This window comes from Urocitellus parryii, chromosome 5 (assembly GCF_045843805.1).
Source record: "Urocitellus parryii isolate mUroPar1 chromosome 5, mUroPar1.hap1, whole genome shotgun sequence".
NCBI lineage: Eukaryota > Metazoa > Chordata > Mammalia > Rodentia > Sciuridae > Urocitellus > Urocitellus parryii.
Genome location: NC_135535.1, coordinates 29,789,602 through 29,933,780, shown reverse-complemented (window position 1 = coordinate 29,933,780; position 144,179 = coordinate 29,789,602). Strand labels below are relative to the sequence as shown.

Sequence of the window (144,179 nt, the reverse complement as noted above, 5' to 3'; positions counted from 1 at the left end):
GCTAGCTGTACCTTCTTCTCAGAAAAAAAAAATCTTCTCCCAGGTGGCTTTAGGATTCACTCTGTGATCTCCTTCATGCCTGTGCTAAAAGGCCACTTTCTGCCCAAAGTGCCCCCAACTACTCAGTTTAAAATCCTAACCGTTCACTCTCTTTCCTGAAGTCTTGACTCCCCTCTGTCTGCTCCACTTTTCCACAGCATATATCCTTTTCTAACCCAGTGCATAATTAATTATTGATCTTGTTTCTCTCTCCCACAAGTAGAATCTAAGTCCCAGAGAATGTCGCTTTTTTGTTTTCTTCCTTGCTTCCTCTCCAGTACCTAGAAGAGCAGGCAAAGTAGGTGCTCAAGAGAGAATTGTGAATGAATGAACAGTGAACCTCAGCTCCCTGTGGCTTCATTTCCTTCCACGGCAACCTCCCCTTCTGATAATCACTTGAATTGCCCTCTTGCTCTTTATTTTCATTTATCTCTTCCACAATCCTTTATGTGTCTGTTCTGCACTAGGAAGTGGAGATAGAGCAGTGAACAGAACTGTCCCCACTGCCTTCGTTGTCAGAAAGGCAGACAATAAAAACAAACAAATAAAAATGTACTGGGCAGGGGGGGGGTGGCTGGGGTTGTGGCTCAGTGGTAGAGCACTTGCATTGCATATGTGAGGCACTGGGTTAAATTCCCAGCACTGCATATAAATGAATGAATAAAATAAAGGTCCATCAACAACTGAAAAAGAAATTTTAAAAAAATCACTGTGATGTTAGATGCCCAGCACTCACTAATAAAAATAACAAGCAGGCTGAGGGTGAGATGGGGGAAGCACCTTAAATAGGATGGTCAGAGAGATTGTCAGTATAGAATTGAGGAGAAGTCTAAAGGAGGTGAGGGGGTGAGCATGTGGCTGTAGGGAAAAGGGGTTCCTGGCTACAGAAAAACCAAGGCAAAAATCCAGCCACAGCAGAATGATGGGCATGTTGCTGTCCTCAACCAGTCGAACCTCTGACTGTACTAACCGCCATCGCCACACCTATGCCCAATCAGTCTAGCCTGTTGGAGAAGAGCACACCACCTGGCCAACTGAGCCTCTGTAGTTCTATTATTTCTGTTATGGTTTGGATGTGAGGTGTCCCCCAAAAGCTTACATGTGAGACAATGCAAGATGCGTCAGAGGAGAAATGACCAGTTCTGAGAGCCTTAATCCAATCAGCAAATTAATCTCCTAATAGTGATTAACTGAGTAGTAACTGAAGTGGAAGGGTGTGGCTGGAGGAGGTGAGAAATGGGGAGGCGGCTTTGAGGGATATATTTTTATCTGGCAAGTGGACTCTCTCTGCTTCCCGATCATTATGTGAGCTGCTTCCTTCCACCATACTCTTCTGCCATGATGTTTTGCCTCAACTTGAGCTCCGAGGAATGGAATCTGCTGTCCACGGACTGAGACTTCAAAAACTGTAAGTCTCCAGATAAATTTTTCCTCCTTTACAATTGTTCTGGTCAGATCCTTTAGTCACAGGAGCAAAAAAGGTGACTAAAACATTTCTATTATCTGATAGGTTCTCAGCCTTGTTTCTGTTGTTCTTAGCTCATTCTCCCACCCACCTGGACAGTTATTCCATCACTCACAGCTCACTTAAAAATAATAAAAACAATGGGCGAGAACTAAAACTAAAGACAGTAACTGAAAAACTACAGTATGGCCTAGGTAACATACTAAGTGGATTTTTTCTTCCTTCCTACACATATATCTCATTCAACCGTCTTCTTAAACATATAGATTGGAAAGTGAAACTTGGAGAAGTTAAGCAACTTACCCACAAACTCAGCTAGTAACCTGTGGAGCTGAAGGTCAAACCAGGACAGGGGTTGTACTGACCACATCCCTATTAGCAGACTACCTCATCTCAAACCCGACTTCACTTGCTCAGAAATGGAGAGTATGTTGGTGGTCAAGCACAAAAGCCCTCAGATCATTGACATAGTTCAAATTTCATCAAATCAAAGAGACTATTGCTTATATTAAAAAAAAACCCACCATTATTTTGTGCAACACGAAGGAAAAAAAATGCCGCAACTGAAATTATAAGACCATTCATACTAAAGAGATATTTCAAGTAAAAACAAGCTTTGCTCAAAAATGAATGATTTTAAACATGGTACGCCCATACCCCTTAAAACATCTTTATTTCTTGGGTCAAAGATGAGATGTCCCTTGTCAAAACCAAAACCTCTTTCTATGTCCTTTGTTCTTTCTCCTCTCTGAACTTTTCCATTGTTTTTGTCTGGCTCTTTGCTGTTTTCTTTTTTTAAAAAATTTTTTGATTAACATGTGTTAATTGTACATATGAATGGGGTTCAGAAATACATTTCAACAAGTGCATATAACATGCACTGATAAAACCCAGGCTCCCTTTATCTCCCTCTTGTACTTCAGGTCTTTTTTTTTTTTTTTTTTTTCTTTCTGTGTCTGACTTATTTCACTTTACCTAATGTTAAGTTACATTACATTTATTTTACTATAAAAGACAGGTTTTCCCAACTCTCTTTGTGGTTGAATAATATTCTATTGTGGATTTATAGTATGTTTTATTGATTCATGTGCTGCACCTGAGCTGTGGTGAATAGCTATCATGGTATCACTGTGTGCTGGTATCACTTCCTTTGGGTATATGCCCAGGAGTGGGATGGTGGGATTGTATGGTAGATCTATTGGTTTTTTTGATAATAGCCATTCTAATTTCTCTCCGGTATTTTTCATTCTATCTTCTTCAGACTGAAAGCATCTTCAAGTTTCTTTCATCCTGAAAGTCATCAGCTTGAGTCATCCTGTCATTCTGTGGCTATTATTCAGTTTTGATGGCTCCCTTCTTATGTCTTATTCCTTCCTGCCTCGTAGTTATGGTGAGACCTATAAAAGCTATCACAGAGATATCAGATATTTTAGTCCTAATTATAAATCCCAATATTTATTGACAATATCTTTGTTTTGTGGGCATATATTGTGGTTGTTTCTGCCCAGTGAGCCTCTTGAGGGGAAACTAATCTTCCCCCCACATCATCCGGTAGAAAGGCTGTCCAGTGTGTGTCATTCAGGGGGACTGACTGCCCAGATTTCTTCCTCCAGGAGTGGGTACATGATCCAGGTCTGGCCAGAATTTTGCATCAAAGTTACTACTGGTGTCAGGTTGAAACAAAGATGGGTGTGTCACATAAGCTAGGTCAACCAGAATCCTTCCCTGAAGTTCTCTCTGGGAGCTCTCCAGAAAGATTTAATCTTTCTGCCAAGGTTGATCTTAACACTGCTGGTGGTCATCTCATCCACTTTATGGAACTAACCTAAGAGATGGGGAAAGGTATGGTTCCCTGTGTCATTCCTTGATCCCTGATATCATTATCTAGATCCAGAGTTGCTAAGGGTACTCCTAGATTTTCCAAGCACCTGAGCTAATAAACTTGTTTTTTTTTTTTTGTTGTTCATGCTATTAGTGTTTCTTTCACTTGCAATCAAGAGTGTTTTATACAGCCTGACAGTGTTCAAAGAGCTTTTGAACACATTATTTCACATGATCTTGTGGCTTTGGGGAGCAGGGTATATGTTGATCTTTCTCATAGCTAAATTTCTGGGACTAAGCACAATGCTGGCTACAAAATATTTATTCTAAAATATTTGTTGAATGAAGTGGGCCACATATGTGTTATTCCTTCCTGCATTTTGTCAAGTAGAGTACCGAGATCAGAGAGCTAGTTAGGTAGTACAGTGGCTAGAGTGGACTAGGTTGAGTGTGGACTAGGTTGAAGTGGGTTAAGTGGACTGTGGTGAAGGTCTACATTGGAAGGGGGCAGTGTCGCAGGATGGATCTGAATCACAGTATGGGTGTCTCTGGACATAAGATCCAGTTTAGTCTTTTCTGGAGTTCTACAGCAGCTCTCAGCACTGTCTTCCACCAGCCTCTGCTCCCTGCAGTCCACCCTGCCCTCCGCAGCCAGAGTGATCTTGTTCAGGTGTCCAGTCAGATCCAGATACTCTTCAGCCTTCAGCCTTCCAATGCCTCCCCTTTCCTCCCAGATATAAAAGCCCCACTCCTCAATGTGTCTGCAAGATCCTTAGAATCCTGTTACCCCCTGTTTATCCCTTAGTTTCATTCCCTTCCACCATTCACTGGGTCTTTCTGCTCCAGTCACAATAGCCTTTTTTTTCATTCTAGAAAAATACAGTTCTCTCCCATCTCTGGGTGTCTGCCTGGAGCACTTTTCCTCCTCCACTCTTTATCTAGTAAATTTCTCCTGGGTATTAAGTTCTCAGCCCCAGTGCCATTTCCTCTGGAACCTTCTCTTGGAATCTCATTAATATTCTAATTTTCCCATTCTCATGGGGGTCCTTTGATATCCATTCTTGCCTTTATGCCCTTATTTTACAACACCTATCATTTTGTTGTAACTATTGACTGTAGACTCTCCAAGGCCCATCAGAGTAAGCTGTTGATAAAGTAAAACTTAAAAAGTATCTCAGAAGGGGGAAGTCAGAAATTGATATTTATAGGCTTTTGGAGTCTAGACTCAAGTGGGGAATCTGAGACTGGAGGAAGTTTTTTTATACAGTACTTTAGGAATGATAAACAGAGTGAATGAGAGTCTGGAAGCAAATCTCAATAAGTAAACGGTTGTTTGATGAGCAGCCGCTACGTGATCTATTGTCCTGAGAAATAGGCTGTTTGAGCAGCTAAAGTTCAGATAAATTGATTTTGAGGAAGTTCCTAAAGCAAACAATGGAGGTATTTATGGTGTACAGTCTTACCTCCCTGGGCGAGAATTCCTGGAACAAATAGTGAGGTCATGTTGATGTGGGTGGCCGTGGTTAAGGTATGTGGATGCAGACAGTCTCAGTTCTCATGATGTACCTATGTTTATGTCACCCCTTCAGCAGGCACTGGTGACAACTGCATCTTTACATTTGATTGCTGCCCATCTCTGCCCATAGTCTGTTTTGCTAAACATTTTATTCCCTGTACTGATCATGGTACCTGGCCCATAAAAGATATTCAATTAATAGCCCCATGGACAGATGGGGGAAGAAATCAGAGATTACTTTGTCTTCAGTCTTGAGTAGGAGCAGTTCCAGAAATATCAAGGTGAGACTTGGGGAAGCCTTTTAGAAGGCAAAGATGAGAAGTTCCACTTTGGGGAAACTGAGTTTTGCTTCTAACAGAAAAGACACATTTGGACTCAGGAGAGAGAAAATCTAGGGCAACAGATGCAGATTTTATAATGTTTGTTTGTTCAGAATGGTTTTTAAAAATCAAAGTAATGTGGAGCTGTCCGACGGCTTGGGATGCCATAGAAACACTACAGGGTAGGTTATTTCTCCCCAGTTCTTAGAGCTAGAAGTTCGAGGTCAAGCTCAGTTTCATGTGAGGGCTCTCTTCTCTCTTTGTCCTTGCATTACTTCTCGTCTGTGTATGTCTTCCCCTTCTTATGAGGACACCAGTCCTAGTGAATTAGAGCCCCTTATAATCTCATTTGACCTTAATTTCCTCCTTGAATGGTCTGCCTATAAATACAGTCACATCAGGGGTAAGGACTCTAACATATGAATCTAAGGAAGACACGATTCAGTCCATAACACATTGCTCCAAATATGACTTTATCAGAGAAAAATCCTTCTCAAAAATTCATCAGACTGGTAGTCCTCCTGAGTCTGGCTAGGATAAGACTTATTAACTATAGTAGGTTTGTAAAAATGGTACTAACTACATACACATCACCTTCTGTCTGCTGGTGCTGAGTTTTACCCCCATTAACTCATTAAACCTCATAATAGCTCTATGAGGTAAGTGCTATAATCATCTTACAGATAAGAGACATAAAACACGGAGCAAAAACTGCTTGCAACTACATGAAACAGAACTGGCTACCTCAGCAGAACTTTTCTATTCTGAGAAGTTCTTGCTCAAGAAGATAAAGTTGCAAAATATTCATTTCAACACCCTGAACATTCATTTACCTGAACAATAGACTGTTCAACTGGACAACCAGATTGTTTATCATAGGATTATTTATTCATCAAGATTCACTTCAAAACTCATGCCTTGCTGAGTTCACCAGCTTTAAATGTGTAGACCAGAAATTCAGCCCTGATGAAATCAGTTTCTCACACTGAAAATTCCACCTTAAAGCAGACTCTCTAAACTTTACAAATATCTATGCTTGAAATCCTTCCTCTGAGATGCAACTAAGATTCATTCCGTCAAGGAAGCATTCTTTCTATTGCATTAGCAATAAACTTGGCTTGGCTTGATTAACAGGTTATTTTGTTGTCCTTTGCAACAGGTAACAGGACAAGGAGATTAATGCCTGTGCCCACATTCGCTAATTTTACACAGAGAAGGAAGTAAGGCCAGGATTTACTGTCCAAACAGACACGCAAATCACTGGGGTAAAGAAAGTTTTAGGAGAATTAAAGGTAGAATTCTTTGTATCTCTTACAAAGCTTAGAATAATGCTAAGCTGAATTGAACATGAGCCTAGACCAAGGACAGATATAAGGTACTCAAGTGATTATAGCCAAAAGCATCATCCAACCAGTCAGGTGAGAGAAAGATCAGGCTGGGGAAATTCACAAGGCACTATCAGGCAGATTAATTTATTTATTTAGAAATGAGTTCTAAGAACTGTTTTTACCATTTACTAGTGATTTGACTTTGGGCAGTTAACTGTTCTAAACTCACCTTTAAAGTGGAAATCATATTAGTGCTAACATTTTAGAGTAAACATGGGGACCAAGTGGGACAAAATCTGCCAAGAATTTGTCATGGTTTAATTGGTGGCATTATCTTTCTTATACTTTGCAGTAAGATTTGAGGGCTGCGGAGGAGGGATGATATGATGAGTGGTATACTCAAAAGGAATTGAAGAATTTGAAAAGAAAATAATTTTTTTTTCCCCCAGTGGGGAATTCAGGTTTGGATTTTGCTGTAGTTTTTTTTTTTTTTTTTTTTTTTTTTAATGAAAACTAGTTACCAAAGCCAGCACCCCCTTTCCAGGCAAAACTCTCTCCATTTGGGTGTTAAAATGCCACACTTTATTTCAGAGGGCTGCCTAGGCAGGGTGTAGGATTGTAGCAGGAGGCTGACCTTAAAAGGTCAACAATTTGGAACCCTGAGAGAGATGAAGTCTGTCAATGAAACATCATGGGATGTGTGGGAGGTGGAGCTGTTGCTCTCCAGATGCTATCACTGGTGATGTAGAAGAACATGAGCTCACTGAGCCCAAGATTGTTCCTTTCCAAATGTGCTCATTCACCCACCAGGCAAGCCCTGCCCAAAAGTGCTTCTCCACACTTCAGTAAACCCAGCACTTTCTGCCTGCCACACCAGTTTTATGTGTGGCCTCCAAGGACGGAGAATCTTGAGGGGAAGAGACTTGTTATTTCTGCAGACAGAGATGGTACATATAGTGGGTTTATCATATGACTCTAGGTACTGTGATTTATATGCATTAATTTATTAATGATTCTTACAAACCTCTGCAAGTCTTATTATCCCTTCCATTGAACTCTTGATTTCTTTGTGTTTTCTTATTAAGTATGACTTTGTGAAAGACGTTTTTGAGATCAAGAACAATTCAGTGAGTTGTAAATTGATAGGAGGGATATGATGTGGTGTTTGGCTAAATTTTGGATCAGGGAAGAATATAAAGAATCTAAAATACCAAGGTCAAATTGGTAAGTGATAGGATGGGAAAAAGGCAAGGTGAATAAGAAGGGCTTATAGTCTCCATTTTTTTAAAAAATGGAATGTATGTATAGGTTTATTTTGTTCCATAGTTCAAGTTTTTTTAATCTATTTATTTTAATTTCTTATATATGACAGCAGAATATATATAAATTCATAGTACACATATAGAGCACAATTTTTAATTTCTCTTATTGTATACAAAATATAGCTTCCATTTTAACAATGTGAATTTAGTAACTACCCTGCCAGGAGAGAGTCTCATAATATAAAAACAGAAATCTTAAACCGGGCACACACCTGTAATTCCAGTGGTTCAGGAAGCTGAGGCAGGAGAGTTGTGAGTTCAAAGCTAGACTCAGTAAAAGCGAGGAGCTAAACAACTCAGTGAGACCCTGTCACTAAAATAGGGCTGATGATGTGGCTCAGTGGTCAAGTGCCCCTGAGTTCAAACCCCAGTACCAAAAAACAAAACAAAACAAAACAACAAAAAAACTAGAAGTCTTTTAGGTAATCTAGACATTATGGGACTGGAAAAGTTGGATTATTTTCTGTTTCTGATGTCCCTCTCTGAAATTGGGAAGTTTTCTAAATCCCTAAAGAATTTTTAGAATATGGTTAAAAGTTGTAAAATTTGATATTATATGTATATTCTTGCCCTCACTTCCAATTTTATGTGACTTGAGTTTTTAGTTAATGCCATCTCAAAATGAAATCTACTGGGTTTAATATTTTTCATTCCATCTCTTATCTCCATAAGATATAAGAATGATTCATTTCTGTGCTAGTAAATATCATTCCTTTCTCAGAAATAGTCAAAATACTAATAAAAGTTTTTCAAAAGTAACCCAAGGGCAATAGCTGAGCTGTGCTGGTGTGTTAAGTAAACATCATTCCTTTCACAAATGTTTTAACGTGTTGAACAGTGTGCATTTCCAACTTACAAAATGACTTAAAGGTCCTTGAAGTAAATTTTTTTTTAAAGTACCCTAGAAATAGGAGATTTGCCCAACTCTTCATGTGTCCTTCAACAACAACTTAGCAAACATTCCTGAGAATCTTCTATTGGACATCTCCACAGACATGAACCTGGACAAAGACTCCAACTCTAAGTTGGAGATGAGTCAATGCTGGAAGTTGCACCAAGCGTAATGATGTCAGAGAAGGGAGAGATCCTTAGATGGAAAGCCCTTGTTTGGGAGGTGCGTTTGAATTTGAATCTGAGATGGGCAAGTGGGGTGGGGTAGATGAGGGGAGCAAGGAGTGGGTGGCTTAGAGGAAGTAGAATAGTTGGTTACTAGCCTATTTTGACTAAAGTGGGATTCAGGTTGTTGGGGTCTCATAGTGTAATGCTGTGAACTCACTGGGATGCTTTCTAAAGAGAGCCATTGAAAATTAAGGGGTAAGGATTATTTTCTTTGCATAATGTTAATAGATCAGTACAAATACATCCCTTTGTCCTTCATATACATTTTCTACCAGTTCTTCTCCAGGTCTCTAGAGGTTACAGGAACTAGGATCTTCTTTGTCCTCTGGTTTGGCCAATGGGGTAAATCGCAGGAGGTGAAATTTATTTCCCAGTTTCCCTCCTTGTGGGGTCATCGACAGCAGCTGCAGTCCACAACTTTTCTCAGTGACTTTGGGTTTTTATCAACGCCTCCTCCTCCTCCCTTTCTGGTGGGCCTGGAGGTGATAATAGCCTGACTTGATGCCTTCTCCCTACCGTCCATCCTGCCACACCTTTGTAAATTGTGCTTTTTTTTTTTAATTAAACTTTTCTCAGTTTCTCTCAAGGTGGGTCTTTCCCCTGCTGAGACCTGTACCAGACTGGAGATAGAGAAGCAATGGGATCACAGAAGGAGCATCAACCTGCGTGTTTAGGCTGTATGATCTCACACTCCAGGTAGAAGTTTATTGGAAGAGGGGATACTTGAAACAAATTGGGCTAATCAGCTATTCTGTTCAAGAATCTGCAGGAAAAGAAACCTCTCCATATAGATGGAAGAACTCAGGAAGCGAACTCAGGAACTGAAACTAATTTTTTGTGCCCTACATGGGCTGAGAGGCAAAGGAGCTTCGTCTATAGAGAAATTTACTTATTGAAGTTGTCTGAATTTGGAATGGCTTTTTGGTCTTGGGTTCCAGTCTCTCCTGAACACCAGGTAAATTCTTGTGCTCTGGTCTCATGAGATAACTCTGTTTTCTTACAATAAATACCACCCCCCCACCACCACCACATACAATACCACACTATTTTTTGTTGTTGTTGATTTAAGCATATTCAAGTTGTTTTGTTACTTGTAGCCAGAGTATTAACAAATACAATACCTAATGCATATAATCCTAATTCCCATTTACCACATATGAATCACTGTGTGCAAACTTCACGTGAATTGTCTTGTTTAATCCTCTCAACTCTACTAAAAAGTAGTTTTCTCGTGATTCAGATCCTTCTTGACTTAAGTGTTTCTTCCAATAAATCTAAGTGCCTCTCAACTTTTTTTTTTTTCTGAGTGTCCCCAAAGGGATGTCTCACAGTTTTTCATAAACCAGTGTCAGACTCCGCCATCATGCAATCTGTTCTGTTCTTTGTGTTCATTGATGATTTCACTCACAGATGGCACTGCACATCATGAAAATGACAATATCTACATTCAAGATATCACCTGGAGATGCTTCAGAATTTTCTGGTCCTCTAGGTACTCAAACACCTCTGAGTTTGGTGAAGCGGTAGGAAATGTGTCTCATTTCTCATATGTGCCACCTTGGCTCTTTAGCAGTTCTTCATAGGGCCAAAGGCTTGCATATAAACCTCCAGATGAGAGCTATGAGTCAGTGGCCGAGCTCCCCTACTGTGTGCCATGGTACACTGGTGTATCCCCAAGGTTACAGGGTTGCCAGAAGAACTCGTTGGCCACTGGGGCAGTCTGGTAGGTAACAGGGTGAGTAGAGTCCTGTCATTTGGCCTTGAGTCATCTTATTCCATCAACCCCAGGGTGGTCTCATTTTTATAAACACAGTATTAGAAAAGAGCTCAGTGATCTATTCGCTCACACAAATCTTCTCTTCTATGCTAACCATAGGGGGTTCAAATCCAATCTGGACCAAATCAACAAGAGATACAATGCCATCATTTGCATGCATACATTTTCTGTTTCCTGGTATCTCTTCTTTATTAGAAGAGATATAAATGAATATACATATTCATTTATATCTTGCATATAAATGAATCAAGGCGGGTTATGATGTGTGTGTGTGTGTGTGTGTGTGTGTGTGTGTGTGTGTGTGTAGGAGAGAGATGGAAAGAAAGAGAAGGATGTTGTCTAGGTGTCTCATTAGCAAGCTCCAAATACCTACATTATACATATAATTTCCTACAAGGACAGTCTTGAAGATTTAAATTTCTACATTATCCCACTCTTCCCTACAAGGATTCTGTCTCAGCGGGTTTATTGAGAGTTAGGTCACCTACATGAGGTCACCTATTAAGTGACAGAGCTGTGATTCCAGCCTATACTTGGTTGACCCCAAACCATGTGCTCAATTCCTCACTCTTGCCACTCTTCTCCCCAGTGTTCCATTGAATAGGGTAAGACTTTCAATTTCCCATCTAGGGAATAAGTGTAGGGCATTCATGGAAGTATGTGTTCCAGAACTCCCTTCAAGAGAGAAATGTCAGAAGGAGTTTAATAAAATGACAACCTTTAGCTGCAGCAACCTGGGGATCTGGTACAATATTTGAGGCAAGGACACAAACTCTCCAATTAGCTCCAGCCAAATACTGACCATGACTGGGGAGCTAGGGTCTCACCAACTCTACTCAACCTGGGGCTCCTCATACAAGTGATCTGTAAGCTGGAGTGCCCCATGGGGCTGGCCAGCATAGTCTCAGAGCTGCACTATGATCTGAGACTTGCTCCCCAGCCCTCTATCCTTCTTCCTTCATAGTAATGCCTGCATTTTGGTCTTAAGGCTCAGCGTGCCTACTCCTGCTCTCTCACCTCTTTGTCACTCAGAGGCATTTCCCCCAGTAGATACTTCACAGCTCTAACTCCATTGATGTCTGTCCCTGATACAAGGTCCATGAGAGAAGGTGCCATGTCACATAATTCTGTTTATACTCAGTAGCACTTAATTTTGAGTATGTTTCTGGATTTCATTTGCATGAACAAGCAGTTTTAGATAGTGGCAAGTGGGCAATTTCAATGTCTTCCTACCAGTTCTGGGAAAGCTTTTAGCCTAAAGATCCAGAATGAAAGATTAAAGATGGGTTTAGAGTATGAGACTCACCCACAGACTTTGTTTAAATGATGACTCCTGGGTCACATTTTCAAAGATTCTGGCTCAGAAGCATGGAGGAGGAGGAGGATCCCCCATTTCTAGTGAGTACTGCCATTGGATTCTGAGTGAGGTGACCCTCACACCACATTGAAAAAGCACAGCTTTTGAGAATCACTACAAAGTCCCCACTCTCACAGTCACCACTACTACACTACTAAGGTTTAAATGTGTCCCCCAAAGGTGATGTATTGAAAACTTGATCCCCAATACAATTGTGTTACCTTTTTATCTCTTTATTCCAATGCCTTGTCCTTAATCTAGAAAACTGAAGGAGTTGAAATGATGGTATGAATAGATGGATGGATGGACAGATGGATGAAAAGAAGGAAGGTTGGGAGAATGGAAATTGGGATAAACGAAAGGTGACCAGACACTTCTTGGGATTGTGTCATTTCACCTTATTCTCACATCCATATCCAACATCACATTAACTTCAATAAAAATGATATCACAGAAATATCCTTTATATCAATATCATTATACTCAGTAGCACTTAACTTTGCACGTGCTTCTGGATTTCATTTGTGCAAACAAGCAGTTTTACACAATGGCAAGTGGGCAGTTTCAATGTCTTCCCACCAGTTCAAATATTCATTTGTGTATTTTAAAGTAGATTTAAATCAGTTGAAAATATTTATGAGAATATTTTTAAAACTAAATTGAAAAAGTGTTGTCCAGTCAAACTGAACAAATTTAGACTATAGGAAGTAGTATAGTGGGATCAGTCTGAGGTTAAAATCCCATTTTATTATTCACCGGTTGTGTAGCTTCAGCTTTCTCCTCTATAAAATGGGATCAATAATATTTGTACCATAACACTTATATAAGCCCAAGCCAATCGCCTGGCATAGAGTAGGTGTTCCACAAGTATTAATTACGGTCTTCCTTTCTGGCCAAAACTTAATAGAATTCTGTACTTGGAGATCGAACCCATAGGATCATTTTTTTTTTAATTTCTAAATACATAGACATAGAGTAGATGCCCAAAAAGTACATGTTAACTGAATGAGAAAATTGTTTCATTGCTGCTGGCTTATTTCAATTTCTAATTTTAGTTCCCTTCGGCATTAGGAAACGGATCTAAAATCATAGCAACATAACTCAAAAGATTAAGATTTTTCTATCCAGAAATCTTGATTTAAATCTTCGGTGTTTGACTTTTGAGGAGAGTGCAAATGTTGGCATTATCTTCTTTATTAGCAATTTGTAAAGAACTGGGATCTCACACAGCTGCCTGCATCTCAAAGATGTACCAAGCAAAGAATAAATTTCCTGCCCACGCAAACTCAAGGCAAAAAAACCTCAAGCTGTTTTATATTATTCTGACAGCCTAAGCAAGGTTTTCTTATTTTTCTCATACAGAAACTTGACAAAATCACAAGAATTCTCCACTAAGTAGCATTTTTACCTTATCGGACTCTCAAGGCTGGTGATATATTTGTTTTAGGAGAGACTAAAGACTCAAAAATGACAGAATTTTACAGATCTCACTGTTGCAATTCAGTAGATAAGAATTCCTCTTTTTAGTATCCAGCTGATGAGTGGTTTGAAGTCAAGGAGATCTGCTTCCCTCCCCTCTTCAAGGTGCATTCTGGCTGATAGGAGTACTTCATACAGCTAGAGCAACTCACAGCTGAGGCCCAGGTTAAGGTAGTCAGCCCCTCTTAAAGTCCCTCTGGAGCCCACCTCTTATTTAAAGTATATAGCAAAAGGGGACTGAACAGATGTAAGTTTGCAGAGAGCTCCAGTTCCTGGAATCCATCCTTAATACAGAACACTGGAGAGGGCTACAAAAATCTAGTATTCCCAGTACAGCTAAGTACTAGGCAAAGACCAAGGACACTCATATACTGGGCATTAATTATGTGTGAAGCATCTAACATTGTTATGTATCTGTGTATATACTAGGCCTTTTCCTAGTCCTTAGCTGAACTGAAAATACTAGATTTCTGCAGTCCTCTCCGTGCAAGATACTGACAGATTCCAGCAAGTAGAGGTATAAGCAGAACCACTCTGTTGAATTCTCCTTTCCCATTGCTGTCCATTGTTTATACTCTGACTTCTTTCAAAAGGAATATAAAGCTTCCTATGGGAAAATATTTAGGATATGTGGGGATACAATACAGCAGGAAATAAAGATGCAGCCAAAAGAAGGTGCAAGCACACAGTGCATGACTCCTGGTCCCCTGGATCAGCATCAGGCTACAATTCTAATTTGGAAATTCCTGCCAGCCGATGAATGATCCCTTTACATGGTTTGCAGTGTCCGAAAGATAAAAGCAAAATGGTGGTTCTGAGACACGTAACAATTCTTTTTTTATGTTTTAATTTTTATTTGTTTTTTAGATATACATGAAAGGAGGATATATTTTGACATATTATACATACATGAAGTATAACTTATTCTAATTAGCATCCCATTCTTATGGTTGTACATGATGTGGAGTTTCACTGAAAGTTATGTCCAATTCATTCCACTGTTTCTCCTATTCCCTTTTTCTCCTATTCCCTTTTCCCTTTTCTCCTCCCTTCCCTTCATTCCCCTTAGTCTAATCCATTGAATTTCAGAAACATAACAACTCTTAGTACTGAGACCCAAGGGAGGTATTTTCTCACTCATGAGTGTGAAGGATGAGAAATATTAGTGTATTGATGGGGTGGAATACAACAACCCAGATGTGCCTGAATATGCCAAATTGTCTTTGAGCTCACTGTAAAAAAAACCCTGTGTACATAAAAAAATATCAGAATGGAAATCAGATTACTACTTGATGAATAGGTGTTCAACCACTTGATATGTGAGTTCTCCTATCTCCTCCTGGAAATGCACACAATGTCTATTAGGAAGGATTAAGACACTCAGGTTTTCTGAGTCTGTACGTCTATACTATATGAAGTAGGAGAAAGAAGAGAAATGGGCAGTTGTTAGCTATGTAAGAAACCACCCCATCATTGGGGCACAAAACAGTTATAGTCTCTTATCATTACCATTTTCTCTGATAGTTCTGTGGGTTGATTGGGCTCAGCTATGTGGTTCACATTCAGAGGCTGCTACCCAGTGAGTCAGATGATGGCAGGGACTGCTCGCACACCAGGTGGAGGTTGTATTGCCCTTTTATTTTTAAGCACACTTTATTTTGGAGTAATTTAAGACATAAAAAAGTTGCAAAGCACAGAGAGTTTCTCTATGCCCCTCATCCAATTTCCCTTAATGTTACTGTTTTTCCATATTGTGGTCCATTTGTCAAAACTAAGAAACTAACAGTACTTCATAAATATTAAACTCCAGACTTCATCAGGATTTTACTAGTTTTCCCATTAATATCCTTTCTTCTGTTCCATGACCAAATCCAGGATCCCCACCTTGCACTATTTTCACGTCTCCTTGGTCTCTTCTGGTCAATGAATCTTGTTTTTCACTATCGTGACAGTTTCAAGGGAAAATGATCAGTTATTTTGTAGAAATTTCCTTAAATTGAAACTGTCTAATATTTTCCTCATTAGACTGAGGGAAGGTCCGAGGGGTAAAGTGCCCTACCCTGGAGTACATGATGTTTCTGTGATGTCACTCTGTGATGTCATGGTCATGTTAACTTTGATCACTTGGTTAAGGTAGTGTTTGTCATGTTTCTCCCCAATAAAATTGCTATTTTTCCACCTTTCCATATTCTATTTTTTTGGAAGGAAGCCACTAAGTCTAATCTACTTTAAGTCTTCCCCTACTTGAAAAGGAAGGCTAATTTCCAACTCTTGGAGCGGTAGTATCTATATATGTTATTTGGAATCCTCCTGTATGGAAGATTTGTCTTTCCTCCCTCACTTACTTGTATCATAATTCAAAACTATGTTATTTATTTTATAGCTCGATTTTTTTCCTGTTCTGGGCATTGAAGGTTCCCTTAGTTTGGCTCCTGTGCTCCTTTGACACAACCCCTTCCTTTAATTTTTTGATTACTTCTTTACATTCTAACACTGCAAGATGCTCCAGGCTAACTTGTATTTTCCCTACCTTAGCTCTAAAATCAGTCATTTTTTACAAAGATCGTTGTTTGAATGGTATTGTCACACCCAGCTTCTAGTGGCCTAGTGTCTCTTTTGGTGGAGAAAGTCAGAGAGGTCCACCCAAGTTCATGGAGGAAGGGACATAATAGACTCCATGTCTTAATGGGGGAGTAGAAAAATGACATCTTAAGAAGAATCTCAGGATGGGAGACATTGTTATGGATATTTGGAAAACACAGTCATAACAATACCACAGGCACTCAGTGACAAAGTACAATTTGAGCAAAGATTTACACAGAGTGCAGAAGTCAGGTATGTGGCTCTCTATGGGAAGAGTGTTCCAGAGGTAGCAGTTAATGCAGAAAACTCATCTAAGACCCTATTTGATGTTTTTAAGGAATAGCAAAGAAGCAAAGGAGCCCCAGTAGCTAATAGTAGTGAGGTAGAGAGTCACAGATGAGCATGGAGAGTAAAGGGAAGAGGGCAGATGATTTAGGGTTCAGAGGACATTTGGGTATTTAGGTGAGCAGCCATTGCAAATTATGGACTGGAAAATACCATGATCTGGTCTATATTTTAACTAGGACTGAGAATTGACTTTGAGGGACAAGGTAGAAGAAGGGAAACCAACTAGGATCCAATTTCATTGATATACACGAAATGTAGTTTGGCTCAGGGGCTAACAGTAGACAGATATGGTTAGATTCTAAATATCTACTGAAGTTAGAACTAACAGCATTTCCTATTGGATTGGAAATGGGATATAAGCAAGAGGGAAATCTAGGATGACTTCTAAATGTGACCTGAGATACTGTTAAAAATGGAGCTGCCTTCAACTGATGTGAGAAAGACCATGGATAGGAGCTTATTTGGGGCATATGTCTGTTGGATGTCCAAGTAGAGATGTCAAGTAAGACTCTGGTATTTGGAATTCAGGAAAGGATCTGGGCTGGTAATGAATGTGACTGTGTGTAGACTGAATGTAAGAAGGAGATCATCAAGGAAGTGAGTAAAGATAGAGAATAAATGACCGATCCTCGAGACACTCCAAAATTAAGAAACAGAAACCACCAAAAGAGACCGTAACCAATAATACAAGAGGGTGTGTTGTCTACAGGAAGCCAGTGAAGAAAGTGTGTCAATGGAGAAAAGAGTCATCAGTGTGATATGAAGTCACGAAGTTCAGTAAGATGAAGACTGAGACTGAGCATTGGATTAAACACTATTGACATCACAGATTTTCTTGTCAGAAGCAGGTAAAGAGGAATCACAGGGGGCAGAGAGCTGATAGTAGTTTTAAGGAAGAGTGTAAAGAGGAATTGTAGGGATTATAGAGGAATTTTACAGAGAGAGAGAGAGAGAGAGAGAGAGAGAGAGAGAGAGAGAGTGTTAAAAAATAGTGAGTGGTAATTAGTAGAGGAAAATAAGTTCATGAGAAGGTTTAAGGTCATGGGAATAAACCAGCAAAAGGTAAAAGGCTGATGACTTAGGCAGGAGGTGGCAATTTACTGAAGCAATGTTCTTGCATAGACGAGGGGGCCTAGGATCTGTGCACAGGGGCTTTGGCAGAAGCACATCTAATCCCTTGGATTCCAGCAGGAAGGCAGAGTGTGTGTGTACGGATGCTGCTGGAAGTCCATTGGTAGTGAGGTTCCATTGAAATTATCTTCTGATTGATTTAATTTCTTCAGAAAAGTAGGAAAAAAGATCAACTTTTGAGAGTGAGAACGTGAGAGGGTTAGATGTTTAAGGAATGAGGAAAAGGTGTAGAATAGGCACCTTATGAAACAGGAGAGTGAATTGATTAGTGTCATGGGGCTATCTGAAGACCCTCGTATAAATTCAAAGTGGGATCAGTCAGTGTGGCTGTTTTTCTCCATCTTTAAGAGCCAGGCCTGAGGAGGCAGACATACTGATGTAACCAGGATGGGATGAAATGAGAGAGGGTAATGGAGATGAGAATGTAAATGAAGAGAAAGGGAGAGATTATAATGGCTAAGTATTTAAGCTGAGTAGGGAGGATAGTGGAGGCGCCTCAGGGGATGAAAGACAGTGAAGAATTTGTGCCATCATAGTGTTGAATGTTTTAATGACAAAAAGCTGAGGAATATCATATATTAGGGCTAAATTTTATACTGAATGATACTGCCTGCTAGCAACATCTGCTTTATGAGTATACCAATCAGGTAACCAATTCCTGGTCCCTTGAGCTGGAAAGCTTCTAAGAGAAGAGTAGAGAGAAACTTGAAGCAGGAAGGAAGACACAATTCCCCCCTTCTAATACTCGCAAAAAATAGACAAGGTAGAAAATGAAGTTCTTTGTAAATGCACTAATGAGTTTCATAGAGTCTTTTTCTCCTATAATAGCCTGCAATGAAGTCTTCTGGAATCATGTGAAGGCACTACACTGACATTTAGTTGGTACCATCTTGTGGTTGCTCCTTGAAGGGTGTGTACCAATGCTGTTTGCCACTAGTTTGTTGGATGTTGAGCTAGACCATGCCACTCACACAACTAACAGAATATAAAGAGATTCGTCACTCATACCTTAAGGCTTTCTGGGGAGAAGAGGGCAGTAGTCACACAAACTAGGCAGAGAAGGACTGGAAAGAAGGAAAGGGGGAGTAGAGTATGTGTGTGGGGCCAGGAAGTAGAGGTGGAGTGTGGACTTCCTGGCTGGCACTAAGAGAGCAAACACAAGCTTTTTCAGGCTTGCCTAGAGGTGTGTGTGTGTGTGGGGGGGGGGTGCAAAAAAGGAGGAGGGGGGAGTTGGGACATGAAACCTGTAAGTGAATTAACATAAAAAAATGGAATCAGTCTTTATTATGAATACTGTATATGCCACGAATCTGTTGGGCAAGGAGTACTGTAGGGGATTAAAATCTTAAACTTAGAATTAGGTTGGAGTTCAAATCCTAAATCTTTTTTTTTAAAATGGAAGAGAGAGAGAGAGAGAGAGAGAGAGAGAGAGAGAGAGAGAGAGAAATTTTTTTTAATATTTATTTTTCAGTTTTTGGTGGACACAACATCCTTGTTTGTATGTGGTGCTGAGGATTGAACCCGGGCCACATGCATGCCAGGCGAGCGCGCTACCGCTTGAGCCACATCCCCAGCCCTCAAATCCTAAATCTTTAGCTATGTGATCTTTATTAGCTATCTGACTTTAGACAAATAACTTAGGCTCTCTGCTGTGTCTCAGTATCCTTGTCTGGAAACTGGCAATAAATAATGGACTTCTGGGTTGTTTTGTGGCTTAGTATTATTGGTAAATTGTTTAATATGATTTTGCAACTTAGTGGGCCACATACTAATTTCTGGGGATTGATGTTTCCATTTCATATATGTGTGATCCTTGTGGCTGAACTATGTCTTGTTGCCAATTCACCTGAAAATGTAATTTTTCAAATAATTCATTTTCTTTACATTTGAAAGCATTACATGTTTGTTGTACAAAATCTAACTTTTATGTTCTGTTTAAGCATCTCTAAGAGTTTATAATTAGAAAACAAAACTGAGCCCTAGATAAATCAGGGAGAAATCTTGGGTGAATCTGTTTCTGAAGTGAAGGTTTCTTTTAACTTAGGTGTTACCAATTTATCTTTGAAATTTCATTGTTCATAGGTAGATTTTCTGAAATCATACAATATGTTTTTTTTTTGAGACAGCACAAGTGTGACTTTCCAGTATTTGATAAGTGAATGATCTCCTATAGTCATTCATTCACTCATCAGATAATTATTGAGCACCAATTATGTGTGGAACAGTTGGATAGTTCCTAGGGATAATGCAACATGAACAAGCAGATATAGCCTCTGCTCTCTTGGGGCATGGTGGTCTAGTTACATACCTGGACAGTGAAAAGATGTCACTTTTTAGGATTTTTAATTGAAGCAAACAAATAAAAAACAAAACAAAAAAACCCAAAAGACAAACAAAACAAAAACTCAGGTCATCATAAAGACAGAGGCAGTTTTATAATAGTGTTGTGCCCCTATGGGTACCCCAGAAACCCATAGAGCAATAACACCTATCATGGAACCTTATGAAGGTAGTGTGGGCCCTGGAATCAGGTCAAAGACTAGTTGGAGCGTCTCTGCTACCCCTGCAGAATCCTGACACCATATCACTGCTATCATGGGACATCTCTGTGCAGTGACCATGGTGGCCATTATGAGCCCTAGGCTGCCCTGGCTTCTTTCAGTACTTGCTCTGTATTCATCAGCCCGTGGGGGCATCTGAGTGCTGAGCTGTCATCCATACACAGCCTTGTTGAGGTGGTCAGGTGTCTGACCTCCTGGTTTTCTGTGCAGGGAGGTAGGAGATGCTGGGCAAGTACTCAGCCAAACAGATACAGTTATTATTGACAACACACATAAAGAAAAAATCTGTGATGATAAGAGCTTGGAAGAGGTCCAGGAACAAAGTACCAGCTTTGGGAGAGATCATTTTATCTGAAGCACACCACATCTTAAGTAACACACACTACTCTGGGTGCTTCACCATCAGATGCTGGAGGTTCTGCTGGTGGGGAGGCAGCTTCATCCAGGAACCATTTCTCCCACCCAGGTCATCCCTATCCTCCCACCTTAGGTGATCATAACCTGTATAACATCTGAGCTTGCAGCGGCAACTGCTCTTTCCTACTTGAATGCACTGAAATTTATCACCCTTCTAGATGGAAAGACAGTATCATTTGCCAAAAATAGAAGGTAAAAGTAAGAGTAAGTACAATGGAAATGAAATTATGAAGACTGGGAAGGTATCTTGCTGCAGGGTCTGCCACTGGGGTCCACTTTCAGCAAGGGTCAGGTATTGAGAACATAATGGCGCCACTCAGTGACATTATCCTTGACCTTATTGGAAAAACTAAGAAGATGAACAAGGGAAGAATCTTTAAACTTTACATTTTAGTGATTGATTTAAATGCTCGCTGCGCACCACCATCTAAAATGACTGTACATAGCACTAGTAGTACCATGTTCCATGATTTGGGTAGTAAATAATAGAAAGAATATGATACACAGTAGGAACAGACTTTAAAATGGGCAAGACTTTTTAAAATTTTAGCTCTCTCACTGATTGGTTCTGTCCTTTTAAGCACCTTATGGAACTTTTTGAGCCTCAATATATTCATCAGTAAAATGGATACAATACCAATTTTCCTGATGTGTTAAATAGACCAGTGCTGCCCAGATTGTATATACAGATCATCTGAGGATCTTGTTGACATTGAGATTCTGATTCCATAGATCTGAAGTGAGGTCTCAGATTCTGGCTGTTAATAAAATCCCAGGTGATGTCGACACAGCTCCTCCTGGTCACACTTTATGTGCCAAGGCTGTAATTCTGTGCCATCAGTGTGGTAGTCCTCAGATACATGTGGTCATGAACCCTGGGAATGTGGCTAGTATATCTGAAAAAATGAAGGCTTTATTTAATTTCTGTTAATTAAAAATCTGACATTTGGCTCAGCATAGGGAGATCATTTTTAGCACACCTGGAACAACTTATGGATCCTTCTTTTTAGCTGTGAATTGTATGAGATTTAAATGAACCAAAAAACGTATTTCCAATGGAAATTGAATGTTGAAATTGAGATATACTCTAAGTGTAAAATAAACACCAGATTTTGAAGACTTGATTTTAAAAACAATGTATTTACAATATCTTATAAATTTTCTATTGATTGCATGTTGAAATTATTATATTGTGGATATGCTGAGCTACAATATATTATTTAAATTAATTTCTTCTGTTTCTTCTTCCTTTTTTAAATGTGGCTACTTGAAAATTTAAAATTACACACGTGGCTTGCATTATGCTCCTGTTGCAGTTTGGGCACATACCAGTCTGCACAGGGCCTGGCTCTCTGGTCAGCTGCCTCTTTCCTGTCTAAATTTGGTAGGTGACCTCTGCCTGAAAAAAGGAAATGAGGGGTGGAAAGAGACAAAGTTTCTTCCTTCCCTGCAGGAGGCTGTGGCAAAAAGTCAACATTGGACATTTGCAGCAAGTTCTTCAGCTTGGACTTTTCACTGGTGGGTTGTTTCTACTACATTCCAAGACAGGCTCTGCTTTTTGGAGAGGTGAAAAAAGAGACCTGACGGCATTCCAGAGCGAACAGCTCCAAGCCGGCTCTCTGGAGGAGATGCTCACTTTCCAAGAGAGAAGGGTCATGGCAAAGGGCCTGCTTACCCGCCCTCCTCGGTGACATTAAGGGGAGTTAATTAAAACAGCGTGGGCTCCTGCAAATGTACTCCATTATCTCCTGGTTGACTCAGCAATTCCAAAGGAAGCTAAAAGGTTTTATGAAGAACAGTAATGAAGACATTTGTAAATTTGACAATAACCAAGAAATTAGCAAAAAGAGACATGAAAGTTAGTTTTCTTGTATCATAAGTTACATTATGGTAACCTCACCACCCACCCCCCCTCCCCCCACGCTTGTAAAGAAAAAGTTTTTTTAACCAACTCAGTCAAATATTTACATGCAGAATCAGACCTGGCAGCAAATTCAAAGACAACTATTAAGGCTGGCAAAACTTGCTTCTGTATCAGAGGCTTTGAGACTCCAAGTCTCAATTAACCTTTTTAAACAGGAACTGACAGCCCTGGATGGAAAATGCGGGGAGATGAAAATGTTTTTGAAGAATGTTTGACTACAAAGTAAACAGCTTAAATAGAAAATATTAAATCAGATGCTGCCTCCCCCTTCTATAAAACTGAGCACACAGTAAAATGTACTAGAGAGTTAAAAGACTTGGATAAATGAAATCACAAAACAACTTGCATTTGGTGATGATACTAGCTTCGTGGAATTAGTTGTATTGGAATAAGAGAATTCAATTTTTAAAATTATATTAGAGCTTGACATGACATTGTTCAGCTGGCAATAAAGGCATAACTTGAGAGATTTACAACTAAACCTTCTTGTCATTTTTGTCACCAAATCAGCATGAGAAAATATTTACCAGGTATGTTATTTATTAAAAGAGTAGAATGCCCTTTTATTAATCAAAATATTATTTTTATTTTACTTCAGAGTCAGGGTTTATTTGGTTTTAGATGGACACAAAAGGAAAGTGAGTTTGGCAAATTTGTGGTAAGATGAAGATTACACAGGGAAAAGATTAAATTCTAGATGTGTTAGTGTTTCATTGTGGTGACCAAAACAAATGACCCAAACAACTTGGAAAAAGAAAAGATTTATTTTGGCTCATGCTCTCAGAGGTCTTAGTCCATGGTCAGCTGGCTCCATTGCTCTGAGCCTGAGGTGAGGCAGAACATCATGGTGGAAGGGCACAATGGAGGAAAATTGCTCAGCTCCTGGCAGCCCTGAAGCAGGGCTCAGGCAAGATACAGTGCTGAAGGGCACACCCCCAGTGATTTACTTCCTTCAACTAGGTCCCAACCTCCTGCAGTTTCCTTTACATTATTAATCCATTGATGAGGACCTTGCTGCTTCATTTTCCAATCCTCTTGGGAGGGAGGCAGCCTTTATGAATAGTTGCTGAGGGCTTGGATCACACAGCTCTTCACTCTCACTCTTGATCAATGGTTGCCTCTGCTTTCTTCCCCTTGGCTGGTCTGACTCTTCACCTCATTTGATCATCATGATAATTTGGAGAAGTAGTCAATATGCTGATATCTTCATTTTACAGATGGAAGATGAAGTAAAGCTGAGGCCAAATAATGTCCCAACCCGTGGAACTATTTTTTTTTTCTCCAGAATCAAGACTAGAATCTTTTTTTTTAAAAATATTTATTTTTTAGTTCTCGGCGGACACAGCATCTTTGTTGGTATGTGGTGCTAAGGATGGAACCCGGGTTGCACGCATGCCAGGCGAGCGCACTACCGCTTGAGCCACATCCCCAGCCCAAGACTAGAATCTTAACGTGGAAATATTTACAATACTCCGATGAATGAAAAAAATCAGGCTATAAAAATATGTATGATTAAAATTTCTTTGCATTTTTCATGATTGCATATTATTTCATCATGAAAATGCTATAAAATGCTTATTAAACCTCTATTATTAAAAACTTATGCCACTCTAAAAAATCTTGTAGGGAGGCATTTAAAAAAAAAATTTCAGGGCTGGGGTTGTGGCTCAGTGATAGAGCACTTGCCTAGCATGTGTAAGGCACTGGGCTTGATTCTCACCACCCTTTATAAATAAATGAATAAAATAAAGGTCCATCAACATTTAAAAAAATTTAAAAAAAATTTCACTCATTCATTTAAATCATTAATTGATGGCCTCTATGTCACTTTTTGAGATGCTATCCTCAAAGGGAAGTCAGATGTACAATGTATCTCTGGGTGGCAAGATTCATTGTTAAGTAAATAAAGAAAAAAAATCCCACAGGTTTCTTTGAACTTTAAGAAGGCATTCGGCTTAGCTCTATACATTTTAAAGATGTTTAAGCAATCAGCTCTGCATCAATAGCCAAGTTTCCAGCTACACTCTTGGTCTCTTGGTTTTTGAAGGAAGGTAGGCCTCCTCAAGAGTTAAACTTAGAGCCTCAGCAGAGATTGTAGCAATCATCTTCACCAGACACCGTACGAGGCTTCATTGAGACTCACAATCTGTCAAGAGCTACTCATACACAATTTTTTTTTTTTTTTAATTTGCTGGGGCTTAAACCCAGGGTTTTACACATGCAAGGCAAGTGCTCTACCACTGTGCACATCTCTAGCACAAAGTTATTCCTATTAACAGGATAAACTTATGAGCCCCTTTGTCACCAATACAGATGACAGAAAATGGCTCTGTGTTTTTTCTTAATGTTTCACTTTCATGTTTGCTTTAATGTTTTACATAGTAAAGAATTCCATACTACACAATTTCTAAAGAGCTGCAGAGGGATACAAACACATTGGTGGAAAGGAACCAAGATGATAATACAACTTGAAAGCATGCGATTTTGATCAAACAAAAATACTTCTGAGTGTGAAAAGGGTTGTTCTTAATCATAATGGGATGGCAGGGGCTGGGGACGTGGCTCAAGTGGTAGCGTGTTTGCCTGGCATGCGTGCGGCCCGGGTTCTATCCTCAGCACAACATACAAACAAAGATGTTGTGTCTGCCGAAAACTAAGAAATAAATATTAAAAATTCTCTCTCTCTGTCTCTCTCACCTCTCTCTTTTTTAAAAAAATTAATGGGATGGCAGACTTCTGTGCCAAAACCATGTTTGGTAAACTGGGACATGTGGGCTCTCTACAGTGGTAGAGCTAGAGACACTGAAGGTGGGAAGATGAAGATGGAGCTTGGGACTGGGGGTCATGCAGAGCTGCTGTAGTGCATCCGAAGAATTCCATGATGAACTAGTTTGATGTGATTATGGTTTTAACATTTAGAGTAACTGACCAAACTGAAGAGGCTTTATGGTTTATGTATCGAAATGGTCATAAGTTCAGCTGTTGAACAATCCTGGAATCAAATCCTATTATAAAAGAGGGATATCTTGTAATAACTGTGGTAAAATAAGAAAGCAAGTGACCTAGAACAGGGATCAACAAATGTCAGTGTGCACACTGCAGCTATTGCTGGAAACACTGAAGGCAGGAACAACCTCCAGTTCTGGATGCTGTATTACCTGTTAGGGGTTAAGTAAATGGATGGGTGCAGTGAACATTTTTAACTAACTGGTCTTAAAAACTGTCCTCAAAAACAGAAAAAAAAACCATTTGTAATTTTTAATGTAAAAATAGGAAGTATATTCTATTATATATATCAATATTTAAATATCAATATTTTAATATGCTTAATATTCACCATATTTCTGCCAAGTTCTTCTAAAAAGGCTTATTGCTTGATTTTGAAACTACATCTCTAAGTGTAGACTAGAATTTTAAAAGCAAATAAAGTTTCATAATCTGATATTTGAGATCCTTTTGTTTTGCTTTCACATAACCAAGTATCTTATTTTTTAAATGGTCATAAGTTTATTTTAAAATAGGAGATGAGCTGGGCATATTTCCACAAAATATACTATTTCAAGTTAGTTTTTAATTGCAGTAAATTTTTAAAAAAACTAAGTTTAATCTAGTACATTCACTTCTTGACACTGAACTTTAGTGTGTAAAAGATGTTTTTTAAAAAGAAATTTAGAGCAAGTAAACCATTTCTGTTGCTAAACATCAATCTTGAAGGGCAAACTTACAAATTACCTTTTATGTTCTTCATTAAGTTCTTGCATTTCAGCGTTGTGGTTCTCAAAGTTTCCCACTGTAGTTCCCAAACTTGGGCTGCAGATTAGAATGATCTGAAAATTCTAAAAGCATGCCAATGCTCAGGCCACACCATGGACCACAATGCCTGGGGGCAAAAGTCAGGCACCAGGATGTTCTAAAGCTCTTAAGTGACTTCAGTATACAGAAAAGTTTGGGAAACATTGATTTTTTTTCATGGTTTATTATGGGGATAAAGATATGACAAGGAACAACAGTAGCTATTAAACCTGGATAACAGCCCCATACCATCAGAGCACTAGGGGTGTTCAACTAAGTGATAAGTGGTAAAAATTAGGAGACTGAGTCACTAACACACTCACTTGATCTCCACCACTCAGATGTGCAACCAGTAAGCAAGCAGCTGCTTTTTAAAGGGAAAATGATGTTTCTGTTAATTGACTAAACACAGGAAAAAATGGAAAGGAAATGAACATTATTTCTAATGAAATGACTCTCCTGGCTGGTTTATATAATGCTTGGTTCGGATTTACAAGCTCTCTTCAACTCAAAATTTTAAATTTAAATTAAATTTATCAGGAGAGGCAGGGATAGCTCTTTGCACAACTATTTTAGTTGCCAAGTTAACAGTACCATTTTGCATTGTCCTTTTAATTGTTAAAATGCTTCCATGTTTCCAAGTTCATCTCAACAACTACGGTAGGGCAGGAATCCTAATATTCATATTTCTGTTGAGGAAACTGAAGACTCAGGTACTAAAGGTAGCACAAGACAGAGCAGGAACCAGAACCTGGTCTGCTGATTGCTAGGCAAATGCTCTTCCCATATACTACTGCCTTTATTGCCTTTCCCTAAACCTTTGAGAGCCACTGAGTCTTGGCACCCTCTCCCAGAAGGATGATTTTCTGAAAAAAAAATGCAGTCTTGACCATGTCTCTTTCAGGTCTGTTGTACTCAGGAGCAGAAATAGGAACAAGCAGAACTCAGGGGAACTTAAAGGGGAGGGAATAATAAAAATACACAGTGTGCTCACAGTAGCAGAGAAAGGGGCAGATGACAGCTATATGAGGAGTGCTATTCAAAACTTTTTGGGGGTTATTTACTTAACTGGATTTGAGGAGGAAAGAGTGATGTGGGGAAAGTGGTAATTTAGGAAGATTTTGAGTGTTGAATAGATTGGTGACAGGGGAGAGAGAAGATAGGATATGGAGAGCACAGTTAAAAAACCAAATGTGTAAGCCTGAGGTAAAGAACTTGGAAATAAGTTGTCACTGAAAATAAGACAGTGACAAAAAAGAATACTTGAAACCAAGGAAGAAATATTTGTAGCCATACAGGAAATGTAGCTGACAGCATCTCCATAAGGCCTCATCCAGTTTTGGAGTTGATGACTTTTGGATTCTATTTATATGTAGGATGATGGATCATTTAATTAGATGATCCTTAATTGATTGAATGAATGCATGAAATATCAGCCTGGTAATGGTTTTGAGGAAAGCAAGACAAATGGTTGTTTACCTATCTTATTCTTGTCTTTCAGTTTTACTGTGAAAGCAGTTGTTCTAGGAAAACGGAGGGAAAGCTCCTTACTGTCTTGTGTGAGAATAAACTAAATGACAAAATTCTGCAGTCAAAGTGATATGCATTGACTAAAACAATTGTTTAATATGGATAGGTGCAAAATTCTGCTCTTAAGAATAAAACCCAGTAAGAAGACAACAAGGGAAAGCAGAAGTTTGCTAACCTAAGTGAAAAAATCGTAGGTTTGCACAACAAGAACACCATAGGTTTTGTCAACAGAATGGAAAAGGTGCATCTGAGTCTGACAAACCAGGCACCGAGTCTTGGCTCAGAAGTAGATATAAAGATTTGCATAACTGTAATGAGAAAAGGCTCTGAAAGAATAAAAACAAAGTTTGCTCAAAGCACTGAGAAAAGGCAGGAAGTAAGTGAATCTTTATTACTGGCAAGATGGTGAGCATAGTATAATGCTTAAAGTGGTTCAGGTTTGGGCACCAAAATAGAGTAGGAGGCAAAGCCATGGAGGCCAATGACAGGGCAGGATGAAGAAACCAACTCAAGTGCCTTAGGCAGGACCAGAGCAGATAGAGGTTAGTAAGCTAAAAAAGACTGGGGAATCAAGAAACTGGCCATCATGTCTAGCAAAAGAACAAGATCAGCAGGTTTAATGAGTTTTTACAAAGCAGATGAAGGGTAGTTTGGAGAAGACACTGACCACAGCTTTGGAGAATGAAGAGAGGAGAAATGGCTAACTTCTGTTTGTAACCATGTTGTTGAATTACAGTAAAAGTGAAGGCTGCTGTGATCCATGTGGAAACTTGCACATGGACTAAGGCAAAAATGAGGAAAATATGTGAGATGACTAAAATTGATGCCAGACTTGGTGTAAATTAGATAAGCATGACAAGCATAAAGTTAACATAGCAAAAGGAAATAAGGGTCCACAAGATTTCTACACAAGAGACTACAAAGAAGTAGAAAAGGTTAAGCTCGACTGGAACCAGGCAATCTCTTCCTAACTGGTTTTCTAGCTGTCAATCTATCCCTGGTCACAGAGAAGCTGATGATCCTTTTAAAACCAAGCCATGTTGCTCCTCCTTAAAATCCTCCATCACATCCTGTCGAAGTTCTTGCTGAGGCTTATGAGGTCAGGAGAGGTCTTCCTATACCTGTCTGAACACATCTCCCACTCTCCTGCTAGTTCACTCCACTCTGGCTACACTGGCCATAACTCCTTTCATTTCCTCAAACTTGCCAGGTGCTATCTAATGGAATCTCTCTGATGGGAGGCTCTTCCATATAGCTCAACAGTGATTTATACTTTATCTGTGAGGGCTTCCTCAACCACTGTCACATGGCATCAATCCCTACAACCTGATCTAGATTTGTCTTTCCCACCCAACAGGATATCAGCTCTTTTGAGAGCAGGGACACTGTTTGAGTCTCCCAAAACAGTATGAATTCCTCATGACAAATACCAAGTGTGTGTTGAATAAATGAATGGAGAGCAGAATATGTGGACAGAGAAGTGTCAGCAGTAGCAGATAATTCTGGAAGCTGTGAAAGTGGGGAACATCAGGGTAGTGTTATCTATAAGATACTGAAAGGATCCTAGGCTCCAGAGACTTGGTGTGGTTTTATTGTTATGATTCACCCTCTATCCTACCACACTAAGGTTGAGACCTAGCACCCATCCCAAATCTGTAGCAGAAAATGAGTGATCAAGGGGCTGGGGATATAGCTCAGTTGGCAGAGTGCCTGCCTCACATGCACAAGGCCTGGATTCAATCCCCAGAACCCCCCCCCCAGCACCCCCCCCCCCGCGCACACGCGCGTGCGCGCGCACACACACACACACACACACACACACACAGTGATCAAAGCTTTTAGATAGACTATTGATTTTCCCTTCTTGGGAAGCAGGGTTAAGATTAAAATTTTAGAACACTAGATAAATTAAAAGGATCTCAATTTAAACTTCAAATACCATAGGTTTCCCCGAGTTCTTGTTCTCATTTTTTACTCCATCCCCAGGCTATTTGTTAAGACATACCTATGACCAGATACTTAATAATTTAAAAAGCAGTCTAACAGGAAAAGTTTCAAAACTCTTTATCTTCATTAAGCTATCTTAATTAGGTCATAAAAGCCAACCAACAAGCTAAGGGGGACTATTCACAAACCATAAACCACATTGCTCTAAAATGACATTAATATGGTATTGAAAAAAATGGCTCCAATTTTATTTTAAAAATGGCCCATTTAAAAATCAAATGTGCAATAAAGTCACTCCCTTGGGTTTTAAATATTAAAGCATTAAAAATTTTCATCAAGGAAACTACTAAAGGACAAAAGTCTTTCTTCATTTAAAAAAAAAGTGAACTAAGAATACTCTTGTCAAACACAAGAAACACCTTATTGAATAGGTCATTAAATTATTGCTACACATGAAACTTAAACATACCCATCTTTAAAGTACCAAGTCACAAAATTCTCTAAGTATGTTATTATAATAGAACATTCTACTGAGTTAATCTTTGACTTCTCAGCAAGAAGTCTGAGAGGAAAGCTTGGATTGATTATATACATTTTAATAGGTGATTCTTTGCCTCAGTGTTTTGAGTTTTTCCTCTAGGAAGGGTATGAAGACTCTTTAAGATCATGTCTAAAGCATTTTCTATCAGGAAAAAAAAAAAAAGAGAACACAAGCTATAAGGGCCCTGGGCCCTGATTCATGTTAACAAGATGCTAGTACTATGGCAAAGACCCATTGCTGAGGCCCGCAAAAGGGTCTACATCAAGAGAGAATCCCAGCTCTACTACCTTACCATGGGACCTAGAGCAAGCAACCGAACAGAACTCTAGTCTGTTTCCCCATAGGAAATAACAGCAGTTCACAGGGCTATGATTTACATAAAGCATAGAAAGTGCTTAGCTATAGCAAGTACTCCTAAAATACCAGTTTATGCTATGACAATAACCCTTTTAATAACCATTCGCTATTAAAAGTTAATGATCTGAAAGGTGATTTGGAAAAAATTGTGGTTCTCAAAAAACATTGATTTAAATCAAGAGAACCTTTGTTCTTCATTGAACCCAAACTTAAATGTGCATGTTAATTACTTGGGAACTAGTTTAAATAGGATAGTGCTAATTAAATAAATATCAGAGACTGATACTGTATAAATATCTATCATATCTATATTTTTATATGTTTATATTTTAGGTTCCTATTTTGGAGCCATTACAATTAAATTGTTCAATAATAATACCTTGAATTCAGAGAACACAGATTAAAGATGCATACATTTAGAATATTCATCTATATGTTGAAGTGGTTTTTAATAGGGAAAATGTCTAAAGTAATATTTCTTATGACAAAAACATAGAATACTAAGTGCAGTAACATACTAACCATCATTGACTTCCCTTACCATATGAAACATTATTTATGATATAAAACCACTTATTCTAAAAGGTCATTTTTCAGAGATTATTTTTAAGTTGGTATACTTATGCTAATAAGTGTGTTTTGTCTTCAAGTATTTAAGAATAATTTTAAAAGATAAAGGTTAATATGGGGTTTGGGTATGAGAGTCTTAGAGTGGCATATGTTACAGAAAAAGATAGCTACAAAAAGACACGCGCTCTCTAAAGGATGGGGAAGGAAAAATGTCAACAAGGGGCTGGGGATGTGGCTCAAGCGGTAGCGCGCTCGCCTGGCGTTCGCCTGGCGTTCGTGCGGCCCGGGTTCGATCCTCAGCACCACATACCAACAAAGATGTTGTGTCTGCCGAGAACTAAAAAATAAAATATTAAAAATTCTCTCTCTCTCTCTCCTCTCTCACTCTCTCTTTAAAAAAAAAAAAAAAAAAAAAAAGAAAAATGTCAACAAGCAAAAGTTTAGAGAAACTCCCCTTTCTTATTCAATTAATTTTACAGAGAATGTAATTCAAAATTCAATTCTAATACATAATACATATATAAAACCCAATTTGACAAAATGAAAATATCTTTCATGTCATAAATGATATTTAAATATATTCAATAATGTACTAATAATTTATACTATCAAAAATATGGTATTTATAATCCTTTAAAAATTTACTCAATATTTCAACAAAAATGTGAATTTATGGTAATAATTTATTATAAAACCCAACTAAGGGCAATTTTATTATTTTTTTACCATAGAGTTCAGATAATTGTATTGACAAGTTTGTATTATCTGATGAAAAATAAATTCTTAATAGTTAATGTGAAAAACTAATCTGTTCTACAACGAAAGCATTACATTCTCATGGACTGCAAAAGTAAGCTATTGTACTAGAAGGGTTAAAGCTTCGGGTAGGAAGAGTGGGGAAAATGTACCCACTTTCATTTTAGAGGCAAGACCATGCATATTGATATTAGAACACTGATTCACTGTAACACAACCATAACATTTCAAGTACATTATAGAATTTTCATCAATCAGATTTTAAAAATCTCAAGTAGAAAAAAGTAATTCCAAAATAAGATATTTAAGTAAATTTCAATATTCAAAGAGTTCAGTCCCCATTCAGAAACAGATAAACAGTATATTTATTAAATGAGTTAAGACAAATAAACTTTACAAATAGACAAATAATAAAAGGCTCAGTGGCTAAAATAGATGGTAAGCATCATTGAAAGAAATCAACACCATCACGGTATCTCAGTTGGCTTACACGTGTAAAAAGAAATTTTCAAAGAGCAATTTCACAGAAATGAAGCCAGTTTTTTTCTTATAAACAAATCACCATTTCTTGGTTCAAAACTGACATCTGTTATGAAAATTACCATATCACATATTTGTAAGATGACAAGGAGTAACTCATCTTCAAAGTGCAAGTAAGTCTATTTACAACCACAAAAAAGGCAATGATGAGGAGAAAAGGATTTTTAAAAAATATACAAAGATTAAAAACATTTGGGATGCAAAATTAAACAATTTTTTGGTTAGAGGATAAAAGAGAAAAAGTGATTGAATTACAGATGCTGATTTCAGCTATACATACTATATAATGGGATCCAAGATCTTTAACAGCTTGCTTGCATTTTTTTTTCTACTTACATAATGCTCTGGAAATTTCTGGTAGAAATTACAGTGTCTCAAAGAGAGAAATACACATTAAGCATGTCTTGCTACTACTTCATGGATGTCTTAAGACCCATTTATGGATTAGAGTCGGTGTAAAAAGCCATTGCCTTTAGTTGAAAAATGAATACTGTAAAAGCTCAATACAAATCCTCCAAAGCACATGCACTTCTAAATCTTTTGGTAATTACATTCATATTTAAGCATAACCAAAATAAAAAAGAAAACTGAAAACATTTCCCTTTTCTCTATTCCCTATGCCTTGTACGTAGGCTTCTCCAGTTGATAGGGTCAATGTTTAGAGTTGAAAGGGTTCTTCAAGGTAGAGTCTAATCTACCACCCTCATGTAGGGTAAATGATTTTCCCAAGATCATGCAGCACATTAATGGCAAAACCAAGACTAGAAACCAGGTCTTGACTCCTAGTCTAAATATGCTTCCCAGCATATCATGCCTCTCTTTTTACAGTATGAATCACTATAAATACCTGATGAATAAATGTACAATGACAAATGCTGACAGAGCCAATGTGTTTCTAAGACTTGCAGAGGATTACTGCAAAAAACTGATGGAGAGAAAAGGATTTCCCCCACCCACCAAAAATATCAAGCACCATCAACTAAATTTCTTTGCGGGGTCAGCACTCTCAGATGGAGTAGTCCTCGTAAACTTCACAACAGCCTGAGGATTGTATATCTGGTGAAAGCTAGGCCCTAACACGATGCCAGTTTATACAGGGTAAAGACAAGAGGCAAACAAGGGAAGAAGGCAGACAGGAAGAAAATAGCTAAGGAATCCAATTGGCTTAGAGATGGGCATTCCTGCATATGGTTAATTATTATAATCTCATTTTACCATTTGTTATTTGGCCACTTAAGAATTAAAATAATTGCATCAAAGACAATGGTAATCATTTTTTTTTAAACTATGAGACTATTTTAAACCACTAAGTTCTATGAAAAATATGTTAAATGGCAAGATTGTGATCATTCACTTAATCTGATTCTATTAGATTGCCACCATCTTCAAATTTATTCCAATTGTGGCTTAACAAGACAGACATATATGCAGAACTGAGGAAGGAAGCTGAAATGTCAAAAACATTGTTGTGTATTTATTTAATAAAAGGGCATATTTATTTATGCTTACAAACAAGTTTCAAAAACAAAAGAAAAACATGTATGCTTCTACTTATTAACCTTTTTCAAAATGCCAACAGCCCTCATGCTGTATGAAGGTCTCTAAGAATTTATTAGAAAAATCAATACAGTTCACTCACAGTTCACCAAGACATCACTGAACTAACATATTTAGACAAAAACAAAAAGGACTAAGGTTCTCTTGTAGTTTGATAGTTTGATTTAATCTGATTTGCCTGAAATAACAAAAGCATTTCAAGCACTTTCATTGTGTAGTTGATGTCCTGCATTAAACAATCTACTAAATTCTGAACAAAAGGTTATTAGCAAGTTTTCAAAAATTTTAAAAATTAAACAGTTGTTTCAAAACCATTAAGTAGTAAATGTATTTAAGAAACTAATTAGGACAGATGCCATAACTTCATTAGAACACCACTGCTCATGTTTTTTTGTTTGTTTGTTTTGTTTTTTTTTTGTTTTGGTTTTTTTTTAAACAAAGCATTAGTGTTATCTATTTGGCTATTAGTATTAGCAATTTATCTACAATATTTAACAAGGTAAATTGTAGGCAAAAATTTAGTACAGTTTCAATAGAAACACCCCCCCACTTTTTTTTTTCCTGAAAATACAGCAGTATTTGAAGGACTAATTTTTCTCTGCATCAGTTATAATGAAGCTTCCCATCTATGAACAGGAACAAAAAAAGTATCTACAAACCTTGTAAACAGATCTGTATCATTTATAAACATAAATAATCCAAATTATTAACAGCCAACAGCAGAAATTAAAGTATCAATTCAATGATCCAGGGCTCTTCGTCTGGCCCAGCTTTACTCCTCCCTCTCTCCCATCAAAGACTAAGATAAACTAAAGTTCTGCTAATACACTGTTCAGGACCATTCTTGGGTACTACTGATGATCCACGGGTCACTTATACTGAGTTACTGTTTATCTGTCAGTTCATTTCTCCCACCCCCCAAAAAGCACCCTCAGTCTGGCAGAAAGCTTTGCTTTTTTTTTTTTTTTTAAAAAAATAAATCTACATTCGTACAAGTGTGTCTTCTGTTGAAGTCCAAAGACAAGAATACTATCTTGTCCGTCACAATATGTGAAAAGACCCAGTTTCAATTTGTTTCTTTACAATGCAGCTAGTGTGTTAACATTCAGCTTACAATCAGAGTGATGTTTCCAAACTATGTAGTGGGCTTCCTGGGGATGAAGAGGTAGCAGACTTGTTCATTTCTATTGTAAGGTGAATTCCGCTGTCAACAGCATTGTTATTTTTGTTGGGAGAGGGTGGAGGGCTGGAGTTACGTTTTGTAGGAGCATCATCTTCAGCATCAGTGTCATCAATAAGGGGTATATGAGGCTCTGAATCTTCTATCCTAAACTCAGGATGTGTCATAAAGTTGTGAATCGAACTTCTTGATTCTGGTTTTTCTAACCCTTCATATAAAGAACTACGAAATGCATTCACCACTCGAATCTGTAAATATCAGAAAACACAGAAAAATGTCAGTATATAATCAACTTAACTTAAATTGGTTCATTTATGAGTTTGAATCCACAAACAGCTAGGTATGAGTGAATCATATTTGCATGTAATGCAGTGGAACTTGCAATACACTGTAAAAAAAATGAATATTTTAGTAGGACACTACAGAACAACAAAACCACATACTCTACCAATTTAAGAAGTATACATTCAAAGTAATACTAAGAAAATCTCATTGTCACTGGCTAAAAATTTAATAGCCATTTTATAGGATTGTTTCCCTAAGAAAACAAACAAAAACAAACAAAACAAAACTTAACCATACACAAGCTTAGCCGACTTTTTAAAAACTAAAAATAATGTATATTTGAAAACAATTCAAATAAGTTAAAGTCAAGCACAAAGGGTTACTATTTGTCATGCTAGGAATCAGGGTGTCACCGACTATGAAAAGCCAAGCAAATAGAAGCTGAATGCCACATGAACTCACATCTACCCGCCACTCCCTGAATCACAAAATAAAAATACAGACAAAACCCATGTAAATATCTACAAAATGCCATTAAACAGCTATAAATATTTGAGTATATGCCATTTTTTTTTTTTTTACAAAGTGTTAAGGGGTTTTCTCTATCATAGATTACAACTTAATCACTATATTCTCCAGAAGGAACAGATTTTCAAAATGAAAATTTAAAAATCCAATGGAAGTCTGTGAAAAATATCCCAAAGAGAATACATAAAGTTTCAAAGTTTTCTAGTACTTTTACTCTAAAACATAAAGTCAAACAGTTGTCTTTCTGTTTAGATTAGAAGTCTGTTATATAAAGGAAAAGAGGCTAATGGTCAATTAAACTAAAAAATATTACCCCAATGTGGATATCAGGTCTCATTAACCCAGTGTCATGCATATTTAGGGAAAAAAGATAAAATCTATTATACATCAATTTAAATACATTGTTTTGGTTTCAATTCTAATGAAGCATTTAATAATGAAGACATCATCTATTAATAATGCTAAAGGAGGTAACTATCACTTATGGTGCCATAAGATACGATCACCAAAATCATAAGACAATGATAATGAATAAATTAATAAAGTTCTTCAAATGGACATCTGAATATATATTAAAATATGTCTAGTTTAGGGCCATGTGTCCATTTCCAATTATTACTTATCTCTCCTCAAATCTATCTTTCTTGCTAAACAGGTTACAGCTCTGCCAGTTACTAGTTGAGGAACACTAATCAAATGGGTTTTCTCCACTATAAAATGGGAAATAACAATGGTACCCATACCTTATGGGGTTGTTACAGGAGATTAAGTTAGTATACTATAGACTTAGAAGAGTGTTAGCATGTAAGTATCAACCCAGTGCTTCTCAAACTTTAATGTGCATACGAGCTAGCTGGGGATCTTGTTAAAATGCAGATTTGGATACAGCAGGGGCTTGAGATCCTGCATTTCTAACAACCTTCCAGGTGATGCTGATGCTGCTGAACCATGATTTACACATGAAGCAGCAAGTACTGAGTATATATTATCTTGTAATTTTATTACATATTATAATTCTAGTCCATTCATATTTATACATTAGTTCCTTAATTTGACAGACTAATAATAACAAATACATTGTCAATTTATTGCTCTGTTCCCTTTACTTTTTACTAAAATGTAATGTTTAACATAAGGAATAAGACAATGCTTGCTAAATATACTGTCATAACCATTTACTTAATGTTAATTGTGCACTCTTGCAATTTACATTTTAATACATGCAAACATTCAACAAATATCCTGACTGTTCTAGTACTAAACCATAAAGTTTAAAAAGCAAAGAGACAGCTTCAGAAGAAAAATCGGTTGGTGTCAAAGCCAGCAGGCACAAGAGAGAATAGAAACTGGAGGATCAGCCAGCAAATTTGATGGGTGGCTAGAACTGTTCAAGGGGACTAGGATATCTTTGCAATTTGGACTAGGTTGCTGGTACTGCTGTTAATGGTGTCAAAGTTTTCTGTGAATTTTTTTGTTTACTTTTAAATCAAAATAGGTATAAAAACAAACAGTGAAGGGTCAAAGAGGAAATAGATTGATTTTTTAAATATATTTAATTTGGAAAATAGAGCTCATAAGAAAGGTATAGGAGTAAGACAGATGTCCGTGAGTTCCCAAAGCTCTAAGAGGGGCAGAGTATAGCCTGCGGGTGAGGACAGCAGATGTATATATACACACAATCACACACGTATCTGTAGCAGGTGAAATCAGCGAAGTCCTTTTTACCCAAGCTTGGTAAATTTTTCTTACTCACTCAGAAAGAAATTACTGAAAGGATATTAGAGATATTTTATTCTAACCACTTTATAAATATAATAAAACTGAGCAACTTGTCAAGTCAAGTCACTCTTAGTGCCAGAGATTCTTAGAACCTAGGCTTCTGAACTCCCAATTCCAGAATCCTTGGAAGTCAATAAAAGACAAAACAGAAGACATTCACTTTATCACTAACTAGGAAAAAAAAATTCATAAGATTAAAGTTAATGCTTCCTTCTTTCTTCTACTTTACGTAAGCCACAGAACTGTGGTTAGTAACCAGTAGAAGAACAGCTCACCAGTGTTCCCCCCCCCGAAAAAAAAATCAAAACCAAAAACCAAAGAACAAATCTCGAAGGACAGTCTCACAGGAAATACATACAACAAAATCTAGATTATAAAATATATGAATAAAACACCCCTGATCTAAGGCTTAACCCTGAGCACTCTGGTTCAGATCTTAAATGTCCCCAAAGACTCATGTATTAAAGGTTTGGTCCCTATGATGGTGCCAAGGGGCAATGTTGGAACCTTTGAAGGGTGGGGCCCTGTAGAAGGTCCTTAGGTCACTGGGGGTGTGCCCTCAAGGGATCATGGAATTCTGGCCCTTTCTTTCTTGCTCTCTGGCTCATGATCCATAAGCAGTTTTGAACCACCATTTCCTTCTTGCCATGATATGCTGCCTTGCTACACTCCAAAGCAACATGGCCACTTGATCATATCTCAAAAGCTATGGAACAAAATAAACCTTTTCTTTTTTGATAAATTATCTCAGGTATTTTGTTATAGATAGCAAACTAACACTGAGCTAAACTTACAATTGCCCTGAACTTTATTATCTTCTTAATACCACAAAGAATCCAGTTTAAGTGGAAACCCAAGACATAACTGTTAATTTCCCATTCTTGACATCTAATTCCTCGCTATTTACTGTCTTTTAATTCATTTCCCATTTGGTATCTATTGAGACCTACTATGCACAACATAATTATACCCCCTAAGATTATCAAAATTAAAAATTTCAATAACACCTATGTCCAGAAAAATTTTAATAGGAAAAAAAACTGAAGAAAATACCGCATGAAGTACATGACTAAAAAAAAAAAAAAACTAAGGTGATTATCATAATCATTAAGTAATTTCACTTTAAGAAATTAAAATCGATTTTCAAGATAAACAATTAACAAATCAAAATTTAATTAACAAATCAAAACGAGGTACTCTAAAAAACCATTTTCCTAAATATCCTCCTCTTTTTTTAAGTATATTTTTTTAGTTGCAGATGGACATAATACCTTTATTTATTTCTTTTTATGTGGTGCTAAGTACCTCGCATGTACAAGGCAAGTGCTCTAATACTGAGCCACAACCCCAGCCCCTCCTCCTAACTTTTGATAGCAGATAAGGTTAATAATACTGTTGCCCAAAACATGGCATATAAGGAGACAGCTCTAAAATACAGAACTATTTCATTATAAACCAATATGTCTTATTTTTTATAACAGCATGGTCACTTCTGAAATCTGTATTCATCATTATTTTTACTATATGCACTAACTTAAAAACTGCCCTGGGGGGCAGGGGCAATAAAAGAAAATTTTAGGCTGTTTTCCAGAGTTGAATAATTTACATGTTGAATTTTCTCAAAGGAAGACTCATCTCTACTAACTGATGTTTTAATTATCAGAGCAGGGGTGGAATCTTTTTTTTTTAAGCTACAAAGTCTCTGTTGTTAATTACTCAATTTTGCTCTTACAGTGCAAAACTGCCATAAGGTATACTTTTAAAGGAAAGGGCATGGCTATGTTAAAAAAAATTATATTATTTATATATATATATATATATATATTTTAGTTATTTACCCCCCCCCCAAAAAAAAAAAAAACAAAAACAGGAGACAGGACAAATTTAACCCACAGGATGTAGTTGGCTGACCCTTTGCTTAGAAGTACAATTTTTTTTTTCTCCTCAATTTCTCCCTTCCAGGAAGATAAGTTATAGATTTAGCAAGAAGGATTCAGTAATGGGAAAAAGGATATTAGAATGTTGTAATTTACAAATAAAGAAAAACTACATAATTTTTTCTTTAGAGATCTTATAATGATCTTGCTAATAAATGAGTGGGAAGAAAAGATGAACTCTGTGAAGATGTTTCAAGTCTAATATTTGACAAAGCTAAAATGGATTACCATTTCTTCTATTTAGTAAAGAAAGGGCTACAAATAAGAGTAAAAAAAAATTGATGTTTGTAGATATTTCTAAGATTATTCAATATTAGGTCAAAAGTACAGTGAAAATAAAACCTTTCATTAAACATACTAATACTCTTTATTAATTTTATATATTGGCTGGTATCCTATACCACCAAAGACTATGCTTCTCAGGCAAAGCTTCAAAGAAATTTAAAAGAACAGCAATATAATTACTGCAATAGTGTATAATGATAATTACTGGCAGGATATGATCTAGTCACTGAGTACTTCCTCATGTCCTGAGAACACAGGATATAGAATGAAGAAGTAAACATCTCAAAACTTGTGAAGTAACAGCCACAAGCCTCCTTTTGCCACTTTCTGAAGTGTATTTCTACTTCCCTAAAATATAACACCAGATGGGTCCAACAACTCAGATGTTTCAAATACAGCTGTGCATCAGAAAACAGCCTGGGGCAGATGTATGCATGTGTGTCTTAAAACAGAGTTTGTAACTGATCTGATATTTAACATAAAGCCTGGAACACAATCAGACTGAGAACTATAGTATACCTATGATCATGTGACACCCTTCCAAACTAGAAAATAAATTAAAAATAATTCAGCAAAATATTGCTGAAATAAAAATGAATACCCAACACCCATGAGATAAACTTGTCAAAAAATTTAACATGCAGCTAATCAGTAGGAAATAAATCACATAAATCTGGAATGTAGGACGCTTTATGAATGGCCTTGATTCTTCAAAAAGGACCATATCATGAAAAACAAAGGCAGGGAATAGATCCAGGCTTGAGACTAAAGAGTAATAACAAATTGTTGTTGATGATCCTTTCTTGGATCATACATCAAAACAGCTATAAAGGACACTTTGGCAGAAACTGAAAAAATCTAAATATAGACTATATATTTGGTAATAGGAATCAGTGTTAAATTTCCTGAATATAATATTATTGTTTGCAAGACTTCTTAAGAGGTATATGCTAAAGTATTTAGGGATGAAATGTCAAATATGCCATTTTCAAGTGGTCTAAAGAGATTATTAATATATAGACAAGGTAAATGTCATATTAAGATGTGGTAAATTCAGGTGAGATGTACTCATGTATTAATCTTTCAACTTTAAAATTTTTCAAATTTAAGATTTTGGGGAAAGGAGGTCTTTCAGTACAGCCTTAGTTTGCTGCTTCTTGTGATACACAAACAGATGTTCATATTTGACTTCAGCTTCATCAATTTCCTATAGTTTATCATTTTTTTATTACTAAACTATTGCCACAGAGGCCTGCTTTTCTCAATTAGCAAAATTTACCAAGGAGCAACTTGGGAGTCATTTCCTTCAGGTAATTCTTTCTGATTTCCCAGGGCAGATTAAGGATCCTGCTATAATATTCTGTAGGTCATTGCCATGTAGGAACTTTCAACTTCTTGCTTGTTCTCTCACTAGACAGCACATTCTGGAGGTTTTAAAATAGCCCTGACATATGGTAGGTCTTCCACAGAGGTTTGTGAGGCATTTACCATCTAGGGCTGCATCATGAGTAGCCAACGATAGTATGAATTCTAAATCTGACTGACAATGTACAAGTGTAATGCCAGGCAATTTACATTTGCCATTTCATTCAGGTAGGTAATTTTTAAAAGGAAGACTCCTATCTGTCCATGTAAATGTTACATCCTAATGTTACAAGGTCAGTTTGTTTTTAGGGAACTTGCCTGCTTTTTGTTTTACACCATGTTTATAGTTATAAGCAAGTCATTTAATCTCTAAGTTAGTGTTCACACCTGTAAAATGGGGACAGTTCTGGTTCTACCTGTTCTATAACATTGTTAAAAATATCAAATAAAAATTACTTAAGCTAATAGGCAATAGGTAAACAGTCTGTGCTGCTTTCTCCCTAGATTCACTCTATGTCCAGCTCACCCAAGACTCCTCTAGTTCTTCTCTGGCTGGAGACCAAACAAAAATGGTAGGTCTCTGCCCAAAATATAAGTCTAACCCTAAGAATTCTGACAATTGTAGGAGTGGAATTTGGTATATATTTTTATTGCCTCCAATATACTGAAAACAACTGTGAAATCAGAAGACCCCAATTTACAATAGGGTCATATAAGGTTAAAAGGGAGTTTGCCATTTACTAAAAACCTAATAGAAAATATGTTATTCAATTAGTGACATTATAACATGAATATATTGTTATATTATTGAAATATTGGTTCAATAATCAATCAATATATTTTTCCTACTTAGAAAACAATAGAAATTTCTTACCTTTGATGTCAAACTAAAATGATATGCAAATGGGAAAAACCCCCAAACTAACCATAAATACCATAAAAGTTTATATAGGTACTCTCTCTTAAAAAACACAAAGTTAGACAGACAAAGTTCAAATTAAGAAGACAAACAATTGACTATATATACTTTTTTATATAGAACTTTTCTAAGGCTACTAATTTACTTTCCAAACTAGACAAGATAGAGCTGAAATACTAAATTCATATTTTATTTTTACAAATGCAATTTCCTGGTTCTGTTAGCTCAGTTTCAAATAACATGCTTCTGGGAACCATGCATATGAACATGTTTAAAGGCATATACTCAAAAATTTATAGTAGTTTCACAAATTCTAAGCTATAATTTTATTCCCCATATTAACTGTAAGAGTAGCATAGAGACAAGCTCACAGAATTCATAGCTAATCTTTGGTTGCAATTGTTCCACCTGTTATCTAGCCCTCTAAAGAAATAAAACAACAACAACGACAACACTTTGAGGTCTCAATCCACTTTACGAAAAGAAAGCTTTATGAAAAGCCTGAACAATGAATTTAAACATTAAGGAGAAAATGAGAAACGTTAGGTGTGTGAAGTAGGAAATGTTAATTTCATGCACTTAGGAACACACACTCACACCCCACAGTAGTAGAAGCAGTAGAAGAGGAAAACACTACATGTGTAGGGGTAGAAATATTTGTTACATCATGATGCTGGCTGGCGATGGAGGGTTGCCGCCTTAGAGCCCCCTGAATGGAACTTCCACTCTGGAAAGCATTCACTACATCCATCTGCAAGGAATCAGAGATTGTGACAGCTTGCTCAGCAAGAGAGAGAGAGAACAAGAGAAAGGACCATTCCATCTATCAACATATAAAAAAGTAAAGAAAAAGGCACTTTTTACAGAGCAAATAGGCAAGAATAGCATTTTGAGATGAAGGGGGTGGTAAAAAAAAAAAAAGCTAGGAAAAAAGGAGCTTAGGGGCATATAAGACACATTCTTTCATAATCAGTTAAAAGTTTCATTCATTCCAGCCACTAGTAGTATTTTTTCAAAAGAATAAATTTTGTTGGTTGGGAAGGCTAGAAAGAAAGTTTAGGAACACACGTGAACCTCCTCCCCAGGTCAGAAAGCCCTTCTCCCATCATTTCTCCTACCTCTCTACCAGGCCCATACCTGTGTTTGGATTCTGTTCAGACCTCTAAACCACAAGATCTGGCCACGCCGCAACTCCCTTTCAGCGTGATCAATCTCTTCAACGTCCTCTGCTAATTCCTCCTCAGGTATTTCTTCCTTTTGTGTTCCATGACCAGCTTCTTTTAGGAATTTTAAACGACTAGTTGGAATTGTTGAAATAAGCTACAACACAGGGGAAAGAACTTAGAAATATATCATATTGAGTACAGTTAAAATGAGCAACTTTATACAAAAGGTTATAAAAATTGCAAGAGTATCCACCTATCTTCACCAAGGAAGCAATGAGATCCTGTTGATCAGACTTTCTCTCCCAGAACAAAGAATAGTCTTCTTTTAGTTACACAAAAGATTTAAGTTTGAAGCACAAAAGTTTTCCTGAATAGGAATTCACCTGATTACATTTTTTATATATTGACTTGAATATTTACAACAGTATATTATATAATCATGCTCTAATATACATATGTTTACTTAAATTCCTATTAACTATATTCACTCCAAATAAAAGGAAAATGCAGGTGGTCTTACTGGATGTAAAACAAGCTTTTATGTTTCATGAGTGCTATAAAAATTCATGAGAAAAACATATTAGAAATTAGAAAGTCATCAGTTATACTAAAAACAGTTTTAATACGTGTATTTATTTTTATGTAAAATGCAACTATTTAAAATAAATTAACACTGATAATGAAGTTAACACTATAATGACACCAAATAGAAACAGATGCCTAAGAAAACATAAAGGATATAAAAACACCGAGTATGTATTAGCTTGTAAGTGTAAAGAACCATTCCTAGTGAAAGTTTATCAGAGAGAAATAAGCATTGAGTCATACAGAACCATCTCATTTTACTGAGGTGAAACAGGCTCAAAGATACTTGAAGTAACTTGTTCATGGAGTGCTAAGACTCCAGGTCTCCTGGCCACCAAAACCAGTGTTCTTTCTACCATCACACACTTAAAATCAACAGACAAGATCATTTTAATCTTGCTGGGTATGTATGCTGTATTGCATTTCCACTTCCTGAATTTGGCCAGAACTTTGGAAGTTGTGGGGTTTTATTCTGCCAGGCAGAGAATACTATGAAATAATTAGAATGGTAAATCAAGAAAGAAATGTGGAACAAGCAGGGATCCCATTTAAAAGAAGATCTCTAATAATGAGGTCTTCAAAATGTATAAAAAAACTCAAAATCTAAAACACAAGAGCAAGATTAGATAAAAGACACAAGACTGAGCAAAGTTTAAGGAAAACCTTAAAGTTTGGTTTGACTTACATAATGACAATAAAATGAGCTTTATATAAGTTATATATCATAATTTACTAACCTGAATTTATGAAAATGATAGTATAGACTCTCTATCAGCTAGTTTTATACTAATGATAATGGGTTACAGTGGACAATTACAGAGTATTACTACTCATCTTTAAAAATAATGACATGCATTTGCAAGGAAGTTGAAAATAATAAAGATGAGGTTTATCTTATTTTTTAGGAATTAGTATTTTATAAATATACTATTAAGATTATTCAATTCAAATACTCTAAAATGACATTTTGTAGCCTTGCTGTCCAGATACCATAATTTTTATGGAAATGTTCTCTAAATTAAACCCCAAGTTTTCCAATGTCACATCCTAGAATAAATTACACAGCAAAAATAATGAAGTAAGTATATTTTATTTTCACATTTGTGTAAAAATTTTAACCTGAAAATGTAAAAATAGGTGATAGAGTAAAAGATACAGATATAAGCATCCTAACCAGTTATAAATACATTATCTTTAATAACTACTGAAAAACTTGTTCTAAAGAAGCTAACAATAAACATAATAAACAATAGGCATAATAAACATTTGTACTGGAACAAATACTATGTAAAACAAAACAAAAAACCCCTAAGTTCCTTTTCTTTTTTTCTCCCCAGAATTCCTTTTTTTTTTTGACCCAAATGGTCACTATTTAGAACAATTAGCAAAACTGATTAAAGAAAATATACAGTAAAAATTAAAAAAAAAAAACAAAAAACAATTCAGTTTTAACGAAAAATGAAATTTTTACCTGGCCCCAGAGTAATGTCCCCATTCCTAGGAATATTGACCATAGCCACTGTTCTACTGAAAGTTCTGAACAACTGAAAGGTTTTCCACCAAACTGCACAATTATTATCTGAAGGAATAATCAAGAGTTAAGTTTATTTAAATCTTTTAAATTTTAAAATCCACATTCTTAAAAAAAAAATACAACTTTATATCCTCTAAAACACAAGGTGAACAACCATTATTATATTAGTCACATCTGTAAATAAAACAACTGAAATAAAAACCTCTGCCCAAATTTCAAATGCATGCATTTTTCATGCTTAAATTACACTTCTAAAAATTAAAAAAAAATTTTATGGTTAAGAAGTATAACTTTATAATGTTTCTAATATACCAACAAGTAACAACATTTCCTTGTATTTTATCCACTTCTTTGAATAATTTATGCCTTTTACAAAAGATGGTAAATATTTTTGTGAAAAAGAACTACAGAAAAGCTGACAAAATATGCAACCCCATTTTTCCTTCTACAGAGCTGTTTCATTTCTGGTTAACTAACATTTAGATGTTAGAATAAATATAAATGGACTGTAGAAGAAAAGCAACTTATAAAGTTGTATGAAACATGGGCCGGCCAAAGTGGTATACCCTTAGACATCTACTCTCCTTTCAAAGTAAAGTCCGTAAATACACATAAATAAAATTCATAATTCTTCTCTCCTTATTCTAAATGTCCTGAAGTAATGTATACGGGAATACTAAAGATCAAGTAACAAAATATTCACTCTTCTGTGAGTTTGACAAGCTTTTCTTTGGCAATTAAGCAGATGTCAAATATTGAAATTAAAAAGAATAATTTCAGTAGATAACAGTAGTTAACATTGAAAATTTCTTGAAAATAGTAAAATTCCATTCTGTTAATTCCACCATATTTTAAAGTCAAGATTATTTGAACACTTACACAGATAGTGTCCCAAGTTTTGTTAGTAGTCCACTCAATAAGATTATAAGGATTTTGACAGTAAAGTCTAGATTTTCGGAGATAAAACTGAAATAATTTTCTTTTGTAAACCAAGACAATAATGTGAAAAAGACCAACATTTACTTTTATACAGTGTTCTTAATTTTAAAATTTTTTTAATATAATAAGGGATGTAAAAAGGAGGATATTAAGATGCTGGGGACTTTTTCATTTGAGAGTTGGAAAAAATAAAATCATTTATCTAGTCAGTTGTGACTCTGACTTCTAAGATCAAGGGACCAAGTTTCCACATTTTATTGTACATCTTAGATAAACACGAAAACTACAGGTATCATCAAGGCAATATATAGAAGAACCACACACACATCTGAAATTATGTTCTACAACAAGGTACCTGTTTGCTGACTATCTCCCATGTAATAATGAGTTTTGAAACCATCTTTTCTAATTACCCACCTGTACCACAAAAGTGCCTAAAACAATTGTGCAGAAGATGGCATTATTAAAGATTCCTTCAAACACATTTCTTTCACCATGAATTTTCCGGGCATTTATTTCATTGAAAAGTTGCATCAGCACAAAGGTATTAAAAACAATAGTATAATGTTCCGAAGGTGGAGCATGCAAAGGAGCATTTCTTCCACTATCAATATCAAAAAACTTTTCTCCTGAAAGAAGAAAAATTTTTTTGTAATTACCATACAAAATCATAACATGTCAAGGAATTATGCAATAATACAAATTAGCCAGACTCTTTATTTGACCTGGAATGACAACTATTCTGTTTCATAGATGAGGACACTGAAGCCCCCAAACTATGCTGACATGCCAAGTTCAGACACATAAGTGGCAAAGCCAGGATAATAATGATGAAGATTCTTTGTCCCTCCCTACCCAGCATCACACTACCTCCCAAAATTTACCAAGCACTCCCTGCTGAGAAATTAAAGATAAATAGGGAGTCAGGAACAGAACTCAAACTCAAAAAAATTTTTAACACTAAAACATGTTGAATGTTATTAACATGGATTCGAAAAAATTAACTGAAGCTTAATTAAGACACTGAATCCTTACCAGCAAATAAGAGCGTAAAAACTACTACAAGTTGATAGAATGCATGACCCAAAATATTCTTCATCATTGTGCGTGAGATGAGAGGCTTATTTCTACCATAAGGTTTCCGAAGCAAGAGGGATTCAGTGGGTGGTTCCGTTGCCAGAGCCAAGGAAGCAAGTGTATCCATTATGAGGTTTACCCACAGCATCTGCACAGCCTTAAGCGGTGAATCCTAGAAAAGATATGTTTCCTAATAGACATTCACAACTGTTTAGGGACTCAGAAATTCTCAGGAAGCCTTTAGGATTTAAAAACTTAAGGAACAGAATAGGATCACATTTTTTATGATAATTAACCTAAATATTAAGTTTCAGCTTATTTAAATACTTAAGTACTTTAAAAAAGATTTTTGCTTTAAAATAAGCAAGTTTTAATAAATAAATCATCACCTACTTGAGTAATACAAGCTCCCGTGAAAGCAACAATGACTGCTACTACATTAACAGTAAGTTGGAACTGAAGGAATTTTGAGATGCTGTCATAGACATTTCGTCCCCACATAACTGCCTTAACAATGCTTGTAAAGTTGTCATCTGTGAGAATAATATCAGATGCTTCTTTAGCTACGTCAGTTCCAGCAATACCCTGTTTAAGAAAAAAAAAATCTGTTAATTAGATTAATTATTTAGAATATAGTTCTTATATACTCAAATGAGTAGTATAAAATAAATAAAAATTTGCCATTACACTTAACAGTGACTTAAGAGTCAGGCTAGAAGAAGGTATTATAGATGTCTGGCTTAGCAGAAGTCAAACAAAGAGGGAAGTATGGAAAATAAAATTCAAAGTAAGGTTAAAAACAGAAGAGTGAACAAAGGCAGTACCCAAGTTCCTTCCAAAGACTGAATGAAAAAGTATATTAAAAAAATAATAATAACCAATGAAGACAAAATTAGAGGGATACAAGATTTTGCCAAAAAAACTCTTACAGACTGGAGGGCTGGAGTTGTGGCTCAGTGGTACAGTGCCTGTCTAGCATGTGTGAGGCACTGGGTTTGATTCTCAGCACCAAATATAAATAAAGAAAATAAAGGTTCATCAGCAACTAATAAAATATTAAAAAAAAACACCTTACAGACTGAAAATGGATAAACAAATGGTAAATAACTCAGCAGACTCAAGAAAGCTGAATCTGAAGCCAATGGTAGGGACAGCAGAAAAGCAGTCCTGTTTCTGATAGTATGAAATCTTTCTATCAGGCTCAGGAAGTACCAGGTTGCACTTGTAGGGGTAAAGGCAGGAATGAAAATAGAGAATCTCTTTAAATATCTACTGAAGAAGCACTCAACTTCTAATAGTAACAACGTTGTCAACAGCAGAAAGGGATATGTTAATATACTGCATATTAATAAAAATGAACTACAGCTAAATACGTAGATAAATTCTAGAGACATAGTGCTAAATAAAAGATGATGAACTCCAATCATTCTGTACAACATTCAAAAACAGGCAAAAATAATGATCTTAAGGACACTGGTTATCTTTGCAGAGACATAGAGTTGACTGGAGTGTCTGGGATATAGGTACCATTCTATTTCTTGCCCATATAGAACAGGTATGTTCACTTGTGTTCAGTTGTATTCTTATGATTTAGGCACTTTTCTGTATTAGTGTTAGTAAAATTTTAAAAAGGCAGTTTGATCCTCAGAGGCCTTTCCCAAATCCATGTGACAAGCAATTTGCCATTCCCTCTGCAATGCCAGATTAAACACGTCCAGAGGTAAAATAGGGATTTCTCTAAGTAGGAAAGAGTGGTTTCAAGTCTGAGCTGCTAAGCACTTATTCTTTCCTCTTTATTTTGGAGATAAATTTAGACTTTTGATGAATTATCATTAAAAAAGTGGTAAATTTGAATCTAAAACCTTCAGAGCTTAAAAACACAAATAGACCAGTCACTGTGCTATACTTTTGTTTGCATTACTGTATTTATCCACATTTATTAAAGCCCAGGCTATCTGTCACATACTCAAGTTTTGGAAAGAAAGCTTTTTTCTTTCTTTTTTCGTTAAAATGCATCCTACATAATGTAGTTTTCTGGTCACTGTCATATAAAAGCAGCAATAAGAATACTACTCAATGGCTCAATGCCCAACTGCTGTAGTTAGTGATCCTGTTTGCCTGGAGTACAAGGCAGAACACCTAACTATTTCTTCTTCAGTGACTCTTCACAAGTCTTCAAAAGATCATTCCAAAGCAGCTGCCTATGAATTTGGGACATGGCAGGGTAAGGATCTCTGGATGCAATCTTTTTTGGTTGAAGAAAATTTACCAATATAATTTCCTTTTACCATCTCTCTCACACCTGTTGAAAGGCTGCCAGGGTGATAAGCCTCCTTCTAAATCTCTATTTTAGCAAAAAAAAAATCAGAGGGACAAATCATGCAAACATACTGGTGCACACAAACATTCTCTCATCTAAAACTTTAGGGCCAGATTTTCTTTCAGAATTCAAAGTGTCCCATATGCTAGATAATAAGGCACATATCTCATATCACAAAATTTCCCAAAGAGTTAAGCAACATTAACACATTAAAATTTCTACAATGGCTATATATATTCATGCTAATGGGACAAATAATAGCCCCCACATCAATTCAGAATAGACTTTATAAGTCCAACACAAAATTTTTAAATGAAATGTGAAAAATGACCAGGCAGCCAATTAGGGCAAAAAAATTCAGTTTTCTTATAGTTTTGGATTTGAGAATTGTGATTATCAATCAGTATTTTTCAAAACTAAAGAGAAAATACTTAAATTGAGGATATGGGGGGAAACAAGAATTTTTTTAATCAAAAAAGATTTTATGTATATGTAAAAAAGACAACATTCTATTATTCTTTAAAAGACCCTTAAGTATATTTTTAATGTAAATGTACATCTGTTTTAAGCTTGTGTTCTGATTGAGAAGGTTGCTATATAAGGTTCAGATGACATGAGAGAAGACAACTTACAGAGTACAAGGTAAATTTATGACATTATTTCAGTTGTCCAAAGAAATCATCATCTAACCAGATTTCATGGCATCAAATAAAGCTAGTGTATAAACTAATTAGACTTACAAATCAATTTAGGTTTACCGATTATCCCTCAAACTAATCTTGAGGGACAGCATTTAGAATCAATAGTAATACAGTCAACAAACAAGCAAACAACACAGCTAGCAAATTACATCTGAATACTTGAATAAGTTAATTCCTACCATTGCAAATCCAACATCTGCTTTCTTTAATGCTGGGCCATCATTTGTACCATCACCAGTTACAGCTACAACTTGGCGTTGTTCTGAGACAGTGCTGTCGATTATACCTTAAATAAAAGTAAATATTTGTGCTGTAAAAACATTTTCTTTAATTAATAAGGTGATTTGGCAGAATATCCTGACTATCCTGACTGGTCAGTTTTATAGTCTCAAGGTTAAAAATACATAATTAAACAAACACAGAAATGGAAACTGCTTGGATGTTGAACAAGGATCAACTCAAAAAACTAAGGTTACATTAGGAGCAATATCCTGTTTTAATCAGAAGATAAACACAATTCACATAAGATATCAAAAGAAAATGTATTTAAATTTTATTGGAAAATATGAGACTCAATCTAATATTCCCTATCTATTACTATTTTTGGAAGCAAAACATATTTCTGTATTAAGAAATTGTGAAATAATTGTAAAATCTACTTACCTTTAACAAGAGTATGTTTGTCAGTAGGAGATGATCTTGCAAGTACTCGAAGCTTTGGCCAAATCTTGTCTATTCGCTCTTGCTCAATCTATAAAATTTTATCAAAGTTAAAATGTGTCCAAACCTAGTTCCATAATTCTAAATTAGCTATCTACCATTATTTATCAGTGTTCTCAAAAGTACAGAGCAATTGCATCAGAAACTCCTGGGAACTTCTTAGAAATGCAAATTCTTGGGCATGGCCCAGGTTTATCTCATCAAATAATCGGTAGTGACTTCAATCGATACAAACTCAAGTTTGAGAATTCTTACCATATATATTATAAGATCAAAATTTTTAAATTTTGCCCACTGTCTATAAAACTGGAACTCCCTTAATGTGAAAAGTTCTGAGTTTGGAGTCCCCTAAAATATGTCCACATCAGCCTTTCCAAACCCATCTCCCTTTACTCCCTTGCATACATTGTACTTCGGAAACTGGTCCTGACTCAAAGCAACTACTTTGATAAAGCATAATAGCAACATATGCTCATTCCCACTAGGACCAATTTCTTTATCACCCCTTTCATCTAGAATGCTAGTTTTTTGCTTCTTAAGATGTGGACAGCATTTATTCATGTACAGTGCCTAATATATACTTCATAGTCAATATGCATTTGTTGAATGAAATTCTTAATATACAAGTTAATCAACTAAAAAACTTAAAAAAAAATCCTTACCTCTCCCTTTTCATTTCGTATTCTTCGGTTAAAATCTTTACCTTCCAGGCATAGGAAATCTTCCCCAGGATTTAAAATACCACATTTGGTAGCAATAGCCCGAGCAGTATTAATATTATCACCAGTGACCATCCGTACAGTAATTCCAGCCCTCTGACATTTTTTAATTGCATCTGGTACCTAGTTTATATAGGGAAAAAAAATCACATTACAATAGAAAATTAGTATTTCCAAAGTGGGGGGAACATAAAACAAATATATAGTAGGTAGTGTACAATCCCACAACTAATGACAATTTTAATTTCATCTCGAGATATTCAGTATTTCTTAAATTATTCCCAATAATCTCTTCTTTCCTATTCTACAACTGCAATCTTGGTTCGGGCTTCATTTTCAATTGCCATCATTCCTAATTTGTTTGCACTACTTATCTACCAAAAGCTTTTAAAAGCACCTTTTCCCCCTGACAACCAAAAAGCTATTCCTTTCTGGTTGGCTTTTCACTGCCCACATCACACCTGAGGTGGTATTCTTTACAGTGTCTTGTTTTTCCCTTCCCAATTCACACAATTCATATTTGTTAAGGAAATATGTCACCTACTCCCATATAATTTGTGTGCTAAAGAATTTCAAATCTACATCCTTCCGTCATCTCACATTGAGAGGGAATCACGGTGCCACCTGAAAAGTGGGTATCAGAATTTGAGTGTGTAAAAAGACACCATCTTTTCTAAACTTACCTACAGAAGCCTAAGTCATCTGTACCTCCTCTTCCATTTTCCTTCTTCCATGCATCCCTTAACGATCAATATAACTCCTATGGATTCTTCCCAAACCTCCCTTGTATCATGTTCCCAGTGCTTACTGCCTGAGTTACTGCAATGGCTTTTAAATTGGTATCACTGCCTTTATGCTGTTCCATATATACTTTATTCTTTTTTTAACACACCAATATGCTTCCTTAAAAATACATGATTCCTCAGCTGTTACACATATACCACAAAATTCTTAGTACAACTGAGTATCACAGTTGAGCCTCAGAATATTTTTCTAGATCCATCTAAAATTTTCTCTATTATACACAAGTTGTTAGATGAGCAGTTTATATAATTATTTCTGTGCCTGTGCAACTACATTCCTTTTGCCTAGAAAATCCTTTCTGGCTGGGCATGGTGGAACACACCTGTAATCCCAGCTGAGGCAGGAGGATCAAGGTCAGCTTCAGAACTTAGCGAGGCCCTAAGCAACTCAGTGAGACTGGTATCAAAATAAAAAATAAAAAGAGCTGAGGATGTGGCTCAGTGGTTAAGTGCCTTGAATCCCTGGTACAGAAAACAAACAAACCCCCCCCCCCCAAATCCAACAAACTAAAAACAAACAAACAAAAACCACATCCTTTCTGGCTCTAACTGGAAAATCCATACTGATCCTACCAGGGCTTGAGATTGCAAAAATTCAAATGGCTACAGGGCCATGCTGGTAATATCAACAAGGAAAACATGTTGAAAATGACAAACCCAAGAAAAATGTTAATGAAAGAGCTACTCAATTCTAGTCTATTTTTTTCATGGTGAAATGAAAGCTCAACATTAATAGAACTTAAGATTTCAAGAGAAAAGAGACACATTCTAATTTTGTATATAATCTCTCAATACTTAATGATTTTTATACACATACAGATATCCAAAGATAACTTGACAGAATACTAAATTAGGTCTTCAGACTCCCTATTTGTGATTTCTATTCTAAATCCAGTTTAAATGTAACTTCTCTGAGAGCTTCCTTGGTCTACATACCTAGACAAAAGTGTGTCTTCTTATTACAGACTTGTTATAAGTCATTGCATCATATTATAGATACTCATTTGCCGAGTCCTCTGCAAGTCAATGAGCTTCTTGAAGGAGGACCCTTACCACATCTTTGCATCACAATTTAGTTCATTTATTTAACAAAGAAGTGTCTGGCATATAACCAAAGCTTAATATTCATGCAGCTACTAAATTACATATTATTGGAGAAACAGTCATCACTGGGGCATTCTTCAAGGTGGGGGTGGAAGGTAAGGGGGCACAATTCTAGACAGGGTTCCACAGGAACAATGTCTTAAAAAACATATGCAATTTAATTACTAGCAACTTAAATATGTATAAGCTTAAAGATTATAATCCTAGCAGTTCCTCAGGCTGACATATTAGGATCACGAGCTCAAAGCCAGCTTCAGCAATGGTGAGGCGCTATGCAACTCAGTGACACCCTGTCTCTAAATAAAATACAAAATAGGGCTGGGGATGTGACTCAATGGTCAAGAGTTCCTAAACTCAATCTCCGGTACTCCCCCCCCCCCAAAATTCCTTCCACTCTGTCTCAATTCTCAATCATTCAAATCACTGAAGGGAAATCACATATATTCATACAAACTAATATTACTGTATGCCAGGCACTGTGCTAGGTCCTAGTGATGGAGTAACGAATTAAAGGAAAGAGGCTGCTCAGATTCTTTTAAAATCAGTATTGGATTTTAAAAACATTAGGTTACCAAGCCAGATGCAATGGTGCAACCTTTAATCCTAGCTATGTGAGAGGCTAAGGAAAGAGTTTGTGGGCAATTTAGCAAGACCCTGTCTCAAAATAAAAACTATAAGGACTGGGACTATGGTTCAGTAGAAGAGCACCTCTAAGTTCAATCCCCAGTACTGTAAAAAACAAACCAAAAAACACATTAGCTGTATAAATGCATATAAAAGATCTCCTGACATCTCATTGGAGGTAAGATGTATCTTAAATTTGCATATCTAAGTAGTCACTGATTAGGAAGTATCTAGGAAACAATGATTAAGAGGGACACACTAGTCTTGGGTTAACGCTTTGTGGCAAATAGTATTTAAGAAGGGTAGAGAGTACAATAGTGGTTGCCAGGGGCTAGGGAAGTTACGGCAGAGAGGCAAAAGGGAGATCTTGGTTAAAAATATAATTATAGTGAGATAAGATGAACATGTTTAAAGTATCCAGATTGGTAATTACATAGCCAGAAAATACAAAAGTGTTTCCCTGAGGTTGGGGAGAAATGGGGAATGGCTACTGACAATTAGGGAGTGTAATTTTTGGATAATGAAAATGTCTACAACTGATTGTAGTGATGGCTGTAGAACTCTGAGCATACTAAGAACCATTAGGACATACAATTTAAATGGGTAAAGTGTATAATATATGAATTTTATCTCAATAAAGCTGGAAATAAAAGCAAACTAGTATTTACTGACTACTAATCACCAAATACTTCCAATTTAAAAATTCAGACACTACCTCCACTTTTACAGATAAGGAACTGAAGGAAGGCTAAGTATCTTATTCAAGTACCTATGCATATGCAAGAACACTGGATTTGTTCTAGATACCTAATTAAAGATCCTCTACACCAAAACTGCACAGCCTAGAATAACCACTCAAATAAAGCCATTTCATATTAGTCATATTTTAACATAAAAGTACTCATTTTGTGATACTGAAAGAAAAAAAAGTGTTTCTTACATGTTCAAAAAATAAAAACAATAGGGCTGGGGTTGTGGCTCAGCGAGTGCTCGCCTAGCAAGTGTGAGGCCCTGGGTTCGATCCTCAGCACCACATAAAAATAAATAAAATAAAGGTATCGTGCCCAACTACAACTAAAAAAAAAAAAAAAAATTAAAATAAATAAATAAATTTTCCATCAATCCAAATGCTAAGAGCATAAGAGGCTTTCCCAAAATTATAGATGTCCTGATTTAATATATATATTAGGTTAAGATTTAAATACAAGCCAATGTATAAAACTATATATGTTTTTCCTGAGATCAAAAATTGCCAAACATTATACAGCTGAATGAAACTCTAAAACCTAAAGCTGAATTTATCTTGATCTCTCAAAAGGCTGTGTCTTCTGATTCTCTTATAACACTGGTAACACCCTCTATCACCCACCAAATACTGCAAGAGAGAGCCTATCTCCTCTTCCCTATCAAGACTTCTGGTTGTGGGGCATTAAGGCCTCTCTTCTGCTACACATTTTCCCCAGGAGATTTCTTTTAGCTTATAAATAATTATTCCACCCTAGACCTCTTTGTGACTCCGACATCCAAATGCCTGCCTGACACACATTTGGATATTTCATATACTTCAATGATACTGAAAACATCATACACAAATGCAGTATATTCATTCCTACTGGACCACCTCCATTTACTTTGAAATCATCCCTCTATTATCATCTTTTCACAACTGTAGTCTAAGTCATGAACATTTATTGTCTGGGATCACTGCAATAATCTTAACGGCTTTCCTCTGCTTCTATTTCTCTTTAATCTCTTTCTTATACAGTATTCAACAATACAATTCAAAGAGGTGCAATAATCTCTTTCTTATACCGTATTTTAACAATATATGTCATGTTACTTCCCAACTTGAACTTGAATTTTAGAATGAAATTCGCAGAACTTACATCCTAGTAATGCTGAAGATATCTCATCTCCCCATTTTTTACTCTGCCAGCCACACTCCTTTCTATTTTTTAAAAATCCCTCAATACTTTTTCTCACCTTCAGGTCCCTGCATTTTCTGCTGTTTGTCTGAAATGTTCCTCTTGTAGCTATTTATTTGCTTGGCTAATTGTGAGCCATCAGATCTCAATGCAATCTCTCTCAGATACCTTATTTCATCACCCAGTGTGCATCCTTTATAGCCCTTAATACACTTGTGATCATCTTATTTTACATCACATTTCCACCCTTACCCTCAGCCCTCCCCACCGCATGCCACCCAGAATGTAAGGCCTACAAAAGCAGGTATTTAGTGGTAATTCTCAGTTTTGTAGTTTTGTTTTGTCTTTTTTTTTTCATCCTAAATCTTTCCCTTGGCATACAGTCCATATATAATCATTCTACCTATTTGGTTGTCTTCTTTCTCCAGAATATAAATTTCATGACTACTTTGTTCACTGAAGTACTTACAGTTCCTAAAACAGTGCCTGCCACTATACATTAAGGTTTGAATCAATTAGTTGGCAGTTACTGAACAAAAGCAGTTTTTGCACTAGTGCTTTTACTTGTGTTGCTTATTTATCTGAATGTACTTACTGCTCTCTCTTGGTTTAGCTAATGTCTCCTGATCCTTTAAGACTCAAATCAGGTAATTAACCTCTAGCAAGTCTTACCTAACCCCTCCAGTGGGTAACAGAGTTTAGTGTTCTTTTAAGCACATATTTTAGACAAAGTTGGGATTTGAAAATACTATGTCAATGATTTAGAGCTCTATAAATCCCAACTGTTTTATCTGTCAATGAGAGTAATAATACACCACATAGAGGTGAACACTAAATGAAATAATACATGTAAAACACTTGCCATAGTACTAGGCATACAGGGAGACCTCAATAGATTAGGTTGAGAGGTCACATTCTCTGCTCATACAACAGGCTCTGTATGTACCCAGCCATGTACAAACAGCCTCAGTCAGAACATGTTTGTCCGCTCTCACTCAAGACAGTGACTTCTTTGAGGCTAGGGATCACATTTCTAAACTTCTAATGTTGCTAATGCCTAGGTTTATAAACCTAGTTTATGTTCTATAAACTTTTAAGTGACTTAAAGGAAAAAAGCAAAATCTAGAGATGCATGCCATCTAATACAGAAGCCACTATCCAGTTGTTTAAATTTCAATAAAAAATTCAGTTTTTCAGTTGTGCTGGCCATACTTCAAGAACTCAATCATCACAGGTAGCCAGTAGCTACTACACTGAACAACATACAGATAAAATATTTCTATCATCAGAGAAAATTCTACTGGACAATGATGGTCCAGAGATTGTGAGAACAAATCACTTAAGGGCATCAATCATTAATTTAAGACAAGTGCCAATTGAAAAACCTACTCAGTTCAAAGCACTGCGCTAGGTTATGGTGCTATAAATACACAGGATCCCAGAAAGAAGCTGTCTAATTATACACCATAAAAAGGATATCATATCATCATAAGCACTATTATTTCACTCATCTTGGGTTCACATAGAAAAAATAAAATCATAAACATCAAATTTTACTAGAAAGCTGGTTACACTTAGTGCCTTGAGTCTCTATAGTTAAAAAGATTCTGCACATGCAGAGCACAGAATGTTTCACCACCTCAGGTCTCACAGGATCTTCAATGCCCACAACAGCAATGCATGTAAGGCCGGTGACAATATCATTTTCATTATCCCACTCTGGTTCTGGTTCTCCTGCTGGAAAATCTCTGAATGCAAGACATATGGTTCTCAAGCCTTCTGATGCCATCGGTTCAATCACAGTTTTTACAATATCATCACGATCCCTTGGTCTGAATACTTTTGCCTCACCATTAGCACTCAAGATTTTGAAACACCTAAAAGGAAATGTTGAATCCAAACATCAATAATTAACAAAAATAATGGTTAATGCCATTTAAGTGAACTGGAAGGGCGAGAAATCATGGGATCTGATATCTGGAATTTAGGGAATTACAAATGTTGCATTTTATAGACTCAAGTCATATTTACTTTTCCCTTTTTAAAACAGTTCTAAACCTGCATGGTTCTCTACTTTATCAGTTACTACATTCTTTAAAGCTCTTTTAGAAACTATTCTGTTAAGTTTTAACAAATTCTGACTTGCAAAATAGAATAAACTATACACTTGGCCATTTGGTACAAAATTAAACATTACTTTTATTTAACACAAAAATAAAATAATTTCTTCTTTTAAGGTAAAAGGCCAAGTTCATTCAACCCCTTACCTGAGAGGCTGTTTCTTCACCTATATTGTTTTAACCATAAAAGAAAACAAAGTCCTACTGTTAAAATAAGCAAATAAGCATTCCACTGAGGAGGGGGGAGGGGAGTAGAAAGACAGAGAGAGCGAGAGAGAGCGAGAGCGAGCGAGCGAGCGAGCGAGAGAGAGAGAGAGAGAGAGGGGGGGGGGAGAGAATATGAATGAGAATGCCAAAATAGTTTCATTTTCAGTGAAACTAAGTACAATCTTTTTTTTTTTTTTTTTAATTGGGTAGTAAGATCAGAACACCTCTTTATACCTGTCTCCCTTAGTGGTGCCACTTCATCCTGCTTCTATGAAGGTGTTTCCCAAATCCATATTTTCTGAAACTTTCTATCACATCCAGATGTTATGTCAATACTTTAAGCTTAATGCATGGAGGGCTGGAAGTCACCACCTCACTGCCTATGTAATAGGATCAACATGACCCAAACTACTCTGAGATAAGTCTAAATTTCACTTACTTCCTCATCCTCTAGGTAATATCAGCTTCTAAGTCCTACATATCTTTCTTCTGAATAGTCTAAATGTCTGCTCCTTTCTATTCCACTTGCTACTATGCTCTTTTGCCTCTTCTAGCTAGAGCTATTACAATACCAATAGCCCTTCACTGGTATCTGTCTCCAGTCCATTCTTTCCCCCCAGCCCACCTTATCCTTTGATGGAAGAATTATTTTCAATCACAGGTTTGATGATTCTACTATTTAATGAGAAAAAGCTTCAGTTGCATTATCTGGCCTAATTAAGTTTTAACTGCTCAGCCTAACATATAAGTCTCTAACAAAATGTAAACATTGCTGTGGGAACTTTTATAGTGTACACTCACTATACATTATGCTCCCCAACAGACATTTTATTTGTATTTTTTTACTTTACTGTCACAGGGTTGGTGGTCATCATCCCTTTTTCCAATGTAGGAAAGTGGAAGGTAAGAGGAAAATCTGACCTAGATTCCAAAGCTAATTAGTTGTAAAGGAAGGATCAAAATCTGGTTAGTTCTGATTTAAAAATCTCTCCTTTACCATTTATCTACTACTAAGCAAGCTAGGAATGAGATTTCTAACCCTTCACACTGAAATCGAATAACTAAGCATACCATGGAGGGAACAAAGCTTCGTGTGGTCAGTGTGCCAAAAGATCATCCCACTCTTCTGCTGAGCTACACAGCTAGGTATTCCCTTAATATGCTTGGCATATTCTCATTGTCTTTCCTCTGCTGTGGCTTCCTTTACCTAGATGTTGTTACTTCACACCAAAACCTATCTTAAATGCCACATCTCTCATCCTGAAATTTTCATTCATTTATCATATACCGTTCTTTCAGTTATTTATATACTTTTTTCAGACCCTTTAGACTACAATCTGCCAAGTGTTTACTAAGATAACAGTAGATTATAACCCAAATACAAGCAAATCAGAAGTAGCAATATTTTAAATGCTGTGATTTCAAATGAATTACAATTTTCAAAAAAAAAATTTTTTAAACAGTCTCTATTGGAATATAAGAAGCCAAAATTAATTTCAACACCTGTAGTAATAGATAAACATTAGGGAAATTATAAGAAAATATGAAATGTCAAAATGAAAGCTTCTGGTCTGTAAAAGAACAGTAAGAAACAAGATTACTACACAAAATGAATGAGATATTTAAATATGGCATTGCAACAGTAAAAGAAAAAGGTCACTGTGATATAAAAGAGAAATTTTCATGATCTTATAAAACAATAGAATCAACATATCTAACACCAAACATTAAAGTTTCCTTTATTAAATTTACCAGACTGAACACAATAGGTTTAATTTCCCTACAGCAAAATAGTAAGAAATAAGAGAAACTAGAGTGTGAAAATGGCAGAACACCACAGTGTAAGTATCTGGATAACATAAAGTAAGCTAAAGGGCTCTAAGATTCCATCAAGTGCCTGATACTCACAAAAAGAAAACCATAAGAAAAACAACAGAGAAGGTTTTCTATAAAGCAAGGATAGGCAGAAGCTTATTCATCTAAGCATTTCACTTACTTTTTCAGAATTATCTCAGATGCACCCTTGCTGAATATTCGAAAACTTCCATCTGAATTTTTCAGGACAGTACTCATGGACTTCCTGACAGAATTGAAGGTATAGACTTTGTACAGTGCTTCTTCTGGTATTTCATTTCTAACATCCTGATAATCCCGTTTTAAATCCAAGAGAAGTCCCAACAAGGCACATTCAGTTTTATTACCAACATGACGAGGTAATCCACCCTCTTTCTCTGGTGGCTTTAAGAGAAAAAGGATTAGAAGCTAGTATCACTGTATTTCCCTATGAAAACTTAAATTTATAGTGTAAAATAGAATGTGACATTCTAAAGTAAAATTATATTGAAAATGTCTGTTAGTATCAATATTTAAAACAACACAGAATGGCAAGGTAGAAAGGAGCTTGAAGTAAGACAGAATGACATGAGTTCCAATTGCTAGGCACTAGCTATGTAAACTTCTGGCAAGTTATGCGATTTCTGGTCCTTGGCTTCAGCATCTGTAAAACAGGAGCACTCATGACCCAAGAATTAAACAAAATAAATATGTAAAGTTTATAGTTGTTTCTTGATGCACAATGGGAATTAATTATAACTCCTTTTTCTCTTCCTGTTTTAATTGACTTTTACTTAATAATTCAAAGTAAAATCTACATTACTGATTTTTACATCTTAAAATAAGGTACTATTGCCTTAAGTGCATTAAGAAGTTTCTTTTTTTCCCCCATAATACCCTCTCAAACATTTCCTTATATAATCACCACAATGATATTAAAGGCAGATGTGATTATCTTTTTTTAATAATTAAAGCAAAAGCTCAGACTTTCAGCTAGTAAAAGACAAAAAGGGATTCAGAACCAAGATCCCATAACTTTGCAGTCCACTCATCCAATTCAAGTCACTTTTCACAATATAAACCATTTGCAATATTATTTTGTTTACGGTTTATATACACAAATCATTAGTTTATATAAAGTTGAACATAAACTTTATGCTTTCTATAATAAATGTTTGGAATCTGCAAAGTTGAAAATATTTTATTCCAAAGTGGCACAAGCCTATAACTTTATTGGCTGTAAGTCTACAGACAACTTTAAAGACAGGGACTACTGAGAAACAGGGCATACTGCAGGCATTTATAAAAAACATGTCATTTTCAATTGAAATTTGTCTTCAAAATTATCTCTGAAAACTGACAGCTGACTTTCTACAATCTGGTCTTTCCCCAAATGAGCTTAATAAGAATTTAAAATTAAGAACGTGTTCTGGTGTTCTGATTCTAAGACTTGAGATTTCTAAATACTCCCTGGTGCCAAGAAAAAAAAGAAAGAATGAAAGAAAAAGAAAAAACACATAAGTAAATAGAATGTGTATGCTGATTAACAAATCTTACTTATAATACAAACTATATCAAAAGAAACATATTATTATATGGATGTCTTTTAAAAACCTAACACTATGCAGTTCAAATTATAGATCTGAAAGATTACAAGCAGTCTAATCATTACAGATTTAAGAATTAATGTTCACATATATATTAATTATTAAAGAAACCTTACCAATATTTTTGATGTATAAGCACAATTGACTGAAATTCCTGTTACAAGATAGGACAAAATATTTGGTGGAATAGCTTCTGGTTCAGGAACCTTTTTATAATGTTTTTCATTTATATAAGCTTGAACAACTGTCATTCTGTTCATTGTCAATGTTCCTGTTTTATCTGAACAAATGGCTGTAGCATTTCCCATGGTTTCACACGCATCCAGATGCCTTACTAAGTTATTATCTTTCATCATTTTCTACAGTAACAAAAAAAAAGAGTTAAACTACATATAAAACCTATCATATCATTATAGTAAAATGACAAAATTAGCATTAAAACTCTCTGCCTTACATAAACACATTGAAAAGAGTACCAATTTAATACTGGAAGAATAAGAGTACATTTGACTATTCAAATAAACTACTAGATTCTCATGGTTTCACTTTTCTGTGCATAATATAATCTATATGCAACTCACAGTGACTATACACCTCCAACAAGCTCAGGAAAATGTCTTCACATTATAAAAGCAATGACAATATGTACAGGTACAGTGGTTTTCAGAGTACTCTAAGATAATATGGATGAAGTCTCCTTATTAAGTTTAAAATAAAAGACTGCTGTTTTAATCAATCACCAAGGAAAATGTTGATTCATTAAGATAAACAAAGAGCTTGTGAGTATGCAGTTGCTTCTCTTTCTTTTTTTCTCTAACTTGACAGACTAAGTTAATATATCAAAACCATAATTGGATCATTTTTATCTATTCCACATGCTGGAAGACTTGATATTTTTATACTAAGGATCAAAATGTGTTTCACCACTTTCTCTCATTTACAACTAGAAAAGAAACCAAGAAGCCAAAAGTTTTCATGACTGTTTCAAAGGGCATCTAAATATACTTTATGATTAGCTTTCAACACATGTAGAATGGGTTAAAAACAACAGAGTTCTTTTACAAAGTTGTTGTTTTCCCCTTTGTGACTATCAACATGCAAGATGCTATAGAAAATCAGTTGGGGAAGAGAAATGTGTTCTTCCCAATTACTTGAGAACTGCACATTTAAAGTGTTTAATTTTGCAAAACACTAAAAGAAGATCCATGAAGATTATAATGTAGTAAAAAGAACAGTAATTGGTAACATCAGGGCTAAACATTTAACAAAGGCTTAAAAACATCATTTAAAATGTTTAAAATGCTCTCATTCATTTTCTATTCAACAAATATAAATCAATCTGCTTATATCTTTCTCATCAATTGAAAAATTAATATCATTAATGACTACTCAAAATGAACTAATTATAGTATTGACAATGACTAATCAATGTGCCTAAAACTTGTATTTACTTCAATTATTTCTAATTTATTTAAAAATATTTTTAAAAGGACAAATAAATGATTATGTTGTATTTTACCATCACTTTGAAAATAAACTCAAAACAATAAGCAAAAAACATTCTTATCTTGTCAGGCCTATCTACTGTAAAACCCTTTGGAATAGTTGAAGACAAGAGTGCTAGAGCAGAAACTATGACTAATTACTTTATATTTCTCACTGTTAGCAGTGTTATTTAAGGAGAACTGCTAATTAACATTTCAAAATTTATGAGAGCAGCATTCTTTTTTCTTTTTTTTTTTTTAAACCTGTAAAACCAGATCACAGTTGGAATGTTTCAAAGCCAGCAGAAAGGCTGGGCCGGAGGGAGAGTTGAACATGTGAGCACTAAGTCAGCAAGGGCCATATTGACCACAGTAAAGAGTCCTATGGTTTTACATAAGGAAATGGTAAAATCTGAATTATTTTTTGGAAACATCAATCTGCCTACAAATATGAAGACCAGATTGTGGGGCAATTATGGGAATGGATGAGTGGATGAAAGAAGGCCTCAAAAAGTTGAACCTTACTGAACCCTCTTTGCTTTTGTGCCACAGGAGAACAACAAACATCCTTACCTTAATTTTACAGGTAGGAAAGAGGAGGTGATGTGACATGACCATAACTCTAACATAATGAAATTTAGGTTAGAACTTGGCCTAGCAGAGTTGTGCTTAATACTGTATCAAGGATGCCTTCCACATGTATAAGGTCTCTATGAAAAGAAATACTCAGCTAAGGGCGGGTACAATCAGTGACTGCATTTCTAAAGAAAACAATGTATACTTACAGAGATCCTCCATTTTCAGAACCAGAAAAGAGAAACTGGATGTGCATTTTCCAAACCAGCTGAAGTTTTAAACAAAATACATCAACTAACTATTTTGTACTAACCTTGACTGAATAAGCCAGTGAGATAGTGACTGCAAGTGGAAGACCTTCTGGCACTGCAACCACTAAAACTGTAACCCCAATAATGAAGAACTTCACAAAATATTGTATGTAAATCGGTGTGCATTCAGCAAGCCAAGGTCTCTTCTGAACCCAGAAGGTATCAATTACAAAATATAATACTAGAATGATAACTGTGATGGCAGACATCAACAAACCTTTCAGGATACAAAAAAAAGAGAAGTATGCAATTATTTAAATATTCCAGACACTACCACTGCCAGTTATATATTAGCTACTGTAAAGAAATAACTGACTCAATAATATTTATTTTCATTTCTGAAAAACTGTTACCTCCTTTTTGCACCTAACTCATCACTTAACATTGTCAGATTTAATTTCTGCTTCCGGGTATAGCCCTGACTCTAGGAGGACTGGGAAAAATGTATTTACAATTCTTAGACTTAACTGTATCCTTTGCCTTCTACTAAGGCTGAGACAAAATAATAGTTAATGACAAGAAAATACTAGAGACAAAATAATAGTTAATGACAAGAAAATACTAGAGACAAATTAATAGTTAATGACAAGAAAATACTAGATGCTTAGTATAAGCTGGAGCTTTACAAATTCAAGAGGCAATTTGTCTAACACTGAAACAGAAGCCAGTAAGAATCTGATCAACTGGGAAACTTGGAAATAAACACTATGGTTGAAACAAACATGCATGTATAAGTGTATACACACACACACACACACACACACACACACACACAATCTGAATTATTATTTCTCAATTTATTTTTGGTTATTCTTGCTGCTTCACTGACTTGGAAAAACACTAAAGGAGTCAGTATTATGATTTAGCTACATATTATAAAAACAAATATTTTTTTACTAGATAATAAACTTATAGAGGATAGAAGAAAAAACTTGGGCTGGGATTGTGGCTCAGCAGTAGAGTGCTCGCCTAGCATGGGTGGGATCCTCAGCACCACATAAAAAAAATAAAATAAAGGCATTGTGTTGTGTCCATCTACACCTAAAAAATAAATTAAAAAAAAAAGAAGAAAAAACTTTACCCAACATTCTCCTGGAAGCAATAGAGTGATGCAATTTAAGTGATTTTAATAATGAGTATGAGGATTTATCCATATAGTATTCTTTAAAAAGGTGATAATGCTGGGGCATGCTCTATCTTTTAAAAGCTTTGCTTTTTTTCTTAAAGAAGGGTTCTATTAATGATGTTTTCTAGTGAAGAAAGTCAGTATCTTCTGCCTCACTACAAAAATTCTATTGGGCTTGGCTAAATTATAATGTTTAAAGAAACACAAATTTTTCATAGGTAGCCCATAAAAGTATGAACAAAGTGTGTGATAAAATTTTTTTTTTATAGTTAGATAATCTGTTGAACAACTTCATAGCAAGCTCTCTCTCTACTACCACACTACCCCCCAAAATTTGGAGAAATTTAGAGATGAGTGTATGGCTTATAAACTGGGCAAATTTAGACACAGATTTTAACCTGATCACTTACTAGCTAAATGATGAAGGACGATTCCCTTTATGTAAGCTGCAATACTATTCTGAGTATCTATAGTAACTCAAAGGGCCTGGTACATTGTGGCTAAAAATAAAAAACTATTTTTAATTTCCCTTACACTCACAAAGCAACAATTTTCAGCCTTATCTGCATCAACCGATACTTTCTGAGCAGAAAGTTCGCATTTTAAAACAAACACCATTTTCTTCTATACATCTTACCTGCTTTCCCAATCTGGACAGCCAGTTTTGTAAGCTTCCCTTGTAAAACAGATTTTTCCTTTTTTGGCAAATTTGCTTTCTTTTTGTCTTTTTCATCACCATCTCCACCTTCTTCACTCTTTAAAGGCTGCATCTCCATGGCTGCACCATCCTGGGCTTTAGCTACATTTGCAAGCAACATAATTTCACTGCATCTTAAAGGCACCTATTACTATTAATATTCTGAAGCAATTTATTTAAAAAATCAGATTCTTAGAAAACAGAAGAGGTAAAAACATTCAGCTATGTCTGTGTTTATGTGCTCACATACAAAGAATAACACAACAGTGACATTAGGGTATGAAACTATATCAGATTTGAGAATGTCATACTATGTGATGGGGATGAAAATGATCACAGGGTCCTTAGGCTAAGAACTAAAGGAATACTAAATAATTTATTTCCCTGTATTAATGTTTTTAGGTAACATCCAAAGTCTATAAATGCCTCTCAGATTAACAGAACATTATGACCACACATATAGAGAAATATGCACATATTAATATTCACATTATACATTGTTTCTTATGCACATATGCCACCAGCTATAAAAGAAACAAGATTTCAGGTATGTTAAAATATTTGAAATGCTTATGTAGAAAGTTACCTACATAAGCTTACTACCACAAATCATAATTAAAATCTTCTTAGCATCATAGAGACAACATGACTAAGGCACTAGCAGGAAGAGAGGTTAATCCAAGTTAATAAACATTGTTGATGTTCCCTGCCACATGTATCCTAATTTTGGATGGATATAGTATACAGTAGAGCTATTTCTGGATATAATGAAAACATGCTAACTGTACTTTTATCTTCTTCAATTTACCTTTGTTGCGATTCTCAATAGCTCCATCTTGTTTCTTATCTGTAGGAACAAAATGGGAATTAAAGCTTTCCAAAAGAAATGAATACAACCCTGCTAAATTATGCAAAGGTAGTTCACATTTCTATAACAGAACTGTTACACAATGGAGTATGTGTGTGTGTCACAGATTAGAAAACATTTAGTTTGCAATTACCTGCTGTATCAATCACTCCCTAGGTTTTACCATAGGGGAATAGTCCAAAATAATTTAGGGCATCTATAATTGTTTGATTTTTTTCATAAGGCTTCAGTCTTTTATCAGCTGTAATAAACCCAAATATGGTACAAGAGATTTTCAAACTAAATACAGGAATAACCTTAAGAAAGCAGAAAAGGGCTGGGATAAAGAGGGAGGGAGGAATGTTATAAAAAGACAACAGGCACATAGGAGAGCTTTGGTAGGAATGAAAACAAAAAAGGCATGGATACAAGACAGGAGAGGAAATATAGCAAAACCAGAATATGAATGTACAGAATAAGTCAGACTTACAGTGAAGGTGATTCCCCAAACTACCTTGGATTTAGGGAACACAGAAAAATGAGCTATCTGAAGTAAAAGTAATCACGAAGGGATGAGTTTTTTGTTTGAAGCAGGCAATATCTTAAAATGATAAGGGAGAAGCATTCAACCTATTTTCTTCCACCTTCTCTATCAAACAGAACTATCTTCAAACTGGAAAACATGGAACAAATATGGTCAGGAAGGAACAGAAGCTCAGGACAGATGAGGAGATAGTAAGAGAATACCTAGCTACTTTCAATGAGTTTAAGTCTGGAGAGACCAGCCAGCCACATCCTGGCTGCTGAGGAAACTGAGACAGTTCACACTGGACTGCTTTTGAGTTAGTCGCCAAAGTAGTCAAGAGAATGGGAGAAGAGTTATAAGGCCACAGAAGGAAAAATGTCCTGTTTTATGAAGGGGGAAAGAAAAAAACCAAAGAGGCAGACAGTAATTCCTAGGAATCTTAGGGAAAAAAGGGTACTCATTAGAAAAGATACTGTGGAATCAATAAGAATAAAGTAATAATGTAAACATTTTTTTTTTTAAATAGGATCCGGTGACTTCTAACTCTTGTATATTAATATGGAGCAGAATGGAGAAGGCTGGATCTGTCCCTTACTAATGCTCTGACCTGGAACAAGTTTACACAATCTCTATAAGTCTCATTAGTAAAAATAACAACCGTCTTTACCTCACATGGCTGTGAGAATCTAAGAGAGGGAGCATGCAAAGCACTTAATCATCATCACCACTGATTTTCAAACTATACTATGCTCAATCTTCAGAAACGTATGGAGGTTCACTGAGGGCTTGAGGAACAGAGTAAGAGAAATCTAGAGGCTTGCCTCCCTCACTTGCAAAAGTTTCCAAATACATTTTTGTTTGAAATAAGGATTTCATAGCTAAAGATAAAACTCAAAGGAAAAAAAAAAATCCACCCAGATATTCAACACTGCTGCAAGGAGCTGGAGGCATAGCTCAGTAGAAGACTGCCTGCCTAGCAGGCAATGTTTAATATTTGGATGGACTATTTTTTCCTTTGAGTTTTATCTTTAGCCATGAAAGGTCTCTGAATGGACTATTAAGTTTAAAAGAAAAATTCTCTCCTTTAATACTAGTACTTGGAAGTATAATATTAGGTAATTGAATTTCTGTAGAATTTTCCATATCAGAATCTCAAGAAAGAAGTCTATTTCTATAGAAGTTCTTATGATCCTGCTGCTGTATTTCTAAATAGTAATTTAAGAACAAATTGCTATTCTTACTTTTCTTTTCCTTTTTCTTCTCATCTTTCTTCTCTTCCTCTTCACCTCCAGCTCCAAGTAAGGTGAAGATAATTCCAGTTTGAGAATTGACACCTACAGCAGTAACTACCATTCTTCCAGAGCCTTCCATCACATGAGTACCTACAACAACAAAAAACTTTGTAAAAATTATAATACATTTCTCTCCTACCATCAAATTGAAGCTTTAGTAATACTTATCCTTAATATCAATATTAATAAAACAAACCGATTAAGACATTAAATAAATCTAAATTCTTGTGCATAAGATTTTAACCTAAAGAATCATTTGTGTTCAAAGCTCACTCTATCAACACGTGATACAGGGCAAATTACAGTATCTCACTTCCTCATCCATAAAATGCAAATAAAAATACTTAACACTTCACAGACATATAATAAGACCTATATTTCTCAAACAAGCCTATATATGTCAAGGGTTCAATGAATGCTTATTATTATTAATAATAACATAAAGTGTGAGGAATACTTTGAGAAATACATTGTTTATAAAGAAATGTGCTTATATCCAAAAAGAATTCCACTGCAATGAATGTCGAATTTCTCACACCCGACCTTATAACCTTTATCTACCCTTAGAGACTCAGTTCAGACTGCCTAGATTGCAAAAATAGCCCCCTAGCTAATCTCTCTGACTTTCCAGCTCATCCTGAAATGAGTTTTTGTATTCTTACAATCTGATTTCATCATATGCTCATGCCTCAAAACTTTATGACACTACATTTCTTACTGAATTAAGTTCAATAACTTGAGAATATCCAACCTTCAAACTTTCTCACCCACCATTCTAACATAAAATTCCATTACAGAAAGCAAGGGAGCAGAGATAGGAAAACTGAATTCAGATTATTCCCCTCACACCACTCTTATAGTCAGAAAAGCATTATTATTCTTATTTTCTAGAAACCTGCCCAAGGTTATATAATTATCAGGTGGTAAGGCAAAGATCCAATCCAGCTCTGTCAAAGGACAAAGGTTATCTTCCTTTTATAACAATGATGCATATTTATAGTTTTCCAACTTGTACACGCCTATTTCTGTGTCGTTCCTTACTCATTAAAAGACTTCCCATTTTACTATTCCAATCCTTTTTTTTTTTTTTTTTTTTTTTTTTTTTTAATCTGTACTAGGGATTGAACTCAGAGGCCCTCTGCCACTGATCCACACCCCCAGTCCTTTTAATTTGATTTTGAGACACAGTCTCTTTAAGTTGTTGAGGTTGGCTTTGAATTTGTGATCTTCCTGACTCAGGCTCACGAGTCACTGGGATTATAGGTATATGCCACATGCCTGGCTATTTTAATCTTTTTACCAATTTTAAACAGGCTTCAAAAATTCACTTTCTCTCTCTGTTTACATTCAATAAATCTTATTTACACTTATTGCTTATTTGCATTTTATCAGTTCAAATCCTTCTGGAGGGCAGGGTCTGCAGCATCTACCATCATCTTATATACCAAACCAGTGTTCACAGGTATTTACTCATAAAGCGTATGTATTTAATTCTAGCACATAAAGATGTATATTTAGCTATTAATTACTGAGTAACTTGTCTAATATGAATGTTGAAAATATAAAAACTAAAGTTTTCTTGCTTTCAAAAATCTACATTCTACTAAAAATCTATATTTTACTTTGCCAGTGAAAATGCAAAAGAACAAGAAATGAAATTCAAGATAATAATGTCATATATAAAGGACAATTGGTTTCTTTTAACAATTCTGGCTTTGAAGATTTCAGTTTTTATGCTCTGTTCCTCCTTACAGTCTGATTAGATGTTGGCAGTTAATGTGCTCAGACAAAGTAAACAATTTTTGTTCAGGTCATATCCCACCACTGACTGAATACTGCTTTTAAAAATCTAAATTTAAGAAGCCAAGAACAGCAATGAGAGATGGCATCATGAGAGTAAATTTAAAAATAAATGCATGTCATGTTTTTTAGTACATTTTTAGAATACGGAAATAAATGCAGAAAAACTTTCCCACCCATACTGTGATAAAGGACTCTACAAAGTTATTTCAGTCTTTTCTTAAACATGGAAAATTTATAGTTTTTCTGATATACTTGTGTTAGGAACCTGAGTCTACATTAAGCTCACCAGTCATCTCTTGTTAAAATAGAAAAGGAGCAAAGTTCAGTTAAAGGAAATCAACCTGAACAGCTAAGCACTATGTAAATAAGCTAGATGTACATAAAAGTCCATGAAGTATATATAGCACAAGGCAACAGGAGACTATCTCAGTTTGCCAAATAACATGGCACAGTCAGCCTGTGGTGGTAAGGTATGATTAGACACCTTCCTTTCCCTTTGGCAAGGTTATAGATTTTATGTGATTAATATTAACTATAGTTTTTCAGAAGTATGCAAAGAATCAGTAAAATGAATATGTATTACTTAAATAGATTACATATCAAAATTTTTCTATTTGGTATGAATTACAAGTACACCACTACAAATAAAAAAATCAAACAGGATGAGTATCCTAAGTGGCATATCCTAAGTGGAATGCTAAAGGTATATGGGTCTCAGGGGTTTTTTTTGTAAATGGTGTATATTTATGCAATTACTCTGATTTTTTTTTTATAGAAAGGTTCTTCAGCATATATACATGTAATTACCATAATTCTTTTTATAAGTGTTTAAAAAATTTTTTTGTAGTTGTGGATGGACAGCATGCCTTTATTTTATTTGTTTATTTTTATGTGGTGCTAAGGATCAAACCCAGTGCCTCACACATGCTAGGCAAGCACTCTGCCACTGAGCTACAGCCCAGAGCCTTATAATAAGTTTTTTTCATCACACATTCACAAATCTTAAAAAGGCAGTAGTTAAACTTAGGTTCTGCTCTGAAGTTCTGGTTCTAACTTAACTTACCCTTGCAGATATCATAGGTTTGACTTCAGTTTTAGTGAAATCATGTTCAACTAATTAAAATATAAAACTCACAGAAAAGGATTAAAATTTACAGTTCCCAAGTTATTAGATATTTAAATCAGCATAAATCTTCTGACAATGCATAAAATGTTAGCATTCCACTAAAATTTAATAGTAACAGTAGAAGACAACAATTGGCTTCTCCCAAACTCTATACAAATTCAACCTAATAAATATATTTGTGACAGTTTCTTAAATTCTTTAGAGAATACTGGACAATTAAGAATAAGTATCTTAGCAATCCAACTTAACAAATTAGCATCCATTTCTGATACTTCAGCTTCTCATTCTGCATATCAGAAGGCAGCTTGTCAATTTTTTTTTTTTTGAGAGAGAGAGAGAGAGAGAGAGAGAGAGAGAGAGAGAGAGAGAGAGAGAATGAGAATTTTTTTAATACTTATTTTAGTTTTCGGCAGATACAACATCCTTGTTTGTATGTGGTGTTGAGGATCGAACCCGGGCCGCACACATGCCAGGTGAGCGCGCTACATCCCCAGCCCCAGCTTGTGATTTTTTTTTTTTTTTTTTTGCATCATCCTTGCCATTTCATTTCCAACTAACCTCAGTTCAAGTCATCACACTTAGGCTACGACCTCCACCTCTCCCTCTCAAATGGTACCCTTACCTATACAAATCCTTCTTTTCTCTAAGTCTTAAACATGTACAAATTCCTGACTGGAATATATGAATGCTACTCCTGTATTTACTGTTAACTAGTCATACAAATCTTGGATAAATGGTTTACATTTCAGACTCATTCTTCACCAGTTAAAAGAATGAGTTAGATTAGGTAAACAAAACACCTGTCCTTAGTACACCATCACAGAGTTCTCATTAATTTGCTTTAAACCTTCTTTAATTTTATACTTCAACAAGCCTTAAGAATAAAGGTGATAACAGAACAAAACCAATTCAATAAATATCATTATATTTTAGTTTTATCATTAGACATTAACTAGCTTTCAAATTTCTTGTTTTTATGGACTCAGATACCTCATTTGTAAAATATAGCTCTGGATACAGACCTGTAATGTCTCTGTCATTTTACAAAAAAAAAAAAAAAAAAAAAAATAGTCTCTAAGAATTTTAAGGGTAAGCTAGTATAAAATACTGATTCCTCTTCACATCATGGACTCTTAAGTGAAAGAAACTGCTAACAATGGTACATAACTGTGGGAGAGGGAAAAGATCAAAATTTATTAAAAAATTTCATACCTGATAGAAGTAAGGGATCCTTATCTAAAGACTTCTTAACATGATCAGATTCACCAGTCAAGGAGCTTTCATCAATTTTAAGATCATTGCCTTGAATAAGTATGCCATCAGCTGGAAGAAGATCGCCTAAAACAAAAAGTAGTGACCTGTTGAACCAGAAACAAGATTATAATAAATTTTACATTTAGAGTCATATGTGTTACTCCTTCATACTTACCATATTTCACTTGAGCAATATCTCCAACAGTAATGTCAGCCACAGGTATCTGAATGACCTGCCCACCCCTGATGACGGTGAACTTCTGTTCTTGTTCAATTCGACTCTGCAAACCTCTGAACTGTTTCTCCTTACTCCAGTCATTGAAAGCTGTAACTAATACCACACACACCACTGACAAGAGGATTGCAGCTCCTTCAATCCAACCAGTTTCACCTTCACCTTCTTCCTCCCCAACAGAAACTTCTCCACAAACTAATGGGAAGAAAGAAAATGCTTATCAAAAAAAAAAAAAAAAGATTTTGAATGGATGACTATATATATGTCTAAACAATGTTTTCATGTATTAATTTTTTATTTCATCAATTCTACTTATAGTTTTAGACACCCTGTGAACTCCAAGTATCTACAAATTCAAGAATGTTTACTGTGTCAATTTCAAGTTCCCTGTCCCTGAGATTTTCAACAGTAGGATGGGGAGATGGTCCAGGGTACTAGAAGAAAACACGCTGAAGATCAAATCACAGGTGTCAAAAGTTTCAATTCTAGACCACTGAAATAAAATGAACATTGCAAAAATGTGAGTCACATAATTTTTTTTTTGGTTTCCCAGTGCATATATGTCTATACTGAACTGAAGACTAGTAAGTATGCAACAGTAGTGTGTCTAAAAAACGAATACTTAATTAAAAATACTGTCAAAAAATGCTAACAATCATCTGAGCCCTCAGCAAGTCATAACATTGTGTTCGTAGAGGGTCTTGCCTTGATGTTTATGGTTACTGAATGATCAGGTGGTGGTTGATGGAGGATGAAGCAGTAGTTGAGCTTTCTTAAAAATAAAGCAATGATAAGATTTGCCACATCAATTCATGAAAGACTTCTCTTCAGCACTTGATGATGTTAAAGTGTATCTTGCCTACAGATCTTTCAAAATTGGAGTCAATCCTTTCAAATCCTACTCCTGCTTTATCAATTAAGTCTACATAATATCCTAAATCCCTTATCATTTCAACAGTGTTTACAGCATCTTCATCAGAAGTATATTTCATCTCAAGAAATCACTTTCTTTGCTCATCTACAAGAAACTCCTGGTCCATTCAAGTTTTGTCACAGAAGTGCAACAATTCAGTCACATCTTCAGGGCCCATATCAAATTCTAGGTCTCCTTCTGTTTCCACCACATCTGCAGTTATTTTCTCCATTGAAGCTGTGAACCCCTCAACATCATTCATGATAGAATTCACTTCCAACCTATTATTAATTCTGATATTTTGAGTTCTTCCAATGAATCATCAATGTCTTCAATGGTCTCTACATAAACTGAAAATCTTCAGGAAATAAGTCACCTATTTACTCGATCCAGTTCCAAAAGGACCATTATCTACGGTGGCGATAGCCTTATTAATAAATGTATTTCGTAAATGAGATTTGAAGGTAAAAATTATTCATTGATCATGGGTTGTAGAATAATCAACAATTACATCTGTTATGTTAGCAGATGTTAAAACATTAATTTTGTTGTACATCTTGATCAGAGCTCTTAGGTGCCCAGATTCATGGTTAGTTAGTAATGATATTTTGAAGAATCCCCGCCCCCCCCAACAGTGAGTCTCCACCATGGTCTTAAAATATTCAAGAATCATTTTATAAACAGATGTTCTGCTATTTAGGCAAAGATTTAGTATAATTCTTAAGGATTTTTGAAATGGGCAAATAAGCATTAGCTTCAACTTCAAGTCACAAGCTGCATCAGCCAATAACAGAAAGTGAGCCTGTACTTTGAAGCCAGGTATTGACTTTTCTCTAGTTATGGAAGTCCTAGATGGCATCTTTTTCTAAGATAAGGCTGTTTCACATACAATGAAAATCTGTAGTCTAGTGTAACCACCTTCATCAATCATTATAGCTACATCTTCTAACAAATTGTTGCAGCTTATATCAGCAATTACTGCTTCACCTTGCACTTACATGTTCCCAAAAGAGTTCTTTACTTAAACCTCATGAACTCACTGCTGCTGTCTTCAAATTTATCTTCTGCAGTTTCCTCACTTCTTTAAGCCTTCATGGAATTGAAATCAATTAGCACCCTACTCTAGATTAGACGTTGGCTTACAGAAATGTTGTGATCCTCTATCTAGACCACTTATATATTTTCTCCCTTTTAGCAATGGACTATTTCACTTTCTTATCAATGTATGTTCATTGAAGTAGCACTTTTAAGTTGTCCTAAGAGCTTTTCCTTTGCATTTACAACTTGGCCGTTTGGCAAAAAAGAACTAGTTTTCAGTCTATCTTTGTTTTCAAATGCCTTCCTCAGTAAACTTAGTCAATTCTAGATTTTGACTGGAAATTGGAGACATGCTACTCTTTCACCTGATATTTATATGACATTGTAGTAGAATTAGTTGGTTTTATTTCAGTATTATTGCCTCAGAGAATAAGAAGGCCTGAAGGAAAGAAAAATGGGGGCATGGTCCACTGGTGTAATCAGAACCCAACATTTTTCAACTAAGTTCACTTGTCCTACATGGCTGTGGTTTGTTGTACCCCCAAACAAGCACAATTAGTAACATCAAAGATCGCTGATAACATATCACAATAGATATAAGATGATGAAAAAGTTTAAAATACTGTGAGAATTACCAAATGGGACCCAGAAGAACGTGACCAGAGACATTAGTGAGTACATGCCAATACCCAAGTAACTTGGTGGACATAGGGTTGCCGCAAACCTTCAATTTGTTTAAAAAAAAAAAAAAGTGCAAAGTGCTACTTCTTATTCAACTGTACAAGAACCTACTAGGTGCCAGACACTATCTTAGAAGATCGAGATAGAGAAGTAAATAAAACATATGAGCTCATGGATTTCACATGCAGACCAGTAGGTAGGAATGGTATATAACAAATTCAAATAATGAAGAAACAAACAATTAACTTCAGAGAAATCTGTAGTGCCACAAAAGAAAATAAAACATGCTGATGTGCTATGAAATGAGGAGGGTTAATAGAGGCTGTATGAACTAAGGAAGCCCCTCTGAGGTGTCTGTGACATTTGGGCTAGGAGTCAAATGTTAACAGGGAACCAGCCATATAGACTCAAGGGAAGAGGATTTCAATGACAGATTAAAGTCAGTACAATTGCTGTAAGTCAGAAAAAGAGTTCAGAAAAGAATGGGGATGGAAACCTAAAAAACCCCAAAACCGTGGGGGTCAATACAGTGAAGAAAAATGGAATGATGGTTTTTGGGCTTTCTGCTATAATGTACTTGTGAGTCTAAAATCAATTCAGTGGCCCACAAGCAATACTTTGAAAAATGAAACAGAAAAAAATAAGGACGATGTAGGAAGAGTTTTAAGTATTATTTCTTGAAGCTTTACTCTGGCTGTTTATATATATCACCTGATGGGATATATTCTTCTGGGTTGCTATGTAAATGTTATTTTCCACTGAACTGAAATGCCCGAAAGTCACTGGTTGGACAAACAAAGCAGAGGAAAAATGATACAGAAGAATAAGTAAATAAGTGACACTAGCAATGAATAAGCTCCAGAACTGTGTGCAGAGACTGAAGAAGAGATCCTGGGTATGAGGAGCTAACTGAAGATTAATCTTGGGAGACGCAAGTGGGACAGTTTTAAGAAGAAGGCAACATAATTATAAGATCAACAGGGGATGAAATGGAAGAGAGAGATGAATATCCACAAAAAGTATCCTGAGAACTATCAGTAGGATTCAGTCATTAATGGTATAAAGCAACTTTTCTACAGAGCCGGATGGTCAACTCAAATACTGCAACTTATGTTTTAATTATTTTCAAGCTTAAGAAAGGATCATATGTCATTGTATACAATAACAAATTAAGAGAATTATTGTTTACATTTCTTTTAAACACAGGAAGCTTAAGGACAACTCTTCTTCATCCTTTCCATACCAAAAGGATAGGAGATTAACAGTAACGCTCTGAATTAGAGCAAGTCTGGATTTGAGAACAGATGAACACTGAAATGCCACACTGAACACTTTCATCAACCTGAAAACACAGCTAAAATATTATCCAAGTGAAGCAATAAGTGGGTTTTATATAGTTTATTAAAAACACAAAAAACAATATTTTATAATAATGTGCAAGAACCAACTGACATCAGAAGATGCAATCTGTCATGCTTCAACAAAAAAATTTCATGTAATTGATAGATGAACTGAGAATGAGCATCATGATTAAGTGAGTACACTTTTCAACTTGGGTAAATAAATATATGTTTCTTTTAAGCTATGAAAGATAAAACCAAGTTAAAAAGTAAATCAAACTTAGATCAAATTAGGCTTAACAATTTTTTACAGCTATTAAAAAATTAAACCTTTTTTATTCATTTTCTACTTTTGAATATGCTTAAAATACATTAGAAAGATAGTTGTACATAAACTTATAAGTAATATAGAGGCATGTGCTCAAACGTTTTACTAATAAGAGTAATTAACCAAAAACGTTTTAAAGATCAATGTAACAGAGGCTAAGAAGAAGAAAATGTATGACAATTACATAATTTTCAGTTTTAAAACTCACATGCATATTTATCACTAAATGAATGAATAGTTCAAAAGAGAATTTGAAACAAATTAATGACACACTTCATTTCATATATGGCACTCCTCTATATTATACAGATAAGATCAGAATGATAGTGAAATAGTAGCAAAATATTTCTAGAAATTGAATCCTTTTCCTGTTGTTGACTATTACAAATTTTTAGAGGAGCTGTAGAAAAAAAGAAAATAACACCATGTTCAAAGTTACAAAAGTACTAGTTTACAGCCACATAAAAAAGTATTTTAATGTTTTCAGTTCAAGTACAAATACAATAACAAAAATCTATTTTACCAAAGTGTTTCCCTGTGTATATATTGATATGCATAACCTAATTTTCATCTTCACTCTTTGTAACACTAAAACATTATTTGCCTTATCTTTCACTGACGTGTAATAGAATTTTCCAAAGATAACATTATATGAGATAGTGTGACACATTAAATTCAGAAGGAGATAGAAGAACCCAGCTCTCAATTAAGCCAGACATTAAATACAGACACAGAAGTGGAAAACACCATCACCTTTTTCATTATTTCCTTAAAAATTTCATTACTTGGGGAGGTGACGAGGATAGTTAGTTTCTATCAAAATGCTACTCATCTATACTAACTATAATGGGCTTATTTTATAATGCACTGATAAATATTTTTTCAGCTTTACTGAGGTATGAGTGACAAAAATTCATATATTTAAGGCATACTTTTGATACATATCTACATTTTGAAGTGGTTACCATAATGAGTGAATTAACATGTCTATCACCTTATATGGCTACCAAGCCCCCACCCTGTGAGAACACATTAGCATTTTAAGATTTCTCTATTTAGCACTATATACCTATAAATAAATCACATAATAAAAAGCTCTTTATATTCCTCAATACCATGAATCCAAATGTGCTCTGAAACCAAAATGTCGAGAACCACTGGTATGCAAACATGAGCAATCACAGGTTTGTACATGGTGTGGGCACATTTTCATGCCAACCATTAGCAAGAAATTTTGATAATTTAGAGTTCTATGACTGGGGATTTACACATATGCCCTTTCTTTAAGCAAGTTATTGCTGCTTAGTGTTAAAACATAATTGGAAAAGCAGATATATGCAGTGTTCTTACAAATATTAAAAACATAAAGTGCAAACACTAACTTTTCAACATGGAATGGAGCAAAAATATCTTTATGTTTTAGTAAAAACTTCCAGTGTATTCTGAGCTTTTAAAATGGCTTTATGACACTGACAATTCTAGATTATCTTCTAGATGGATTCTGATACCAGCATTGGTAACAGATATGGGAAGGACCCATCAAGTACATCCTATAAATGAAGTAGTTTGAATTCCAGAAAGATTTGCCCTAGACCTTGTTGTGTAATGAATTCCACTCCACTGAAAATCATTTTCTATAGTTTTCTTTTAGTCAAATTTTGAACAAAATTTGAAAGTAAAGATATTCTTGAAAATTTGCCAACTCACTCAACTCTAAAATACAAATTGCTAATAGTCTACAGTGACAGTTGGTACATGGAAAACTGAAAAATTCAACTCTACATTGCTAAACCTGGTATGACCTCACTTTTCAGATCAACAGACATATCTACACATCTCCCACATCTATCTATGCATGCATAGTCACATATATGAGCACACACAGACATAAAACCCATCTTTTAAAATCTGGAAGGAAATATTCTTAAAAAATGGTATACCATAAATCTCTGGAAAGTGGGATTTTTTTTCCATGAAAAATTTTTTCCATTTTTTCATTTGAACCATCTCTTCTCCTAACTTTTTTAATAGCAAAATATGTAAACTTTATTTAATAAGAATAAATGAAGTTAGAAAAATAATTTGGCTCAATAATGCCTAAATCTCATCTACATCAGTGGTTTTCAACCAGAGGCAATTTTGCCCCCTGTAGAACACCTAATAAAATGTGGACACATTTTTGGTTTCCTCAACTGGAAGGTGGTACAATGAACATGGCAACAAAAAATTTTCTGGCACAAAATGTCAACAGTGCTGCTCTACATGAATCTCTGATAGACGAGCTTATTCTGTAACCAACTTTCTCCAAAAAGAAAAAAATATGTGTTAGCCAGGTACAGTGGCACATGCCTGTAATCCCGGTGGCCTAGGAGGCAGACGTAGGAAGATTCTAGGCTCAAAGTCAGCCTAAGCAATTTAGTGAGGCCCTAAGCAACTTAATGAGATTCTGTCTCAAAATAAAAAATATATATATAAACTAAAAAAGAGCTGGGAATGTGGCTCAGTGGCTAAGCATTCCAGGGTTTTAACAATCAGGCACAATTCACATTTATTTCCCTTTCATGAATTTAAACTTATAAGCATTTATTGATGATTTAAGACAGGTGGGAATCAAGGTAGCAAAAAAGAATGGATTATATTCTAGTTAAGATTTTTGAGCCTCAGTTTCTTCCTGGATAACATGAAGATTAGATCTTCCTTGCTTGAGTCTATCAGCAACATTTTAGCTAGCTCCTGCACTCCAGTCATAACTAATACTGATGGATGACCTTTGTTAAGGGATTATTATGTGCTTGGATGATTTTTTTTTTTAGAAAAATAAATTTTTGCATCAGCACTAGGCACACCTTCAAAGGAATGACAAGTGATTACATAAGCCAACTTTTAGAATTACCAAATATTTATTAAACTCTCCATAGCTTGAAAGTACTAAGAATGAAACTCCCCAAACAAAAATATTTGGTGAAATCCATCTTGTGATATATAAAGAAGAAATTTAAAAGATAAATGAAAGGTATAAAAAGACAGGAGCAAACAAAATAATTTGTAATGACAAGTTAAAGCAGATCCACCCATTCTTCAGTGTATTTCCTCCATTGGTCAGGATACATTTTATAACTCTAACATTGCTAATTCCAAAATCTAAAATCTGAAACCTTTTGAGCAATTACATGGTGCCACAGGTAGAAAATTCTACATCATGAAACTTTGTTTCATGCAGGAAATTATTAAATATTATATAAAATCACTATTGGGCTATGAATAAAAGGTACGTATGAAATGCAAATAAATTTGTTTAGTCCTGGGTCCCCTACCCAAGGTATCTAATATGTATCTATGAATATTCTAAAATCCAAAAAAAGTCTGAAATTCAAAATTTCCAGTTCCAAGCATTTCAGATAAGGAAAGTTCAATCTGTAAAATAAACATTTATATAATGGCAAACAAGGTATGTATGTAACAACATACATTAACACGGATATAACAAAATATTTTTAAGAACTTGAAAAGTAATGGGATTTGGGAATAGAATTTTGCTTTCATAACAATAGTCTCAAAATATTCAAAAATAAAAAAACTGGAATTATTTCATAATAGAATAATGTCCTAAAGATCTTAAAAACCCTGATAGTACAATGTCATACATGTGAAATGTTCACATGTAATAACCTCTGTGCCTTGCTGTAAAATGCAGGTGACGCTAACTCTTGGGGTTATTGTGAAAATTATCTGAAATAATATAACCCACTTTTAAAGTATTCAGAACAGGGCTTAGCACATAATACAGTTAATAAATGTTGGCTGGCTACGGTTATATATTAAGTAAATGAATGGAAGTAAACTGGAATCACACATATCCCCTACCCACATTTACTTACGTGCATTATCTCCTTCTGGAGGTTGATAAAAAGAAAGGCCCAAAGATACTATGGCTGCGATTTCTAATATAATTAAAGTGACATCTTGTAATGCTTCCCATACTAATTGAAGAAAGGTTTTTGGCTTTTTAGGAGGTATAAAGTTCTTTCCAAACACTGCTTCTCTTCTTTCTAAATCTGCAGGGTTTCCACTTAAGCCTAATAAAAGGAAACAAATTTCAATGAACACTTTTACTACTTACATGTGAAAATACCTATTTTATTCTAAATATTAATTCATTACAGTTTAAATTATAATTCATAAGATGCTATAAAAATGTTTATTGTGCTTTAGACCAAAGTATACAAAACTTAAATTACTGAAAAACACGTGTACTGCTTTAAAGAAACATTTTAGGACGACAACGAGTGGATTCAACAATTTTCACTTTCCAAATTGCTTACTTTTTATTATACTATCTTAAGTCATCTTGTAGACTGATACAGACCAGACCTGATTATAGTTTGATGGTTTTTATGTTGGGATAAACTTTTCCCTGACATTTACTTAAGATGTTTTCTCTCTGGAAATGAGGGAAGTTTACATGCAGAGAGATATCTGCCAATTTGATTTAGTTATTGAACCTTGGATACCTAATCAGTGAGGAGTCTGTAGTATTCCCTCCTCACTTACTGACAACTGATGGAAAGTTAACTTGTCACAACCTCTAAAGCTTTTCTACTAAAATGTCTGTCATACTGACTGTTAACAATTTCCAAGTCACAATACTGGGAAACTTAGAATGACCTTTCTTTTAAGAAACAGGTAGTGCTATTGACTGACTGTATCTATTGTCACTCTAAGAGAAAAGGCACACGGTGGGACATGGTTTTTATTTCTTGGAATGCAGAATTAGCAATGGAGGAGACTGAGAGCTGACTGGACAACACTTTTGTCTTTCCTTCATCCTATCAACCACACCCCTCTAATTTAACCCTGTTGATCCTGCCAAACCCAGATATATCCAATTATCTAATGCAAAGTGCACACACATACATGTTCTGGAGCATAACAACACAAACAGCAGGGACCAATCAAATTTTCCCTTAGGCTATTTAAGAATGCCAAGGAAAGGGTCAGAGATACAAGAATAACACTACTTTTAATTTACCATATTAGTCCTAACTTCAACTTGTTTTTTCATAAGAGTCTATTCTAGGAAAAACATCAAAGAAGGAAGAAAGGAGAACAGTAGATTACTGAAAGACTGTTGTTGTTTTTAACTCTTTTAACTACTAATCTCAATGCTGAGGCAGGCAGAGTTGAAGAGACTGTTGGAATAAATGACAAATGGATTCAACAATTTTCACTTTCCAAATTGCTTACTTTGTAATATGTACTTTGGGAAAGTAAATGTAATCATTTACTTTCTTGAAGGTACCAAAAAAAGATTCCAGAGAATGTTCTCACTGGTAACTGCAATGTGGTCTATACTGAGCAGTTTGAAAAGCATTTTACATTTCTGATGACAGAAATCATTAACCAAAACCTTCCACAGACCTGAGAACAGAGATGGAGTCAATGAAAGGAAAGGCAGTGAAGGACTATAGTAATAAGGATAGTATCACATAGTGGGAATAATGGGTAGCTTTGCCTTGTCTCATGTTTTAGTGCCCTAAGAAAATGAAACAAAAAGGGCTACTAACCCTCCCTGGATTGCTCTCCACTCTCCTACCCCCAAGAAATGTGTTTGAAGGTATTAATCATATTACTTTAACTCACACTATAATAGACTTTGCCATTAACTGAATATATAACGTTATTTTAAATATCACCAATGTAACAAAAAAAATAGTCAAATCTTAACTTTTACTGTTTATAACAGAAGCCAAGATTTTAGGTTAATGTTGAAAAGAATAGTCGAAGAGCTAAAGATAGCTTTCGGGACTTGGGGATTTTTTTTTTTTTTTTTTTTTTTGGTGCTGGGGATTGAACCCAGGGCTTTTGTGTATGTGAGGCAAGCACTCTACCAACTGAGCTATATCCCCAGCCCAAGCAGCTTGTTTTAAGAATTACTGTGAATCTTCTAAACTAGCAGCAGCACATACATAATAAAACTATCTGGTTTAGAAGACCCAAGGACAGTTTACTTATGGAAATCTTGTTTAAGCCACTTGACCCCCTTGGTGGTGAGGAGAGTATTAATATTTGTTGGTGTAACTTGCAACTGTTTTGAAGTACCAAAGATATGTCATAAATTAGATGGTAACTGTTATTAAGGGGGAAGACATGTTATAAATTTATTGAATGGAATGGATGTCAACTCTATTTTGAGGGAAATTACTTTCTAATAATAAGTTTACTAATCTAAATAATAAAGTTAAACATTTTATAACAATAGTCTGCCACCCAACAGATATTTACTGAAAATTTACTACTTTTAGAGACTGTTCTATTACTGAGGAAACAGGGTGAACAAGACAAATTCCACATTCAGTAAATACATATTACATGGAAAGGAGAAAAAAAAAGATATACAATTAAAATAATTAGAGATGCAAACAGGTAAAATGGAGACAATAAAAGGGCCACTAGACCTCTTTTAGTGGACTGCACTAGTCTTTCTGAGGAGCTAGCATTTCACTTGAGTCAAGGAGTCAATCATGGGAAGACTCCAAAGCAAAGCATTCACAGCAGCACAAAAGCAAAAGCAAATACAGTCTAATACATTTAGGAGTAATTGATGAGTAAAAATAATGAAATATCTTCTGCCTTTTTCTATGGGCTCAGTTGCCTTCAGTGGAGTGGCAATGAGGCCAAGGTCATGCATGGGATTGATCTCCTAATGGTCCAGTTAACTTTACAAAGAGAATATATAACCACAACTCATCAAAAGCAGCATCAGAATTACATGCTTTTTTAGGTCGACTGTAGAGAAAAATAGCTTACATTCATTCTATGAGTACACAGTGGCTCAATAGTACTTTCTTTATAGTTGAACAGAAAATGACATTTTTATGGAATAAAATGCAAATTATATCAAAACCATGATGTTTTACAAGTAAATGTGGCTTCTTTAATTGCTTAGACTAATTTAGGAAACGGAAATAGGGCAATTTACTGGAATGTTATCAAGATGGGTTTAAATAAAAACCATGGCTAACACACAGCACAAACTACAGTTCTATCAAATTCTGTACTTGAAGTTGTGCCTTATGTGTATATGTATGTGTGTACAGTTATGTATGTATGTATGTGATCTTGGGTGGAGATAGCAGCCAACCAGACTTCTGTGAGGGCCAGATCAAAACATACAGATTAAGAAAGGACGTGAAAATGTGTGTTTATGTACATTTTCAATGTCAAAAGAGAAGGTGATCCCTTCTCTAAAGTCAAATTTACACATCCAATTCCAACAGCCTACTATGTGCCTGGAACTGTGAAAGGCACTAACATCCAAAGAGAAGTGAGACTGAAGGATGCCTTTCCTGGTACTTCCCCCTCCAGGAACTTAGAGTTTGGTAGGGAAGACTAATAAGCACCCAGTTAAACACAACCCCATGTATTAAGTATTATGATGGGAATGGTGAAGATATAGAAGGCATACATACAGAGGGCTGGGATACAAATTTATGGGGCTGGAGTAGATAACAGAATGCCAAGATATCAAACTTGAGCTCTTAAGAATGCTTAGGAAATAGTCACATTAAGGACTATATCTTTATTAAAGAATAAAGTATTTTATTCTTCATAGACGGTAGTGTTTTAGGTGGAGGTAAAGTATTTTAGGTGGAGAAATCAGCAGTCCAGAAGCAAATGCCTACATGACATAATAGTATTTAAGATAACTGGAAATTTTGCTATGTCCTAAACACTGAGGTGCGGAGTTCGGAAAAGGAGATGAGATTAGAAAAGTAACTAGGGATTAGATCCCAAGATTTGTAAGCCTAACTAAGTCTAAACTTCAATCAGAAGGAAAAGCAAAACTACTGCTGGCTTTAAGCAGGAAAGTGATAGTGTAAAAGAAGATGGGAAGAAGCACCAATCATGATGTTACCTGAATTAGCACAAGAGAGAATGGTGACCTCAAATGGAGTAGCATGGACATGCACAAGTAGACACCCTTGGGTTAAGAGAAAGCTAGGAGTTAGGAATCAGGTTTTCAGGACCAAAGCTTGAGGGCAATCCTGGATGAGCTGCTCAAGTGGGAATCACCAGCACCCAGATGGCTTGTGTAGTGACAGGCATGGATGTCATCACCACAAGAGTGCACAGATGAAGAGGAGGATGTACAGACTGATGAAAACCTCAGGATAATCAATGTTTAAAGAAAAGCAAAGGAGATTGGCTAGATGAGATGGGCCAGACAGGAAGAAAGAAAACTGAATGTACGACACTGGGAAGACAAAAGAATTATTTAATAGGAAGTATGTCTACTGTGACCTGAAAAGTAAAAATAAGCTTAAACAACAACAACAATAACAACATACAAAAGGCCGTGCTACTTCAATATTTTCAACTATGACTTTTAAAAACAATTTATATGCTATAGAGTTAGAAGCAGGCTTACAAAATATCTTCATAACATCCATAGCAATGAAAACTAGAGGCGACCTGAGCAAGTATTACAATAAACATATAATTATCCATTATATAGTAGCACTAAATTTCTAGGACAAGGTCATGCATGATCATCAATATAAAAATTTCAAGGATGACTCTATACAAATATAAAAACATAGATGGCTGACACACACATGGTCATGAAAATACTTGCTCAATGCCTGTGCTAACCAAGCATATACATGGGGGCATAAGAGAATTCTTATAGTAGCTTATAAGCTAATAATGATTTACCATGGGTAAAGGGCTGATTTTCTTAAAGAGCTAAAATATACTTCCATGTTTGTTAGTTTTATTCTATTATATCATGAAGACATGGTCAAAGGACACCATTAAAACAGCTTTACTTTGGCAAGTGCAAATATAAACCGTCATCTGAAACATCATCACAGAAACTTTGGGCAATCAGGGAGAAATGTTGTTGACCCCACTTTGCTTCCTACCACACCTCTTTAGTTTATCTGTCTCCTTTCTTATTTGCTTTGCTTTTTCCCTCTTCTACCTAATTGTAGCAACCACCAAAAATCTTAAGATCTCACTTAACTTCTTGCCCTTTATAAGTCCACAAAGCCATGCCTCTTACAGAATACCAACTGGTACCACCTTTAATTTTTATGTATTTATTTTTATGTTTTGCTCAATGTAATACTACTGAAAAATAAGGCACTAGGTATAGAGGCCTACATTCCTAAAATTCTATCACCAGAGAAAAGACTACCTACTATTCAATATAAAATATAACATAGACAACATAGGAATATATTAAAATAAAAAAGATACCAAAAGCTTTTGTAAAAAAGAATCAAGAAGTATAATTTAGAATATGAATAAAAAAGTCAATTGTAGCAAAATAACCAAGATACAAAACCAAAAATTGTTAAGGTAACTTTATGCAGTTAGGATGTTCCAAGCAGGTTATTTTGATATAAAAGTACATTCTTAGATTCTGAAGACTATGAAACAGATGCTTGCTCAAAAAGAAAGAGCTAAAAATACAAAGTTACAAATCTCAATTCCAGCTAATTTTACAGTTCCAGTTCCTTTAATGATGGTTATCAGAACTGCTAAGAAGTTTTAAATGTAAAAAACTCACATCTGGTTCAAAATAATTCCTTTTGGTCAGTACCCATGCAGTCTTCTTAGAACAAGTTCAAGAACTACTCTATTAGAGAACAAGTAATGGTGTGACAAAAAGGAAGCACAAATATGTAATTGACTGATAAGGTGGGGGCATGCTTTTAAGGACTAGATTGCAACAGAGAATGCTGTTGTTTGGATCTTGAATGTCTCCTAAGACCCATGTGTTGAAGGTGTGCTCCCATCTTGTGGCTCTATTTAAGAATGGTGGAATCTTTAGGCTGTGGGACCTTGTGGAAGGAAGTTAGGTCCTTCCCTTGAAAGGAATAATGGAACTCTGGCTTCTCCTCTCTTTCTCTCTCTCTGCTTTCCATCTACCATGAGACAGTTTCCTTTGCCCTGTATTCCTGCCTCACCATAGGCTGGAAGCAATAGGCCAACCAACCATAGACCAAAGCTTCCAAAATTGTCAAAATAAACATTCCCTCCTTTTAAAGTTGATTATTTCAGTATTTTGTCACAGGGAATAGAAAGCTGACTAACGCACAGAACCATAATCCATTTTTTTAACCATGTAATTCCAAAAAATTTCTGTTTTTCCATAAAAACTTATTAGATGAGAACACATGTGCCTCTTTTATAGTATCTAAATTTGTTCACAAGCTATGTGAGCTAAACTTTTAAAACCAAATACAGTGGTTAAAAGCATGGCCATTGTATTAAAAAATATGACTATAACCAGAGTGAGACTTGTAAGGTATTTAACCTTTTTTGTGCTCTTTGGTTTGAAAATAGGGTAAAGGTATTAGACAGATAAAACGAATTAATACTTGTAAATGTTAATAACCAACCTGATACAAAAAGTATTACATATCATCAGTGCTATCCATAATTATAGTTGTTATTGTTCTTAAGAAATTTCCTGGGTTGTTCCTCCAGGCTTTACACACTTACCAGGTACCTGATAATACTATATTTCAGCAATTTTTTTTGATGGGAGGGGTGGTACTGGGGATTAAACTTAGGGCATGACACATGCTAGGCAAGTACTGTACCTCTGAGCTATACTCTCAACCCACATTTCGGCAATTCTAAGAGTTACATATTCTTACATTTTATTAAAATATCTGAAATTGGAATGTGATTTAATTATATACTTATAATTGTCTCACAGTAACAGCCAATACTTTTACTTTTTTAAAGAGGGTATATAAAATATATGATAATCAACATCCTAGGTCTGATGAAAGGACCAATGAATGAATTAATAAATGAAAGAACTAAAGGCACAGGCAAACGACTTCAGCCTTACTAATCAAAATCCATATTTCCTAGAATATAAACAGATTATTCTAACAAAAGAATGCTTGCTGTCCAGATCATTTCTTTGTGCAGACAAACTTCTGGTAGGCGCTCATTTCTGATCATGTTTCGGTGACAAAATATTCAATAGCCTTCTGAGTGACATATTCCTACTAGACTAAAATCATGAAAATTCCTTTGGAAATAATATTCCTATGAAAGCTGTTGCCATTTTTATTTATACTTTCAGTAACTGCAAATACTAATCTGATGCTTATGTTTTGCTTTACAGTCTTTAAAAGAACATTGCAAAATGATTAAGCGTTTATATATAAATATTAAAAACAATAGGTTGTACAAATTTTAGCAAATATTAAATTCATAATACCAGGAAGTACAAGAGCAAAAGATTTCTAAACAAAGAAGAGGAAAAAATAATGCATATTTTATTTAATGCACAGACTACCAACAATTCACAAAAAATTCTTAATGTCAAAAGTTCTAGAGCTTATCCATTGCTTCTACCATGTTGTCAAAATGGTATGTAATCACTGCTTCCTAAAATATAAACCACTATACTAGAAGCAAAGTTTCAATTAACTTCACTAGTTAAACCATAATCAGTGTAAGGAATTCTACCCAAAATAAGAGCACAGAAGAAACTGTACTGTAAACCAAGAAGAAATCACGTTTATAAAAATGAGAGGGCATAAAGGAAGGTATTCAGTATTAGAAAACAAGAAATTTGATTAAGAGCAGAGAGGGGAAGACAGTTAAGCATAGAACTGAAACTGGAGCTCAACAAGGCTTTTATGAACAAACTGTTGTCATACTGAGGACTCTTTAATGTTAACATCACCTATTAATCTGGTGATCATGAAGCATTCAATTCAGGCTTAGCTTAAATTTAACAGGTCTTACAGAAAAAGAGGATACACCAAGTATCTGAAGAAGGCTTTTTAGGACATGAGTGAATATTGACACTAAGTTTTTCTAAGTTATACTACTTCAGAGAAATCAAAGGAACTATTTATCGATACAGTAGAAAATTACATGAAAGTTCAAAGGATATTTGGTGTGATTTAAAATTCTAATCTTGGAAAATTACTTTTTGTTATTAAGTTAAATATTATCATGAGCAGCAATGTGGCATGTTTCAGAAAATATGTTAAGAAAAGCACTTTTGCATATTTCTCTAGAAGTGACTTTGGAATATATATTAACTTAATATATTACAGTAATAATTCCCCATCTTTACTAAAATAAATTATAATTACCAAACATTCATCCTCATATGTTCCCTCTACTCTCACCTTTGCAATGTTTAAATGTCTTCTTGAAATTTCCTAACGTAAATTTTATGTTCAACACGATCAATGTATCAAAGATCATCTTTTCAAATCATTTCAAAGACCATAATGCAATGAAGTTACAATAACCCTTCTTGATTTCAAAAGGAAACTTCCGACAAATCAAGAATTATGAAACCAAAAGCTTCTTTGAATCAGGGAAAATTCAACTCAGTCCAAAGTTTGAAAACTATTTTTAATCAAAGAAATGTTTGTTAAGTGAAAAACTATGTGCCATCTAAACTACAAGCTTTGCTCTAGGACTTCCTGAACTAATAATTAAAGTCTAGATTATGCCCTGTAAGTTGAAAAGGACTTGGTCAGCTACTGGCAAAGACAACTATTTTAAACCATCTGGCAAAATGAAGAATAGTGATCAGGGTTTATTTCCACTGAATCCCCTGGGGGCTACCAAGCTTGCTTCCATCCTCTACAGCTCGAATGGAAAGACAATCTTGTTATTGTAAACAGGCAGCAATAATACATACAGCGGGACAAACTATTTCATCCCACTAGTCTGAAACGTGTAATTATTCTATAACATTATTTCTTGGTGTAAATTTAACTTTAACTGTACCAATCAGGTAACTAACCTATTTTTAACATCACTACAATTATGGCATGGTCACATAATAGCCAAGAAAATATAAACCAATATAAACATGTTTTTATGAGTCAAATATATAGCACTCTCTGCACAAAGGACTAAAAACAACATAAAACTCACCTTCATTAGGAGATGTTTTCAACTTGGCGCAAATTCCATAGACATCTCCATAACTTTCCTGTATTTTTCGTAATGCGTCTGTGGACCTGAGCTCCATGAGAGCCCGCAGCTCTGCGAGCGTAATTCCAAAGTCTCCATCATGATTAGCTTCTTTCAAAGAGTTTTTCACACCACTATATGCAACTGAGTTGTTTGCCATGTCGCCCATTACAAGTATAATTTATTAGGAGGAAAATGTTTCCCAAAAAAATCTAATTTTCACTTGATATATTTCCAAAATGAAAATCTTTTAAATATGAAAATCCTTCTTAAACCAAACACTTCATTGTGTGACTTTGTAAAGCAGCATCAGCAGCAACATTTCCCAGAGAAGTATCTTGACCTTTGGTCCATGACTCATTTCTTCACATCAATCATGAGATGTACACATCTACAATAAAATATGTAAAATTTAGTAAGATCCATCCTACAGTGTAATGCACATAAGCACACTTTCTAAATGCCATCAGGTAGCTAATCATGGTACATTGTTTGCTTATAAAATATTTGTGAACTTTGGTTTCATACCTTTAAAATTTTCATGCATGATAAAAGATCCAAGTATGATTTCTAAATAAAATCATATATCAAAAGACATCCGATCTCATCATTATTAAATTAAACTGCTTTTCCCATAACCAAATTTCCTTTCTCAGTGTTACTGTTACTAACAGCTATTACTGAAATACTTAGTTCTAAGCACTATGGTTGATAAAATAAGATTCATTCTCTCATTTGATCATCACAATTTAAACCTGGGAGGTGTTACTACTCTGTACTCTCCTAAGAAGGGTTAATGCCCTATGAAATTGAGTTTTCTGCACAACAAATGGCTGAAATATCAGAGTGCCAACTATTTTTAATTCTACTTTCCTTTTCATACATGGAGACATCTCTCTAAATCTTTCACATGGAACAGCCTCTGAAAGGTCAAAAAAACACAATGAACCCTTTAATACAGTTTTGCAGTTCTCCTTGGCCACTCTGCTGCTCTACCATCTTCTGACTTTCCAAAATAAAACTATCTTCCACATGATTTAATGGCACAGGTCACCACCTCAGGTGTCTCTCTCTCTCTCTCTCAAGGGTCTCACTAGGTTGCTTACAGTCTTACAAAATTGCTGAGGCTGGCTTTGAACCCATGATTCTCCTGCCTCAGCCTCCTGAGCTGCTAGGATTATAGTCATGTACCACCATACGGTTCAAGTCTTCTTTTGACTTCCTAGTTAAAGAATTCTCTACTTAGTCTTTTCTGTTTTATCTGAAATAATCCTGTTCATTTGCTTATATGTTATTATTTTGTCTACCTCCACCTACAATATTAGTTGAGGGTAGGGTTTGTTCGCCACTATATTCTCAGAACCCAGAACTGTGCCAGACCATGGTAGAAAATGAAAGTCAGAGAAACAAAAGAATGCAGTGCTTCAATTTCTTCACCACAATTCTATCTCCTCTTAGATTCTAACTTAGCTAAAGACCTATCTAAAGATTCTTCTTTTTCCATATATATCCTTTAAACAATCACCTCAAAGTGAACAAGTCAAAGATTGGATTCATTATATTCCCTAATAAGCTCTTTTCCACAATCACCATCACCCTAATCACCTAGGCTTGAAATCTTATACTTGATTCCATCCTCTCCAGGTTCAGTTACTAAGTCTGGTTAATTCTACCTTTGAAAATACTTCTTCTGTACAGTCCTTTGTCTTCCTGATCTTCAAAAGTCCCTCTATACAAATTATAACCACTTCTCCCCAGGTTCGTTCTTATTCTGAAGTCTCCTACATCAAATCCCTTGTGCATTTTGCTACTACATTTAGCTTTTTAAATAGGTTCCGTGATACTATCTGAACCTACAAGAGGAAAATGCAGTTCAATCACTGCTGGGTGTTTGGCATTTAAGGCCAAGCTATGGTTTACTGATTAAAATTTTCTCCATCTTCAAGCAATCCACCTGTTCCTTCCCAAAATATTTAATAAGATGATGATAAGGAACTCAAAAACATACTTCCAAGTGAAATTAATCTTTAGCTATTTAACTATTATGAGGGTGCTTTAAAATCATGATATGTGGTCCACATACTTCAGCATGTACCAAAGTCACCTGGAGGACCCGTTAAAACACAAATTGCTGGGCCCCACCTCCAGAGTTTTAAATTCAGTAGGATTAAGTAGGAGCTCCATAATTTGCATTTCAATCAAGTTTCCAGGCAATGTTAATGCTATCCATCTAGGGAGCACACTGTGAGAACTACTGGATTGAAGAATTAATAAAAACTTGGGTTCATACCAATGACCTGAAGATGACTGGTTGAGGAAAGTTTGGATGCCTTGGGTTAAATTTGCAAGAATTTGATAGTAATGGATTCTCTAAGACATTTTCTTTTGTTGTGTGCTTCCTCCCACTTCACAAACCCTTATTCTCGCCCAATTATTACCAATTTTACTCATCTCCTAGGCAAAAAGTGTTCCCTCCTACACACACATCAATTATTATAATAGACTAATTTCAAAAACTAGAGAGGGTGGTTATTTGACAGACACCCTTAAGTCTCCATACCCAAAATTTATTGGCCTGAACATAATACCAACCCCCAAATAGATTTTTATTTGAGTAACAGATGAAATAATTAAGATTCTTAAGTCTTGTGTTGAAGGGAAGGATGTCCATCTGTCTTCTGGTTTTCATTAAAAAAATTTTCTCAATAACTCCTGGCCTGCTACCCCACCAGTTACTCCTGAGGTGAAATGTCCTGCCTGACAGAAGATTTTCCCAGAAAACCAAATGTTGTGTAGTAGCTTTTCACCTCTCTGCTTTCTTTTGGGGCCATATACCTGCAGGACTCAACGATGCATTCTAATATTAAAGGGGAAGATCCCCATGTTAAAACTACTACTATTGTTCAAAGTGCCTGGAGTGGGAGGAAATAAATGTCTAGTTATGTCTGTTTCAATATTAGAACCTCACAGTTGTTACACAAAAACCAAGTCCTCCATTTCACCTTTGCTCAGCAATAAAATTGATTTTTTTTCCTATTCCTATGTACCAATCTTTTTTCTTCTGATATAATTCAAATAGGAGAAGAGAATTCTTGGATATCCTTACAGTCCTCAACAAGAAGAATATATATATATTTTTTTTAAGAAGAATATATAATAGAACTAGGAGTTGAAACTATATTTTTAACAAAACAGCCTATGAATAATGCCTCCACATTAAGTCTTCACACTTATAATGGAAGTGTCATAATGGAAGTTTCTGTAGGTTAAAAAAAAAAACAGTCAAATAATCCCAATTGTACCTACTTAATCAAACTGGTACTAAAGGGGTATGGTTATGAATATTTGCCACTTCAACATCCTTTTCCCCCATTTTTCAGTAACACCCTTACTTCATATTTAGAGATTTGCCCTTGCCCAATGTTCAGTAAATCTGAGAATCCATATCAGATATTGCCCCCAGCCATATTTCATTGGTTCAGGAATTTGAATGTGACCCCAAAAGGGTCAATGAGTAGCAGCTCGACTTTCTTTCGCTGTGACTTCAAGGCAGAGACACATTTCTTCTTACTGAAGGTAAATCTGAGAAAAAACATGAGGTATAATTGTAGCCATTTTGTTCCACAGGGGAAAGTCTCTGGAAATGGATCCAGTAGAGAACAGAGCATGTAGGAAAGGGACGGACGGACGGACACACATACACACACACAAACCCACACCAAACGAGCGAGGCATGTACCTGTGATATCATTTGAGTCTCTGGGTCATTCAATGACTAAGATTGGTCCTATCCTTGATCTTTTCAGTAATTTATCAATTCCTTCTAAAGATTTAGTTTTCCAACACTCTGCAACCCTCAGCTTTGATAAGCACATGATTACCAATCATGTTCAATTTCCCCAGTGTAAGAAAAGGATGTCCAGGGAAAAGCAACCAGTTTGAGAATAAGCCACTTTTCAAAAAGTATACTATTTGAATTACCAATTACCAACAAATTATATATCAGGTTGTATCAGTTTCTTCAGTGTCTATCACATCTCTCTTCTACCATTTGCTTCTTTAACTACTATTTCATTCATATGTCCCACTGACAAACATGTGGAGGACAAGAAAAAAGTTGTGCTTTTTACTTGTTTGCTACAAAATGACAAGCAAGAGCAATTCCACTATTTGGAATGAGATAAAATAATAAGTAGGGTATCTATTTTAATTGTCTTTGTTATTTAATTTTCTTTAACTCTTCCAATCGAAAATCTTAAGGGGGGAAAAACACATTAAGTGGAAGCACAGAAGAGGGGGAATTTAAAGAAAGCACACAGCTACTCTATGTACTCTTAGTCTACAAAATATATCCCAGGATAAACAACATCACTGATCAAATTAGTTGTTAGTCTTTGAGAACATATGCAAAGAAAAGAGGAAGTTGAAAACCAGAGGTGGGCAAAAATGGCTATGATCTTTAAGACAGGGAATAAGGTAAATCCCTATTGATACATAAGCTTTCTTAAGAATGGGCAGGGTCTTAAAAGAAGATAAAAGGATGATTGTGAGAGCCTAGTAATGAGTGGCACTCATAAGAGCTGTGTTAATAATACAATTTCAATTTCTTCTTTCACAAAACCACTTGACTTATCATGGAAAAGTTGCATGAATGTTATCTAGACTCAACATGATAACCAAAAAAAACCTAAAAGAAGTGTAGGGTAATTAATTAATTATGGGGTAAAATATGGAGCTGGGTGAAATATGAAATGATAAACAAGATTCTGGCAGGAAAGAGAGAAAATATATGCTAACACAACTAAAAACATTAGTAACAAGAGGAAAAACCTGGAAGGAAATGTTTTTGTTTTTAAATGCATTGTTTAGCACTCAATTCCTGTTTGATTCTAAACATTTATTAGTGACTTGGAGACATAGAAATTGTATTTATCCAATCTATAAATGACACAAAGCTGGATGAATCAGCAAATATGTTAGATGACAGGATAAGATAGACAGATGGAAATGAGGCTAAATGTAACTGGAACAAAAGTATGGCTCCTATATTTAATGAAAAAAATATAACTGTATAAATATGATACACAAGAGGTGCAACAGCTTGTATGCAAAAACCAAGGTTCAATTCACTCCAAGCTAAATATGTATTCTATTGGTATTAATTAGCAGCATCGTGCTTATATTAAAGTAGCAACATAATCAGAGTAATCACAAAGTTTTTGGAGTGATTATGCAAAGTACTGAATTTTATAAAAGTTACTCAATTAAAATCAAAATAAAATACAAAGTATAAATAAAATTTTAAAAGCCTTCATTGTTCTAAGTAATACAAAGAAAAGAATCCTAGTATTTAACAACTAAAAGAGATAATGGAGATCAAGTCCAATTGCTCATTTTATAGTCACTGAAAACAAACACTTATAATAATCTATTTCTAAAAAGGACAAAGATGATTACAATAAAAGAAAACAAGTATTAAACACTCACAGAATCATTAAAAACAAGAGTAAATGACCAACAATGGTTAAATTATGAGATAATTCATAACCCTGTGCAGGTCTTATGGAGGCTCCTACTATCAGGGAAATGTATTGTACTTCAAAATGGGCACTGATATCCTAATAATTAGATGCACCAAAAGACCGACAAAGAACTAAACATAGTTTTTAAAAGAACACTTGAAAGACCTCCATTTTCTTGTGTGTGAACGTGTGTGTGTATGTTCCTTTAACATAAAATAAATTCCACTTCCTCTGCAACTAGCCAGGCAGTTATAGGAAGAAGGATAACTAACCTTTATAGCTGTTCTTCATGTGGCTGCCATTGGCATTTGATTAAGTGAGAACTACTTCAAAAAGTACTTCATCCAGCCCTGCTCCATCCAACCCTCCTAGATACCAGTAGTGCTGACAAGTCAGGTAAACAACCCAAAACTTACCACTTATTTAAATGAATAGTGTTATGGTTTGGATACAATGTCCCCCAAAGACCTGGTCCCCAATGTAGTAGTAATGTTCAGAAATGGGAATTTGGGGAAGTGACTGGATCATGAGGATTCTGACCTCACCAGTAGATTGATTAATTCACTGATCACTGAATATACTACTGGGAGGTGGTGGAGGCTGTGGGAAATGTGTCCTACTTGGAGGGAGTAAAACACTGGGGAATGTTCTGGAAATGTATTTCCTATCCCTAACCCTGACCCTTCCTCTCTCTCCTTCTCTGGTGCTGTGAGCTGAGAGTTTTCCTCTACCATGCCCTTCCACCATGTTTTGCCTCACCTCAGTTCCAGAGTAATATAGCCAGAACGCTGTGGAAGCCGTTTGACTATGAGCCAAAATAAATCTTTCCTCCTCTAAATTGTTTTCCTCAGGTATTTGTCACAGCAACAAAAAGCCAACTAGCACAGATAATACAACTGCTACATAACTGAACCTAAATTTAATGCCTATTAGACTGAAAAACTACTTCAGGGCAAAACCATGCCTGAGCAATCTCCTATTTTAGCAAGAAGAGCTATGATCTTTCAGTCATCTTACAGAGTCATTTTCATCAGGGGCAAAAAAATAAACTTTGACCTGATTCACACACTGAAAACTTGAAGTCTTCCAACAATTAAAATAATTTTTAGTAAGAAATGTTAAGTTACTGTGAACTATTAGAGTGCAATAGTGGAAAGTGTAAAATGATAGATACTATACATATCAAAGAGTAGACACTTGAAGATCATAAATGGTGGGGAGTTTATTGTATGAAGTTTTGGTATATTCAGATTATTTCATTAAAACACTTAGAAGAAACCAAGGGATGGCTCAAATTTAATTCACATTTTTCACTTTTCAAGGGGCATATAAATGCTATATAGCTTCGTTAAAGTAACTCACATCAAATGAACAATGAATAATATACACATAAATGAATAAGTTTACCAAACAGAATTTCAACTTCACAGATGTGTTATAGCAGACAATAAGCATTGATTACAATGCCTGGTTTGTTAATCTCAAAGGTTTCATAAATACCATCCTGTATCTGTGTTGACTAAAATTAGTCTCACTCCCCTCGTAATTTACTGATCATCTAGTAGATTCTTCAAAAGGCACAGACTAAGTATACTACTTTAAAGGGCAAGTTATAGCTCCTGTCAGTTACAAATTTGACATGACGATTTTAACAAATCTCTCAGAGTAGGAAATAGGGGAGGCATTAATTTGCTCTTCTGTTACAGTTTTTATCACATAGCTGCAAGGATTTGTTTACCACCCTTTCTGTCTTCCCAAAGAACTTCCCCAGCACTGTCTGGTACATAGTAGAGGCTCAGTATTTACTGAAAAAAAATGCTCATTTGAATCTTAAGCTATAATCAATTTTAAAAAGAGGCTTTGCAACAGAAGCAATGACAATTCAAATAGCAGAGCAAAACACAACCTTATAACATGCTTAAAGTAATATGCTAACTGTGTTAGATGAGTTCAGAGAACATCAGCTTTTAAAGAGTCTTCAAATTACCCTGGTATACAAGATCAACTTAACCTTCCTCTAAATCCTTTTAGACAACAGAAGTTAAAAGTTATTTCAGATTTTCAAATGAATCACACACTCTTGCATGGCCATGGTTTTTAACCAGAGTCATTCTAGATCCTCAAGGGTATGCAAAATAATACTGAATTTCAATATTTCATAAAGCCTGGAAGAAATGACATGTTTATTTGGGAAGTAATTTGTTAGGATTACCCATGCAAAATAAAAATATGCCAAATCAATAAATGACAAAGAAACAAAAATCTTACCCATAAAGGCATTTGGTAAGAAAACGCTCAACCTCACACCTAGCTATTGTCTTCTCTGAAATTTTGTTTCTTCTTCTGCTACTTACAGCTCAAGCCATTTCAACTGAGCTTCTCCTTGGCTATTTTTTTTTTTTTTAAAGAGTGAGAGAGGAGAGAGAGAGAGAGAGAGAGAGAGAGAGAGAGAGAGAGAGAGAGAGAGAGAGAGAGAGAATTTTTAATATTTATTTTTTAGATCTCGGCAGACACAACATCTTTGTTGGTATGTGGTGTTGAGGATCGAACCCGGGCCGCACGCATGCCAGGCGAGCGCGCTACACCGCTTGAGCCACATCCCCAGCCCCTCCTTGGCTATTTACTGCAACCATTCCTAGGTAACCAAGGACCCCTATTGTTCTTAAGTCTAACCAATGCCATTTAGTCCTTATCTGGCCCACTGGCAACGTCTGCTACTCCTGATTACTCCCCGACTCTTGCAATGTTCGGCTGTGAGAATGGTCCTCCATGGCTCCACTCTTGTTCTCACCACATTGCCATCTCTGGCTGCTTGTTCTCACTTTCTATTGTTGTTCCACTTCTGGAAGAACTGTCAAGGGACTCAGTGGGGAGGAGCTGGGTGGCACCGTAATCTTTATCATAATTGTTTTCATCTGGTTTTAATCAGAGAAAATGAGACTGGTTTACAGATAATAACAAATTATTTGCATGTGCATTTACAAGGCTTATTTATGGTTTTTTTGTTTGTTTTTCTCATATTTCAGAATTTCATAATTCAATTAAAATGATGGAACCACACTATAGCAGTCTGGCTCAGTGAAAGTGTGAAAAAAATGACTCAGTCCCCTTATTCCAAGCCCAAATGCAGCTCCCATTCCCATAACCTTTAGTCTATAAAGGACTATGCCATACTGAAGAACAACAGGTTTTATAAATTGGTGATTCATCCTCCCTGGGGCTTTTGATAACTGTCATTTCCAGCACAGATTATTTGTTTATGCCAACAAAATACTAATTAGGCAGAATACATGATAAATTTTTAATGTGAATGATCCCAAACACAGATATCTTGAAGCTAACTTTAGGCATGTTTGCCTTTTAGACAGGTTAGTTGGTACCATCTTATAATGCTTCTTGTATCTCCTTAGGATACTGGTCCAATTTTGCAATGTTGTACTTACTTAGAGTCAAAAAACCATAATCCTTCTTAATTTACCCAAACCAAGATAAATTTAAAAGTTAATTCTACATAACTACAGATTAGTGGTTTTCAAACTTTAGTGTGCAACAACATCATCTGAAGGGCTCCTTAAAACACAGACTGCTGGGCTACACCTCAGAAATCTCTTCTGTTGATCTGGGCACAGTGTGGGACTTTACATTTCTAACAACTTTTCAGATGCTAGGGATGCTGATGCTACTGGTCTTGAGAATCACTATTGTAGGTAAATGTGCCCTGGGCTTTGACTAAGGAACAAACTGTTGAACTGTCATGCCTGATCTAAAATTTCCTGATGAAAATACAAGCAAATTACTCATGGTTCTTTTATTATGCTTTTCTTAATTTGCATGGATAATTGAAAACAGACCATTTTATAAAAATATTCTGTAAGCTGGTTCTTTGAACTGCTTTGGTTTTTAATACCAAGTATATTGACCTTCTTCTACTGAAACCTTATAATTCCACAAATACTATAAATAATTTCCTTCATTCAAAGTAAAAAGGTGAAAACTCACATTGATACATTTAGGACACACATTAAATTAAACACCTGAAAGTATTAATTACAACAAATTTAAAAGAGAACTATATAATTTAGATACCTGCCTCCTCCTACTTTCCTACCCGCAAAATAAAACTGCATTTTTTTCTCTTATTCTATTGTTTTACTTAAGTATTTTAGAAACCTTTCATTCTTACAGTAAGCTTCATAGTTAAAAGTAAGCTTTTGAAAAGCACAAAAATAAGGAAAGTTAATTTTATATAACCCTGTGCAATTTACCAAATATAAGAACATACTATAGCTCCAGTTAAATATGAGAACCAAATGTTCTATCATTTTCTAGTCTCACTGATGTTGAAATTTTCAGCTATAGTCAAAGAAGAGATTTCTAAATTAAAACAGTGAGTTTTTTTTTTTTTTTTTTTCCTCCTTCTGTTCAGGAGCTAGAAGGCAACATGAACACTTGAATGTCACACCAGCTGCTTGGTCGGCCTACTCAGTTCTTAAGAGCTTCTATCCTGTCAATTCACAAGAACCTACACTTAAATACTTAAGGAAACAGGATGCTCATTATGTCACTGAACAAGCTCACAAAAATAAAGTTGGCAATGTTGAGGGAGGCATAAATCTTATCTGTAAGTTAACAAGAGCTTTCTGTTTTATTAATTAAAAACTCTAGATTGCAAAAATTTATTCTAGTATTAGAACAACTGATTACATAACTAAGCATAAAATGATTTCCCATTTTTTATCCCCATTTTATCTATGTTATTTGATAACTGATTTTTTTTTTGCAATTTCCAGCTGTAGTTATGAAAGATTAGCTCAGTAAATTAATTCTCATTTTTGTGATACATTCAAGTAATCTGGATGAAAAATAAGGTAAGCTGTATTTTAAAAAGATGTCAGGCACAAATTTGATTTATGGTGAGTTCAATAAAGTACAAAGAATATGGACATTAGATATTTGTTGAACTGTAACCCACTCTATAACATCATGTTGGTGAACTTTTGAATTCTGGTTTCATATATCCATAACCTTCATCTTAAGACTTTGATGTATACTTCATAACTGCTGTTCAAGTCAGAGCCACACATTAAAGTCATCATCACCTGAAACTGTTCTATTTTCAAGACTTCCTCCCCATTATAACTTACCACCCTTAACTTATACTGAGTTCTATGAACACATTCTGACCTTTGGCCTCAAAGGCATGCAAGGTCCCTTCTAATCAATACTTGCCTCTCTTAAGAGCTAACTTCCCAATGGTCTTTATGTCTGACTTGTTCTTTATCCTCCTACTACACCCATCTGGTTAATTAGCTACCCTTGAGTAGACAAACCATCTGGCTGAGTAATGTTGGTAAAATTTAAAAAAAATGAGTTCTTAGTTTCATTATAAACATTTTTCTCAGTCATATATGATCTACTGACACATCTCTTAATTTCCCAGAATGTTCCTCTTTCAATTCCAAGTCTGTTTTAAATTACTCAAGCTTTTGTCTCTACCTAGTACTCATGTGTGCTCCAAAATCTTATTTCCTTGATTGTCAATGTAAGCCACCACCACCTGAATCCTCTTTCTCTTGGCTCCCTCACTTAGCCTAGCCAATATTCAGAGGCATTCAACTCCACAGAAGACCAAGTCTCATCCTCCATACTTCTGTGGTGTTGGCAGTCTCCCCTTCTATCCCCTGCATTTCTTACTTAGTTTTCACTCACCAATCCTCCTCCTCTGCCCATATTTGGTGGCTTTTTAAATCTTTACCACATCCTAAATGAGGGTATCACTCAGGGATCTATTTACAGGCCTCTCTTCCCTATAATATTTTCTTGGCAACTCACATCACATCATGACCTACATCTACCACCTTGATACAGCTCCAAACCGCGTTACAACTGTCAGTGGACATCTCCACTGGAAAAATCTGCACTACTTCAAATGCCATCACCAACATTTAACTTTTCGCTCTCTCTCTCCTAAATCTGTTTTTCCTTCTCCAAAGTTTCTACCATTCACAAAGACATGTGATTAAGTCCAAGGCTCTCTCTTCAAAGACTTTACAGTCTAAATGAGAGAAAAAGCATTGTGGAGAAAATCACAACAGGAATGGTAAACATGCAAAAGACAAAGTGTAAAATTGTATGTGGCTTCAACTATGATGCAGGGGTGGGAAGGGCTCATGGTTTGATATGGCCAATCCCAGGAGAACAATGCAGGGAGAGCCTGATACACATACTTATCTCTGAAGGGCTTCTTCAAAGTTAATCATCTCTTAAAATACAACCTAAGCTTTCTGAGTGCAGGGCAGTAGCCACAATTTGAGTTCCTTTTATAGACCCTAAAGAGGTTAACAGATTGCTTAACTGATTATTAGACTATATATGGATAAGAATAAAGTTTAAATTGCAAAAATTAATGTTATTTTGAAGCCCTCAAGCTCTCCTAACAGAAGATTAAAGTAACAGCACACACATAAAAAAATGACTAAAACCTTTGATTAATATAGAAATGAGAGGAAGAAAACTGAAATTTTCAAAAGCTCCTAAACGCCTAATTCTTTCTGGTAATTTTTAACTTTTTAATAAAAACAATTGAAATTGGTTTATAAGACTAAAGTGAGCTTTGCATCATCTTTTGAAATGATCACAACTCTTAACAATTGCAATAAGCAATGAACTAGAAAAATAATGAGGATTATTTTCAGAATGATGATAGAAACTGGGAAGTACCTAGTCTGTGAGCATTCCCTCCTTCAGAGGTCTTCAACAGATCACATACAAAATAGCTCAACAGAAGAAGTATAGATACTGAGGGACTCAGCACAGGTGTCACATATCAAATAAGACCCTTCCTCTCATCCACTTGATCCAGTGCAGCTCTGAGAAGCCCCAGACTCCCCATCTCCTTTTTTTTTGGGGGGGGAATAAGTTTCAACTAACAGTTTCCTACTATCATACTAGTGGAATTTCCCCTATGAAAGCTGGCCTATTCTCTTTTCCTTTTCCTTTCTATTAACTTCTCCTTCAAGGAACAAATAAAATGTCCCCTTTACAAGGAGAAATGGAATTAACCTATTTCTCCACATGGGTAGTGTGGAGCCTCTATATGAAAATCAGTACACACAGCAATTTCTTGTGTACAACTCTGGTAACAGTACTTAGAAACTCTCAACACTGGGGAACTAAACTGAACTGGAAAACATGTGCTGAGACCATTAAAGACAAATGATAGTCCTTCAGAGGGCTCATCTCAGAGGCTAACAAGAGAGACTGGCAATCCCAGAGAAGCAAAGACTATTTCAGAGGATACCTGCTCCACCCCTGAATCATAACCAGGATACTAAGTCCATAGCTTCGTGGAACTCCAACACTTTCCTATACTAGCTAAGTGAATTTAGGCAATTTACCCAACGTTTCAGCTTCCTCATTTGTAAAATGGAGATAAAACCATCTACTCATAATTTATATAGGATTAAAGAAATTAACACTTGAAATATCTTAGACTCATCTTAATGTCTTTGAGGCAACACCTGAGCTTAATAAGAAAGACTCAATTAACTATAACTATTTTAACAGTTGTAATTAGCAATCACATATTTTAAGTTTCCAATAAACTGACACATTTGGCATATTATATGGTGCTTAAATTAACCTGATAAAATAGAAGGCACATCATATATATTTGAAAAATATTTAATTCAGCATTTCAATGTGATGTCTCTATATATAATGACTTCAAGAGGCATTTAAGAATTAAACCACCAAGAGGGCTGTATCACACATCTAGAATTTTATAACAATTGATCTCCAAATTAGATTGGTCTACTTTTAAAAGAATAGTAGAGCAACACCCCAGAGAGATTAAAAGGTTTTCTTCCCACAATTAAAATTAGATGTTTGGATGATTATATGTTTAAGAGTCTTTGAGACTTAAGAATAATAATTAGGAAAACTAAATACCAACCTGGAAAACTCTATGGCACAATATTCAAAGGGAAAACAGAAATGTATCTATCCAGTGATTACAATCATGTAGAATTCACATACTATGAAAGGATAAGAACCAGAAAACAATGAGCTGTCAACAACCATCTACAGATTATTTTCTAAATACTAAAAAATGATAAATGCATTTTAAAAATAAAGAACAAACAAATACAGATTAATTTCCTAAATGCTCTGGATGTTATTTGTGCAAGCTTTTTTAAAAAATTGGCTTGAGCCTATCAGCATTTCATTGAAATTCTAGTGCAATGGAAGAATTCTGACAATGCCAGTACAACAGTCCCCACAATATTCTTACCAAGACATTTTACACCTAATCAACTGACTTAGTCTCTGTTAAAAGAAAATGTTGGGATCATCTAGGAGGGATAAAATGTAAAATCACTGTATTAAACTAAGCCAAATGACACTGCCATTTTTGTAGATGAAATCAGTAGAATAATGGCAACTTTATATGGATCAACTTACTATAAAGAACTGAGCTGAATGTTCAAAACAAGCATCCTAAGAACAACGAAGCCCATGACTCAAGATCTACCAGGAAGACTGAATAACTAAGTTTAACTCAATGGGGGCTGGGGGAGGATTCAACAGTCAGAAGTGGGCTGATCAACACTGAAAATACAAGCAAAGGATGATCATCTAAATAAGAAAAGAAAATCAGGTTAGTGCTTAGAAGAGTGTTATAAATTCAATGTTAGGTTGAACTGTGAAGAATTAAAACACTAATGGCAGTTATCAGACCTAAGAGGGGAACACCTCTGTGGGTAATAAATATGCTAAGGAATATACTATACACACTACAGGGATCATGTTATCTAATCCTTCCAACACCCTACAAACAAGGTCCTAGTGGTATTACCCACAATGGCCAGATGAGGGACCTGGTCTCTGAGAGAGATTAAGAAAAACCTGACTCCATTACACATTCTAAACATACCACTAGCTGTTTCTGCTTATATACTCACTAAGCAACCTTCTCATTATAATGTGTTGGCCCAAGTAGCAAATCAATAGGGAAGATAATGTGCTAATCGAGACTTTAGAGTCTTCCCTAAAAACTTCTTTAATCTATAAATTAATAAACTGACATTCTGATGTTTACATCAATTTCACTGTATTAGTCAGTTTTTCACTGCTGAGACCAAAATATCTGAAAGAACAACTTTTGAGGAGGTGAAGTTTATTTTGGCTCACAGTTTCAGAGATCTCAGTCCATGGTCAGGTTTCAGTCTCCATATCTTACTTTTTGCCACAATGAATCTACTAAGGAATATAATCCCTGTCCCATGAAATTCCTTCAGGAACAACCAGTCTCTTTCTCCCCAAACACTTTGACATCATCATTAGCAAATCACTTCCTTTTTGAAATCTTTAAAAACAGCAACAGCAAATGGACAAAATTCTGACTCTGCTGTATTGATCCTTAATTCCAAGAGCAAACAGTTGGGTCCAATGAGCTTACATTCCTTTCTTATCTGATACTGGTAGCTACCTATCTCATGAAACACTCCTATCTTACCTTCCACATGCAATTTCTAGTTTTATATCTACTTGAACATTCTTTCTGTGTCTCCAGCTGGTTTTCTTCTTCACTTTGTCTCTCCCCCACCCAATCACTACTTCCAAACCTACTCCAGCAGTGTAAGTTTCTCTACTTTTTAAAAAATCTCATCAGCACCTCCTAGGACTCTAGATTTGTATTTATATTCTACTTATACCCTTCATTCATGACATTGTGGCTCAGAGTCTAGTATATGCAATTCAATAATTGGTTCAACATTACAACTGCATATTCGGATTTCTCTTACAAGTTCTACCTCTTGCTTCCACTAGTTGACTATACAACTGTACTTTCAAGCCTCATTTCTTTCTCATCTCTAAAATCTCCAAATCCTTGAAAGTAATTTTTTTTGTCTTAACCTCAAATTCAAAGCCCAAAACTCTATTCCTATTACTAATCCTCAATTCCTCTAGTCTAGACTTTGCCACACTGGGGTCCTAAGGAAGACTAATTCATATTGCATTAATAGTTATGCTATGAAAAGGTTTTTTCCTGTCCAGCACTGTTAAACAGGTTTCTTCTGCCAGAAAATTTTCTTAGCCTTGCAAATTTGTGCACACATAAGAAGGAAATAGTACATGTAGCATTTCCTGAACTTATTTTAAACTATTTTTTCTTCCATTAAGCACTATTAATATCCCTTGGAACCACTGTTTCACAGAATTTTTTTTTAATGTTGCTCTAATCTTTCCTATTTCAAAGTACCCACCACTTACATGTAAAAGCACCTCAGATTTCTTGCACTAGCCTTAATATCTAATCAGTAGCTAAGTTGCTTTTTCTTCTCAATTTTATCATGTTCATCCCATCTGTTCCCTTTTAAACTACTGAATTTTAGATATTGTCATATGTAAGAGTTACTGATACGGTCTATAAAATAAATAGTAGATATATTGCTATCAATGCCTGAGAATAAATGTGGGTCATCTGTCTTACTGTTTCATATGCCCTCAACATTTCTCCTAGACAGTTAACTGGAAATTGTTCTTTATTGTGCCAAATTTTAATTCAAAGTTCCAAATCAAGAAGACTTCCACCTTCTTGGTTAGGGCAGCATATTATATAATTAGCTATGTCTGGAGGGCATTAAATAAACTGGAAATGTAGACAAATATGACATGAGAAATGACAGTGGTATTTGGAAGGTATTTTTCCCCCTCTAAAATAAAATCAAGAGGTACAGGATAGGAAATAACTTATAGCTGATTTCTCATTTATTCAAGCATTTAAAGTTGATTTTTTTCCCAACTCTATAACTGTATATTGCATACTTCAAGTAGCCTAGAAATTTCTGAAGGGATGAAGACTGTCTTTCATGTAGAGTCTTTTTAATCCATTACTTCCATTAGCATGAAAAGAGCAGGTATTAAATGTTAGTTCCTCATTTGAGGCATATGAGTTCTAGGTGTAGGGGACACAAAAGAGACTAAGGAATTTTTATTTTTTTGGAAAAGACATATAGAAAAAGCTATCTACATCTATGAAATAATATTTAATTGCAACTGTGGTAAATGGTAATACTAGTTGTTTCTTTTTAATCTTAGTTACTTACAGTTCTGTAAAACGGAAAATGTGAGCATGCAGCTAATAAGGCAGGGTTCAAAATATTATCTGATTAAAGACTTTTGAAATTAATAAGAAAATGCAAGGAATTTGGAGGAAGACAGGGATGGGTAACCTTTGGCAGCAATGAAGTATTAGAAGCAAATTCCTTGAAACTGTGCCTATGACAGCAAACATACCTCAGAGTAGCACCTCTTTGGCTTGTTACCAAATATAATTGAAAAACCACTCAATTTTGAATGTTTAATACAGAGACAGCAATATACTGACAGTTTTACATAAAATGAATGATTATGATGATGGTAATGATAATTAATAGTTAATATTCACATAGTATTGTAGTTTACTTTGGCCCTTTAAGGTTGGTACTGCAGGTTGAACATCCCTGATCCAAAAATCTGAAATGCTCTGAAATCTGTAGCTTTTTGAGTGCCATGTTGGATCTGGAGCATTTAGGATTTCAGATTAGGAATGCTCAACAGGTAAAGTCTACACAAATATTCCAAAAATCAAAACACTCCAAAATCCGAAACACTACTTAGCCCCAAGCATTTCAGATAATTAACAGGTACTACTTTCCATTTCATGGTAGAAGAAACTGAAATAAAACACATTAAGACCTTTGCTCAAGGTCACACTACTGTTTAGGGGTAGAGCTGAGATGTTCCTTATCACTCTGCCCTGACTGCCTCACTAAGTATATGCGAAATATTGTCCTTCATTACAGGAAACACTGGCCATGAAAGAAAATCCATTTACTTGAGCACTTAAAATGGTAACATACCATAATAAGCCCAAATCTGAAAAGCACTTACAAGTTGTGTTTTGTAACAATACCAGTTTTTAAAATGACACTGGGTGAGGAGTGTCATTCATTAGAAGGCTATCAATAAAATTCTTGGGAATTTTAATCCTAAAACATCCTATGTTTGGGGGATTATCATTATAATCAATATTTAATAAACTCATTATGTAAAAACTATTATATAACATTATGGGAATATGAGGATAGAAAAGAAAAAAGGTTCTGTCCAATTTATAATTCAATAAGAGAATTCTTTATTAAAATGGACTAGGACACTTAAATTTGTTCTGCTAATAAGCTTATGCTCATCCTTTTCATAAGTAAGATATATATATGTATATAGATATATATACATATATATGTAAATGCAGCAAATCATATAAATGTCAATTTATCTCTTTCAAAGTCAAAATATTCAAGTGAGGTCAATTCATCTATTCTGAAGGATGACCGCTTATATATTCTTGAAGGCAGCAATACTAGTTACTCATTTTAAAAAAAAATCATTATTCCAAAGTTTTAGAATATTTGTGTTATTGTTGTTATTAGTAATGAGTCTAAAAAGGCCATCTTTCACCCCTAGACTATGTGCTCTGGCACAAGGTAGGCAGCCAAACGTTTGCTAAATGAATAGAACATACTGTTTTACTACAGTGTTAAGGGGAAAAAATATGCATTTTAAATTTGCACCCTCTCCAATGTATAGCTAGCTTATAAGTGCTTTTACCTCATTCTGGAAAAGTGGCCACCACAATTCAAGATCAAAACTATCAGGATGTTTCATGTTTCAAATATAGTTACTACTATGTCAAAACAGGTAAGAAAAGAGTCCTTTCCAAGTTACTGCAGCCACCACTACAGTGATAGGTATGCTGTTAACTTCCTGGGGAAAAATGCCATTTTTAATACCTTAAAGCTCTGACAAGCCAGAATTTAAGTGTCATTATTTCAAAATCAAATGATAAAAGGATCTTGGAAAATAATGTTACTTAAAGAATACTTAACCTATTTAGTCCAGCAGAATTTTTGTTTACACATTAGAAATTAATATCACCAAAAATTTCTTTATTGGGAAGGAGTTAGTGATGTAGAATTGTATAACACAAAAATCCAAGCTGGGGGTAGGTGAGAGTGGGATGGAAATTAGGGAAAGAAGTACAGAGATGGAGAACCTCCCAATCTCTCATGGTAGGAATTCTTAAGTTTCTAGGACGTACAGATTAAAGGGTTAAAACCAAGGGTGTTCAATTTATGCTCAACAATAAATGTTTCCTGAATTCACCCTGGATGTGCAGAATTATATCAGGCATTACAAAAGAAAATACAAACAAGAGTTATACAACTGACGACTGTTAGGGTTACTAGTGATAAATTTTGCTATATTTTGGCAGCATCTGACTTGGAATACTCATTTAAAAATTATGATGTTCTTTCCAGAAAAAAAATTTACGATTTTTAAATGAGAAGAGTTTCTTTCTTTCTTTTTCTTTTTTTTAAAGAGAGAGTGAGAGAGGAGAGAGAGAGAGAGAGAGAGAGAGAGAGAGAGAGAGAGAGAGAGAATTTTTTAATATTTATTTTTTAGTTTTTGGTGGACACAACATCTTTGTTTGTATGTGGTGCTGAGGATCGAATCCGGGCTGCACGCATGCCAGAGGAGCGCGCTACTGCTTGAGCCATATCCCCAGCCCGAGAAGAGTTTCTATTGTTGATGTTTATGTTGATACTATTTGTATTAACAGGAAAGGGTGACATAAAAAGTTGGGGGAATACAGTCTTCCCCAGTTGAAGACCTTTATTGGAACTAAGAGTATAAAAATCGCAAACAGATATATAGCTCATTCAGTTTATAGCTCTTGCTACATATATACGCATAAAACAAAACTTTCTGGCTCCTATATTCTTACAAGATAATTTTTATTTAATTAATTTAATTATCCTTTAAGTTTTCATTTCTAAAACAATCATAACTCCTAATTCCCAAACTCACACAGATTTTTTTAAAATGATATTGTTTTGTTACAAAACACAAAAGAAAAGTGAGTCTTTTATTAGTGGCAAATCACATTCTCTCCTTAGAATAAATTTCTATAAGAGTCACTATATATTACATAGTTTTTAAAAATGCAGAAGTCACTCTTTCACTAAAACAAAAATAACCAAATATCAATAAATTAATCAATCAATAAAAGAAACTACAGTGCCACTCTGAAAAGCATTTCACAATTATAAGGATTAACAACTACTTGACATATCCAGTAGTGACAGGAGAGAATATGAAGATCAGCTGATAGAAGCTTCCTTTATCAATGCCAAATGATACTGAATACAGACCCTGTAGGATATTAAACACCTCGTATTTTATATGGATCTAGGGCCCAGCTTTTGAGGTACTCCTATGTAGAGCCCAGCTGTTTTAAGTGATTTATCCACAGGGGTTTAATTTCAATTGTGTGCTGGGAAGTGGGAGGCAGTGATTATACCTTCCCCCAAATCTTTCTAGCCCATTAATGAACATTTTAAGAAATAATCTCCAACTGAGATTAATTTGTCCTTCAAATATTCTCCTCTTAACTCACTAATGGCAATATCTGACTCACTACACTTTAAATGGAAGAAGACAACACCAAGCTTACAATGAAACTTATGTTCCACTCATTCTGAGACTGAAAATGCCACAGAGGAAATAGAACAAATGTGTGCTCCCTGCATCCTCCTCTGCTATCTTCAGAGGAAAACTGCACTGGGAATACTGGTAATACTACTTACTTCCCTGAAAATGCATGAACTTGTTTCTCCAACTCTTTTATCACCTGTTTTCTCCAGGTACCAAACTTCAAACCAATGTTTATTTCTTTTGTAAGAAAACCAGGTGGGGCTATCAGAAGGTTACCAATAGCAGAATATTAACTAAATTGCATATTCAGCCTTTTCTTTGTTTTTAATCAGAAACTTAAAATGTAAATATAAAAGACAAATTTCAAATACCAAAATCAAGGGAGATATTATATGTCTAATGGCACATGACATGTTCAAAGAATGGGACAGAAAAAAGACCAAGGTGAAATGCTGAAAATATTAACCACTGCTTTTAGACTATTAAAAAGAGCAGGACATATGTAAGAACAGAATAGAAAAATCTTCAAAACACTCTAGGGTTTTTAGCTCAACTACAAATGCAAACCTAAGCCTACCTGTGGGATACTACATTAAGTAGGGAAGGCAGCAGTGTGGCTCCAAGTCTTTTGAAGAAACTAAGGAAAAGTATTATTTACTCGAAGAGGTCTTTGATACTGAAAAAATCTGGCCAGCTTTGAGGGAGGTGGGTGAAAGACTTGCAAGTACAAAAAAGATCTCCTTTTCTGTGTAGGTTGATGTTTAAGGCCAACTTAGGGGAAGTCACATCTACAGAACTCAAAATTCACGTGCTCAAATGGGAAAACCTGAAAACCAATCTCCTTTTCAAAACCAAAAAACATCTTCTGTTTTCCCGGCACTTAAACAGAAGTACAATTCTATGCAATTCTTTAACTCACGTAACTGAACATTGAGATTGCTTTTTAAAGGTAGCTGATTACAGAACTTTCCCAGACATAGTTACACTATTACCTGCTCACCCTTAATTGCGAAATCTTTTTCCTTAAAAAACTTCATTCCCCCAACCTATGGATTAGGGATGGTCAAAGCAAGTCAAAGGTGTCACCAGGTACATTCCAAGCTCAGCCAAACTAGCCTTTAACTTCAACTATGAGAAGTGGCATGGCAGTAGAAAAAATATACCACTGTTTATATTTTATCAATATTGAAAGATTATAATTAAAATTTTAAAAATCATATAGACTTGCAAAAACTTCATTACTCAAAGTAAGTGTCTACTATGTGCTAGGCAATGTTAGGAATACAGAACTCAGTGGTGAACATGGTCATGTCCCTATTCTAATAAACCTTGACTTCTACTAATTTATCTATCTGGTCCACCTATTTTGTAAGAATGTAAACACTTAAAAGAAGGGTACTGTGCAAGGGGTTCTAAGTGAGAATGAAAAGAAGTACTAAAGTCTCTTAAACTATAACAAGGAAGCAGCCTCAAGAAAACATGGGAGAAGGGCCTCCCTGGAAGAGACAGGAAGATCCCATGGTAGAAAGTAGGAAATGCCCAAAAGGGATAGAAAGGCCAACATCACTAGTGTACAAGGCGAAGAACAGCAGCCAATGAGTTGGGTGAGTTAGAAAAGACCAGATATTGAGGGGCTTGTAATCCACAGAAAGGAATTTGAATATTATTTTCATTGCAACATGATAAAAGTTTTCATTTGTGTGTTATAATTACTCTGGCTTCTATGGAAAAAAAATGTGGATCATGGTGGGGGAAGGAGGAAGAAAATTAAGAGAAGCTGCAAATACTTTTGTCTATTTTCTTGTTTGGAAAGGAAATGAGGTCCTAACATGTCTATAGAGGAGGGTTCAAGGATACTACATCAGACCAAATTACTAATCTGACTCTGCCCTTCCATTCCCCATACAAATTAAGATTGCAAAAGACTTAAAACACTGACTACATCAGTGAAAATGAAAAACAGGATGAGTGGTGACCAAAAATAAAGGTGACTAATAGTGCCTTATTATTTTTTTTTTTAAAAAAACCCCATACTTTAAGCTTTAGTATTTCTATGGTGGAAATCAATCCACTCATAGAACACAAAGGGATTAAATCATATTTTAAAAGTAGCCATTTGACCTCCACTTCATGTTTTCTTCTAGTGGGTGGACAAAGAACCTGTCAGTGAAGGACATTCAATGACTAATGAGCCTGTTAGCTAAGCTTTATTTGCTCTCATCTTTATACTATTATTCATGTTATGTACATTTCCAAAATAATCTCTTCCTCCTTAAGTCTTATGTGTGTAAAGCTTCCTGTTTACTACTGCAGTTGAGGGAAAAACACAAGTGGAATTAATGGTTATCTACATAGTAAGATCCCATGCATCTTCTCCAATACATTCAGACAATCTGATTCAGCTTTAAGACTAAACACATGTATTTTAGCCATGGGAAACAGGAGGCTATTTTGCATCTGTCTTGCTCTCACAAGTCAAGAATTGCCTTAAGAAGTAAGAGAAACTATAAACTGCCAGAAAAGCTCAACTTCAGCTATGCAAAGCCAATATCATTTTGGTATAAATTCTTAAAATGTAAACAGATAACCCTGGAAGGATATTTGCAACTTATTCTCCAATGACTTCTCACTCAAGTGCATACAGATGCCAAGCACTAAGGTGGTCATTAAGCTGGGCACCCACTGAAGTTCAGTGCTTATAAAATTAGGTGTTTTACAGGAATCATATAAGGTTCTTTGGTTGTTACAGCAACTAACAAGTAACATACCCACATTCAGATTTGCCAAATTTCATCTTGTTACTTTTATGCTTTTTGGTTTGTACATCCCAAAGTAGGTTTAAAGCTGCTTAAAATATTAAAAACATTCCTTATTTCAGGTTCTCAGAAAACGGTAATATTACAAAAAGTTTCAATATAAACAAAAACAAAACATGTTTGAAGGTGGTCTAAGGTAGGTTAGCTAAAATCACCCACAATCTATTTTTGCATTGGGAAATATTTTTTGTTTTGTTTTATTTTTTACTTTGTATTTTTAAAGGAGAAAAATAGAAAATAAGAACCTGTGACAAAGACTGTACCTGTCCCCCACAGCTTAAAATATTTAATATATGGCACTTTATAAAAAGAGTCTGCTTACCCCCAGTGTAGAGCAAGCAGTTCCCAAAACCTGCTGTGTATACAAGTCACTCAAAGACTTTTAAATAAAACATAAGAATCCTAGGTGTCACTCCATACCAAGAGAATCAGTATTCCAGACTAGGATATAAGAATCTTAATTCTAAAAAGTTCCTCTGGAATTTCTGAGTCAGGAGTATAATGGTAGCAGCCTGAATCCCAGTCTCTCTCCCAAAAAAGCATAAAAGCACAAGTACAAATATAGCAACACATGACCTCCAATATTAGTAGACAGAACACCACAAATTTCAGATTACCTGTAAATAGAGTAATAGATATCACATCAAAATCCAACAGAGCTCCCACTGCCCCTACAAGTCTGTGGGTGCAGAGCACAGAAGAGTAGAGGATTAACACACCAAAAGGAAGAGATCAAAGGACACAGATGAAGCAGACAAAATCACTCACAGAAGAGAAAACCCAACACTGAGTCAAAATGCTGAACTAACACTGGATTGGTGGTTCACAAGATCAAGCTACACAGGAGACTGCAAGGGAATAGCAATGGAACTAGCATTCTTCTAGAGGGAAAGCAGATAAGCCAAAGAGAGAAGTGCCCCTTAGAAATAGGGCAATGAAGGAAAAGAACAGGGAGGAAAAAAGAAGCTGTAGAAATCAGAGAAAAAGAAAAATTCCTGCCTACTTCTCTTCACTACCATTATTATCCATTAAAAAAATGCCAAATCACTATTCTGACAGAGCATTATGAAACTAATATCCTAATCTACAAACTGCCTAGAGATAGGGAGGGAAAAAGAAAGTCCAACCTACTCCATAAGAAGAGTACTGGAGGAAGAAAACAGAAAATCACATTTGAACTGTACATTCATCCACACCACAAAACAACAAACACCCCCCCACAAATACACATACACATTTCATACTAGAAAGCAGAAGAAAACTATAAAGCAATACTACAAAATGAATAAAATGCCCACAAGCAAGTTTTGGGAAATATTAAAAACAAAAATCACCTAGAACCTCAACCTCAAAAACAAAACCCAGGAATAAATGCAATGAGAGGTAACCAATCTCAGGGAAGGAACTGGATGACAAAATTACTTCAAAAGTTAAAAGCAAATTACAAAATGCCCCAGGGAGAAGAAATTTGAATGAAATCTAATGAGAAACACTGAAGAAATGAAGGAAAATGAGATAAAGGAGTAAAAAGGGCACAAGGAAGTGCCTGAAATAGAGGACATGCATGTGATCTAACACTGTATAACTAGAGCCCTTTAAGAAAAGAAAGTAATGGAACAGAACTAATATTTTAAACTGCAATTCAAGAAATAAGAGAAAATCTAAACTAGCATATCAAAAAGGTCCACTGTATACCTGGGAAATTCGACCTGGAACAATCTTCTGAAAAAGACATATACTAGTTTACAGAGAAAGAAAAAATCCTGGGGAGGGGGGTTTAATTAAAACTGCTTTAAAAAGAAAACTAAATTTTAAATGCAAAAAAGAAAAGCAACAGTACAGTACAGCAGCATTTGCAAAAAAAAAAAAAAAAAAAAAAAAAAAAAAACCCTTCAGAATGTGTGAGCCAAGCTATCTCTCAAGTATTAAGTCAACAGAAAGAAAATCTGCTTATTTGTTTTGCTTTGGTTTTCTTTTATAATTTTATTTTAAAAATTTATTTATTTGTTTATTTATCTGTATGTGGCACTAAGGATCAAACCAGTGTCTCACATGTGCTAGGCAAGCGCTCTACCACTGAGCCACAACCCCAGACTTAGAAAAACAGCTTTGAAAGTACAAAAGCTCAGAAATACTGCATATATGTGCCCCTGTTGAGGAATTTACCAAATAGTGAACTTTATACAACCAAGATGTGACTGGGGAAGCTGTATCAAAAGGACTAACGATAAATTAGAAAAATGCACAAATAGCTCTACCAGACACTAAAATATACTGTAAAGCCCCTAGGAATAAAATAGTGTGGTAGCAACACATGAAAAAAACTATTGGATCAAAACATGAAGTCCAGGGCTGGGGTTGAAGCTCAGTGGTAAAGCGCATGTCTCCCACGCGTGAGACCCTGGGTTCAATTCTAAGCACCATATAAAAATAAATAAATAAAAATAAAGATATTGTATCCATCTACAACTAAAATAATATTAAAAATGAACTTTTCTTCAGACTGTGCAACTACTGAACAATCATTTAGATAAATATAAAATCCGATCTATTCATTCTTTGTAACACAACATAAGCAATGTCAAGAAATAGGTAACAAATTTAGTGAAAGTATTACTAGTATCACAGGAACATGGAAAATTTCCCTAACACATTAAAAAAAATTTGAGGTACAAAAGATCAAATATCCTAAATAAAGAAGATGGATTAAAAGTCACAAAAACTCATCAAAATGTAAAAACAGTAGGGAAAAATGTCCAATTTCACTCATAAGAGAAATGTAAATTAAAACTATGCTGAAATATTTGTTATCAATTACATTAATAAAAATCCAAAAGCTAAAGTATGTACTATTTTTCAAGGCTTTGAAGAAAGTCAATTCACCAGCAACATATCATACAACAGTTTTAAAATTTGCTTGCAAATTTTCTGACATATTCACAAGGAGAGATGTAGTCTATACCCCTACCCTTTAATTTGGGCAGACTTGTGACTGCTTCACTCGATAGAGTTCCATAAGAGGAACATTTTGGGACATGAAGCTAGATTATAAAAGGTACTCCAGCTTCTGTCTGGAGCGTTCACTCTCCTGGTAAGTCCTCTCAGAACTCAAGTAGCAAATCTGTGAAGTCCAGGTTACACTGAGAGTCCACATGTACATGTTCTGGTTGATAGTCTGAGCCCAGTGTCAGTCATCCCAGCCTGGGTACCAGATGTGAGTAAAGAAGTTGACATACAATTCTAGTCTCCCCTAATTGTTGAGACTTCTCAAGAAAAACTCTAGACACCATGGACCTATCTCTTATCCACATTTCTGACCAAGAATCTAGAAGCATAGTAAAACAACTGTTTTACACAATTAAGTTTGGGGTAATTTGTTATGCAGCAATAGAAAACCGAAAGATAGCATATCACTCTGGAATGGAACTTGACAATAGTTAAAAAAATATATTGTTAATTTACCCTGCACCCCAGAAATTCCAATTCCAAGAATTTACTGTGAAGATATACCTTAGAAATACAAAAATACATAAATACATAAATAGAAAGGTATTCATTAGAGCATTAATTATGACTTCAAAATGCTGGGAACTACCTTTATAAATGTCCAAACATAGAAGAGTTGCATACAGAACAGCAGTGAACCAAGGATAAGTTACAGTGTACCTAGGTCTTAGTTTTCTCATCTATAAAACAAATGATTGCACCAGGTTCTCTAAGATCTTTTCTAGTTCTAAAATTCTTTGTCTACCTCAAAATGTTGTAAACTCATTACATCTCACAGGCCAAGTACAAAATCATTAGTGTTCTCATTGCATGGGCTTAGAGCAATTTGTATTTTTTGCTTAGATTCCTCTAACAGAAAATACACATAAAGAAACCTCAATCAGAGTGACAATTTAGATTCATTATCACATTTATTTTAATGATTCAGATTGTTCATTGTATTGATTTCAGTTGTTGCCATCCTGACTCTAAAAACCTCATGTCCATTCTGATTGGCAATGAATACATGTTCTTCAAATTTTTGTTTTCAACACTGGTAACTTTTAAAAAACTTGGTCTACATTTCAGGTTTGCTGTTTTCCAATACAGACAAAAGCTTCAATGCCCTGTCACTGCCCATCTTGTCTGGCACTAAAAGGGCTATTAAGTAAAAAAATACAGGATACCTAGTTAAAATTTAAGATTTCAGATAATCAAAAATAATTTGAGTTCCATGTATGTCCCATGTAATATTTGGGACACTTATACTAAAAGAAATTTATTCATTGGCAACCTGATTCTGATTTCCTATCATTATAAATTACTAGTTTTAAAAGAATCAATTTTTAAAAGTAGATTGAACACTAATGATAACTTAATCTTTGTTTGATTCAGAAGGCAACTGGTTTCCCTATAGCTGGGCTTCAGCTTGCTCTGGTCTCCCAACTTACCACACATATAAAATATTGGAAGCCTTTTCCATCTGGCCTGTCTTCCCAGCCCAGACTAATAACCATTATACCTCTAAGAGGAAAACTAAAAATATCAAATTCCCAATTTGCAGTACTAAGGTGATTTACACATGTTCAGTCCACATGTAGTATCATTTCATAATCCTTACATCTTCTTTGTTATAGCACTACTTTTAGTTTTATTTTACCTAACATTGTAAACCAGTTTGGGAGACAATTTTTTTTCCTTTTGTATCTTCAGCTTCATCACTTTCCAAATACAGTACACACAAGTGTTATGAACACAGAAGTTTAGCAAAAATTTTCTAAATATTAAATGTCATTGTAAAACACTAAATATAGAAGTTATGAGGGTTTGTACTAAATTCATATGGATCATATATGACAAACCTGGAATTCACTTTTTTTTTTTTTTTTTTTTTGGTACTAGGGATTGAACCCAGGAGCACACATTCACTGAGCCACATTCCGAGCCCTTTTTTGTATTTCATTTAGAGACAGGGTCTCACTGAGTTGCTTAGGGCCTCACTAAGTTGCTAAGGCTGGCTTTGAACTCGCCATCCTCCTGCCTGAGCCTCCTAAGCCACTGGGGATTACATGTATGCGCCACTGCACCCAGCTTCACTTTTTGAATTCATATGAACTTACTTTACTGTTCTCTAGTTCAAGCATAAAATGTGTGAAAACCCCTGTGATGAGCTTTCTGGGTGCTTGGATTCTTTTTACTAAGAATTTACGAGGCATCTGATAAATTATAGATTCTCTTCTTGATGGTGTTTATTACTACGTAACACAAAGTAATCACTGATATTCTAAGTATACATCAAAATACATACAGCCTAATAAATGTTTATTTTCCAACAAAAATTAATTACCTTATATCATCCTAAGAAGGCTGCCATGACTTAAAACATCTTTACTCTTATTTTGAAATTTTCCTGAAAACCAGGGGTACTTTTTAAAGAAAATATCTTCAATGATAGCAAGTCTTCATCTTTTTGAAGCTGTTATCACCAAGAGTAATTTTGTAAATAAGTCTCATTAATAATGTGGATGGCTCACATGCTGTATGTTATAGAAATGTTCACTCAAAAATGACCACAGAAATTTCCAGAGTAACTGAAAGGCAACATTTTTTAAAACTCAGAGTGTTAACATTTAAACAAAAATTTTTTTAGCTGTAGTTGGACACAATATCTTTGTTTTATTTACTTATTCTTATGCAGTGCTGTGGATTAAACCCAGCGCCTCACACGGGCTAGGTGAGCACTCTACCACTGAGCCACAATCCAAGCCCCAGAATGTTAACACTTTAAAACTAAATGAGTTATTAATTCTCATGAGATGAATTCAATAGAAACCTACTTGTTTTTAAACTAATAAACATGTTTTGCCATTTAAATTTACTATTTATTAGTTTTGACACTGCATGCTTTCTAGGATCTCGAGTGTTATGTTTTTCTACTTGAGACCTTCACTTTTCCCCCCAGTATTGTAAAAATACCACATTTAATCAACAATTACCATTTTCTGCTAATATCTCTGATAGTGTAAGTTCTCCCTTTAAGATCAGGATAACAGGGCTGGGGATGTGGCTCAAGCGGTAGCACGCTCGCCTGGCATGCGTGCGGCCAGGGTTCGATCCTCAGCACCACATACAAACAAAGATGTTGTATCCATCGAAAACTAAAAAATAAATATTAAAATTCTCTCTCTCTCTCTCTCTCAAAAAAAAAAAAGATATCAGGATAACATCAAGTATCCATTGCTTGTATTTCACTTTAAATGCGTGATACAATCTTCCTACAACCAAAGAAGAACTAGACTTAAATCTCTCCTTATACAGTCAATATTTAGAATCACTAAGAATAAATCAAATCCCTAGCATTTTTCATTGATACTTATTTGGTGAAGGCAAACACTGTAAGAATCATCCAAGAAAAAACAGAATCCCAAGAAAAGAAAAAGGGGGAAAAATCTAGTTCTTAACATTACTTTAAACTTCTGCTAACATGCCAGGGACACTACTACATAGCTACGACAGAAAAAGCAGTGGACTAGAGAACTGACCTAAAGGCTTTTCTGCCACCGGGCACTTGGAGAAGAAAAGTGACTTATTTTTCTGTCTATAGAGCAAGGAAGCATCACATTATCGGGAAGGCTGCTGCACAGATTAAATGACACCAACTGTTACATGTAACATGCTTCTGACAGTCTTTTAACCTTAAAAGAAAATCACACTCTTTATCCTCATGACCTGAAATACCAAAGCCGGTAAGCCAAATCCATTTTCTTAAACTAAAGCAAAGGTCTGAAGTCTGTCGCTATTATTAGTATAATACTCAAACTCTTCTTCATGTCAAAAGCACTTATTTGTTCAGCAGTATTGGATTACAGATATTTGGAAATATCCTTATCAAGGCAGAAACTTTATCTTAGATATTTTACATAAAAATCCATGCCAACATATCACAAAATTACCTTGGACAATTTTTAAAAATCAAACATAATTAATATCACAGAGTTTAAGACCTATAATACATGAAGAATTCTTCTAGGTCCCGAGTATACAACAAACACCAACCAGACTTTGAAGAACTCAGTCCATCTCAGGGGACAGACTTGCAGATGGATAAATTTAATATAATAAAAGGTATTTTAGAAATATTGTATTTCCGTGGCTCAAAAAAATCTTTCCACTTCCTAATATTCTTGGCCCCTAAAATAGGAAATTCCACCCCTATTTCTATGTTGAGTCCATAGGAATTTGAATCCCTAAATTTTTATTTAAAATCTTTCTTTTAGATGTCTACAATTAAGGAAAATACAGAAACCAAAAGCTAGTTAACATATAGATTGACTGTCTTAAGTCAGACAAGGCAATTAAAGGGAGCAGAATCTGCCAACTCTAAGAAGAATGACAGATTTTTCACACTAAGGAAAGACAGCATTTCCTTTATATACATTAGCATTCTTGGTCACTATTACACTCGAGACAAAAATAAAAATTTTAAAATCCACAATTAAAAAAATAAATAAATAAACTGAGATTAGCCAAGAGGGAATTCAAACAAAATCTAGATACTTTCTTAAATTTCAGAGTTATAGGTCCACTGTAAAAGTATTAAGGTGGGTAAGATCACAAAACAGATTATAAAAAGCATACTACCATGATGTTATTCTTAATCCATGGTTAAAATGATGTAGTTTACTTAAAATCAGAAAGACTTAGATAGATTTTTTTTAATTGAAGAAAGCAGATGGTACCCTGTTGATATATACAACTTTTATGTTTTTATTTATTGGTTAAAAAAACAAAATAAAGTTGACTCCAGAAAACCTCTGGAAAAAAAGAAAAAGAGAGTAGAATATGCTTGTGTCTATTACTAAACATATTTCTGCATGCATATTTAAATCTCACCACACACACAACTATTATTAAACAAACCAATCATCTTCTACCTGATGTTTCAGAATCAAGGAAATACTGATTTAATACAAAAGCAATGGCAATATAGAGATCAAAAGGACCCTGCCTAAGGAAGCAAGGGGTAACAGCTTATCGATGAAATGACCTTTAAAATAGGTTTTGAATGATGAACAGAGTTTTGTAATAAGAAGAATTTAGACAGCAGGAGTATGACATGCAAGAGGCACAGGGCAATTAACAGGCTGCACATGTCTGTAAGACACCAAGAACTCCTGGCATGACGAGGCAATCCTTGTGACAACAGGAAAAGGACAGTACTAGAGGCTGAATCTAACTGGACACACACTGATTCAATAGGTACTAAGTGAGAAGCTTCTAATTTTCTGGAGAGGTCAGGAGGGCTTCATGAAGAAGTTTCATGGTGAGTTATAAAAGATGACTAGTACAGATGAAGGCATTCCAAAATATGAAGGGCAGAAAGAGTCTTTTTTTTTTCAAACAAATTGTCCTTGACTATTAAATTTTATAAATTCTTATTTTTATTTAAAAAAAATCTTTTATACCACCAAGATATCAATTTTCAAATCTTTCTTTTGGTACTTCTGCTTGCCTAAATAACCAGAGGTTTCTAAAATTTGCTCTCTCATTTGCAAAGTATTAGGAAACCAGGTATCAAAATGTTAAAAGAAATGTATCTGAACTATGAGTAAATATACAACATAACACCTGAAGTGCAATCAGACATTAAGAGTTTTGATAAAGGAACTTCTGGCTTCTTAGAATGCTTTTCTGCCAATTTCCTGGTTCTCTACTTGTTTTACACGGTTCAGGAAACTGGATAAATAACAGCCTCAGGCTAGTGGAGAAATTATCTGTCACCTCTTCCCACTCTTCTTCTATTTTTGCTTCTTTCCTTTCTTCTCATTCTGAATGTCAATTACTCCACTAAGTGCATCCCTCAAAACAGACGACTGGTTTTCACTGACCTCAATGAGGAGAATGTCATGGTATGGTTAATTTGGTACATTTCATCATTTACACCTGTAACTTTTCTAAGTAACTACGAAAAATCACTTAAGGAGAGAAGAAAAACCTGCCTTAATATTCAAATATGTATATATAAACATCTATCTACCAATTAAATGTAAAAACATTCCAATCAACTAAATAATCTGTTCTTTTCTCTCCCCCATCACATACAATTCTTCTGCAGCTGTCATCTTACTTTAAAGTACTAAGGCCACTATAACCTCTGTGACCTTCAATGATGAGCCCAAACTTGTGTACAATCACAATTCTGTGTTAAACTGTAATCTTTCTATATCCACCCACCCCCAATCACTCAAAATTTCTTTATTTGACTTCCTGGGGATGTTTTATGAGGCTACTTAATATAGAATGTATTGGAGGAAAATGGCAAAGAATCTTCTCAAAGGAGGAGTCTTCCCTCCTTTTAGGACAAAAATCATCATAGAGCCCAAGACTCACACACCCAGAACTAACTGCCTAACTGGGCATCTAGACTATGTGCAGAAATATAAGCAAAATTCAATGCCATTTGCAAAACACTTTACATGTAATACAGACAAGACAGAGATTACCATAAAAAATAATGGTAGCAGATTCCAGAATACCTCTTAATTTGTGTAAAAACAGCTGGAAACAATACATCTCCCTTTCATTATAGGCAGGGATCAAGGACCAGGAAGGGCACATGTATACACACTTACACTGGTTCCTGGAAGCACGCAGCACCTGATGAATCACCTCATAAAAAAAGGAAACTGAGAGGGAACATTGGACACACCAAGTGAAGCTGACTTAAGGCTCTGAATAGCAGGATCTCATCTCAGCAGGCTGCAGTCATTTCTGTCTAGCAAAAAGATCATGTGAGTATCTTTTAAAAGAACATATTGATTTGAAATCTTCAATTTTTCACTCAAAATCTGAAGGCTGACAAAAAATCAGATATAATGTCATAGGAAGATCCTACCAGAACACCTTGAAACTTCCCTCAAGTCTTATGAATTAATAATTAATTTTTCCCCCATAATTTTTTTGGATTAACCCTAATGTAGAATTGCACTTAAAAGTTTAGATGTTAACATTCTGTAGAGTTCTCTTTTATGGGGGAGGAGGGAGAACAAGAAGAAGAAGACAAGTACATTATCCTGTTAGAAAGCATTTTACAAAAATTGCTTAATTATTCATTGGCATTTTGAACTAACAGTAACTTAGCTTCCTCTAAGCATTCTTCTCTATTTATTAGTATGTTCCTTCCCACAAACAGGGGTGATGAAATTCTTTGTTTCAGTAAAGAAATTTACATATCATAGTTATAACAAAATATTTCTCATTTTCAGTTGCATCATTCAGCTGACACATCATTCAACTCAAAGTTAAAAGAAACAGTACCTGCAGAAAAATTCTCACCCCAAGCATATTACATTTTCTAAGAAGAGACAAAAGAAGCATTTTACTGGAGTCCAGTGTCAATGGATCAAGCTGAAGGCACGAGATGTTAATTCAAGAGTCATTAAGAATATCACAGGTATAAATAGGGCACTGTGCCAAGGATGAGTGATAGAAAGCTTAACAGTCCCTGCTCTCAAGTTGAACATCTCATGGAAGTGTCAAAAACGCAAACAACAATTTTTAAAAGTGCAATGAGAATTTAAGAAAGTAGAACACAGACTCAAGGGTGGATAGGAAACACTGTTATATATACATAGCAAGAAAAGACAAAGATCAAAAACTTGGCCAGAGGGAGCCTGAAGGAAAATTCTAATCAAAAGGTCATATCACCCAAATCCTTTAAACCCAGTAATTACAAATAAAACATATTAAACAATAAAGATGCATACTGGAGGAGTAACAGAAAAATTAAAATCAAAACATACAATAGAAAGAGAATGACCATGAAATAGAATATGCTCATTAAGATAATGTTAATTAAAAAATTTAAATGTCTGAAAAAAATGATACAAAGTTTTCCTAAGGCACATAATTATACCCATATGATCTTAAGAATGTCAATATGTACAATTTTTTATAGAACACATTTTTTAAAAATTTAACATTTAATTAAAATGTTAAGCCTAGCTATTTCTTGAATGTATGATTGAGAGAATCATTTCACTTTTATATTGTGTTGTATTTTTTAAACAGTATACAATCAGTGTTGCTACACTTTTAGTTAGTAAAAAGTAAATATATTTTAGAATAGCCTTTTAAAACCATTTATAAACCTTTTCATCTTTTTCTGTAGAGAATCTCGCCCACAGAACCCATTTAAATGGGTTAATATTTGTAAATTACTTAGAAAAATACCTAGAAAATAGAAAGCAGCTACATAGGTTCATTATTCAGTAATTTCAAGTTCCTTTTATCTAGTCAAAATAACTAGAGTGGGCCTATTTTTCATGGCATCTAATAGAAAAATAGACCAGCTTTAAAACATATTTAAGAAATCAAAATGACAACCAAATTCATAATAAAGGAATTTGAACTTGCAAAGTAGGGAAGGACTTAAAGGAGAAATCAAAGAAAGAAAGACCTTAAGTTGTCTGTAGAGTCTCATTTAATTATGCTTTCATTTTAATTATTTTACACAAAATAATAGAATTGTACATCAAAGCTGCACAAGAATGCAGAAACATATAACAGGTGACATTTGGGCTATCACACATTTCAACTTATTCCATACACATGTTCAGTTTTAGTTTCATGTTTTTCATTGCTACTGTTGTTTTTTCGTTTTACTTATATACCCACAAAGTTTGTTTAGAGAAAAGGATCTACAAAGCTTTTTTATTGTTAGTTTGAATACTGGCAGTCCTCTTAACATCACTAACTCATTTTTCACTCACAGCCAACCAGAAACAGTACTTTCAAGTCCTTTACTTTTCATTTTAGCACCTGCTATGTTCTGGATCTTAAATGCTCCCCCAAGGGACATGTGCTAAAGGCTTAGTTTCCAACCAGTCTGTGGTGCTACCGGGAGGTAGAGCTACCTAAAAGTGCTACTACACCTTTAGGAGGTGGAGCCTAGGAGGAGGAAGTTAGGTCATGAGGGGTATACCCTTGAAGGGTACATTAGGACCCTGGATCCTTCTCCTTTCGTTTTGCTTCTCAGCTGCTATGAAGTGAACCACATTTCCATCAAGACCTTCTGCCTCACTACAGACCCAAAGCAACAGGCCCAACAAAACATGGACTGAAACCGTTGAAACTGAACCAAATTAAAGCTTTCCTCAAAGTTGATTGTCTTCAGGTATTCTATTACAGCAATGTAAAGTTAACAAAGTACCTAACTCCATCTCTACAAATAATCCTAGCAGTGCTCCTGCTTGACTTTCCAGTTTGAGGACTCGTATAAATCTTTCACTACTATTTTTCCTTCTTCCACTGGAACAAATACAAATACCTCCCAATGTTCTTTTATCTAGAATATATAAAGAAATTATAATTCAGTAAGGAAAGACTACACTAGAACCAAAACGTCCATCAACAGGTAAATAGATTAACAAACTGTGATATATCTTTACCACAACATCCTTATCAGCAGTAAGAAGGAATGAACTACTAATAGAAGCAATATGGATGAATCTCAAAGTAATTAGGCCAAGTAAAAGCCAGACTACAAAAGAGCACATATTGTGATTCCACATATAAAAAAAAAATTCAAGAAAATTCAAATTAATCTATTATGGACAGCAGAATAATGGTTACTTGAGGAGGGGAGGAGGAAACAGGAAACTTTGAGGAGAAGATAAAGAGGCACAAAGACATTTTTAAGAGAAAACTTAATGGACTGTGATGGTGATTTCACTGGAATAAACATACATCAAATCTCAAGCTTTTTAATTTAAATACATGGACATTTATTATATATTAGTTATACCTTAATGAAGCTTTAACGTTTTTTTTTTTAATGTAAGAGAAAAGAACAGGACACAAATAAGCTAAATGGAAGTTCTGGACCTAAATGTGTGTCTTTCTAACTATGGCTTTCACCATAGGGTAAACTGATTAAAATACTTTCTTTGGAGACAAATACATGTCAGAATTTTTGTCTTTTCCCTTGAGCTGGAAAATATTCCGAAAGAGAATTCTATTCTGTCCAGCATTCTAACAACTGAGTGAGGTGAGAAGCCTGGGGATTTGTAAACTCTCATTCAAGCCTTCAGTGTGGTACGTTGGTTTTAAATAGTGTTCCTCCTCCTCCAGCCTTCTGCAAAGATGGGAGCAGAGGGGACATGGGTTTACACATAGAGGGGAAAGGGATCTGGGTAATAGATTATTCAATTTTCAATCATTTCTCTAGATGTAGCCCCACTGTCACCTCTTCATGAAGCACCTCATTTTTCCCAACTCTGAGTCTTCTGGGAATTCTGTAAACTTGAACAGCTACTAGACTTTTTCATTACTGGCTTAAAATTCAGCTTTTGAGTCTACTAAACCAGCTTCTCTCAAAATTCTGGAGTACGTTTCTCTTCTTCCTTATGGATATATAACTTTTTAAAGGATTCCCTTACTCTCATTTTAGTAAGTTTGGCAGAAAACCAATTTAAATTGCCAGTTATATACTACTTGTTCAACTGAAAAATTTGAGATAATTTGGCTTTTCAATAAATATATTTATTGAATAGATATATTTATCTTCATGAATGAAACAGCATATTACAGATGGAAACTCAAATGGAGATAAGGTGGTTAAAAGACAAAATTAAAAGACAAAGCTAATAATTTAAAACTAAATGGTTGACAAATGGAGGTGGGAATATGCTGTGAATCTAAAAAGATTTTTGAAAGCCAAACTTAAAGAAAATTAATTAAAAAAGAAAAAAACAACTCTGTACTTTTTCAGGAGGTAAGAAATCAAAGTGATTTATTTACTCAAGGCCACTAGGGTTTTCAGTGGCAAAGACAAAACTTATATCTGAAGAGACCATAAGATACCACAGAGGAAAAAAACAAAAGCAAAAGCTTTAGATCCAATCACATAATAGGAATATCATAAAGGTATACAGGCTCTAAGGAAGGCAGGCATTCCTAGTTTATGGAAGACTTCAGAAAGAGAACCAAGGGTGAAAGAAAAATCCAACACATTCCGGTATTCTACATATATAAAAACAGTGGGTTTAATCTGAAAGGCAAATATTTTTTTCACCTCAAACCACTGTGTATGCAGACAGAGGCTGATTCATCTTTATTTTTCTGATACCGGACACTGAGTTTTATGCTGGAGGAGCTCCTTTTCCTCAACTTTGCCATCATTTCTTTCCCATTCCACTGACTGACCTTTCCTGTTTTCAGTTCTCTATCTGCACTGGGGCCCTTTCACTCAGCAGTTTTTCATCATGGTATTAGTTTCCAAAGTAAAGTACCTGAAGTTCAAGAGTCACTTTTTAAAAGAACAAACAAACAAAAATAGTAGTTATAGCATCATTTTGTCGATGAGTACAAATAAAGAATTACAAAAAGGAACAGAAAATCTCACATGATTTTAGGTATCAGCAAGGAGCATGAATTAAGTATATGCCCGTATTACAGTAAAAGATCAAGACCTACTGCTCTAATCCATTTTACTTCTGCTGGTTCTGTTGATTGTTGCCTTCAGACTTCTTTTTCTTTTTTTTATTAACAAAACCAATTCTGTGCTTCTCTCTGACCAACAATTTTATTATGATTGTCACTGCAACGTTAAAGCAGGATCAAGTCTTAAAATGTCTTCTATAATACCTTATCAACAATTAACTCTACAAAATCTAAATGGATTGGAAGAACACTCAATAACAATGTGCCTGTACAGTTTCATCTGTGCTAATCACTGGAAAAACGGAAAATTTCTTTAGAGTCATTTTAATTTTTTTCAAGCATTTTTAATGTGATGATATATATATACTAAATTTATATAAATTAATTGATGTAAAATTACTATTCTGCTTACTACATAAACACTCAGTATAAGTGATAAAGTACAGGCTTTATTTTTTAAACCATGAAAGAAAGGTGGAAGAATATCCATATTACCAGACTTCAAGTTTTAGCAGATCACACACTTATCCTTCTTTCTGATGCCTCCAGTGATTTTGTATCAGGTTATGTGCTAACAGTTGACTCTCAGTTCACAGAGGAGAACCCTCTTAGAAAAATAAAGTACCTGTAAGAAACATTTTAAAACAGCTCCAACAATACTCTTAACAAATAGCAACTACAAAAATGTCATATTTTAAATTTTAAACCATAATATATGCTTCAAATTATGGCATTTTACATCATACAATGTACTAATGGATCACAGAATCAAAAAGCACCTCTCAATAACATCAATCCTGATGAACAAAAAAGATGGCATAAGCCAAAAGAAAAAAAAGCAAAATTAGTCATTTTAAAATATAAATCTTAACTGCTATTACAACTGACTTACTACAATCAGAATAAATTCTAATGTGCTCTAATTAACTACCACACTGAAATTCAGAAATGGTAAAATATTTCCTATACAGAGCTAAATACTGTCATAGTAACCTTCTATGAAATGCAGCTACCCTCCAGAAATAAGACTGCCTTATTAACCCATATTAGCACTGTTAAAAAATGTTGGAAGTTGAAAAGGATTTAGAAAGTCTCCCAGAGAAATTACCTCAACCTTCTGTGCTTTACCTTAACAAAAGTAGTGTCCATTGGGGCTGGGGTTGTGGCTCAGCGGTAGAGCGCTCACCTAGCACGTGCAAGGTGCTGGGTTCGGGCCTCAGCACCACATAAAAATAAGTAAATAAATAAATACAATAAAGGTAAAAAAAAAAAAAAGTGACCAATTCCTCAATCAGCATGCAGAAATACTAACTGAAGGTATGTTGGATAAAATTCTATCTATACATCCTCAAGAACCTATGTTTTATCTTAACTACACCATCTATAAATGAAACTAAGACAAAAGGAGAAATAATATGCAGGAAGCATACAGCCTAAATACGAGAAATCCCAATAAAATTAATGAGAGATAACTGAAAAAGGTGGACTAATTCTAAGTTTTAAAGGATGGTCAGATTCAGACAGACCAGAAGACTGAGGTGAGAGGAAAAAAACAAAAAAATGAAGCCACAGCAAAGGGGAAAAGAAAATTGCCAGAGCAGACAAGTGGGCAGCCACCTGCAATGCAGTATGCAACACAGCTTGATCTCCAGAACACACACCTAATCTTGTATTCTATGTGAATAGCACCCCCTGGAGGTGTGCAAAGTAGTGATCCTGGTTAGGCAGTATATTCAAATTGACAGGTGAGATGTTCCATTAAAAGGTAGTCTGTGAAATGGGAGAAAACACTGAACATTTGGACAGATTCAGTCCATATTAGCATATGAAAGCATTGAAGAAATCCCAAATGGGAAAACTGCATAAATCAGTAAATCCTAGACTTTATTTTTTTGCTACTTTTACCCTACAAAATTCCTATTAATATTTCTTACAAATAGTGTTTTAAAGATTCTTTAGAAAATACTATGCTCCTTTATACAAGGTCTTCTGAGTCAAGTTGTTTTGAAAAAAGGAAAATGAAGAACCACTAGAAGTTTTAGTAAAGAAATGACAGCAGGTAGGCTATTTTAAAAATAAAAACAAAAAAATTCTGGCACAAATATGAAAGGTAGATTAGTGTAGCAGATCTGAGAATTCTTGAAAGAACAAGATTATTTTTTAAAAATCCTCCTGGGAGAGAACTCCCTGGATTAATAAAATGAATAGATCATATTGCTAATAATAAAATTATTCAAAAAGTCATCTTTAAGGTTAAGCAATCAAACCCTTTTTAAAATATACTTTTCAGAAAAAAAAACAAACTTTACTCTTGAATTTATTGAGTTTGTACAGTAGTCTTACCAGTTTACAGTTAGACAGTGTAATCTCATATTTCATAGTGTAAGCAAGCATTGGTCCATTCAAAAACTATATTTTTTCTCTAAAGGCCCAGGTGACAGTAATTTAAAAAGCAGGTATCCCAGATTTTAAGAACCCATGTTACTGAAATTTACTATACTTATAAATACCACATAAACTCTTACCAAACAGGTAACTAAAAACACCACATGCTATTTAGCAGAGCTGACACTGTCCTAGGAAAAATTAAAAGAAAATTGCTATAAGAGAATATAGGGGCACAGGGGATATTGCTCAGTTGGTAGAATGATTGCCTCAATGCACAAGGCCCTGGGTTCAACCCCAAGCACCATTAAAAGGGGGGGGGGAGTTTCCCCATAATGTCTCTGGCAAAAACCTTTATTCATATTTCCACAATCATTAGTAAATTATAACCCATAATTCCTAACAATCTGTAAGGTGTAGCCACCAAGCTTAAATTTTTCAGATAGAACAAAAAAAAAAGGTTCAGTTTCTTGAGATGGACCTATTTTGAAATTAATTTTAAAATATATTTTAAATACAGGTATAGGCTATTTACTATATTGTAATATATGAAGTAAAAACAACTGCATCTTAAAAATGGTCTTATATAGGATTATTACTAATGTCAGTTAATCTATAAGTGAGATACAGTATTAGTATCAAATGAACTACAAAGATCAAATAAACCTTACAAGAGATTAATGAACTACAAAAACTATTAAGATTTTTAAGTGAAACAGCACTAAATTTTGTTTTGATACACAGATTAGTAAACTATCAATTAGTCTATTAACATTAATGCTCTTGAAAGGTCATTCAGCATCAACCTGTTGTTTTTGAAGGAGTAGCTGCTTTTTCACTGATATTAAAAAAGGATGACTATGTATCCACTGACTTATGTCCATTTGGTTTGAAGGACTTTTCCTCTAACAAAAAAATAAATAAATAAAACTACACTAAAGCCTAAATATAGTTTTGTGATGATACACTGTGCATTGGTCTTTTGGAGACAGTAAATATTAAGACATGAAAAGAAAACCTCTATAAAAGCTTACAGTGCTTAATAAATAACTACACAGATCTTCTGAAAGACTGCACACACAGATAACAGAAATATTTTCAATTTATCACTTTTATGATTGTCACAAAAACCATTCAAATAAATAAATCAAACTTTGCTAAAACAGGCACAACTGCTTGGAAGCTCTAATTATGCTAAAATAAACCCATAATGTCCTCCTGATTTAATAATGGCATCTCCACTATATAATTCTAACTTACTTATAAATTCAGTGTATTTCTCAAAATGCAGACTTCTGGGCCCCTCTCCAGACCTGCTGAATCAGAATTGCAGGGGCAATGTTTTCCTGTCCACACTAAGGCTAAAGAACCATTACCTTCCCTGTCACATTTATAACAAAAGTTTTGAATTACAGGAACTAAAATCTCTTTGGGGATCTTTTAAAACTTTTAAATTTCATTACATAACAGATTAATATTTCAAAAAGATTTAGGTAATAAACGTGGCAGAAAAACAAGTGCATAAAAAATTACAGTTGGAAATAAAAGAAGAAATTTTTAGTATAGAACATTTTATTTTTAACTTAAGATTTAAGACATCTCTACTACTTATTTCAAAGACCAACAGGTGTTTGAAAATGAAATTCTTAACTTAAAAAAAATTTAAAATACAGTATTTTAAATATGTTCAAATTAATTTACTCAGTTATTAGTAAATCAGGGTATGAAATGTTTGCATCACGCCAAATATAAGTGATGATTAGATTATAAAAATAAACCCAATCTATTTATATTCCACTATTGAGTTTATTATAATCAGAAACTGATTTTTCATAAAGTTACATAACTTTCATAAATTTATATAAACATGTATAGTGGGAAGAGTAATAAGTAAAACTAGAAGCCACCTAGAGTTCATTTCTTGCTAATCTAGCTGCTAGGTAAATGATCTTAAGAGCCTGCATAAATCCTTTTAACTGGGGTGGGGGTGTACAACTATCTATCTTACTTATCTCACAGGATTATTTATTGTGAGAATCAAATGAGATAGTATGCAAATACATTCTCAAAAACTGTAAAGCACTCCATAAATCACTACCATAAAGTATTCAGACACAAAATTTGAGAAATGCTATCTGTAGGCACCTGATTTAAAATATTTAAAATAGCAAAAAAATTAAACAATACAGAACATAAAATTGAATCTTTCACATTCAATTAAATATTGAACACTATTCATTATATTCTGTAAATGGTAAATAATAAAACATTAAAATTCAAGTCCATTTTCTATCCTATATGCCCATTTATAACAAATCCATTTCTTATGCGAAGATAAAAGTGGAATTACACAAGCCATGAGGGTGTCAAAAATGGTTAGTTTGCCAGTCTACTTTCTGACATTTGACATTTCTATAATAAAAATTGTTAATGACTGTGTCTTAGCTTTCTAAAAGCTAAACAAATTCTCTTTGAAATTATTCCTATAAACTATTGTATATAATTTTTCTTGTAATGATATCTCAGACTCTATAAAAAATTCTCCAATAAGCTACTAGTTCCTTTCTATATAGACACCTACTAGAAAATATTTTTTTCTCAATGAATCCAATAAACATTCTTATCCAATATGCAAAATTTAAATCTTAAGTTTGTTTGTCAATCTTTATTCCTTTTATTGCTTTTTTCATTAATTACAAAATTTCAAAACTCAAAAGTGAAAATGTAAGTTTTAACTGTGTATACACATACAAAATAAAACCAAAAAATAGCAAATGCTCTTTTTGTTGTTGTTCAATATCGCAAAAGTTTTGGGTGGCCATTCCTTTTAAAACTCATTTTAACATAACAGTTTGATCCAAAATGAAGTTAACACGTTTGTCAAAGGAAATTAGTAAACTTAATCCCCCCAAATAAAGGATTCTATCAAAGTATATGTAACAATGTATAATTTCTCTGCATTAACCCAAGAGCTTAAATAATGTCCTTTTACCTGGGGCCATAATCCTCCACTTGAAAGAGACCATGTAATACTAAGAGCATAAACCATCTTTCATCTCAAACAGACTTTTGGCTTAGTTTTTGTTTAATAAAGATCTACCTACAATCAACAGCTGATGCGTTGCAGTAGTCTATGAAGAAATCACAAGTGCTGAATTAAAATTTGAAGGAAGACAGAATGGTAATAATATCTTGTGGTTTGTAATTAAGATTATATTAGATATTATACACATGTCAATTCATTCATTATTTGAGAGCTAAAACTTTTTTTTCCTCATGTTACAGCTGTAGTACAATAATTGAAAAGTATGTTGTGCCTAAAGCGATAGTGTACCTGTACATTTTTGATCTGGGAAAGAGTTAAGAAAGGGAAGGAGCAAGTAGGCAGGGAAATCACAACAACTCAGCTGTCACTACAGCATCTGTTTTCTAAACATGAAAAATTCCTTTTATTTTTATATGCTCTGAACTTGAGAGAAGCCATATATAGAAACCACTTTTTCCAACATGGTCTTTATTAAACTGAATATTAAGTACTCCTCTTAGAAGTGCTCATTTGTATTACTTTAAAACAAGTAATTGTAAAACTGAGCAAACCCATAAAAGGCAAGTAGATGGAAGATAACAAAAAATTACTACACCTTATGCAAGCAAGGTTAATAATTTCACTGATTTTGCATGTTTGTTTTAGAAACTGTTAATATTCAGCAGCTCAAAATATTGTAAAACCACTATAATGCTGGTAGTGGTATAGCTACCTTTAAACATCTATTTACATGCATCTATTACTTTTCTTCTAATTCCTAAGCAGATCCAGACTACCAATACGACTATTACTTTATCATAATCATAAATAAAAATCAGTTTGTCACTTCATCTTAGAATGCTATATTAGATCACAAGCGTCAATTAAAAAATTATAATTTCCATACAATTGAAGAAATTCCTTCCAAAAGACTTAAGAAATTACAGAAGACAATTTCCCCTTATAATGTTTAAATGGAGATGTCAGAGATGACAACTATGATAAAAATTAAGAAGGCATACTCTGAATTTTTACCATTTGAATAAAAGTAAATCAAGAAATTTAAAATTAAAGGTGGCGCTCTGTCCTCAACTCACCCGAATGTGACTCACTTTTGCAGACTATATGGTAGGAAATAACAGTTACTTTTCAAAGATCTTTGCAGTTACACCCAAGCCAAAATCAGGACAGAGATCCACCCTTAATTACAGCAATTTAACTGTCTTACCAAAGCAAGGTAGAAACTAAAACGTCCCCCTGAAATCATGGCTTTAAAAAGCCCATTTCATATTAGCCTTCAAAGGTTCCCGATAAGAAAAAAATGTCTCTATTTACTTCAAATTTGAACTCAAAAGAAAGAGGGGGGAGATAGGGGGAAGGGAACACAAGTACAAAAAGCAGATTCTCCTCCAATCCCTCTTAATTCCCCCCAATCCGCCTCTGGCCACACACAAGGACAGGGAGTCTCCCCTGGGAAGGCTAGTGGCAGGGAAAGGGAAGGCCCTCCATTCACTCACGTGGGCCAGCATCCAAAGGGATGCCCGAAGAGAGCTTCATACAAACCAGGCCCTTACAAGTACTTCTTATTATAAAATACACCCACGCTGAACAGAGCCTTATTTTAAAGTAAGACTGTCCTCAGGTGGGGGAGGTTAAGCACAACAAAGGCTTCCATGTTGAAAGGCAGACAGCCAAAGACATATGCACATAACTAGACACGTATGAAGAAATTCGTGTAACTAATTTATCAGAACAGCAATCAACACCAACAGAAACCATTAGATTATTAATACATCCAGTAAAGTAGCGTGCATAAGCAGCCAAAGGTGGCTATCTGCAGCGCTCTAACCTAGGGGATAGGCAAAAATCAGCGTACCGAGGAGGGTCCAGCCCTCTAGGTTTTTGCAGACTCCCTCAGCTGTGACCAGGACCTGCCCTCTTCGCCAGGGCGCCAAGCAAAGCTACACGCACTGGATGAGTGCACTCCCAACGCTGCGAGTCCCGCAGAAAACTGGTGAATGAAATGCGCACAGAGACCGACTGGCCAGTGACCGAGGCGCAGACCCAGGGGTCGCTAACTAGCTTAGCTATGTGATTCTCCTGCAGGATGGAATAAAGGGAGCACACCCCACCACCACCCCCGCAACTGAAATGTCGTCCTCTTCCTTACTGATCCTTTCCAAAGAGGGGAGGAGAAGATTTTTTTTTTCTTTTAAACTAAGTCCACAAACACGAATCGGAAGCAACCGTGAATATCCTGGGGGGCCACACGAAAAGACACGAGAAGAAAGGCGAGGAGGCCCTCCAACTCCTCGGGAGTCACTGTCCTGTCTGACATGCATCCATCAACCAGCCCCGCCGGAGGCCGTTGAGGGCCCCTCGGCTCCCCGTCCGCAGTGCGTCTGGGGGGCTGAAGCAGGGGATTAAAGGGGTGACCCTCCCCGGGCGCAGGGATAGGGAGCGCCCGGCACCGCTGCCCTCAAGGTCACCACGCGCCGGGGCGGGGGCGACCTGTGTTGGGATGGGCTGTGGCGCGGCCAAGGCGGTTCGGTGAAGTCAAAGAGCCGCGGGCGTAGACAAGGAGGCACACTGAGCACCGTCCCTCGGGTCCGGGGCGGCGACTTCAGGCTGGACCTAGCGCTGAGGCGCGCGGCGAGAACACGCTCACCTTTAAGATTCCCCAGCAGGAGACAACCTGTGAGGCCCCCGCCAACTTCTCTCGAAAGCCCCGCAGTCTACCCGGCAGCCAGCTGTCAGGACCCCAGCCGCGAAGCCACCACCTCCCGATTCCGCCCGGCCTCCCCCGCAGGTGACCACCCCCACCGCGGGCGGGCGGCGGCCGCCACTCACCTCGCGCGGCAGCGGGAACCATTTTCCGAGGGGGAAAGGAAAGGGAGGCTGCAGAAGGGTCGAGGGGGGGGTAGCGAGGGGCAGCGGGAAGCGCAGAGAACAGGGGCTCGGTCCTCCGCGCGTCCGCAGACGGCTCGTAGGACTTAGGGCGCCACGCGGAGGTGCAGCTGCACCTCTCGGATGAGGCGGCCGTGGAGCTGAAAGGCTCGGCGTCCACCAGCCGGGGCTCCCTACTCACGCTGCACTGCGAGGAGGCGGCGGCGGCGGTGAAGGAGGAGGAGGCGGCGCCCGGCCGGCCCCCGCCCAGAGCCCGGCAGCCGCCGAGTGGCCGCCCGCGTCCCCGCAGGACCCGCCTCCTCAGCTCCGCAAAGCCGCACACTGGGCGCGCCGCGCTCGGCACGGGCTGCTTTGCCGGCCTCACGCTGCCGTCCGCAACGGCAGCGGCGGGCGGGGTGCAGCCCCCTCAGTGAGCACCGCAGCCCAACCCGTTCGGGGCGGGGCCCGCGGGCACCAGAGAGAGGATGGCCAAGCACGAGGAGGCTGTGCGCAGCTCAGGGCAGGGGCCGCTTGCATCGAGTGGCCCGCAAGATTGCCGGGAGTAGGCAGAGGGAGGAGGACGCTCACCCGTTCCGGTCTGGCGCTCCCTTCTCTCCACACCCACACGCCTCCCGCTCCACGCTGGCGGCGCAGCTGCTCCCACTGCCACTGCCACCGCTGCCGAAGCTCGCGCCGCTGCCGCCTTGGCTGGGCGCGGTCACGTGACGCGGCCCGCGGGGAACCTGAGGGCGGGCGGGCGCGCGCGCGCGGAGGAAGCGCCGCTCGGACGGGGACTGGGAGCCCAGCGGCAACGAGAGGGCGTTTAAGGGGAGGACCCGGCGAGCGCGTCCCCGGCAGGCGAGCGCGCGCCCGGCGTTTAGAACTTGCCGCGCGGTGGGGAAAGGGTGGCCAGAGTGAGGAGCTCGGGGACTCGCGCCTCCGCGCGCCCCTCCCTCTCTTCCTTCCCCGAGCGCTTCGGCTCGTTGCTGCCCCCGCCCCTCCAGCTCGCCCCTTCCCTGCTGTCGGTGCCTGCGATTGGCTGGAAGGTTCTGACGTCCGTATTTCCATGACGTGTCGGTGCGGGGAGGGAGGGGGTGGCGGGGGAGGAGGGGGCGGCTCGGGAGCGCGGGGCAGTGACTCCGTCAGTCACAGCTGCAGCTTCGGCGCGGGGCCGGGCTGATCCCGCGACTTGTGGAGAGAAGAGAGCGACGACTGCCGCAGGAGCAGTGCGGACGCCCTTCACCTGGGGCCCAGCCCAAGCACCCCCGGGCCTGCGCCCCTCTAGGGCCGGAACCTGGGCCGGCGGTCCGGAGCGGGCGAGCGCTCCTGGAGAGGACAGGTTGAGTCGAACCCCAGTCAGCGGCTCCTCGCCGCGTCTCTGCGCCCACTGTACATTGGACTTGTTGCCTGTCCTGGGCTGTGACGCACGCGCCGGACCACCAAGTGCTTCCCCGTCGGCTCGCTCCTTGAGAAAAGAGCCCACTCCCCCTAAGTGCGCGAGGCACCCTATCTGTTCCTGCTTTCCGGGTCCACAGATACCGGGGATCCACGCTGCAGCACCCAAGGGTTTACTCAGGCATTTGGTCGATGCACGCAGGCCTCGAAAGATCTGTGCTTAAATCCTCGTGTTTTTGTTTTGGGTTTGCTTTTTTTTTTTTTTTTAACTTATGCTTTCTACCAAGCTGATGGTTCGTTTAATTCACTTGTAGCATCTTAACCCTGTACCTTTCATTCCTGGGGTGGGAGGCTGAATGAAGAAAACACTGGGTATCCTGCAGTATTTATATGCGAGAAAGTAACAGTTTTGCTCCGACTTTTCAAGAGATTTTTGCAAGTTAAAAAAGAAAAGCACCCATCTTGATATCTGCTTTAAAAATCAAACGGGGTTTCCTTCCTATACACGCATCTTTAAAGATTTGTATCTTGCCTAGGATACCGTGCTCCATCTTTGTCTAATCGCCTCTGTTTGAACTAAAAATCCCCACTTGCTCAGAGACCTCGTCAGTGTTATTTTCAGTATCACTTAACCAGAACAAAAAGTTCTGCAGTGTGCTCCTCTCCCAACTTCATAGTGGAAGATTATTTGTGTAGTGTTCTCAAAAGCATACCGGCAACAAGAAGTACTCTATTATACGTATGTTCACTCTCTGATAGCATTTATTAAAAATATTTTTAAAGGATTAAAACCAAACCACTTAAAAGAAGTTCAAAAGCTAAAAAAATTCCCAGTTGATCCTGTTGAAAACAATTTTTTTTTAAAATTTCACATATCTCACTAGATTAAATGTTACCAACCCTCTAAGAGCTGTGACCTTAACATACAAAATTAGCACTGGGCAGAATGAAAGCATTTTTTTCTTTTCTTTAATCACTGTTACAGAATTGGTGAGTACTTTACAATAAATAGCCCTTCCGGATACTATTTCAAATCTGCTTAATAGAAAAACAAATTAACTAAATTTCACTTAGGTAATTTCCAGTATTCTCTCTCCCTGAAATATCTTCCAAATGGCTCAGACACATTCAAGAATCCTTGGCTTTTTTCCAAGTTTTCCTCCAAGGAAGTTACAATAGAAAATTGAATTATGCATTCTACTTTAATCAAGAATTTGACATTAAAGTAATATATGAATCATTACTATAGTACACTAGCAAATGGATAATAGATTAAACTAATATCTGTTCACTTTGTGGATTTGTGACAGTTCTAATTATAAAATGTGTGCTCTAAAAGTGTTTCAGAAATTACTGAGCATCTTCATTACACAATGTAATTTCAATGAAGTTTTACTTATGGGTATACAGATACACCCATAAAAGAATATGTGTGTTTGAAAATATATATTCAGAAATACATACGGATATATGAATATACCCATAAAATAATTGTGTATGTTTGTGTGTGTGTATATATATACATATTCTAGAACATATTTGTATGCATTTTAAAGAAACGTGAGTCATGATAAACTTTTACTCTCATAATCAAGATAATTATACTGTATTTGTTGGTGTTTAGATTTTTATTCTTCAAATAGAACATAAGAGCTGAAAATAGTATAGAAATAACTGCACATTACACTAAGATATTTAATTTTTCTCCCATAAGCTTAGTATTGAAACCTTTGTAATGGCATATTTCTCAATGTTAAAATCAAGAAAATATTGGATTGCTTAATTAGTGTTTCTTAAAAAAAAAAAGAACTACTTGCAATCAATGAAGCCATTGTGTATCACATAACGATATCTTCCTGATCTTAGAACTAATTTATCCCTTGTATTTAACTTACCTAGAGATTTATCAGTGCAAAATAAGGGAAAATGTAATATACTTTACTGTTGAAATACTTAATCTTACAAAGTTCTTCTATGATTTTTAGTTTTAACACAAAATTTGTGAGGATACATAAATCCTATGACAAGGTACTATTTGGAATGTTACCACTAAGGAGAGGATTCACATTCAAAATAATATATTTGGCAGTTTTAAAAAGTATGTTCCTTTCAATAGAATAAATCTAAATTATATCTTTGCTGGTAAATCAATCAATTTAAGATATATAACTCACACAGATAGTTTTCTAAAATTATCAGGGTAATTAAGCATAAAAGAAAGCATTAGAATCTTTATTCTCTCAAGAATTCTATCACAATAGATGAATGGATAAAAAAATGTGGCATTTATACACAATGGAGTATTACTCTGCATTAAAAAATGACAAAATCATAGAATTTGGAGGGAAATGGATGGCATTAGAGCAGATTATGCTAAGTGAAGCTAGCCAATCTTTAAAAAACAAATACCAAATGACCCCTTTGATATAAGGGGAGTAAACAAGGACAGGGTAGGGACGAAGAGCTTGAGAAGAAGATGTACATTAAACAGGGATGAGAGGTGGGAGGGAAAGGGAGGGAGAAGGGAAATCGCATGGAAATGGAAGGCGATCCTCAGGATTATACATAAGGACATATAAGAGGAAAGGAGGGGTAAGACAAGATAATACAAATCGAAGAAATGATTTACAGTAGAAGGGGTAGAGAGAGAAAAGGGGAAGGGAGGGGAGGGGAGGGGAGGGGAGATAGTAGAGAATAGGACAGACAGCAGAATACATCAGACACTAGAAAGGCAATTTGTCAATCAATGGAAGGGTAACTGATGTGATTCAGCAATCTGTATACGGGGTATAATTGGGAGTTCATAACCCACTTGAATCAAATTGTGAAATATGATGTATTAAGAACTATGTAATGTTTTGAACGACCAACAATAAAAAAAAAAAGAAAAAAAAACTTAAAAAAAATAAATAAATAAGAAAACTAAGATCAAAAGAAAAAAAAAGAATTCTATCACATGCATCTAACAACAATACAAAAATAAAGACATACCAACAGCTGAATAATTTTAATACCACATCCTTTCCCCAAATACACATTATGCATATATGGATATGTCAGTCCTAATCATTCCAGAGCACTAAAGAGAACTGATAGGTGTAGGGAAGGAAAAGGGAGGGATATTAAAAGCTTCATAAAAATAGTTTTATGAATTCTCCAATTTCCATTAACCTGGGTCACTAGAGAGAGAGATGTCAAGAGAAACATTACTTAGCTGAAAACCACAGAGAATCATTATCTATTAGAAACAAATTAATTACATTGCTGAATTAAATGAAGCATAATTACAAGTAAGCCTAAAATAAGAATTTTCAAGTCATATTATGGAAAATTTTTATACATGAAAAATGTGAAATGGTTAGATGTCAACATTTGCCTAGAATTATTTAGCACCTAAATATCTTCAACCCTATCAGATGTAAGGCCTTTTTTTCTACCCCAAATGTTGTATAGTCTAACTCATATTGAATGCTTCTAAATCTAAATTCCAGGAGATCAAAAAAGAGAAAGTTCACACTTAAATGTTGTTGAGGTAGATTGATTAAGGAAAATTTGAATCTGACTTGTATTACAAAGGATATGTAGAATCCAGGTTGCAAAGAGGTGCGTAATAGAAATGCTAGGAAAGTTACCTGGGACTTAATGAGTTTGCTGCTTTTGTTTTCTTATTCTGTCATTATCCAAGAAGCATATACTTACCTTTGATATCTTACCTCCATAGGTGGAAATCATTAATTTTTGAATTAATGATGAATTTTGATATATCAGGGTTTTTATGAGGTTTGGGATAGATGCTTAAAGTTCTTAACACGATATTTGATGTATAGTAAATGCGAATAAATGATGTCATTGTTATTCAGAGGCATTCATTCTTTACTCTTTATTACCAAGTTAATATGCTGCAAAAAAAAAAGAATAGACATGTATAATTGTTTGGTTAAATAGGTTATTGTCTTACAACAGAGTTGTTTGTTTTCTGTGAGACTTATACTGTTTGTGATTCTTTTAAAGCATACATCATTTAATCACTGATCCTCATGTAATTTGACATAGTCTAAGCCTCCTCAAGAAAGTAAAATCTTAAATTTATTGAATCAGACATGCATTTGGCCAAAAGTAAACAAAAACTAGAGTAATAGCAGTTAAATAGTATCTTATCAGAAGTTCAGACTGAGTGATGGTATGGTTGAGTCAGCAGCTAAACACAGCCATCAACGATCCAGGCTTAACAGCTTTCTACTCCACTATCTCTGGTATATATTACCAATAAAAAAATCAGTTTTTATTTCTTCATATTGATGACAAATCCTAGATTTGTCATATTTTAATGCTTAAATTTTTATATTATTGTTCATTGTTGCCCACTTTTTCTTTGAAACTGTTATGGTGTAGACAGTGGTATCTCCCAAAAGTTCATGTGTGAGACAATGCAAAAATATTCAGAGGTATAATGACTAGATTATGAGTGCTATAACCTAATAATAATAGTGGATTTATTAACTGATATGGATTAACTGAGTTGATTGGTAAATGTAGGCAGGTAGGATGTGGCTAGAGGAAGTACGTCACTGGGTGCATGACTTTGGGGTTTATATTTTGTCTGGGTGAGTAGAGCATGTACTTATGCAGGGGGCCCATGAGTGGGCACTCACTGGCTCCCTTTCTTCCTCCCTCTCTCCCTCCCTCCTCCCTCCCTCTTTCCTGGTTGCCCTGTCCTGAGCTACTTTATTTTACCACACCCTCTGCCATGATGTTCTATCTAACTTCTGGCCCAGAGCTATGGAATTGGCTGACCATGGACTAAACCTCTGAAACCATGAGCCAAAGGAAACTTTTCCTCCTCTAAGATTTTCTTGTTGCATCTTTGGGTCACAGCAACAAAAAGCTGACTAAAAGCAAACTTCTCCTTTGAGGCCATACAGAAGAATCACCTTTGAGAGCTTAGCACTGCAGATTCCTGGGCCACAGTACCAGAGCTTCTGATTGAGTCTTGAGTTTTGGGCAGTCCTTGAAGTGATGCTGATGCACCACTCTGTCTCCCCCCTCTGTAATAACATTCTTCAATGTGTTCTTTACTAGCTCCTATTTTCATCCCCTGGCTATCTTCCATAGTGAGTTTTATACTTGAACATTTCTCTGTCCTGACTTCTATAAAGTTGACCCATTTTTATGACTTCAGCCCTTGAGGACAAGAATAATGTTTCTTATTCACTTATTCATTATGCATTTGTTGATCCTGACAAATATCCTCTGAGGTTGTGAAGGCAGGAAAATAAGATGCTATTTAGAAGACATTAGCATCAAGGTGATAGTTCATCCATTCATTTATACAAAGAACCTTTTATAGAGCTCCCATGCTTGGCCTTACAGAATTTGACACATAATAGGTGCTTAAAATAAAAATTTGACTCAAATGGATGAAAAAAATAAATGAACTATCACTTCTCTGATGATGAATTCTGAATTTATATCCACAGCCTTATTCTTTTATTCCAGGGACCTCAGAGAACTTCTTTTAGGGTCAATATTTTCTTCTTCCAGTTAGAAATGATGGAAAGAAGCCAATTCACCAGTCATCAAAAACAAGTCACTGAAAGCCATTTTGTTGACACATGTATTTTTGATGACAGTGGAAAGGGGTCAAGAAAGGAATGCTCAAAAAATGCTGGAAAGTGGAAGGAGAGGTAAGAGGGAGGTGGAACCTAGAACAAATAGAGGGGATTTACTGAACAAGAAAAAAAAAGAGTATCTCTTTTTCTGAGGAAAGGCAGGGGAAAAAACTGAAGAAAGAGCAAAAATTGAAGTTTAGAGGGAGGTTGACATAGACATGCAAATATCCATCTTAATATTCCTTTTATTTTAGGCACTTACAGTCATTAGCCAAAGTTGAGGACAGCTAAGGACTGGAATGGGCTGATTGAAAAAACTCAAGGATGAGCAAAGGATAAAGAAAATGCTATCCAAGATAAATTTATCACCACAGGTTGGCATGACATTCTCTCATGGTTCAAAGTTGGGGTTTCCTGTTATGGTTATATCTGATAAGAGTTCAAAATAATCTGCTGCAGAGTTTCTTAGCATGGACATGGTCCTGATAATCAGACTGTATTGGCTTGTTCTGACTGCAATAACAAAATACCACAGACTGGGTAGCTACAGCAATACATATTTATTTTCTCATAGTTCTGGAGGTTGGAAGTCCAAAATCCTGATGCAGGCAGGGTTAGTTTCTGGAGAGGACTCCCTGATGACCACTTTCTTACTGTGTCCT

At 35.7% G+C, this 144,179-nt stretch overlaps 1 protein-coding gene across 6 annotated transcripts; it reads right to left on the bottom strand.

Annotated features, from left to right (window-relative positions):
• Positions 1 to 32,345: 32,345 nt before the first annotated feature.
• Atp2b1 (ATPase plasma membrane Ca2+ transporting 1) lies at positions 32,346 to 137,573 on the bottom strand. Of its 6 annotated transcripts, none has more exons than XM_026399031.2 (22): positions 137,102 to 137,572; positions 90,873 to 91,302; positions 81,815 to 82,012; positions 73,577 to 73,831; positions 73,360 to 73,485; positions 69,168 to 69,308; positions 67,362 to 67,400; positions 66,494 to 66,655; positions 64,733 to 64,947; positions 62,476 to 62,718; positions 60,916 to 61,157; positions 58,232 to 58,469; positions 52,080 to 52,259; positions 51,361 to 51,448; positions 50,877 to 50,983; positions 48,070 to 48,261; positions 47,635 to 47,848; positions 47,017 to 47,228; positions 45,598 to 45,705; positions 43,513 to 43,695; positions 43,013 to 43,126; positions 32,346 to 35,525 (listed from the first exon to the last, which is right to left on the bottom strand). In XM_026399031.2, the coding sequence occupies exons 2-22, from the start codon at positions 91,078 to 91,080 to the stop codon at positions 35,214 to 35,216; spliced, it is 3,777 nt and encodes a 1,258-aa protein (XP_026254816.2). In that variant the 5' UTR covers positions 91,081 to 91,302; positions 137,102 to 137,572; the 3' UTR covers positions 32,346 to 35,213. The 6 variants fall into 6 exon arrangements, with proteins under 6 accessions (XP_026254816.2, XP_026254841.2, XP_026254825.2 ...); XM_026399056.2 differs by having other exon boundaries at positions 43,040 to 43,126; XM_026399040.2 differs by lacking the exon at positions 137,102 to 137,572 and adding an exon at positions 136,478 to 136,728.
• Between the last annotated feature and the right edge of the window lie 6,606 nt (positions 137,574 to 144,179).

Coding starts and splice junctions, on each gene's coding strand:
- Atp2b1 (XM_026399031.2), bottom strand. CDS start 91,080: ATGGGCGACATGGCAAACAACTCAGTTGCATATAGTGGTGTGAAAAAC. Junction 69,309..73,359: donor GGATCCCTTACTTCTATCAG/GTATGAAATTTT, acceptor TTGTTGTTGTAG/GTACTCATGTGATGGAAGGC. Junction 50,984..51,360: donor CAAACATACTCTTGTTAAAG/GTAAGTAGATTT, acceptor CTTTTATTTAAG/GTATAATCGACAGCACTGTC.